Below are 108829 nucleotides of genomic sequence, written 5' to 3' on the forward strand. Positions count from 1 at the left end.
TCCAGGAGAGACAGGTAAAGACGTAGGTTGGAGCAGGTCCAGGAGAGACAGGTAAAGACGTAGGTTGGAGCAGGTCCAGGAGAGACAGGTAGAAACGTAGGTTGGAGCAGGTCCAGGTGAGACAGGTAGAGACGTAGGTTGGAGCAGGTCCAGGAGAGACAGGTAGAGACATAGGTTGGAGCAGGTCCAGGAGAGACAGGTAGAGACGTAGGTTGGAGCAGGTCCAGGAGAGACAGGTAGAGACGTAGGTTGGAGCAGGTCCAGGAGAGACAGGTAGAGACGTAGGTTGGAGCAGGTCCAGGAGAGACAGGTAGAGACGTAGGATGGAGCAGGTCCAGGAGAGACAGGTAGAGACGTAGGTTGGAGCAGGTCCAGGTGAGACAGGTAGAGACGTAGGATGGAGCAGGTCCAGGAGAGACAGGTAGAGACGTAGGTAGATAGAGGTGAGATAGCCAGGTGAATCAGGAGAGTGACTTACAGCGCAGACGAAGCAGGTGTCGTGCCAACTGAATCCCAAGGCCTCTAGGAAGCGGTCCCCAGCATCAATCTTAAAGTCACAGCCATGACACTTAGTGCCAAACATCTTCTCATAATCTACAGGGAGAGGGAGAGAGAGGGAGAGGGGGGGGGTGGAGGAGAGAGAGAGGGGGGGGTGGAGGAGAGAGAGGGAGAAGGAGAGAGAGGGGGGGGTGGAGGAGAGAGAGAGGGGGGTGGAGGAGAGAGAGAGGGGGGTGGAGGAGAGAGAGAGGGGGGGTGGAGGAGAGCAAGGGGGCGTGGAGGAGAGAGAGGGGAGGGGGGGGTGGAGGAGAGAGAGGGGGGGGTGGAGGAGAGAGAGGGGGGGGTGGAGGAGAGAGAGAGAGGGGGTGGAGGAGAGAGAGAGGGGGGGGTGGAGGAGAGAGAGAGAGGGTGGAGGAGAGAGAGGGGGGGTGGAGGAGAGAGAGATGGGGTGGAGGAGAGAGAGATGGGGTGGAGGAGAGAGAGATGGGGTGGAGGAGAGAGAGAGGGGGGGTGGAGGAGAGAGGGGGGGGTGGAGGAGAGAGAGGGAGAGGGGGGGGTGGAGGAGAGAGAGGGAGAGGGGGGGGTGGAGGAGAGAGAGGGAGAGGGGGGGTGGAGGAGAGAGAGAGGGGGGTGGAGGAGAGAGAGAGGGGGGTGGAGGAGAGAGAGAAGTTGAGAGGGGGTGGAGACAGAGAGGAGAAAGAGAGAGGTTGAGTTACCATATTCATCAGCAAAAATGTTTTCCCTGTAAGGTTTTGGCCTGAGAACATCAACGGATCAAAGAAAAAAACAGAACGAAAAAGAGGGATGACATCAGTGATGATCCTGTATGTAGGGAAGGGATGACATCAGTGATGTTCCTGTATGTAGGGAAGGGATGACATCAGTGATGTTCCTGTATGTAGGGAAGGGATGACATCAGTGATGTTCCTGTATGTAGGGAAGGGATGACATCAGTGATGTTCCTGTATGTAGGGAAGGGATGACATCAGTGATGTTCCTGTATGTAGGGAAGGGATGACATCAGTGATGTTCCTGTATGTAGGGAAGGGATGACATTAGTGATGTTCCTGTATGTAGGGAAGGGATGACATTAGTGATGTTCCTGTATGTAGGGAAGGGATGACATAACGTAAAAAAATCAGCTAAACAGATGTTCCCATATGAAGTCATCATCTATGGAAGCAGTAGCTGTGGATATCTCACTGAGAGAATCTGTCCACTCCCCCCAAGGCTGTGAATGTGTGTACATGTAGTTTAACTCATTCTTTCTCTAAGTACCTCACACAGTTTTCCTTGTTGTTGATTGAAAAGTTATAACGTCAACATGTAAGGCAACACACAGACACCTCTCTCTAAGCCTCACCTCTCTCACGGTAAGGTTCTCCCTCCTCCATATAGAAGGCCCGGTTCCCACACACAGACACCTCTCTCTAAGCCTCACCTCTCTCACAGTAAGGTTCTCCCTCCTCCATATAGAAGGCCCGGTTCCCACACACAGACACCTCTCTCTAAGCCTCACCTCTCTCACAGTAAGGTTCTCCCTCCTCCATATAGAAGGCCCGGTTCCCACACACAGACACCTCTCTCTAAGCCTCACCTCTCTCACGGTAAGGTTCTCCCTCCTCCATATAGAAGGCCCGGTTCCCACACACAGACACCTCTCTCTAAGCCTCACCTCTCTCACAGTAAGGTTCTCCCTCCTCCATATAGAAGGCCTGGTTCCGGATGGGGCTCTTACAGGCAGCGCACATGAAACACTGGACATGGTAGGTCATCTTCAGAGCATGCATGATCTCCTACACAAGAGGAAAGAAAGGAAGGAAGGAAGGTGGTCAGGCCTCAGCTTCCACGTGCATCCTGTCCTGCTAACCTAGGTTGTGGTCCACATTCCACAGTATTATCATGGATGATGGTAGACATTTACGTTTTTTTTTTGTTTTTTTTTGCATACGCTCTTATCCAGAGCGACTTACATGAGCAATTAGGGTTAAATGCATTGCTCAAGGGCACATCGACAGATTTTTCACCTAGTCGGCTCGGGGATTAGAACCAGCGACCTTTCGGTTACTGGCACAACGCTCTTAACCACCAAGTTACCTACTAAACTAGCTTGTGGTCCACATTCCACAGTATTATCATGGATGGTGGTAGACAGACACGGTAGAGATCTTACCCCTACGATGACCTTTTTGCATTTGGCACAGTTGGGAGCGTAGCGGTTATCATAACACTTGGCGCAGAAGACTGAGCCCCGCTCCTCAAAGAATCCTCCCTCATCCAACACCACCTTACACTGGGAACACCGGAACTCTTCTGGGTGCCAGGACTGACCCAGCGCCACCAGGTACCGGCCCCTATACACACAGACAGACAGACAGACACAGGCACACACAAAGTAAACACCAGTTAGATAAGCCCAGCTGGGAGTAACAGAGTTATCTACTGTAGCTCTCTGTAATGGAGCATAGTGATCCTACCATCACAGACATGACTTACTGGATGAATCCACTTAACTGTTCAGATGGTGTCAGGTCGTTCCGGTTTGAGAGACAACGGGTTATTTTCTATAGAATAATGGGTTTATATAAAAAAGACCAAGAGAGTGTTCCCTGGTCAGGTCACATGGTCAATGAAATCAGGGCCTAGCAGTTCAATGAAATAAATACAGTCTATTATGAAATTTACATTTACGTCATTTAGCAGACGCTCTTATCCAGAGCGACTTACAAATTGGTGCATTCACCTTATAGCCAGTGGGATAACCACTTTACAATATGTTTATTTATTTTTTCTATTTTTTTGGGGGGGTGGGGTAAGGGGGCTCCTATCCCAGGTATTATGATAGTCTATGGAGTTTATTCTCTTTATTCATATAGTGCAGTACTTTTTCATGTAGGACTCATGTAGGAACAGCAGTTGCTGTATTGACCCGATAGGGGGCTACTTTGACATTCAGGGTTTTGGTCAAACATTTTGCAATATATAAAGGAATTGGGTGGCATTTCCGGCTTGGCTGGCTCTAGTGTTTATAGATATAACAGACAGTGGGCAGTAGTAAATAAAGGCCTTGGCGTTATTAATCTAACAGACAGAGGGTAGTATAATCATATGGTTCCCACCTAATGATCTTGTTGCAGGCTCCACAGAGAGGGGTCCTTCCACTGTCCTCGGGTGCCTGCTGAGCTGCCTGTAGGATAGAGGAGCGGTTCTGCATGGGCGTAGGCTGGGCCGGCTGTCTGTGCTGGGTCAGAACCGTACTGGTCTTATCTGGGGCGTAGCGGTCAGCGAATCCTGGGTCGGTCACCCACGGAGGACGCACCTTAGGACCAGAGCTGACTGGAGCTGGCGTCCTAGAGGCTGGGGAACCCAGAGAAATGTATTCATTCAGCACGTCAAACAGGTAGACTCATATAGCATATTATAAGGAAGTGTGGGATTATATGGATGCTTATAGCATGTTATGATGCATCTAACTAATACATATTACCAGCATCCCTGGTCATTTGAACTCTGAACTGTAGTAACTCACCATCAGGTTTGTCCGCTGCCTGGGTCTGGGCCTTGGCAGGTGACACAGAGGCCTTGACGCTGTGGAGAAACACACTCCCTTAGGAACAGGTGCTATAGGGTTACCATGGTGACTCAGAAGAGATAGAGTGGCAGTATTGGCTGACATCATCATCATCATGACACCATTTTGGAGTGATTTCTGTGTGCATTTTTTAAAATCGAAGGAGCATAATGGAATAGTGATTGAGAGGATTGCTCCTTAACTTCACATCTCTCTGTGACTATACCACTGCTCATAGAAAGTGGACTGGGAATTGTTAACATTTACATTTTAGTCATTTAGCAGACGCTCTTATCCAGAGCGACTTACAGTTAAGTCATGTTCCTCCAAACAGCTGTGACTACTATCCTGCTGTATGTATCATACTACTTCTATGACTGAAGTCTGGAGAGCAGGAGTCAGCAACAGGACACACGTTTTTGTTTTTTGGCCCCCCCCAAAAAAAAACAGACGAGGAGAGGCGAGGCAGGAGAGATAAGAGGAGAGACGAGGAAGGGGAAAAGAGAGGAGAGACGAGGCAGGAGAGAAGAGGAGAGACGAGGAAGGGGAGATGAGAGGAGAGATGAGAGGAGAGATGAGGCAGGAGAGATAAGAGGAGAGACGAGGAAGGGGAGATGAGAGGAGAGACGAGGCAGGAGAGATAAGAGGAGAGATGAGGCAGGAGAGACGAGGAAGGAGAGATACGAGGAGAGACGAGGAAGGATAGATAAGAGGAGACGAGGAAGGAGAGATACGAGGAGAGACGAGGAAGGTTTGATTTGATTTGAGGAGGAGAGGAGAGGAAGGAGAGATAAGAGGCTGAAATGTGAACTTTTCTGTGCCTTAATAACTAACGTGTATGCCATCTGTAAATACAAATACAATTGTTAAATTACGAGCCTAGTTGGTTTAGCCACAGAAAAAGACAGGAACCTTCCCGCTAGCCATGATTGGCTGAGATAATGGATGGGCTGGACATGCCGAGAGATGAGTTGGGATTGGTCTGCCATGTAGCACGCTTCTGTCTATAACATGAGCTGCTCAGTATGTGTAGATAATCCTTGCTACCGCAGCTTTTTTTTTTAAGATATGGAGAACTGCAAAAGTGTTGCTACTTCTCTCAACAACATTGCTGCCCTGAATTTAGCAGGCGCTATCGATAAAATATTTTTTATCTGGACACTATTTTTGATATTGCTACTATGCAAGTAACCATTTCACTGTACTGTTTACACCTTCTGTATCTTGTGCATGTGACAAATAAATGTTGATTTTATTTGATATAGTGTGTTTTTACCAGAGACAGTAATGTGAAGAACAACATGACCTGTACCAATCAGATTAGGATATAGGACCAGATAGTCTTTATACTACAACATGACTTGCACCAGTCAGGTTAGGATATAGGACCAGATAAATAGTCTTTATACTACAACATGACTTGCACCAGTCAGGTTAGGATATAGGACCAGATAGTCTTTATACTACAACATGACTTGCACCAGTCAGATTAGGATATAGGACCAGATAAATAGTCTTTATATTACAACATGACTTGCACCAGTCAGGTTAGGATATAGGACCAGATAAATAGTCTTTATACTACAACATGACTTGCACCAGTCAGGTTAGGATATAGGACCAGATAAATAGTCTTTATACTACAACATGACTTGCACCAGTCAGGTTAGGATATAGGTCCAGATAGTCTTTATACTACAACATGACTTGCACCAGTCAGGTTAGGATATAGGACCAGATAAATAGTCTTTATACTACAACATGACTTGCACCAGTCAGGTTAGGATACAGGACCAGATAGTCTTTATACTACAACATGACTTGCACCAGTCAGGCTAGGATATAGGACCAGATAGTTTTTATACTACAACATGACTTGCACCAGTCAGGTTAGGATATAGGACCAGATAAATAGTATTTATACTACAACATGACTTGCACCAGTCGGGTTAGGATATAGGACCAGATAGTCTTTATACTACAACATGACTTGCACCAGTCAGGTTAGGATATAGGACCAGATAAATAGTCTTTATACTACAACATGACTTGCACCAGTCAGGTTAGGATATAGGACCAGATAAATAGTCTTTATACTACAACATGACTTGCACCAGTCAGGTTAGGATATAGGCCCCCAGATAAATAGTATTTATACTACAACATGACTTGCACCAGTCAGGTTAGGATATAGGACCAGATAAATAGTCTTTACACTACAACATGACTTGCACCAGTCAGGTTAGGATATAGGACCAGATAAATAGTCTTTATACTACAACATGACTTGCACCAGTCAGGTTAGGATATAGGACCAGATAGTCTTTATACTACAACATGACTTGCACCAGTCAGGTTAGGATATAGGACCAGATAAATAGTCTTTATACTACAACATGACTTGCACCAGTCAGGTTAGGATATAGGACCAGATAGTCTTTATACTACAACATGACTTGCACCAGTCAGGTTAGGATATATGACCAGTTAAATAGTCTTTATACTACAACATGACTTGCACCAGTCAGGTTAGGATATAGGCCCCCAGATAAATAGTATTTATACTACAACATGACCTGCACCAGTCAGGTTAGGATATAGGACCAGATAAATAGTCTTTATACTACAACATGACTTGCACCAGTCAGGTTAGGATATAGGACCAGATAGTCTTTATACTACAACATGACTTGCACCAGTCAGGTTAGGATATAGGACCAGATAAATAGTCTTTATACTACAACATGACTTGCACCAGTCAGGCTAGGATATAGGACCAGATAAATCGTCTTTATACTACAACATGACTTGCACCAGTCAGGTTAGGATATAGGACCAGATAGTCTTTATACTACAACATGACTTGCACCAGTCAGGTTAGGATATAGGACCAGATAGTCTTTATACTACAACATGACTTGCACCAGTCAGGTTAGGATATAGGACCAGATAAATAGTCTTTATACTACAACATGACTTGCACCAGTCAGGTTAGGATATAGGACCAGATAAATAGTCTTTATACTACAACATGACTTGCACCAGTCAGGTTAGGATATAGGACCAGATAAATAGTATGTATACTACAACATGACCTGCACCAGTCAGGTTAGGATATAGGACCAGATAAATAGTCTTTATACTACAACATGACTTGCACCAGTCAGGTTAGGATGTGGCAGGGCTTGAAAACTATTACAGACTACAAAGGGAAGCACAGCCGCGAGCTGCCCAGTGACACAAGCCTACCAGACGAGCTAAACCACTTCTATGCTCGCTTCGAGGCAAGCAACACTGAAGCATGCATGAGAGCACCAGCTGTTCCGGACGACTATGTGATCACGCTCTCCGTAGCCGATGTGAGTAAGACTTTTAAGCAGGTCAACATTCACAAGGCTGCAGGGCCAGACGGATTACCAGGACGTGTACTCCGAGCATGTGCTGACCAACTGGCAAGTGTCTTCACTGACATTTTCAACATGTCCCTGACTGAGTCTGTAATACCAACATGTTTCAAGCAGACCACCATAGTCCCCGTGCCCAAGAACTCTAAGATAACCTGCCTAAATGACTACCGACCCGTGGCACTGACGTCTGTAGCCATGAAGTGCTTTGAAAGACTGGTCATGGCTCACATCAACAGCATAATCCCAGAAACCCTAGACCCACTCCAATTTGCATACCGCCCCAACAGATCCACAGATGATGCAATCTCTATCGCACTCCACACTGCCCTTTCCCACCTGGACAAGAGGAACACCTACGTGAGAATGCTATTCATTGACTACAGCTCAGCATTCAACACCATAGTGCCCTCAAAGCTCATCACTAAGCTAAGGATCCTGGGACTAAACACCTCCCTCTGCAACTGGATCCTGGACTTCCTGACGGGCCGCCCCCAGGTGGTAAGGGTAGGTAACAACACATCTGCCACACTGATCCTCAACACGGGGGCCCCTCAGGGGTGCGTGCTCAGTCCCCTCCTGTACTCTCTGTTCACTCATGACTGCATGGCCAGGCACGACTCCAACACCATCATTAAGTTTGCCGACGACTCAACAGTGGTAGGCCTGATCACCGACAACGATGAGACAGCCTATAGGGAGGAGGTCAGAGATCTGGCCGTGTGGTGCCAGGACAACAACCTCTCCCTCAACGTGACCAAGACAAAGGAGATGATTGTGGACTACAGGAAAAAAAAGAGGACTGAGCACGCCCCCATTCTCATCGACGGGGCTGTAGTGGAACAGGTTGAGAGCTTCAAGTTCCTTGGTGTCCACATCACCAACGAACTATCATGGTCCAAACACACCAAGACAGTCGTGAAGAGGGCACGACAAAGCCTATTCCCCCTCAGGAGACTAAAAAGATTTGGCATGGGTCCTCAGATCCTCAAAAAATTCTACAGCTGCACCATCGAGAGCATCCTGACTGGTTGCATCACCGCCTGGTATGGCAACTGCTTGGCCTCTGACCGCAAGGCACTACAGAGGGTAGTGCGTACGGCCCAGTACATCACAGGGGCAAAGCTCCCTGTCATCCAGGACCTCTATACCAGGCGGTGTCAGAGGAAGGCCCTCAAAATTGTCAAAGACTCCAGTCACCCTAGTCATAGACTGTTCTCTCTGCTACCGCACGGCAAGCGGTACCGGAGTGCCAAGTCTAGGTCCAAAAGACTTCTCAACAGCTTCTACCCCCAAGCCATAAGACTCCTGAACAGCTAATCATGGCTACCCGGACTATTTGCACTGCCCCCCCACCCCATACTTTTTACGCTGCTGCTACTCTGTTAAGTATTTATGCATAGTCACTTTAACTCTACCCACATGTACATATTACCTCAACTACCTCAACTAGCCGGTGCCCCCGCACATTGACTATGCAACGGTACCCCCCTGTATATATAGCCTCCCTACAGTCACTTTATTCTATTGTATATATAGCCTCCCTACTGTCACTTTATTTTTACTTCTGCTCTTTTTTTTCTCAACACTTTTTTGTTGTTGTTTTATTCTTACTTTTTGTTTAAAATAAATGCACTGTTGGTTAAGGGCTGTAAGTAAGCATTTCACTGTAATGTCTGCACCTGTTGTATTCGGCGCATGTGACCAATACAATTTGATTTGATTTGATTTGATTTGATATAGGCCCCCAGATAAATAGTATTTATACTACAACATGACCTGCACCAGTCAGGTTAGGATATAGGACCAGATAGTCTTTATACTACAACATGACTTGCACCAGTCAGGTTAGGATATAGGACCAGATAAATAGTCTTTATACTACAACATGACTTGCACCAGTCAGGTTAGGATATAGGACCAGATAAATAGTCTTTATACTACAACATGACTTGCACCAGTCAGGTTAGGATATAGGACCAGATAAATAGTCTTTATACTACAACATGACTTGCACCAGTCAGGTTAGGATATAGGACCATATAGTCTTTATACTACAACATGACTTGCACCAGTCAGGTTAGGATATAGGACCAGATAGTCTTTATACTACAACATGACTTGCACCAGTCAGGTTAGGATATAGGACCAGATAAATAGTCTTTATACTACAACATGACTTGCACCAGTCAGGTTAGGATATAGGACCAGATAAATAGTCTTTATACTACAACATGACTTGCACCAGTCAGGTTAGGATATAGGACCAGATAAATAGTCTTTATACTACAACATGACTTGCACCAGTCAGGTTAGGATATAGGACCATATAGTCTTTATACTACAACATGACTTGCACCAGTCAGGTTAGGATATAGGACCAGATAGTCTTTATACTACAACATGACTTGCACCAGTCAGGTTAGGATATAGGACCAGATAAATAGTATTTATACTACAACATGACTTGCACCAGTCAGGTTAGGATATAGGACCAGATAAATAGTATTTATACTACAACATGACTTGCACCAGTCAGGTTAGGATATAGGACCAGATAAATAGTCTTTATACTACAACATGACTTGCACCAGTCAGGTTAGGATATAGGACCAGATAAATAGTCTTTATACTACAACATGACTTGCACCAGTCAGGCTAGGATATAGGACCAGATAAATAGTCTTTATACTACAACATGACTTGCACCAGTCAGGTTAGGATATAGGACCAGATAAATAGTATTTATACTACAACATGACTTGCACCAGTCAGGTTAGGATATAGGACCAGATAGTCTTTATACTACAACATGACTTGCACCAGTCAGGTTAGGATATAGGACCAGATAAATAGTCTTTATACTACAACATGACTTGCACCAGTCAGGTTAGGATATAGGACCAGATAAATAGTCTTTATACTACAACATGACTTGCACCAGTCAGGTTAGGATATAGGCCCCCAGATAAATAGTATTTATACTACAACATGACCTGCACGTGAATCCTTAAAGATATGGGTGGGGCTTAAGAGGGTGTGAACGATGCTGAATGGGTGTAGACAAAGAGATCTCCAGTAGGTACCAAAACATTCAAGGGCCATTTTCTCAAAGCAGAGTTACTTTCCCATTTTCCTCAACTGCCGTTTATGATCTACCATTTTGTAGCTCTGAGTCTCTACCTTTATCCAATGTAAAAAAAAAAAAAAAAAAACTTTCAAATGTTGCTACATAAGACCGAATTGAAGTGGTCAGTCACATGTTTAATTTAGGACATCTGATCCCAAGTATTCCTTCCCACTTGAACAAAAAAAGAGACGTGATAGTGTCTCAATGTAAATGAAGGTATGGAATGATTGTTATTTTCAAATACAATCTATTTTTGGGCTTAGTTGTGGTCAATTTGCAGTGTACAAATTATTATTATTGTTATTATTGTTATTATTATTATTATTATTATTATTATTATGATGATGACCCCCCCCCCGACAAAAAAAAAAAAATCGGCCCCTGGCTGAATCAAGTTGCCTACCCCTTCTGTAGAGTTAGTAGCATCTGTTTCAGTAACAGGTGTCTACAGCAAACTCTGGATACAAATTCTCCTTACTACAAACTTGTAACGGCAGAGAGATCAGATATATTACAGAGGAGCGAAAGATGTATTTGTGAAAGTGGTCAGATAGTAAAATAATAATAATTTGCCATTTAGCAGACGCTTTTATCCAAAGTGACTTACAGTCATGTGCGCATACATTTTTACGTATGGGTGGTCCCGGGGATTGAACCCACTACCCTGGCGTTACAAGCGCCGTGCTCTACCAGCTGAGCTACAGAGGAACACATCATCTTCACTGTCTTCTGGTAGTTCTCTATCCAAATGAGACATGATAGTGTCATCATACCGGTTACTACCTTGGTGTGAACAGCAGGTTAAGCGTTGGGTTTGACGTCATTACCAGACAGACGGACTTCGATGTACCATGATTAAGATGCAGACTTCTGTACAGCCGGTTATCTGAGTGCCGACTACCATTTATTCATGTTCTATCCGTTTGCCAAAAAGTGACACCTATATAAAATCTTCTAAAAACAAAAATGTTGAAAATGCACTTTGACATGCAATGGTAGTCTATAATCACCTAGATGAGCTACTGCAGACGTGGATGGGGCTAACTCTAGTGTCAAACACTGAAGTCTAGTGAAAAAAAGATATGGAGACTATTACATAACAGTAGGTAATATTGCATGATAGTACTATACAGTATAACGAGTATTACATGATATAGTATTATACAGTATGAGTATTGCATGATATAGTATTATACAGTATAATGAGTATTGCATGATATAGTATTATACAGTATAATGAGTATTGCATGGTAAAGTATAATGGTCGAGTATCGCTGAGTGCAGTATAGTATTGTGGAGCGCAGTATTGGGGAGTATAGTATAGTATTGTGGAGTGGAGTATAGTATTGTGGAGTACAGTATAGTATTGTGGAGTACAGTATAGTATTGTGGAGTGCAGTATAGTATTGTGGAGTGCAGTATAGTATTGCGAGTACAGTATTGTGGAGCGCAGTATAGTATTGTGAAGTGGAGTATAGTATTGTGGAGTACAGTATAGTATTGTGGAGTGCAGTATAGTATTGTGGAGTACAGTATAGTATTGTGGAGTGCAGTATAGTATTGTGAGTACAGTATAGTATTGGGGAGCGCAGTATATTATTGTGAAGTAACATTATAGTATTGTGGAGTAACAGTATAGTATTGTGGAGTAACAGTATAGTATTGTGGAGTGCAGTATAGTATTGTGAGTACAGTATTGTGGAGCGCAGTATAGTATTGCGGAGTAACAGTATAGTATTGTGGAGTAACAGTATAGTTTTGTGGAGCGCAGTATAGTATTGTGAGTACAGTATTGTGGAGCGCAGTATAGTATTGCGGAGTAACAGTATAGTATTGTGGAGTAACAGTATAGTATTGTGGAGTGCAGTATAGTATTGTGAGTACAGTATAGTATCGGGGAGCGCAGTATAGTATTGTGGAGTAACAGTATAGTATTGGGGGTACAGTATAGTATTGTGGAGTAACAGTATAGTGGAGTACAGTATTGTGGAGTACAGTATATGGGAGTATAGTATAGTATTGTGGAGTGCAGTATAGTATTGTGGAGTGCAGTATAGTATTGGGGAGTAACAGTATAGTATTGGGGAGTAACAGTATAGTATAGGGGAGTAACAGTATAGTATTGTGGAGTACAGTATAGTATTGTGGAGTAACAGTATATTATTGGGGAGTAACAGTATAGTATAGGGGAGTAACAGTATAGTATTGTGGAGTACAGTATAGTATTGTGGAGTGCAGTATAGTATAGGGGAGTACAGTATAGTATTGTGGAGTGCAGTATAGTATAGGGGAGTACAGTATAGTATTGTGGAGTGCAGTATAGTATAGGGGAGTACAGTATAGTATTGTGGAGTGCAGTATAGTATTGGGGAGTACAGTATAGTATTGGGGAGTATAGTATTGGGGAGTACAGTATAGTATTGTGGAGTGCAGTATAGTATAGGGGAGTACAGTATAGTATTGTGGAGTGCAGTATAGTATTGGGGAGTACAGTATAGTATTGTGGAGTACAGTATAGGGGAGTATAGTATATTATTGTGAGTACAGTGCAGTATTGTGGAGTAACAGTATAGTATTGTGGAGTGCAGTATAGTATTGGGGAGTAACAGTATAGTATTGGGGAGTAACAGTATAGTATAGGGGAGTAACAGTATAGTATTGTGGAGTACAGTATAGTATTGTGGAGTGCAGTATAGTATAGGGGAGTACAGTATAGTATTGTGGAGTGCAGTATAGTATAGGGGAGTACAGTATAGTATTGTGGAGTGCAGTATAGTATAGGGGAGTACAGTATAGTATTGGGGAGTATAGTATTGGGGAGTACAGTATAGTATTGTGGAGTGCAGTATAGTATAGGGGAGTACAGTATAGTATTGTGGAGTGCAGTATAGTATTGGGGAGTACAGTATAGTATTGTGGAGTACAGTATAGGGGAGTATAGTATATTATTGTGAGTACAGTGCAGTATTGTGGAGTAACAGTATAGTATTGGGGAGGGCAGTATAGTATTGGGGAGTACAGTATAGTATTGTGGAGTACAGTATAGTATTGGGGAGCGCAGTATAGTATTGTGGAGTACAGTATAGTATTGTGGAGTACAGTATAGTATTGGGGAGCGCAGTATAGTATTGGGGAGTAACAGTATAGTGGAGTACAGTATATTATTGGGGAGCGCAGTATAGTATTGTGGAGGGCAGTATAGTATTGTGGAGGACAGTATAGTATTGTGGAGGACAGTATAGTATTGTGGAGTACAGTGCAGTATTGTGGAGTACAGTGCAGTAAAGAAGAAGCAAGCAGAGAAAGATAAATGACAGATAGCAGGAGGACGGGGTGTTTTCAAATGTTTTATGACAGCAGCAGAAAAAACAAAGTACATATTTATTTCTCTTTCCATTTCTTATCAGAGGGAGGTGACTAAAGAACAAGGACATAGTTCAGAAAATGAAAACAGAAAAAGAGAGCAGAACTCAAAAACACAGAGCTAAGAAAGAGAGAGAGAGTTTAGATCAAAAGAAGGTTCTGGAACTAAACTACAGAATCAGAATAGAACAGGAAGAACAGCCTTAACGGTGCTGTTCCAACAGCTGTGACCCCCCCTCCTCCCCGTTTAGATAACTCTGAGTAACACAGTTTACTATGCGGAACAGGACTACAAACCAGACCTTGGTCAGATACATAACGTCAAATACTGTAGAAGTCTTGAGGCGCACTTGATTTGGATTGCTCCGGGACAATGGGACCAATAGAACAGTCCCAAAGTTCAAACTCCCCCCTGCACCTCAGATATTTGATCAATCAATCAATCAATCAATCAATCAATGTATTTGACGTATGTGTTGGCCCCAGGTCTGCTACAAACACAAGGTGATCCACAAGATGTTATCAACACTACTAACTCATCAACTCAAGGAGAAGAAGTGAATCTGACAGTCAGACAGGCTCAGTATGCAATGGTTCCACGTATGGCTTTAGTGATCATAGATTCCTCATCTTTATTTTTTTTAATAACTTATTTTTTTCTCCCCTCCTCTGTATATCTGGTGTGTTGTCTGGATTATCGGGCTATCGTCGTTTGTCGTTTTAGTCATTGTCGTCGTTGTGAATGGCTATCGATCGCTAGGGCTCCGGCCCTGCGTTGCATGTTGCCATGGTGACGCTCAGGACTTGATGTTGAGGGCGCGTGCGGACCTCTCGTGGTGCCAGTCCCTCAGACGGGCATAACGGGGGCTCTGAATCTCTGTAAGGAACTTTTCCCTAACCACCACGAGAGAGAGAGAAAATTGATAGAGTTATGTCTTCATTTCCTAACAGACAGACAATTCACCACGCAACGGAAATGGTAAAACTACATCACAACTCAATATGGGGACAGAGAAAAGCTACAAAAGTGGTCCTGGAACAACACCTGTATAACTCACACACCAAACCACATGCTAGAGCTGAAAGCAGCGGATGTCCATAACTCAACTGTTGAGTTCAACTAGAAGGTCTTTAAAAAAGGTGAACTCAGCAAGATGAAGAAATCATCATCATCATCATCAACTGTGGCACGCCCACATTGCGAAGTAGGAAGTTTCCTCGTGTGTGTAATGATTCATCTTGCAGAGTGTACCTTTATCGTTAGCTCTAACACACAAGCATGTCAGCATCAGCCGTAACTTTACAGTAACACACAGCCTTTAAACACACAGCCTTTAAACACACAGGCTATACCAGTCAACTGGAGCTTTATAACAGACAGGTTATACCGGTCAACAGGTTGTTTACCTGGCCCTCTTCATTGTCTCATCGTCTGGGTCCTGCACTGAGAGCCAGGAAAAAAACACAATCAGAATGTTATGTTACAAGAGACATCGCTCACTCACTCACTCACTCTCGACCACCGACACTTCTCTCTCCCTCCCTCCCTCCCTCCCTCCCTCCTACGCTTCTCTCCCTCCCTCCTACGCTTCTCGACCACCGACACCCCCCCCTCTATCTGACCTCTCCCTCTCCGACTTACTGTAGTCGGTGCCTGTGAGCTGGGCCAGCATGCGGAAGGAGCGTGACTGGGTGGTGCCTGTGCGGGGCTGCCAATCCTGAGTGTCCTCGATCAGCCTCTTCTTGCTGCGGTCGTTGGGGATGAACATGGGGATGCCATCCACCCGCAGACCGTGCCTAGTACACACCCCACGTCACCACAACGTTAAAATAACATTAACAACAACGTACCATGCCTAGTACACACCCAACGTCACCACAACGTTAAAATAACATTAACAACAACGGACCATGCCTAGTACACACCCCACGTCACAACGTTAAAATAACATTAACAACAACGGACCATGCCTAGTACACACCCCACGTCACCACAACGTTAATATAACATTAACAACAACGTACCATGCCTAGTACACACCCAACGTCACCACAACGTTAAAATAACATTAACAACAACGTACCATGCCCAGCACACACGCAAGTTTCCAACAACGTTAACGTAACAAACCGTGCCTACACACAGACATGGCATTATCACAATGATGAAACCACCATGACGTGAACCCAGCGACGGGCAAGCAAAGAACGATGGCCACTAATTAGAAAACATTACCATGCACTGATTATGCATCCAGCAGATGATCATCCTTAGGGTTTTTAGTGTTGGCTCCTCAAACACACACACACACACACACACACACACACACACACAGACAAACACACAGACAAACACAAGAGCCCTAGATCCCTGGTCAAAAGTAGTGCACTACGTAGGGAATAGGGTGCCATTTCGGATGCAACTCAATATCATATTCAACTGGCATATGTCCTCGAATATGTCCTCTCTACCATGACTGTCCAACACCATGTCAATATGTCCTCTCTACCATGCTGTCTGACACCATGTCAATATGTCCTCGCTAACATGTCTGTCTAACACCATGTCAATATGTCCTCTCTAACATGTCTGTCCAACACCATGTCAATATGTCCTCTCTTTAACCATGTCAATATGTCCTCTCTAACATGTCTGTCCAACACCATGTCAATATGTCCTCTCTTTAACCATGTCAATATGTCCTCTCTAACATGTCTGTCTAGTGACCAGCGGTCAAACAGGCTGGACCATAATGCATCAGTCTCTTACTTCTCGTGTTGGTAAATCTGGTGATCATAGAAAGGTTGATCATCTCTGTAGGGGGGAGGAGGAGGAGGAAGAAAAGGGGCGAAGCGGTAGGAGGAAGAGGAGATGAAGAGAGGAGAGGTAGGAGAGGATGAGGTAGTAATCGACAGAATGAACAACAAATCACAGGAGAAAGAGAGAAATACTGTTAAAGATGAAGAATTCTGAAAAATGAATGATTAGCCAATGATTAATGAACTGTTACTAATACTGCTAGTAGAAATACCACTAATCATTACTGACCACTAGCTCAGCTACTGACAGGAAAACACTGATTTAACATTCAAGTAAAAAGGAAGTAAAGAGAGTTTACTGACTTCTCATCCATCTGCGGAGTGAAAGAAGAGAGGAGGGAAAGAAGATGGGGGGGTAAAAAGGTCAGTTTGGAAAAACAAGATGACAACAGCTTGGAAGAACTTTTCAAATCAACAATAGTTGCAGAGAACAGTCAACAGTGAGGAGACAGAGTTGTTGTGGGATGCAGAGAATCATGCAGTGGGGGTGAAAACACACACAGGCTTTCATTGTTGACGGGTTCTGTCAAAGACACACAGCATGGGGTGTTCTGATGACGCGGACTCAGAGACTTTCACAGAAAACGTGCAGGCAGGCAGGCTGTGTGACACATCTGGGACGCGCATCCAGTGTCCACGGCTTCCTCTCACCTGATCTACAACGGATCCGGTTCAAGTTGACGTCTGTATTGACTGTTCCTAAATTCTAAAACGATTTCTTTATTTTTGCCTTTGTTTAACCAGGTAAGTCATTGAAAACACATTCTCTTTTACAATAATTATCTGGCCCATATATTTATTCCATCAAACGGTGTACAATTCCAATTCGAACTTATTTACGACCAACCGGAAAGTCCAATATGTCCATTGTGTACACACTTCCATAAGGACGCAGTAATACTTTTTTTTGCTTAGAGTCCCCGCTGCTTCTGCCAACCAGCCAGCCACACCCCAACCTGATTCATCCTAGCTAGTGCTCATTAGACTGATGCGTCATGACAGCAGGGTAAGCTCTGTGCAAATACACCAGACCTGCTAGTATACAACATGCCTAGACATTGGACACATTCCCTGCTTTGTGCTGTATCACCCAGCCATGCCAAAACGACCTAGTATACCCACATACTAGATTACTACTGTGTAGTGGGAAAGACCTCAAATTCAAATCTGTTCTTCCGAATACTTTCCAGCAGGGTTGGGATATATTCCATTTCAACCCAGTCAATTCGGGAAGTAAAATTTCAATTTCAATTATCCTCAAAGCTTCTCGATGAGAAACAATTTGAATTGTAATTTCAGTTTACTTCCTGAATTTAAATGGAATTTACCCTAACTCCATTTGGGTCTTTGCGTATCAAAAAAGATGCACGTCAAATTAACAAAATGATATTATAGAATGTTGCATGCGCAAGTCAAGCAGCACCAATCCGGTCAGCAGCACTGTCAACGCTGCACCTGAACAAAGTCACCGGCCACAACGGGTTTACAATACCACGTTGGTAATAAACCACTATCTGTTCGACCAAATGAGAAAAACGTCTGTGAGCATAACAAAATAAGATGAGGATCAAACTATCAGGATTACAAAATGTTAAGGCAGTCCAACAATCTCCACGACATGCAACCATTCCAGAGGCAGGGGAGAAAGGATGGTGATCCTGTTGCTTAGAGTCCCTGCTGCCTCTGCAAACCACCCAGCCAGCCCACCCCAACCTGATTCATCCTAGCTGGTCAAAATACCGAATAACAACCAAGCATTGTGTCAACATTGATGACAGTTTGAGAACTGGAGGAAGGCGGTCTCTCTACTACGTTGATCGGTTTGCAGTATGACAAAGTCACTCACAAATATCTTCCATGTTATTAGCAACTTCTGGGGTAGCTAGCTAGCTTTAGCTTGGTACCTTGCTAGAACCAATGCAACCAGCCTGAAAACAATGACCAGAAAATGCAATCATTTTCAATATTCTTAGCAATGATTTAGAAGTCCATGTGACAGTGTTAGTTAGGCAGCCACTTGTTGTGCTCTTATTGAAATATAACCTCAGTTCATGAAAATAACTAGCCAGCTAGATAACAAACTAGCCAGCTACTTAACCCTGTTGCCCCAAGCTAATGTTATAAGCAACTAGCTGGCTGGCTAGTGGCTCTGACCATCATCAGCCAAATACGAAAACTGTCTTATAAATTAGGGTTATTTTAGATGACGACCCCTAGCTAGATAGTTAGCTATCTAACTATAGCTACTGAAACAGATTGTTGTTTTGCTATGTTTTGGGGGTAGAACATTGTTTGCATCCCCATCAGCTAGCTAGCTTTTGTTTTTGACCAGCACTGTCCCAGTCTGCCTCGTTCGGCAGCGGCAGGTGTACAAGACATAACTTTCCCAGTATCATAGCACACGTATCGGTGAATCGCTGTTACATATGACATATGAGTGACAGTGTAATCAATGTGTAATAACTATGGTCCTGATTGGTCAACAAGGTTATTTGATGCGTCAAAGTGTTATTTGACGTCCATCTTCTTTTTGACACGTAAAGACCCAAACGGCGTTCCGTACAACCCTGCCTTGTAGTAAATCACAGATTAGTTCTGAACAGGAATAGTAGGACTCTGCATGATTTAGCCCCTGTCATAAGAAAAACAGCTGTGTGAAGGAGTGGCAGTTTATAGACTCCTGCCGAATACTGTGGCGGGCAACCTAAGACTTCTGGAGGAAAGACTACTTACTCCTTTAAACTTAAGTACTAACTGTGTCTTTAAAAAAAAAAAACTGTTCACAACACTTGTATGACTCTTCATAGAATAGATTCATATGGTCTTATAAAAGAACACTGGTTGAATTTGAAGCTTTTTCGATAGACTCAACTGTTTCTAGTGTTATAAACCCTAATTTCCCCCTCGCTCTCTCAGTATGCTGTGCTTGCGACACTGAAAGCATGAGAAGAGCTATACAGAATACAGATGTGGGCCTTAACCGTTCATAACAACTTAAAATGACCAATCATTAAAACGTTGAATTTTAGTAAACTAGTGTTTCTAACCTCTCTCTCTCTATGCTGTGCTTTAGACAGTGAGAGCTATACGGATCAGGCTTGATCAGGTCCATGTGACTTCTCCAAGTAAGGCTAGTTTGGTAACGCAGCACCGCCACAGTAAAACCATTCTGACAGCTCAGCAGATTCTACGGGAGGGGTCCTGAGCACAGCACGGCACGGCACGGCTAAATGCAGCCACAGACAACATCTAGACCTCGCCAAAACCTTGTCAGACCTTAAACCCCATCCTATCCCATCCCCCCGACACACCACTGTGACCGTAGACCGTGTACCAAGTATCAGGCATGGAACAAGGGTTGCAAAATCCTTCAAAACTTTCCCAAAAACTGACTGGTTTTCCAGAAATCCTGATCAGAGAATTCTGGATTTCCTACATATTCCCTCCTGATTCCAGGAATCTTCCAACCAAGATTTGTAAAAACCGTACAGTAACGCCTGGTCTGACCACCCTGTGGAGAATTTACTATATAGTGCACTACTTTTGACCAGAGCTATACACGGAGTGTACAAACCATTAAGTTGCCTACACCCAAAAAGGAAAGAGCAAGTGCCCTTAATGTTTTGTACAATCAGTGTATAGGGAGAATAGGGTGTCATTAAGGACACAGGCCAAGTCATGTTATAGGAGAAAAGTACTCCCCTTACAGGAAAAACCACATGATTCTCACGTGAAATTTCACATGTAAAATCATGTGAAGACGTGTTTTTGGAACGCTTCACATGTGATAACATGAAACCACACGTTGCTTTACATGGTTTTCCCATGTTATCACATGAACTTCACATTAGATCACATTAAATCCATGTGGCTTTTCCCTTAAGGGTCCTTTCGGCCCGACATAGAACATCTGAAACCCTTGTAAAGCAGTATACAGGTTTTCTATTCTCCCTGTCTGTATCGTGTGAACACTTAACTACAGTACTTGGCCGGTTTGGAAGAGGAGGAAATAAAACTGCTGAAAGCCATGACTTCTATGTCAGACGTGATGTCAGTCTTACAACATGTTACAGTTTGTTAACAGAACGGAGCAGTTCACAGCTGGTTAACGCAAGCCAGAGATGAAATCATTTATTAGTCCCAAATGGCACCCTATTCCCTATATAGTGCACTACTTTTGACCAGAGCCCCCCTGGTCAAAAGTAGTGCACTATATAGGGAATAGGGTGACATTTGGAACGCAATCATGGACAGAGGCTTTAGAAATAGGGGGCGCGTTGAGTTCCAAAAACATCCCCGGGGTGCGGGATGTTCCCCAATGATGGAAGGGGGACCTGAGTGAAATGGTTTGGGAACCTCTGGTCTGGAGAACACACCACGGTTCTTCCTCCAGAACTAAATGAGAAAGAACTCTTGGAACTTTTAGACAGACGTACATATTGGTCGCTTAGGAATGTTAAACGCAGGAATAATGACTACATGTGGAGAGAATGTTCTCCCTCTAGCCAATAAGACAAAAGAGAATGTTCTCCCTCTAGCCAATAAGACAAAAGAGAATGTTCTCCCTCTAGCCAATAAGACAAAAGAGAATGTTCTCCCTCTAGCCAATAAGACAAAAGAGAATGTTCTCCCTCTAGCCAATAAGACAAAGAGAATGTTCTCCCTCTAGCCAATAAGACAAAGAGAATGTTCTCCCTCTAGCCAATAAGACAAAATAGAATGTTCTCCCTCTAGCCAATAAGACAAAATAGAATGTTCTCCCTCTAGCCAATAAGACACAGTTGAAGCCTTTGGCTGATGGAAGTCCATTTTATTTCCTGTATTCTACTCAGTCTGCTCCCAACAGACCAGGAGAAGGACTCTTCTGATCAGATCATCAATCTTACTACAACTCAACCTTCACTCTTAAAGGTGCAGTCAGAAATGTCTCCTCCCCAGAGTTACCTGAATGACTCAGAGCTGAAATGTATACTAAATGTATACCTTCCACAGGAACCCAGAGTGACTTGTTTCAGAACTCAAATACAGTGAAAACATTTGGTCTGTTCTCTCCCAGCGGAGGCGTTGTGTTTGCGTGTTTGTTTGTTTGTTTGTTTGTTTGTTTGTTTGTTTGTTTGTTGTGTACCTACCCGTTGTGTGGCTGTAGCATGCTGGTGCGGGCCGTTGAGGCCGGGGTGTTTACTTTAGGGGCGTACGCCACCGGTTTAATGACCGTGTTACCGCCGCCCGGCGTGAATGGCCGCGCCATCTTGTTGATAGCGGTGCTGGGGGCAAAGGAGTATTTGGGCTGAACGTAGGCGGGGGCGAGCAAATCCTACAGGGTGTGAGAGAGGGGGGGAGACACAGGGGCAAAAACCACAGCAAATAACATGCAGTTAGACACACACACACACACACACACACACACACACACACACGTGTGCATAAATTGTGAGAGCCCTAGCTAAGTGTAGTGTACTGTATCAATCCCATATCTGCTGAAAACCAACTCGGTTAGCCTCAACATGACTCATAACATCAGTATGTGTTGCAAGATCAGGGCCTTGCCAAGGCCAGCTCGGTCTCTCTGTGTGGAGGGAAGACGTGTGACTCACGGCCTGCATCCCAGATGGTACCCCATTTCACTATAATACTTTTGACCCATTGACTACCCATAGCAGTGCACTATATAGGGAATAGGGTGCCATTTGGAAAGCAACTACGTTTATCTTGCAAAGCTGGAGTTTGTCCCACTAAGGTTCTTCCTCGGTCTCTGTTAGCTTGGCTATGACACTTAACACTTAAATAGATTTCCAAAATGTTCACTGAACTTTGAGTTGAACAGTGTTTTCCTCAGCTGGGATTTCTCATTGTGTCTGACACAATGTCCACTAGGGGTAAGATGTTTCATTGTACTGCCTTCAATGGAAATAATACTGCATTTCCATAATAGGGCTTGAACTATGAACGTCGCATGATAATGAATACATTGGGTTGAAATGAAAAAGTGTCATGATAACATTATTGTTGCCTTTCACATATTATTGAGTCTGGGATTGTGCTCTTTAGGGCCACTCACGTGTATAACTAATACTATAATCATTTCACCTCAACAAACAAACAAACGTATAACTGGCTGCTGCTTGTGCAATGTGTGCTATGAACCAGCTGACAGCCCGATGGGGGGATTGAATCACAATGACTGAACGACTTTAGATGCAAGGCGATGGTGTAGGTTGTTGAGAGGCCACTAGGAGCCAAAACACAAAAGTGAATTCCTCTCATCCGACACCACAATATTAACAGGCTGTAGGGAAAACTGTATGTAAGCACTGTCATAGAGCGTAATAAATGTTTGGACTATGAACTAGATAGGACTTGACCGACTGTTTATTCACTGCCTAGTGAAGACAGGGATCTGTTCATTCACATTGCAGAAGCATCACCGTCACAGGGTTTCAGAGGTGTGAGTTAACACAGACATTAAAATGTGAATCTGAAACCCTTTTCCATGTGTAGGTTACTACTTTTGACCTGAGCCCTGATAGAGTAGTGCACTATATAGGGAATATGGTGGGGTTTGGGATGCAAGGCAGACACTCTTACCTTCTGATCGCCACCCGCATGGAAAGCTCTGAAAGATTAGAAAATAGTGTTAGAACGCCACAGTGGTAGATCCTAGAAATCCTTCATTTACATACAGTTGAAGTCGGAAGTTTACATACACCTTAGCCAAATACATTTCAACTCAGTATTTCACAATTCCTGACATTTAATCCTAGTAAAAATTCCCTGTCTTAGGTCAGTTAGGATCACCACTTTATTTTAAGAATGTGAAATGTCAGAATAATAGTTGAGAGAATTATTTATTTCAGCTTTTATTTCTTTCATCACATTCCCAGTGGGTCAAAAGTTTACATACACTCAATTAGTATTTGGTAGCATTGCCTTTAAAATTGTTTAACTTGGGTCAAACGTTTCGGGTAGCCTTCCACAAGCTTCCCACAATAAGTTGGGTGAATTTTGGCCCATTCCTCCTGACAGAGCTGGTGTAACTGAGTCAGGTTTGTAGGCCTCCTTGCTCGCACACATTTTCTATAGGATTGAGGTCAGGGCTTTGTGATGGCCACCCCAATACCTTGACTTTGTTGCCCTTAAGCCATTTTGCCACAACTTTGGAAGTATTCTTGGGGTCATTGTCCATTTGGAAGACCCATTTGCGACCAAGCTTTAACTTCCTGACTGATGTCTTGAGACGTTGCTTCAATATATCCACATATGACGGCTGTGTGGTCCCATGGTGTTTATACTTGCGTACTATTGTTTGTACAGATGAATGTGGTACCTTCAGGCATTTGGAAATTGCTCCCAAGGATGAACCAGACTTGTGGAGGTCTATAATTTTTTGATTTTCCCATGATGTCAAGCAAAGAGGCACTGAGTTTGAAGGTAGGCCTTGAAATACATCCACAGGTACACCTCCAATTGAATCAAATGGATGTCAATTAGCCTATCAGAAGCTTCTAAAGCCATGACATCATTTTCTGGAATTTTCCAAGCTTTTTAAAGGCACAGTCAACTTAGTGTATGTAAACTTCTGATCCACTGGAATTGTGATACAGTGAATTATAAGTGAAATAATCTGTCTAAACAACTGTTGGAAAAATTACTTGTGTCATGCACAAAGTAGATGTCCTAACCGACTTGCCAAAACTATAGCTTGTTAACAAGAACTTGTGGAGTGGTTGAAAAACGAGTTTAAATGACTCCAACCTAAGTTTATGTAAACTTCCGACTTCAACTGTAAGTCTGAATGTATCATTTTCTGCATTTGAAATTAAACTTAAAAATCTCTCGACCTCAAAACTTCTGAAAGTTTAAGTTCTTTATTCTGCATAAAAATAGCAGTTTGTTGCATTTCCATGTGGACTTCAATATGGGCTTTTGGGAACAGTTCTGAAATAGAAGCGTCAACTTTTCAGGGTCTAATTTAGTTTAATTTGCAGGAAATTCTATGTATACTAGACTGGTGTATAGTTTGTTTTTATTATAACTTTGGTTAGTTTTGAAGAAGTCGCTTGATGCAGAGTAAATATTATGTACGCTTAGTTACCATAATCAAATCTGGCTTTTTGGTGTCCGAAAATGCACTGAACTAAATCCATCACAAACAAATTCATATTTGTCTCGATTTAAAAAAGTGTTAAACATACACTAATCCTGTCACGCTCTGGCTCCGGGACTCTGTATGTTGAGCCAGGGTGTGTTCGTTCTGTGTGGGTTGTTTCTATGTTGGGTTTTCTAGGTTGTTGTTTTCTGTGTTGGCCTAAGTGACTCCCAATCAGAGGCAACGAGTGTCAGCTGTTTTCTGGTTGTCTCTGATTGGGAACCATATTTAAACTGTCTGTTTTCACTTTGTGGTTGTGGTTTCTTGTTCCTTTTGGTTTGTGTGTATCGAAGGACTTCACGTTTCGTTCGTTATTTTGATCGTGTGATCTGTTTAATAAATAATATGTACGCATTCAACGCTGCGCCTTGGCCCGCTTCATTTCAAGACGGTCGTGACAGAAGAAACCACCACGACTGGGTCAAGCAGCGTGATGAGGAGAAAGGCTGGAATTACGAAAAGTGGAGAGAGAATTGGACGAGAACCATGGAGGCCTGGTCCACGGGGGAGAGACAAGCCCAGAAATGTTTTAGGGGGGGGCTCACGCCGTGGACGACGGGGCAGCAGGAGTACGGGATAGAGTGGTGCAGAAGGTTGGCAGAGAGGGCCGCCAGGTTAAGGGGGCCACCGGTCACAGAGGAGAGGGAAAGTGTGGAGGCACGGCGAGAGGTACTGGGGTGTGTTACCAGTCCGGTCCGGCCCGTTCCTGATCCCTGCGTAGGGCCAGTGGTGTGTGTCCCCAGTACGGTCCGGCCTGTTCCTGTTCCTCGCATCGAGCCTGTGGTGCGTGTCGTCAGCCCGGCCCGGCCTGTTCCTGCTCCCCGCACCAAGTCTGTGGTGCGCGTCGTCAGCCCTGTCCGGCCTGTTCCTGCTCCCCGCACCAAGTCTGTGGTGCGTTTCGTCAGCTCTGTCCGGCCTGTTCCTGCCACCCGCACCAAGTTTACGGTGCACGTCGCCAGCCCGACCCGGCCTGTTCCTGCCACTCGCACCAAACCTACGGTGCGCGTCGCCAGCCCGACCCGGCCTGTTCATGCCACTCGCACCAAACCTACGGTGCGCGTCGCCAGCCCGGTCCGGCCTGTTCCTGCTACTCGCACCAAGCCAGGGATGCGAGCAGTCAGTCCGGTGAGGCCCGTTCCGGCTCCACGCACCAAGCCAGGGGTGCGTATCGTCAGCACGGTCCGGTCCGTTGCTGCTCCACGCACCGAGCCAGGGGTGCGCATCGTCAGCCAGGTCCGGTCCGTTCCTGCCTCACGCGCCAAGCCAGGGGTGCGCGTCGTCAGTCCGGTGCCTGATCAGGTACAGGTCAGCTGCTCCACAACGGAGGTTAAGCAATCTGCTCCGTCGATGTCCAGTCCAGATCCAGCCAGCGGGGTCAGACCGGATCAGGGGCGCTACGGGGGGATTATGGAGGGGTGGTGGTCAAGCCCGGAGCCGGAACCGCCACCGAGGAAGTATGCCCACCCAGCCCTCCCCTGTTTTGCTATTTTTGAGGCGCGGTCGCAGTCCGCGCCTTTAGGGGGGGGTACTGTCACGCTCTGGCTCCGGGACTCTGTATGTTGAGCCAGGGTGTGTTCGTTCTGTGTGGGTTGTTTCTATGTTGGGTTTTCTAGGTTGTTGTTTTCTGTGTTGGCCTAAGTGACTCCCAATCAGAGGCAACGAGTGTCAGCTGTTTTCTGGTTGTCTCTGATTGGGAGCCATATTTAAACTGTCTGTTTTCACTTTGTGGTTGTGGTTTCTTGTTCCTTTTGGTTTGTGTGTATCGAAGGACTTCACGTTTCGTTCGTTGTTTTGATCGTGTGATCTGTTTAATAAATAATATGTACGCATTCAACGCTGCGCCTTGGCCCGCTTCATTTCAAGACGGTCGTGACAAATCCAAAATATCCAAGGTTAGAATTACACCTTGTCTCCTAAAAATAGTAAAAGTGAACCACCATTACTACCCAACACTGAGGCCCTATATGGGTAGGGTACCTCACATTCAGATCATCATTCTCTAGGCTTTATAATGGTAGTGCCCCACCACAGGCATCCCATTCATTCTAACCCTCTGACACCACTGTCCTCCGTCTCTATCCTTTAACATTCCTGCACTGACTCACTAGACAGACATACAAACTTCATATGCACACACTTTACATGCTGCTGCTACTCAGGTCTTTATTTTACTTGTATTATTATTATTTTATTTTTTATTTTTTTATCCTGATGCCTAGTCACTTTACCCTGCCTTCATGTACATATCTACCTCAAATACCTTATTATTATCTATCCTGATGACTAGTCACTTTACCCTGCCTTCATGTACATATCTACCTCAAATACCTTATTATTATCTATCCTGATGTCTAGTCACTTTACCCTGCCTTCATGTACATATCTACCTCAAATACCTTATTATTATCTATCCTGATGCCTAGTCACTTTACCCTGCCTTCATGTACATATCTACCTCAAATACCTTAGTATTATCTATCCTGATGCCTAGTCACTTTACCCTGCCTTCATGTACATATCTACCTCAAATACCTTAGTATTATCTATCCTGATGCCTAGTCACTTTACCCTGCCTTCATGTACATATCTACCTCAAATACCTTATTATTATCTATCCTGATGCCTAGTCACTTTACCCTGCCTTCATGTACATATCTACCTCAAATACCTTATTATTATCTATCCTGATGCCTAGTCAGTCATTTTTTTTTTTTCCCACCTTTATTTAACCAGGTAAGCCAGTTGGTAACACTAACCAGCCAGTTGAGAACAAGTTCTCATTTACAACTGCGACCTGGCCAAGATAAAGCAAAGCAGTGCGATAAAAACAACACAGAGTTACACTTGGGATAAAACAAAACATACAGTCAATAACACAAAATAAAATCTATATACTGTGTGTGCAAATGTAGTAAGTTATGGAGGTAAGGCAATAAATAGGCCATAGTGCAAAATAATTACAATTTAGTATTAACACTGGGGTGATAGATGTGCAGAAGAAGATGTGCAAATAGAGATACTGGAGTGCAAATGAGCAAAATAAATAACAATATGGGGGATGAGGTAGTTGGGTGGGCTAATTTCAGATGGGCTGTGTACAGGTGCAGTGATCGGTAAGCTGCTCTGACAACTGATGCTTAAAGTTAGTGAGGGAGATAAGTGTCTCCAGCTTCAGAGATTTTTGCAATTCGTTCCAGTCATTTGCAGCAGAGAACTGGAAGGAATGGCGGCCAAAGGAGGTGTTGGCTTTGGGGATGACCAATGAGATATACCTGCTGGAGCGCATACTACGGGTGGGTGTTGCAATGGTGACCAATGAGCTAAGATAAGGCGGGGATTTGCCTAGCAGTGATTTATAGATGACCTGGAGCCAGTGGGTTTGGCGACGAATATGTAGTGAGGGCCAGCCAACGACAGCGTACAGGTCACAATGGTGGGTAGTATATGGGGCTTTGGTGACAAAACGGATGGCACTGTGATAGACTACATCCAATTTGCTGAGTAGAGTGTTGGAGGCTATTTTGTAAATGACATTGCCGAAGTCAAGGATCGGCAGGATAGTCAGTTTTACGAGGGCATGTTTGGCAGCATGAGTGAAGGAGGCTTTGTTGCAAAATAGGAAGCCGATTCAAGATTTCACTTTGGATTGGAGATGCTTAATGTGAGTCTGGAAGGAGAGTTTACGGTCTAACCAGACACCTAGGTATTTGTAGTTGTCCACATATTCTAAGTCAGACCCGCCGAGAGTAGTGATTCTAGTCGGGCAGGCGGGTGCAAGCAGCGTTCGATTGAAGAGCAGGCATTTAGTTTTACTAGCGTTTAAGAGCAGTTGGAGGCTACGGAAGGAGTGCTTTATGGCATTGAAGCTCGTTTGGAGGTTTGTTAACACAGTGTCCAATGAAGGGCCAGATGTATACAAAATGGTATTGTCTGCATAGAGGTGGATCTGAGAGTCACCAGCAGCAAGAGCGACATCATTGACATACACAGAGAATAGAGTCGGCCCGAGAATTGAACCCTGTGGCACCCCCATAGAGACTGCCAGAGGTCCAGACAACAGGCCCTCCGATTTGACACATTGAACTCTATCTGAGAAGTAGTTGGTGAACCAGGCGAGGCAGTCATTTGAGAAACCCAGGCTATTTAGGTCTGCCAATAAGAATGCAGTGATTGACAGAGTCGAAAGCCTTGGCCAGGTCGATGAAGACGACTGCACAGTACTGTCTTTTATCGATCACGGTTATAATATCGTTTAGGACCTTTAGCGTGGCTGAGGTGCACCCATGACCAGCTCGGAAACCAGATTGCATAGCGGAGAAGGTACAGTTGGATTCGAAATGGATGGTGATCTGTTTGTTAATTTGGCTTTCAAATACTTTCGAAAGGCAGGGCAGGATGGATATAGGTCTGTAACAATTTGGATCTAGAGTGTCACCTCCTTTGAAGAGGTGGATGACCGCAGCAGCTTTCCAATCTCTGGGGATCTCAGACGATACGAAAGAGAGGTTGAACAGGCTGGTAATAGGGGTTGCTACAATTTCGGCTGCTAATTTTAGAAAGAAAAGGGTCCAGATTGTCTAGCCCAGCTGATTTGTAGGGGTCCAGATTTTGCAGCTCTTTCAGAACATCAGCTATCTGGATTTGGGTGAAGGAGATGCAGGGGGGGGGGGGGGGGACAGAGCTGGTGGCCAGGGTAGGGGTAGCCAGGTGGAAAGCATGGACAGCCGTAGCAAAATGCTTATTGAAATTCTCGATTATCGTAGATTTATCGGTGGTGACAGTGTTTCCTAGCCTCAGTGCAGTGGGCAGCTGGGAGGAGGTGCTCTTATTCTCCATGGACTTTACAGCGTCTCAAAACGTTTTGGAGTTAGTGCTACAGAATGCAGATTTCTGTTTGAAAAAGCTAGCCTTTGCTTTCCTGACTGATTGTGTATATTGGTTCCTGACTACCCAGAAAAAATGCATATCGTGGGGGCTGTTCAATGCTAATGCAGTACGCCACAGGATGTTTTTGTGCTGGTCAAGGGCAGTCAAGTCTGGGGTGAACCAGGGGCTATATCTGTTCTTAGTTCAGAATTTTTTGAATGGGGCATGCTTATTTAAGATGGAGAAGAAAGCACTTTTGAGAACATCCAGGCATCCTCTACTGACGGAATGAGGTCTATATCCATCCAGGATACCCGGGCCAGGTCAATTAGAAAGGCCTGTTCGCTAAAGTGTTTTAGGGAGCATTTGACAGTGATGAGGGGTGGTCGTTTGACCGCGGACCCATTACGGACGCAGGCAATGAGGCAGTGATCGCTGAGATCCTGGTTGAAGACAGCGGAGGTGTATTTAGAGGGTAAATTAGTCAGGATGATATCTATGAGGGTGCCCATGTTTACAGATTTAGGGTTGTACCTGGTAGGTTCCTTGATAATTTGTGTGAGATTGAGGGCATCTAGTTTAGATTGTAGGACGCCCGGGGTGTTAAGCATATCCCAGTTTAGGTCACCAAGCAGTACGATCTCTGAGGATAGATGGGGGGCAATCAATTCACATATGGTGTCCAGGGCACAGCTGGGGGCTGAGGGGGGTCTGTAGCAAGCGGCAACAGTGAGAGATGTATTTCTGGAAAGGTGGATTTTTAGAAGTAGAAGCTCAAACTGTTTGGGCACAGACCTGGATAGTATGATAGAGCTCTGCAGGCTATCTCTACAGTAGATTGCAACTCCGCCCCCTTTGGCAGTTCTATCTAGACGGAAAATGTTGTAGTTGGGGATGGAAATTTCAGAGCTTTTGGTGGTCTTCCTAAGCCAGGATTCAGACACTGCTAGAACATCAGGGTTGGCGGAGTGTGCTAATGCAGTGAGTAACTCAAACTTAGGGAGGAGGCTTCTGATGTTAACATGCAAAAAAAAACAAGGCTTTTACGGTTACAGAAGTCAACAAATGATAGCGCCTGGGGAGCAGGAGTGACTGGCCGATAATAGTCCAGACTAGAGCTGGCTGGTAGGTAGTGCAGGCCACGGACAATGGTGAAAAACGCTACCGGTGGCTAATAGCAAGTAGCTAGTTAGCTGGCTAGTTTCAACTGGAGGTTCTGGATAAAAAGGTAAAATAAATAATAGAATCTGTTTCACATTGGGTGAGGCGGGTTGCAGGAAAGTATATTTTGTAGAAGGATGAAAAGTGTGATTGAGAAATATATACGAAAAAGAGACAAAAGAAAAAAAAAACAGGCTATTTACACGGACACACTAGAGTACACGACCGCACTGCTACGCCATCTTTACCATGCCTTCATGTACATATCTACCTCAAATATCTTAGTATTATCTATCCTGATGCCTAGTCACTTTACCCTGCCTTCAAATACCTAGTACCTCTGCACATTGATCTGGTACTGGTACTCCCTGTATATAGCTCCACATTGATCTGGTACTGGTACTCCCTGTATATAGCTCCACATTGATCCGGTACTGGTACCACATTGATCTGGTACTGGTACTCCCTGTATATAGCTCCACATAGATCCGGTACTGGTACTCCCTGTATATAGCTCCACATTGATCTGGTACTGGTACTCCCTGTATATAGCTCCACATTGATCTGGTATTCCCTGTATATAGCTCCACATTGATCTGGTACTGGTACTCCCTGTATATAGCTCCACATTGATCTGGTACTGGTACTCCCTGTATATAGCTCCACATAGATCCGGTACTGGTACTCCCTGTATATAGCTCCACATTGATCTGGTACTGGTACTCCCTGTATATAGCTCCACATAGATCCGGTACTGGTACTCCCTGTATATAGCTCCACATTGATCTGGTACTGGTACTCCCTGTATATAGCTCCACATAGATCCGGTACTGGTACTCCCTGTATATAGCTCCACATTGATCTGGTACTGGTACTCCCTGTATATAGCTCCACATTGATCTGGTATTCCCTGTATATAGCTCCACATTGATCTGGTACTGGTACTCCCTGTATATAGCTCCACATAGATCCGGTACTGGTACTCCCTGTATATAGCTCCACATTGATCTGGTACTCCCTGTATATACAGTGCCTTCGGAAAGTACTCACCCCTTGACTTTTTCCACATGACAAAATAGATTAAAATTATTTTTTCCTCTCAATCTACACACAATACCCCATAATGACAAAGCGAAAACAGATTGTTAGACATGTTTGGGAATCGAACACACTACTCTGGCGTTACAAGCACCATGCTCTATCAACTGAGCTACAAAAGGACCACATCCTAAAACTAGGATAATACTTTATCATAGCCATGGGATATAAAACTAGGCCCCAAACCAAAGCCAACACACCAATATTCAGTCATAAAACTGTCCTCCTAACTCATCTGAAAACTAAACTGTGGAACCCTGAGAGAAAGACAACAAGGATAGAACAGCTCCTGCACTAAGAGACGTGTTCCAGCCAAAATGCAACTCAACGGGAGCTTTATTGTCTGTTGTGACGGAGGAGTAGGAAGAGAGGGGCGAGTGTCACGGAGGAGTAGGAAGAGAGGGGGGCGAGTGTCACGGGTAGGAGGAGAAATCAGTGTTATATTCAATAGTTCTTCTTTAGAAGGAGTTGGGTTACGCGGGGAGGAAACTGTGGCGAGAGAGACATGTCCGTGTGACATCAGATTCACTACCGACTAGTACAGACCTGCCTAATCAATTATAACCACCGCCTGAGACTGAGAAACCCGACACACAATCAAACAGAGCACAGCGGTGACCCATTTATTCACAACATCATCAACAGCATGTACACAGACATTACATTGACATTTTAGTCATTTAGCTTTTATCCTGAGTGACTTACAGGGATGTGAGTGCATACATTTTTCGTACTGGTCCCTCGTGGGAATTGAACCCACAACCCTGGGATTGCAAGCACCAACTGAGCCACACGATAAAGATGTTTTGCTCGACATGTAGTTGAATAACACAGTTCATGTCCATAATAAAGGGCTGCTCTGCCTTCTTAACAATAACCATCAACAAGGCAGGTCCTACAGGCCCTAGTTTTGTCACACCTGGACTACTGTTCAGTCGTGTCGTCAGATGCCACAAAGAGAGAAAATTACAATTGGCTCTGAACAGGGCAGCACAGCTGGCCCTTGGATGTACACAGAGAGCTAACAATAATATGTCTGTCAATCTCTCCTGGCTCAAAGTGGAGGAGAGATTGACTTCATCACTACTTGTGTTTATGAGAGGTGTTGACATGTTGGGTGCACCGAGCTGTCTGTTTAAACGACTAGCACACAGCTCAGACACCCATGCATACCCCACAAGACATGCCACCAGAGGTCTCTTCACAGTCCCCAAGTCCAGAACAGACTATGGGAGGCGCACAGTACTACATAGAGCCATGACTACATGGAACTCTATTCCACATCAGGTAACTGATGCAAGCAGTAGAATCAGATTTGAAAAAACATAAAAATACACCTTATGGAACAGCGCGGACTGTGAATCAACACAAACATAGGCACAGACACATGCATACACACACACACACACAATAACATATGCACTATACACACACGTACACATGGATATTGTACTGTAGATATGTGGTAGTAGAGTAGGGGCCTGAGGGCACACAGTGTGTTGTGAAATCTGTGAATGTATTGTAATGTTTAAAAATTGTATGAACTGCCTTAATTTTGCTGGACCCCTGGAAGAGTTGCTGCTGCCTTGGCAGGAACTAATGGGGATCCATAATAAATACAAATATCCGTACAGTTACAGAAAACTAGGCCTACAGTATCACCGCATATACTGTATAGTCACACAAAAAGGTTTTTAAAAATGCTTATGCATGGTACACACCTGCCACATAACCTTTAAGGTCAAGCACAATGTTTGTTTAAAAGATACAGTTCACCAAAAAAGAGGTGTTGGTACAGGGTGTCGTTCATAACATTTCAGGAACTTTTTGAAATGTTTTAGACTATGTCCTGTTTTGGCCCGTCAGTCAGTTTATAAATAGTACTGCCAAATTTTAAATCTCTCTCCCTCTCTCTCCCTCTCATTAAAAAAGTATTCCTTTTACATTTAAGTCATTTGTGCTCTCCCTTTGATGTTACGAACTATATGAGCCAGGTCGTAACACAGTGGGGGCTCGTCCAATCTGAGGTTTTGGTGGTATGTTATTTGCCTAATTAGTTTTGTTTGGTTTACGTTTTGTTCACGGTCAGCTTGGAGCACCTTGTAGGGGTAGTAATTTGTGCCAAATTTGGGTTCTACTATGTTGCTACAGTTCTTAGAATGCAACGTGGTACTATTTGTTTGGTAGTCTTTGTTAAAGCCAAACTTTAAGAGTCTCATGCATTCATTTTTTTCAGGGTTTTTCCTTGATTGTGTAAGCTTTAGTGGTTTTGTTTTGGTGGATGCTGGAAGGGAAGCAGCCTTTGTCCCCTGTGTGTTGGTCTACAAAGCCATTTGTTTGTGCCTATTTCCTAATCATTGGGGGTTTTTAAGTACTGGTACATGTGTTACATTGATTTGTTAGGGATAGCCACTTCAGTTGGTAGGAAGCACATATCCCCTTGAAGGTTTCAGTGCCTTGATCTCAAAAAAGGAGCTCAGTCATTTTGTTCTCTCTTTTGTGGTGGAGACAATTTGTGATAAATTGCCTCGAGAGCACTTAGATTCAGATCCGTCACTGGATTTCCGGTTGCCTTTCTGTTTCCAATGGAAGCAGTGCATAAATACCCCCTGCCTGTGTCTGCACGAAGACTAGGGTTGAGATAGCAAGTAGCAGCAGCATAAAAAAGGGGGGGGGGGGGGGGGGGGTCAATCCAAATAGTCTGGGTAGCCATTTGATTAGCTGTTCTGCAGTCTTAAGGCTTGGAGGTAGAAGCTGTTAAGAAGCCTTTTGGACCTAGACTTGGCGCTCCGGTACCGCTTGCTGTGCAGTAGCAGTCTATTACTAGGGTGGCTGGAGTCTGACCATTTTTAGGGCCTTCCTCTGACACCGCCTGGTATAGAGGTCCTGGATAATAATGGCAGGAAGCTTGGCCCCAGTGATGTACTGGGCCATACACACTGCCCTCTGTAGTGCCTTGCGGTCGGAGGCCGAGCAGTTGCCGTACCAAGCGGTGATGCAACCAGTCAGGATGCTCTCGATGGTGCAGCTGTATAACTTTTTGAGGATCTGAGGACCCATGCCAAATCTTTTCAGTCTCCTGAGGGGGAATAGACGTTGTTGTGCCCTCTTCACGACGGTGTTGTTGTGCTTGGACCATGTTAGTATGTTGGTGATGTGGACACCAAGGAACTTGAAGCTCTCAACCTGCTCCACTACAGCCCAGTGGATGTGAATTGGGGCGTGTTCTGCCCTCCTTTTCCTGTAGTAGATAATCTCATTGAGGGAGAAGTTGTTGTTCAGATACAATATAGATATAATAGATGGCAATACTGGGGTGCCTCTGTAGCTAGCAGGTATGTTCTCTGGCGTAGGAGGAGAACGTTACCCAACCCCAGTCCGGATCAAAATAACTCAGCTAAATAAAGCCAAGCAAATCTAATTTTACTTTCAAAGTGATTTAAATCTCATTGAATGGATTTTCCAATTGAATTAGAAAGCAAGACATCACGAGCCACTCCTCTGTACTGCGTTCAGTCTAAATAATGCATTGTGTTTCTGTGGGTGTATGATCTTGCTAGCTGGGAGAAATTATCACTGCTGTGCGTTTGTTATAATGAATCCTTCCTGTGTGTGGTGGGTTCTTTCATGATGTTTTATGGTTTAGTATGCATGGTATATTCTGGCATGGTACAGTGGGCATAATATAGTATATAATCAGTATAATATAGTATAGTATTATTGTTCGGTAGGATTTGTTCTTGCCGAGGGTAAGTGAGAGTATAGTATATAGTATTATTCTTACTTGCTGGGATGAGTATAGTATGGTAGATACAGTGCCTTCAGAAAGTATTCAGACCCCTTGACTTTTTCCACATTTTGTTACATTACAGCCTTATTTTAAAATTGGTTAAAAATGTTTTTTCCCCTCATCAATCTACACTAAGAAATAACTATTTTCATCCTTCCCTCGATCCTGACTAGTCTCCCAGTCCCTGCCGCTGAAAAACATCCCCACAGCATGATGCTACCACCACCACCACCACCATAGGGATGGTGCCAGGTTTCCTCCAGACATGACGCTTGGCATTCAGGCCAAAGAGTTCAATCTTGGTTTCATCAGACCAGAGAATCTGGTTTCTCATGGTCAGAGTCCTTTAGGTGCCTTTTGGCAAACTCCAAGCGGGCTGTCATGTGCCTTTTACTGAGGAGTGGCTTCTGTCTGACCCCTCTACCATAAAGGCCTGATTGGTTGTCCTTCTGGAAGTTTCTCCCATCTCCACAGAGAAACTCTGTCAGAGTGACCATCGAGTTCAGGGTCACCTCCCTGACCAAGGCCCTTCTCCCCCGATTGCTCAGTTTGGCCGGGCGGCCAGCTCTAGGAAGAGTCTTGGTGGTTCCAAATTTCTTCCATTTAAGAATGAAGGAGGCCACTGTGTTCTTGGGGACCTTCAATGCTGCAGAAATGTTTTGGTACCCTTCCCTAGATCTGTGCCTCGACAATCCTGTCTCAGTACTCTACGGACAATTCCTTCGACCTCACGGCTTGGATTTTGCTCTGACATGCACTGTCAACTGTGGGACCTTATATAGACAGGTGTGTGCCTTTACAAATCATATCCAAACAATTGAATTTACCATAGGTGGACTCCAATCAATTGGAGAAGCATCTCAAGGATGATCAATGGAAACAGGATGCACCCGAGCTCAATTTCAAGTCTCAAAGCAAATGGTCTGAATACTTATGTAAATAAAAAGGTGGGTTTTTATTTTTATATTTTTGTTATTTCCAAACACTTCTAAAACCTGTTTCCCTTTGTCATTATGGGGTATTATGTGTAGATTGATGAAAAAATATAAATATTTAATACATTTTAGAATAAGGCTGTAACGTAGCAAAATGTGGGGGGGGGGGGGGGAACAAGGGGTCTGAATACTTTCCAAATGCATTGTACAGTATGGTATAATTATATCATCTTATGTGCTGAGGGTGAGTAGAGTATGGTATATACAGCGCCTTGCAAAAGTATCCATCCCCCTTGGCGTTTTTCCTATTTTGTTGCATTACAACCTGTAATTTAAATTGAATTTGATTTGGATTTCATCAAATGGACATATACACAAAATAGTCCAAATTGGTGAAGTGAAAAAAAAATAAAACTGAAAAGTGGTGTGTGCATATGTATTCACCCCCTTTGCTATGAAGCCCCTAAATACGATCTGGTGCAACCAATTACCTTCAGAAGTCACATAATTAGTTAAATAAAGTCCACCTGTGTGCAATCGAAGTGTCACATGATCTGTCACATGATCTCAGTATATACACACACACACACACACACGTTCTGAAAGGCCCCAGAGTCTGCAACACCACCAAGCAAGCAGCACCACCAAGCAAGCAGCACCACCAAGCAAGCAGCACCACCAAGCAAGCAGCACCACCAAGCAAGCAGCACCACCACCAAGCAAGCAGCACCACCAAGCAAGCAGCACCACCAAGCAAGCAGCACCACCAAGCAAGCAGCACCACCAAGACCAAGGAGCTTGTTTCACAATAAAACATATTTTGCATCTTCAAAGTGGTAGGCATGTTGTGTAAATCAAATGATACAAACCCCCCCAAAATCCATTTTAATTCCAGGTTGTAAGGCAACAAAATAGGAAAAATGCCAAGGGGGGGAATACTTACGCAAGCCACTGTATACAGTATTGTATAATTATATAATCTTATCTTCTGAGGGTGAGTCTAGTATGGTTATAATATCTTACTTGTTGAGGGTGAGTATAGTATGGTTATAATATCTTACTTGTTGAGGGTGAGTATAGTATGGTTATAGTATCTTACTTGCTGAGGGTGAGTATAGTATGGTTATAGTATCTTACTTGCTGAGGGTGAGGGTGAGCGACTGCTCTGCTGCTCTGATCTTGTTCTGTGCCTCCACATGGGTCATGTCTTCTGCGTTGGTCTCCCCAATGGACACCACCCAATCTCCTACGCCCACACCGGCCTGCACGGCCTTACCCCCGGGGGTCAGCTGTAGACGGAGAGAGAGAGAGAGGGGGGGGGGGGGTTTGAGGGTCTCAACAGGGGCGCTCAATCATACAGAAATATGACCTTTGGCCTATTAATGCCGGTCACCGACACAAAAACACATCAAATCCCACGGAACATTATTCAGCCTTTCTGTTTCACCCAACAGTATGGCTGCATAAGTACATGTGAAAAATAATAATATCACCTACTATATCCTCTCGCGGTGTCTCTGAATATTTTCAGGGTTAAATGGAACAAACATCTGCCATAACCGATACTGTGCTTATTCAAATATGGTCCCATAGACAAGCATGTAAACGGTATTGTTCTGAGGCTAAGCTACTATCAGTGATACACAACAATGCAATACAGGTCAATGAGTCAATAGCAGGGCTGCTCTAAAAGGGAAGAACAGGAGGATATCTAGTCAGTAGCAGGGCTGATCTAAAGGGAAGAACAGGAGGATATCTAGTCAGTAGCAGGGCTGATCTAAAGGGAAGAACAGGAGGATATCTAGTCAGTAGCAGGGCTGATCTAAAGGGAAGAACAGGAGGATATCTAGTCAGTAGCAGGGCTGATCTAAAGGGAAGAACAGGAGGATATCTAGTCAGTAGCAGGGCTGATCTAAAGGGAAGAACAGGAGGATATCTAGTCAGTAGCAGGTCTAAAGGGAAGAACAGGAGGATATCTAGTCAGTAGCAGGTCTAAAGGGAAGAACAGGAGGATATCTAGTCAGTAGCAGGGCTGATCTAAAGGGAAGAACAGGAGGATATCTAGTCAGTAGCAGGTCTAAAGGGAAGAACAGGAGGATATCTAGTCAGTAGCAGGGCTGATCTAAAGGGAAGAACAGGAGGATATCTAGTCAGTAGCAGGTCTAAAGGGAAGAACAGGAGGATATCTAGTCAGTAGCAGGGCTGATCTAAAGGGAAGAACAGGAGGATATCTAGTCAGTAGCAGGGCTGGTCTAAAAGGGAAGAACAGGAGGATATCTAGTCAGTAGCAGGTCTAAAGGGAAGAACAGGAGGATATCTAGTCAGTAGCAGGGCTGATCTAAAGGGAAGAACAGGAGGATATCTAGTCAGTAGCAGGGCTGGTCTAAAGGGAAGAACAGGAGGATATCTAGTCAGTAGCAGGGCTGCTCTAAAGGGAAGAACAGGAGGATATCTAGTCAGTAGCAGGGCTGGTCTAAAAGGGAAGAACAGGAGGATATCTAGTCAGTAGCAGGGCTGATCTAAAGGGAAGAACAGGAGGATATCTAGTCAGTAGCAGGGCTGGTCTAAAGGGAAGAACAGGAGGATATCTAGTCAGTAGCAGGGCTGATCTAAAGGGAAGAACAGGAGGATATCTAGTCAGTAGCAGGGCTGATCTAAAGGGAAGAACAGGAGGATATCTAGTCAGTAGCAGGTCTGGTCTAAAAAGGGAAGAACAGGAGGATATCTAGTCAGTAGCAGGGCTGGTCTAAAGGGAAGAACAGGAGGATATCTAGTCAGTAGCAGGTCTAAAGGGAAGAACAGGAGGATATCTAGTCAGTAGCAGGGCTGATCTAAAGGGAAGAACAGGAGGATATCTAGTCAGTAGCAGGGCTGATCTAAAGGGAAGAACAGGAGGATATCTAGTCAGTAGCAGGGCTGATCTAAAGGAAAGAACAGGAGGATATCTAGTCAGTAGCAGGGCTGGTCTAAAAAGGGAAGAACAGGAGGATATCTAGTCAGTAGCAGGGCTGGTCTAAAGGGAAGAACAGGAGGATATCTAGTCAGTAGCAGGGCTGATCTAAAGGGAAGAACAGGAGGATATCTAGTCAGTAGCAGGGCTGATCTAAAGGGAAGAACAGGAGGATATCTAGTCAGTAGCAGGGCTGATCTAAAGGGAAGAACAGGAGGATATCTAGTCAGTAGCTGGTCTAAAGGGAAGAACAGGAGGATATCTAGTCAGTAGGGAACATATTGGTTAAGAATAGGACTTGGATCAGAGAGATGAAAGTGCACAGTGAAACGTTCTAGGGCCTAGTATGTGCACACCAAATCAACAGGTAAACAACAGAGATGTGTCCTATCTTGCTTTTACCACTAGCTAGCGAACCTTTTAACACTGTCAACTAGTGTATTGACTAAATATACATACAAAGTCAACAAGAGGATTCATGTTTGGGTCTGTTATCGCCGTCTAATGATCTGTAGAGGGGTCTGTCTTTCTGTCTGTGTCTAGCCAGACAGTTCCCCACACCACAATGAGGACATGGGGTAAGAGTTTCTGAATAGCACTATGACATCACTTTCTTGTGATCCACTACAGATGTGGACCAAAGCTTTGAAGTGAAGTTAACTCACGAAAGGACACCACAGAGAGAGAGAGAGAGCGGCTTCGCCCCAAACGTCACCCTATTCCCTACATGAAGCGCTACTTTTCACTAGAGTCCTATGGGCCCGAATAGGGCGCCATTTGGGACGCATGAGAGGCTGGGTAACCATCTATACACTAAACCCCACGAGCCGCAGAGCCACTGCAGTCCCTCATTATCAGAAAGTTACCCTACATGATATTAGCAGCAAAACTCCTGTTAGATTATCTTAGGGAGAGAGAGTCAGTTGGACAACTGAATGCATTCAACCAAAATACAGTGCATTCGGAAAGTATTCAGACCACTTCACTTTTTCCACTTCGTTACGTCACAGCCTTATTCTAAAATGGATTAAATAACTGTTTTTCATCATCAATCTACACACAATACCCCACAATGACAAAGTCAACAGGTTTAGACACTTTTTGCAAATGTATATAAAAAAAAAAAAAGAGGAAATACCTTATTTACATAAGTATTCAGACCCTTTGCTATGAGACTCGAAATTGAGCTCAGGTGCATCCTGTTTCCATTGATAATCCATGAGCTGTTTCTACACCTGTCTATATAAGGTCTCACAGTTGACAGTGCATGTCAGAGCAAAAACCAAGCCATGAGGTCGAAGGAATTGTCTGTAGAGCTCAGAGATAGGATTGCATCGAGGCACAGATCTGGGGAAGGGTACCAAAACATTTCTGCAGCATTGAAGGTCCCCCCCAAAAAAAGAGTGGCCTCCATCATTCTTAAATGGAAGAAGTTTGGAACCACCAAGACTCTTCCTAGAGCTGGCCGCCCGGCCAAACTGAGCAATCGGGGGAGAAGGGCCTTGGTCAGGGAGGTGACCAAGAACCCGATGGTCACTCTGACAGAGCTCCAGAGTTCCTCTGTGGAGATGGGAGAACCTTCCAGAAGGACAACCATCTCTGCAGCACTCCACCAATCAGGCCTTTATGGTAGTGGCCAGACGGAAGCCAATCCTCAATAAAAAGAAGGCACATGACAGCCCGGTTTGGATTTTGCCAAAAGGCACCTTAAGGACTCTCAGACCATGAGAAACAAGATTCTCTGGTCTGATGAAACCAAGATTGAACTCTGTGGCCTGAATGCCAAGCATCACGTCTGGAAGAAACCTGGCACCATCCCTACGGTAAAGCATGGTGGTGGCAGCATCATGCTGTGGGGATGTTTTTCAGCGGCAGGGACTGGGAGACTAGTCTGGATCGAGGGAAAGATTAACGGAGCAAAGTACAGAGATCCTTGATGAAAACCTGCTTCAGAGCACTAAGACCTCAGACAGGGGCGAAGGTTCACCTTCCAACAGGACAACGACCCTAAGCACACAGCCAAGACAACGCAGGAGTGGCATCGGGACACGTCTCTGAATGTCCTTGAGTGGCCCAGCCAGAGCCCGGACTTGAACCCAATCGAACATCTCTGGAGAGACCTGAAAATAGCTTGAGAGGATCTGCAGAGAAGAATGGGACACTGAAGGCTGTAATCGCTGCCGAAGGTGCTTCAACAAAGTACTGAGTAAAGGGTCTGAATACTTATATAAATGTGATTTCAGTTTTTTTATTTATTTGCAAACATTTCTAAACCTGTTTTTGCTTTGTCATTATGGAGGTATTGTGTGTAGCTTGATGAGGGGGAAAAAAACGATTTAATCAATTTTAGAATAAGGCTGTCAAGCAACAGTGGAGAAAGTCAAGGGGTCTGAATACTTTCCCAATGCACTGTATGTCTTCCGCATTTAACCCAACCCCTCTGAATCAGAGAGGTGCGGAGGGCTGTATTAAATCGGCGTCCATGTCGTCGGCACCTGGGGAGCAGTTGTTACTGTAGATTATATTAGCGAGCAGCACCACAGGTCATTGACCGTGACTGTACAGGAGCGAGCAGCACCACAGGTCATTGACCGTGACTGTACAGGAGCGAGCAGCACCACAGGTCATTGACCGTGACTGTACAGGAGCGAGCAGCACCACAGGTCATTGACCGTGACTGTACAGGAGCGAGCAGCACCACAGGTCATTAACTGTGACTGTACAGGAGCGAGCAGCACCACAGGTCATTGACCGTGACTGTACAGGAGCGAGCAGCACCACAGGTTATTAACCGTGACTGTACAGGAGCGAGCAGCACCACAGGTCATTAACCGTGACTGTACAGGAGCGAGCAGCACCACAGGTCATTAACCGTGACTGTACAGGAGCGAGCAGCACCACAGGTCATTAACCGTGACTGTACAGGAGCGAGCAGCACTACAGGTCATTGACCGTGACTGTACAGGATGATGATACGAGCAGCACCACAGGTCATTGACCATGACTGTCCAGGAGCGAGCAGCACCACAGGTCATTGACCGTGACTGTACAGGAGCGAGCAGCACCACAGGTCATTAACCGTGACTGTACAGGAGCGAGCAGCACCACAGGTCATTGACCGTGACTGTACAGGATGATGATACGAGCGTGATTGATTTTCGATGATGTCATGTAAATAAGTTGGATGACAGACATGAGTTACAGCCACATCATCACACTCCGTAGGGAACAGACTCAGTCCCTACCCTGCATCACACTCCGTAGGGAACAGGCTCAGTCCCTACCCTGCATCACACTCCGTAGGGAACAGGCTCAGTCCCTACCCTGCATCACACTCCGTAGGGAACAGACTCAGTCCCTACCCTGCATCACACTCCGTAGGGAACAGGCTGCCACATCATCACACTCCGTAGGGAACAGGCTCAGTCCCTACCCTGCATCACACTCCGTAGGGAACAGGCTCAGTCCCTACCCTGCATCACACTCCGTAGGGAACAGGCTCAGTCCCTACCCTGCATCACACTCCGTAGGGAACAGACTCAGTCCCTACCCTGCATCACACTCCGTAGGGAACAGGCTGTAAATATGAACCTCATACCACACGTGCACTCAGTCCCTACCCTGCCAGGCCTGCTACAGCAGTGTAAGTGTGTGTTTCCCAAATGGCACCCTAATCCCCTATGGGCTCTGGTCAAATAAAAGTGCACTATGTAGTGGATAGGGTGCCATTTGAGAAGTGTCCTTTAAAAAAAACTCTTGATGTACACAGAGGCTGTTGATACACACACAGTGGAGATGGTATGAAGAGAGGGGAGATACCAGAACGTGTTTAATAAAGGGCCTTACTCAGCCTTGTCCCAGAACGTGTTTAGTTTAATAAAGGGCCTTACTCAGCCTTGTCCCAGAGGCTTAACGAAACGTGTCAAAGTCTCAGATCACTCAGAGTACAAAGTGTTCAACATCAGATCACTAAAAGGAGAGCGAGCCAGAGAAAGCCAAAGCCAGGTTGAACATCACAGGGCTGAACGTCACAGGGCTGAACGTCGCAGGCAGGGCCGAACCCTGACTGGAATAATGATTTCTGTCATGTAGACATTGTGTGTATCCCAAATGGCACCCTATTCCCTATGTAGTGCACTACTTTTGGCCAGGGTCCATAGAGCTCTGGTCAAAAGTAGTGCACTACATGGGGAATACGGTCTCATTTGGGATGCAGCCCTGGTCTCTGTAGACATCGATTACCCTGTCCTCTCCGGTCATTGATCCTTTTAGATCCCTGTAGACTATTGGCTCTTAAATTAACAGAGGATTCTAGACCCTAATCATTGGTTTCTGTCGTGTTCCACTAAGCTATAAGATCCAGCCTCTTTGATTCAGCACATTAACATTAACCCATAGCTGAGGACACAGTTCTCTTGTGGAGTGGCTTAATTTCACCTTTCCTTGACTGTAGAGACCTAGAAAAAAAAAAGCCAGCCAGGTCGTTCAAGATTGATGTTGAAATTGGACGTCTATCTATGTCTTGAGGACGTCGAGAAATGCCTTAAACTGGCCACTAGGGGCAACATTGAGCGCTATTACCATCAAGTAGGCCTGGGTAATCCCATGACTCGGGATCAGAAGGTTGTGTGTGTTTGATCCCAGTCGTGGACAATTTGTTTTATTTGAACCCTTCCCAAACCTTAACCATTCGGAATGAGAGCCTTAACTTAACTATTAACTTTGAAATGTGATGTTTGGAGAAATTGAACGATACAGAGCAGCAGGAGAAACAAGAACACGGGCGTTTGGAGAACACGGACAAAAGTCTAATTCTGCAGTGAGACGTAGCTTGTTGAAAAAAAGCACCTGGTTTTCTTTGTTTTCAGTGAAAAAATCTCAACGTCAAAAACCTAAAAATATAATTACATTAAATGCATTCCTCATGAAAAACTACTTTTAACATCAAGTGAATTACCTATGATCTACCCAAGCTAGAAGCAATTAAAAAGGGAACTACAGGTGTTGTTACAGCTTCTCTAAATTTGGTCTGCATCTGTTACAGAGAAACACCACAACTACTAAGACAACACATGTAGGCCCTCGTGTGTGACTGGTATTCTGAGGCGGCAGAGAGGGCGAGAGAGAGGCAGAGAGGCAGAGGCAGAGAGACACAGAGGCAGAGAGAGAGAGAGAGAGAGAGAGACAGAGCGAGGCAGAGAGACACAGAGGCAGAGAGAGTGAGAGAGACAGTGAAAGGCAGAGACAGTAAGGCCTAGCAGAGCAGATTATAATAGAAAGCAGCAGTGACAGGTTAAAACAGAGGGAAGGTGAGATGGAGTGAGTGGTGAGAGATGCAGCGTGATTAGTAAGAATGAGTGAAGCAGATAGAGGTAGCGGCACCAGAGTAGGGGTGTGTGTGTGTGTGTGTGTGTGTGGCCAGGCCAGTGATGGACACAGGCACCTGTGTCGGTGTCTCAGGTTTAGATCACAGCTGTTCCTGTACGTATGGGTCCCAAAATGGCACCCTATTCCCTATGGGCCCTGGTCAAAAGTAGTGCACTATGTAGGGAATAGGGTGCCATTTGGGACGCTGCCGTAGTGAAGTGCTGTGCTCAGGCCTTTAGACGAGAGAGGGGAGGGAGGAAACTCTACACCCCACCGCAGTTAGTCAATACTGGGAAGGAAGGAGACTAGGAGAGGACAACATACCCTGGAACACATCACACCACGCCACACACCAATGAGATCGCATGGCCTCATATGATCTGCCATATGTAATGAAGACGGCTTTTTAAAAATGTGGCACTTTTGTTACGTGCACAAAGGGGTTAGAAAACAGCTGCATCTTATCAGCAAGAGAATGATGGTGTATCGTTAAGTTTCCTATTGAAACATTGTTAAAAAAAAAAAAAAATCTGTGAAACCATTTATAAAATACATTATTCATTCTGATCAACGAAAGTCAACCTATATCATTTCTGATTTCTCTTTAGCTGTCAGCTGTTTGAGAAATTACAGTAAAACAGTTAAATAAAAGTTATATATGAGGTGTTGGTATTAACTATAGTATTTTAAAAGGAGAGGCCTACCGGTACCTTTCAACCGACAGTGTTCTGAACACACCTCTCACCGGTCCCTACAGGGGGGGCCATTTGATCAAACTGACAATGCAATTTCAGTGCCTCTGAGCCCAGCTCTATACCGACGGTTACCTTTTCCTCATTGCACTGCTGCCCACTTCAGGGCGTCCTGGTCTCAGACTAGACGTAACATAGTCAAACGTTAAGTCGGGACACTCAAATGGAGTATGGCACGTTTCGTTTGGTTACATAAGAATGAAGGTTACTTAAGGTCCTCTGTAGCTCAGCTGGTAGAGCACGGCGCTTGTAACGCCAAGGTAGTGGGTTCGATCCCCGGGACCACCCATACACAAAAATGTATGCACGCATGACTGTAAGTCGCTTTGGATAAAAGCGTCTGCTAAATGGCATATTATATTATATTATATTATAAGGCAAAAAAACGAAAGTAGGGTAGTTGGATGCGTGGGCAATTGTAAAGCCCCCACGGATTTACCTTTACTATTTTATGTCTACCCCCCCCCCCCCCGTTCTTCAGGGCTCTGGCCTGGGAGAGACCCAGCTAGCCAGCTCCGGCCTGGGAGAGACCCAGCTAGCCAGCTCCGGCCTGGGAGAGACCCAGCTAGCCAGCTCCGGCCTGGGAGAGACCCAGCTAGCCAGCTCCGGCCTGGGAGAGACCCAGCTAGCCAGCTTTTCCTTACATCGCAGCTGATGGAAGCCCATAAATATCCCTCTGAGAAATGGGAAGTAGAACCTGCTGTAGAGCTCCAGTATCCCGCCGCAGTGACAATAAATACTTACTGTAGCACTAACTCAAGGTAAATATAGTTCTGATAGTGATTCACAACACAAGTCATTCACATTAACCACTCCTTTATATCAAAGCATGCTGCTAGACGTCTTCACCACAGTGCCGGCTCCTAGCAGTAAGTCAAGGTAAAAAAAAAAAAACTGCCATGTCAGTGTGTAAGTGATTCACAACAGCATGAGTTTAACCAGCTGACATAGCCTTTTATTTAGAACCTTTCCTTTGTAACAAAGCTGTGCGGGCCAGTATCGATCGGTTAGCATTAACTCAAAGTAAAACAGCTTTTTTTTTTTTTTTTCTGCATTGTTGCCATGTTAACGTCACTGTTAGTTTACACCTGTATAGAAATTATGTGACAAATAAAATTTGATTTGAGTTCTGAAACTAACTCTGAACACAATTGATTCACATTAACCAGCTAAAATTGCCTTTAAATTTACAAGCTTTCTTTTATAAAACGGAGCCTGCTTCCGTAGGGACCAGTATCCATCACAATAACAACACCTAGCAGTAACTCCAGGTTAAACCAGCAGTAACTCCAGGTTAAACCAGCAGTAACTCCAGGTTAAACCAGCAGTAACTCCAGGTTAAACCAGCAGTAACTCCAGGTTAAACCAACAGTAACTCCAGGTTAAACCAACAGTAACTCCAGGTTAAACCAACAGTAACTCCAGGTTAAACCAGCAGTAACTCCAGGTTAAACCAGCAGTAACTCCAGGTTAAACCAGCAGTAACTCCAGGTTAAACCAGCAGTAACTCCAGGTTAAACCAGCAGTAACTCCAGGTTAAACCAGCAGTAACTCCAGGTTAAACCAGCAGTAACTCCAGGTTAAACCAGCAGTAACTCCAGGTTAAACCAGCAGTAACTCCAGGTTAAACCAGCCCTGTTGGAGTACACAACACAGGCCATTCACGTTTAACCAGCTAAAGATAAACTACTAGATTATCCTTCCTTCATCAGGCAATGTATCAGTCAGCCTTGAATTATTAATCCACACCCATGACAAGTCCTGTGTGTGTGTGTGTGTGTGTGTGTGTGTGTGTGTGTGTGTGTGTGTGTGTAGATGAGCAGTGAACAGGACACACCCACAGCAAAACTGAACCCTAGCAGAGAACAGCCTACATGATGATAACATATCTATCTCTGACCCCCCCCCCCCCCGATGATAACACATCTAACTCTGGTACCAGTCACAAATCTCACTTCCTGCTTATTAACGTGCTGTGTTAATGATTTTAGCAAGGTGATATGTGCTCTGAGATAGAAACCAGATGTCTCCCCCCTCTGTGGCTCTGCGGGGCCCAAAGCTAAGCAATCACTACGTTTAAAGGCTCCACAAAGCCCCCAGATTTAAATACAAGATAAGAGACTTCTGATAGCAGGGCTGGGGGCACAGGGCTGGGGGCACAGGGCCGGGGGCACAGGGCCGGGGGCACAGGGCCGGGGGCACAGGGCCGGGGGCACAGGGCCGGGGGCACAGGGCTGTGGCGTGGTGCTGAGATGGTGCTTTTTCTTCCAGTGATGTCAGCGGTAAAGCGTTCCTTTGAGATGTGAGAAGGTAGTCATGCTCTGTCTGCTGGGTCAGGACACCAGGGTTGAGTTCCAAATGGAACCCTATTCCCTCCATAGTGCACCACTTTTGACCAGGCCCATAGGGTGTTGGTGCATTAGGGACGCAAACAATGTGTAGAGCCCTATATATGGACCCAGCCAATGGGTAGAGCCCTATATAGGGACCCAGCCAATGTGTAGAGCCCTATATAGGGACCCAGCCAATGGGTAGAGCCCTATATAGGGACCCAGCCAATGGGTAGAGCCCTATATAGGGACCCAGCCAATGGATAGAGCCCTATATATGGACCCAGCCAATGTGTAGAGCCCTATATAGGGACCCAGCCAATGGATAGAGCCCTATATAGGGACTCAGCCAATGGATAGAGCCCTATATAGGGACCCAGCCAATGTGTAGAGCCCTATATATAGACCCAGCCAATGGGTAGAGCCCTATATAGGGACCCAGCCAATGGGTAGAGCCCTATATAGGGACCCAGCCAATGGGTAGAGCCCTATATAGGGACCCAGCCAATGGGTAGAGCCCTATATAGGGACCCAGCCAATGGGTAGAGCCCTATATAGGGACCCAGCCAATGGGTAGAGCCCTATATAGGGACCCAGCCAATGGATAGAGCCCTATATAGGGACCCAGCCAATGTGTAGAGCCCTATATATGGACCCAGCCAATGGATAGAGCCCTATATAGGGACCCAGCCAATGGGTAGAGCCCTATATAGGGACCCAGCCAATGGATAGAGCCCTATATAGGGACCCAGCCAATGTGTAGAGCCCTATATAGGGACCCAGCCAATGTGTAGAGCCCTATATAGGGACCCAGCCAATGTGTAGAGCCCTATATAGGGACCCAGCCAATGGATAGAGCCCTATATAGGGACCCAGCCAATGGATAGAGCCCTATATATGGACCCAGCCAATGTGTAGAGCCCTATATATGGACCCAGCCAATGGATGCCGAGAGAAAACAAAGGGCTCTGCTGTTGCCAGGATCTGGGAACGGGAGAGACATGAGGAATGACGGCATTCCAGGAATTTAGAGGAAACATTGGGTTCCTGGCTCATACAGGGAGAGGTTGGAAGCAGAGCATTCATAGACATACCACCCTACACACACACACACACACACACACACACACACCGTTCTAAACCAATAGCAGAGGAACAGATCCCCATTTAACAGGTCGACAGGACCAATAGCAGAGGAACAGATCCCCATTTAACAGGTCGACAGGACCAATAGCAGAGGAACAGATCCCCATTTAACAGGTCGACAGGACCAATAGCAGAGGAACAGATCCCCATTTAACAGGTCGACAGGACCAATAGCAGAGGAACAGATCCCCATTTAACAGGTCTACGGGACAATCGTCTATAAAGTCACTTATGGACCTTAACAGCCGCCGTTACCTGGCCAAACTCAAACAGATACAGCCCTATACTCCTCCTAATAAATCAAACCTTCTCAAAGCTACCAACTACATTAGCTGAGAGAGAGAGAGAGAAACTAGTACTATTTGTACTACAACTATTTGCACATTGCTAAAAAAAATGTAGCTGTGACTAGAACACTTGAAATGTCTTGATATATTGTAAACCTTAGAGCGCAATGTTTACTGTTCATTTGTAATAGTTTCTTTCTTCTCACCTTTATCTATTTCACTTGCTTTGGCAACATGTGTTTCCCATGCTATTAAAGCCCTAAGAATTGAGCCTTATCTCACACTGCCCATCTCGTCACCCTGCAGCCTCTCTCTGAAGCTTTAGTCTTGCTGTCAGTTGGATTGTCCTTTATTGTGTAAATCAGCTCCCTCTCTGGGTTGAGATGATATCTCAGGGGCCCTGGGGCAGAGCAGACCACCCACACACATCACTTCCAGGAGGACCAGCCAGTCAGAGCCAGGGAGAGAAGTCTGTCAGCCAGTCAGAGCCAGGGAGATGGGGCTGACTAGACTAGGCCTTTTATTATGATCAGTCAACAGTCTGAGACAGGGGCCTGCTAATCTGACGTCAGCCAGTCTGAGCTGATTGGAAAAGGCCTTTTATTATGAAAGTCCGTCAGTCAACAGGGACCTGCTAGTATGACTGTACTCTGCATGTCAGTATGGAAACAGCTGGGGCAGGGGTATTCAAATACAACTTGAGAAGGTGCGGTCACAAACTTCCAAAGTGGGAAAGGTCCTGAGAGATAGATAGAGAGATATATATATATTGATTTATTGGTGCTCTAGCACAGCATAGTATCAAACTTACCATTGTCCATATTCTGATTTGGGATACATGTTTTATATCTAAAATGTTTTCAGGACCTCTATTAAAAACATTAGAAATGGGCCCAATCAGATACATTTTAATGAATTACAAACATCTTTATTTTGACTGTGAACAATGTACCTGTGCTGCAGTAGCAAGTAGGCTATTACTATTTGTCATGCTGCTTCAAAAAGACATTTAAGAAATTAGTACAACAAAAAGTATTTTTTTTAAATGAATGGTTTCTCTTTTTACAAAAAAATTATAATAAAGTGCTGAACATTGCTGAATAACAAAAGTGATTGCATAGTAATCTGTATGCAAAAAAAGTCACTGAGCCAAGGTACATGGGCCTTGCATTTCTCTTTAATGAATAAATATTAATATAATCTAAAGTGTACATTATATGGAGAACAAAGGAGAGTCCAATAGAAAATAACATCTGAGTGCACAGACTGTGTTCCATGCATGCCCAAGTCACTCTGGGCCTTGCATCAATGACTAATGACAGAAATCACATTTTTTTCCCCCTCCTGCCAATACTTAGAACTTTGGCAAAAATTGTGCGAGTGCAATTCTAAGACACTGGTGCAGGTGTTCATTGGTGAGCCTGGTGCGGTATTTGTTTTTAATAATGTTCATTGTGGAGAAGGCTTACTCACAGCAGTATGTGGAACCAAACGTGGTCAGGATGTGTAGTGGCATTTTGTTAAGAACAGGGAAACCAGCTTCAGGCACCATCTTTCCACCAGAAACGGACAGGGTCACAAATCACCAACCTGCTCTTTCAAAGCCACATTTTCTTGCAGTTCAAAATCAACTAAAATGTGTAGTGATGCAACATCTACCCATCTGAAGGTCTGTTTTGCTTCCTCTGAAAAAAAAAAAGGGACATTTCTGACCAAGAAGGGCTTCTGTATAAACAGCAGCAGTTGTCTTCCAAGAGGCAAAGTCATAAAAGCGAGCCTTGAAGTTACCCGTCAGCTTCTTTATAAAAAAAAAATCACCGTGGTGAGGAACATCTTGCTCTCCCTGGGTTTGCTCCAAAAGTTGGGGAAGTGGACAAGTTCTCCCTGGAGATCAGTCTTGAAAATCTCCAATTTCCTCCGGAAAGCCCAGACTGTTGTTATCAAATCACACACTGTGTTGTCCTGTCCCTGCAGCTTAACATTGAGCTCATTAAAGATGTGATGTAATGTCTGCCAGAAATACAGCAGTTTGCATTTTCTCCACATCTTCCAAAAACTCTGTAAACCGAGTTGCCTTTTCACTCTGATAGGAAAGAGTATCTCCTCCCGAATTCCCCAAAAGCGCTCCAAAACCCTGCCTTTGCTGAGCCATCTGACATCGTTGTGCACTAGTAAGTCATCATAGTTGGCATTAACCTCTGTCAGAAAGCCTCTTCGCAGACCATGCTGTAGGCATGATGATGATGCTCTCAAAAAGTTGATCCGTTTCATCATTGTTGTCATGACCTCAGCGTACACTTCTCCCAGACTGGCACACAGGACCGATTGGTGGATGATGCAGTGGTAAAAATGTCAGGTCGGTCGTCTTTCAAAACGTGCAACCAGTCCCCTCCCTCTTCCTATCATGGCTGGAGCTCCATCTGTGGTGATGGAGACCACCGACTTCAGATCTATCCCCATTTTCTGGAGCTCCATCTGTGGTGATGGAGACCACCGACTTCAGATCTATCCCCCTTTGTCAGCATCCCTTTGATGGCCTCATGAATGTCCTCTCCTCGTGTGTGTGCTTCAAGAGTTGTTAAACCAAACAGCTCCTCACAGAATTCCTTTTTTGTTTTGTTATAAAATCTCACAAATACCAGAAGCTGGGCATAAAAATAAAATAAAAAATCGGTGGCATCTGTTGATTCATCCACAGCTAAAGAAATGCATGATGCATTCGGAATGGCCTCATCAAGTTGTGAAATCACATCTTCAGCTAATATTTCAGTTCTCATTGCTGTGGGATCGGTTTGATCTTTTCCTTCAGCTCATCTTTTTGTTCACCATCAAGGTCTCAGCAACGTCACTCATTGCATTCTTTAAAACATCTCTGCGTCAGTAAATGGCTTTTTGCGTTTTCCCAAAACGCAAGCTATTTTTCAGTGAGCGCTCCATTGGATGTTCTTGGGCTGTCAGGGAACTTTGGTGGGCCTCTCATATTGGGCTTTCTCGTTCTCACCTCTGTTTTATGGGGACACGTTTGCGCCAAATGACTGTTGTGTCATCGCAACGCTTCACATTAGGAGCGCTACGGGACTCTGAGCCAAATCAGGCACATTGGTTTTGAACTTGTTTGCGGGGAGAATGAATGCGTACTTCTTCTGTCCACTTGTCTTTGAAAATGCGATTTTCACTATCAACTTTTCTTTGAACAAGCCATCCTTCACATTCACAATGTCTATCGACGGACGTATTTCCGTGTTTCTTCCTGCTGCTTGCTCCCAACACAGTCGTTCACTGTCAAAGATATTTGCATATATTTATGCGATCGGATGAGACACAGCTCTCTTCGTGAGACTTATTTGCATAAATGCACGCGACTTGGATAGGATGCAATCTGGGGTATCTTCACCACTACTGGAGACATAGAGAGGCCGCGCTGCACTTGGGAAACGGCGCCCGGTCGATCATGTTTGAAAGCTGTCTGAAATTAAAAAAATGTACTAAACTTCGATATCGTTTGGTGCCGTTCGGTCCGTATTGACCCCGTCGCTGGGTCCGGACACGTACCGCGGTCCGCCATTTGAGAATGACTGAGCTAGGGGATATAATCTAAAACTACAGCCTAACCAGGTGGTGTCAACCCAAGTATGACTGTACTCCTGTATGTCAGGCCTGTTAGTATGACCGTACTCCTGTATGTCAGGCCTGTTAGTATGACCGTACTCCTGTATGTCAGTCCTGTTAGTATGACTGTACTCCTGTATGTCAGGCCTGTTAGTATGACCGTGTCTCCATAAGCTTGGCACATCTAGCCACTGGGATTTTTGCCCATTCTTCAAGGCAAAACTGCTCCAGCTCCTTCAAGTTGGTTGGGTTCCGCTGGTGTACATCAATCTTTAAGTCATACCACAGATTCTCAATTGGATTGAGGTCTTGGCTTTGACTAGGCCATTCCAAGACATTTAAATGTTTCCCCTTAAACCACTCGAGTGTTGCTTTAGCAGTAGGCTTAGGGTCATTGTCTTGTTGGAATGTGAACCTCTGTCCCAGTCTCAAATCTCTGGAAGACTGAAACAGGTTTCCCTCAAGAATTTCCCTGTATTTAGCTCCATCTGCTTAAATTCTGACCAGTTTCCCAGTCTCTGCCGATGAAAAACATCCCCACAGCATGATGGTGTTCGGGGTGATGAGAGGTGTTGGGTTTGCGCCAGACATTGCGTTTTCCTTGATGGCCAAAAAGCTCAATTTTAGTCTAATCTGACCAGAGTACCTTCTTCCATATGTTTGGGGAGTCTACCACATGCCAAATGTGTTTGCTTATTTTTTTTCTTTAAGCAAATGGCTTTTTTCTGGCCACTCTTCCGTAAAGCCCAGCTCTGTGGAGTGTACGGCTGAAAGTGGTCCTATGGACAGATACTCCAATCTCCGCTGTGGAGCTTTGCAGCTCCTTCAGGGTTATCTTTGGTCTCTTTGTTGCCTCTGATTAATGCCCTCCTTGCCTGGTCCGTGAGTTTTGGTGTTGCAGACTCTGGGGCAAAAACTGGTATATACAGTGCCCTCCACTATTATTGGCACCCCTGTTTAAGATGTGGTCGAGGACTTCCAAAAATTCTCCTTTTTTTTTTTAAACAACATAGAACCCAAATGCAAAAAAATAGAAAAATCCAACCTTTTATTTAAGTACATTACTTTGGTGGTAAAAATAAATAAATAAATAAATCACACATTTTGAAAAAAATAAACTTGAAATCATGTGTCCCACAATTATTGGCACCCCTAACAATTCCGCTGAAAATTTTAATTTTTAAAAAAATATATTTTTCTGTAGTTGCTAAAGTTGGTCAGGGTATCTAGGAACTTTTAATTAGTAATTCATGACTTCCTGTTTCCCTGGGGTATAAATATGACGTGACACAGAGGCCTAATTCTCTTACCCATTTGTCAACATGGCAAAGACAAGAGAACACACCATTCAAGTAAGGCAGATTTGTGTCGACCTTCATAAGTCAGGCAATGGCTACAAGAAAATAGCCACTCGCCTTAACTTGCCCGTATCTACAGTCAGAGGAATCATTAAGAATTTTAAAACAACTGGAACAGTGACAAACAAGGCTGGAAGAGGTCCCAAGTTTATCTTGCCGCAACGCACAGTGAGGAGGATGGTAAGAGAAGTAAAAAAAAGTCCTAAGCTCACTGTCACAGAATTGCATCAAAGAGTGGCATCTTGGGGTCACAAAGTCTCCAAAACAACCATCAGACGCTCTCTACATGCCAACAAGTTGTTTGGGAGGCATGCAAGGAAAAAGCCTTTTCTCACTAACACTCACAAACGTAAACGTCTGGAGTTTGCTAAGCGGCACTTCAACTGGGATCGTGTGCTTTGGTCAGATGAGACTAAGATTGAGCTTTTTGGCAACAAACACTAAGTGGGTCTGGCGTAAAACAAAAGATGAGTATGCCGAAAAGCACCTCATGCCCACCGTGAAGTATGGTGGAGGATCTGTGATGCTGTGGGCCTGTTTCTCTTCCAAAGGCCCTGGGAACCTTGTTAGGGTGCATGGCATTATGAACGCTTTGAACTACCAGGACATTTTAAATAAAAACCTGATGGCCTCTGCCAGAAAGCTGAAGATGGGTCATCATTGGGTCTTTCAGCAGGATAATGATCCAAAACATGTGGTAAAATCTACACAAAAATGGTTCAGCAGTCACAAACTCAAGGTCCTCCCATGGCCATCTCAGTCCCCAGACCTCAACCCAATCAAAAACCTGTGGGGCGAGCTAAAGAGGAGAGTGCATAAGAGAGGACCCAGGACACTGGATGATCTAGAAAGATTGTGCAAAGAAGAATGGTCAAAGATCCCTCTCTCTGTGTTCTCCAATCTTGTGAAATGTTATAGGAGGAGATTAAGTGCTGTCTTGCTGGCAAAAGGGGGTTGTACAAAGTATTAACATCAGGGGTGCCAATAATTGTGGGACACATGATTTCAAGTTTATTTTTTTTCTAAATGTGTGATTTTTTTTTTTTTTTTTACACCAAAGTAATGTACTTAAATAAAAGGTTGGATTTTTCTCCTTTTTTTGCATTTGGGTTCTATGTTGTTTAAAAAAAAAATGAGAATTTTTGGAAGTCCTCGACCACATCTTAAACAGGGGTGCCAATAATTGTGGAGGGCACTGATATATATATATATATATCCACACATTGAGATCAGGTGACACTCAGATTGCCCTCAGGTGGGCAATATTTAACTAATTATGTGACTTCTGAAGGTAATTGGTTGCACCAGATCTTATTTAGGGGCTTCATAGCAAAGGGATGAATGACATATGCCATGCACCACTTTTCCGTTATTTATTTTTTAGAATTCTTTGAAAACAACTTATTTATTTTTTTCATTTCACTTCACCAATTTTGGACTATTTTGTATATGTCCATTACATGAAATCCAAATAAAAAATCAATTTAAATTACAGGTTGTAATGCAACAAAATAGGACAAACGCCAGAGGGGGATGAATACTTTTGCATGGCACTGTAACTGCTCCCTCCATCACAGGCATATACACACACAGACGACCGACCAACGCACTTATAAGGGCTGGAAACCCTGTGCTGGGTGTCACTCTGTTCAATAGCCGGTCGTTTATGGACAATCAGAGAAACCATTTCACTACGTATGATTAATTTAGCTCAGACACAGTGACCTAACACAGTAACAAGTTGTTCCTGGGCAAGGCTAAACAAGCACAACATGTCCTTGTGAGGAGAGAGAGAGAGACAGAGACAGAGAGAGAGAGAGAGAGAGAGAGAGAGAGAGAGAGAGAGAGGAGAGAGAGAGAGAGAGAGAGAGAGAGAGAGAGAGAGAGAGAGAGAGAGAGAGAGGAGAGAGAGAGAGAGAGAGAGAGAGAGGAGAGAGAGGAGAGAGAGAGGAGAGAGATGAGAGAGAGAGAGAGAGAGAGAGAGAGAGAGAGAAGAGAGAGAGAGAGAGAGAGAGAGAGAGAGAGAGAGAGAGAGAGACGAGAGAGAGAGAGAAACTCAGAGACTTCTGATACTGTATCATACATACTGAGTACATCCCAAATGGCACCCTATTCCCTAGAGCCTTATGGTCCGTGGTCAAATGTAGTGCTATAGTCCAAAGGGTAATAGAGTGCAATTTTGGATACAGCCCACTGACACACCTCAGAGGAATGCATGAACTGAGACGCGCAACCGATCGTTTCAGAGCTGAAAACATGGATTTAAAAAATGACACCCAATCATAGCTAGCTATTCTCCCCAATAGTTTGCTGTTCAAATAAAAAAAAACACACAACAGGTGGCATGATCAGGCCCAGGGTACAGGTCACACCGGGGGGAAAGAGCTTCTGTTGCGTTCAGATATAGCCTCTTTCAAAATAGCTGCTTAGGAATTGTAGCATATGGATGAAACATATCCGGTTGTTTGATTGGGCAGAGTAGCGTGTAACCTGTATAATTGATATGTCCACAGGGGATACAAAACATGGACACACACAGAGAGAGATTCAAAGCCACACATACAGACACAGACCCCCCCCCCCAGGTCATACAAACACACAGCAAATGGCACGTATGTATATAGATGTAGGCCTGGTTCATACTTGAATCTTCTCTTTGTGGCAGACTGGGTTCAATTGCCTTTAGTTTCATTTTTCTGGATTTATTTGTATTCTTTTTATTGCTCTAGGGTTATAATTACTGCTGGATAACCGTTGGCTACGTTTGCCTAGCTGTTTGCAGACAGTAAGATACTAACTAATAGTGTATTATAGAACGCTTGTGGATTTATATTAACAAGCAAAGTGGAAACAGCATCGTTGTCATCAATCAACATATTGTTGCATCTGCTGCATTGACCATTCACACTGAAGAGTGAACGGTCGGCAAATGATCTCTCGTGTACGAGCAACAACAACTGGGCTTCTTGAGTGACAGGAGGCAGGGCTCGGTGAGAGAAAGCAGCGTAAAGTAGTGGAGTAAACTATAAAAAACAACAACTAAATACCGTTATAGAAGGTAAAGTAAAAACCCAAACCGGTCCAGCATCAATACGGGTATATAGTAGAATACGGTAGAAACACAAAGCTTACCCTGGACACAGTGAGGGGCATGCTGAAGTCCTTCCCCCCCTGAAGTCTGAAGCCCCATGGTGCTGGGCCGTTGAGGGTTATACTGTATATACTCATGGCCTATAGAGGAGAGAAGAGAAGAGAAGAGAGAGGGTTATTCATGGTCTATAGAGGAGAGAAGAGGAGAGAGAGGGTTATTCATGGCCTATAGAGGAGAGGAGAGGAGAGGAGAGGAGAGAAGAGAGGGTTATTCATGGTCTATAGAGGAGAGGAGAGAGGGTTATTCATGGCCTATAGAGGAGAGGAGAGGAGAGAAGAGAGGGTTATTCATGGCCTATAGAGGAGAGGAGAGAGGGTTATTCATGGCCTATAGAGGAGAGGAGAGGAGAGGAGAGAAGAGAGGGTTATTCATGGTCTATAGAGGAGAGGAGAGAAGAGAGGGTTATTCATGGTCTATAGAGGACAGGAGAGAAGAGAGAGGGTTATTCATGGTCTATAGAGGAGAGGAGAGAAGAGAGGGTTATTCATGGCCTATAGAGGACAGGAGAGAAGAGAGAGGGTTATTCATGGTCTATAGAGGAGAGGGGAGAAGAGAGAGGGTTATTCATGGTCTATAGAGGAGAGGGGAGAAGAGAGAGGGTTATTCATGGCCTATAGAGGAGAGGGGAGAAGAGAGAGGGTTATTCATGGCCTATAGAGGAGAGGAGAGAGGGTTATTCATGGCCTATAGAGGAGAGGGGAGAAGAGAGAGGGTTATTCATGGTCTATAGAGGACAGGAGAGAAGAGAGAGGGTTATTCATGGTCTATAGAGGAGAGGAGAGAAGAGAGAGGGTTATTCATGGTCTATAGAGGAGAGGGGAGAAGAGAGAGGGTTATTCATGGTCTATAGAGGAGAGGAGAGAAGAGAGAGGGTTATTCATGGCCTATAGAGGACAGGAGAGAAGAGAGAGGGTTATTCATGGTCTATAGAGGAGAGGAGAGAAGAGAGAGGGTTATTCATGGCCTATAGAGGACAGGAGAGAAGAGAGAGGGTTATTCATGGTCTATAGAGGAGAGAAGAGGAGAGGAGAGGAGAGAGAGGGTTATTCATGGCCTATAGAGGAGAGGAGAGGAGAGGAGAGAAGAGAGAGGGTTATTCATGGCCTATAGAGGAGAGGAGAGGAGAGGAGAGAAGAGAGAGGGTTATTCATGGTCTATAGAGGAGAGGAGAGAAGAGAGAGGGTTATTCATGGTCTATAGAGGAGAGGAGAGGAGAGAGGGTTATTCATGGCCTATAGAGGACAGGAGAGAAGAGAGAGGGTTATTCATGGTCTATAGAGGACAGGAGAGAAGAGAGAGGGTTATTCATGGTCTATAGAGGACAGGAGAGAAGAGAGAGGGTTATTCATGGTCTATAGAGGAGAGGAGAGGAGAGGAGAGAAGAGAGAGGGTTATTCATGGTCTATAGAGGAGAGGAGAGGAGAGAAGAGAGAGGGTTATTCATGGTCTATAGAGGAGAGGAGAGAAGAGAGAGGGTTATTCATGGTCTATAGAGGAGAGGAGAGGAGAGGAGAGAAGAGAGAGGGTTATTCATGGCCTATAGAGGAGAGGAGAGGAGAGGAGAGAAGAGAGAGGGTTATTCATGGTCTATAGAGGAGAGGAGAGAAGAGAGGGTTATTCATGGTCTATAGAGGAGAGGAGAGAAGAGAGAGGGTTATTCATGGCCTATAGAGGAGCGGAGAGAAGAGAGAGGGTTATTCATGGTCTATAGAGGAGAGGAGAGAGGGTTATTCATGGCCTATAGAGGAGAGGAGAGAGGGTTATTCATGGTCTATAGAGGACAGGAGAGAAGAGAGAGGGTTATTCATGGTCTATAGAGGAGAGGAGAGAAGAGAGAGGGTTATTCATGGCCTATAGAGGACAGGAGAGAAGAGAGAGGGTTATTCATGGTCTATAGAGGAGAGGAGAGGAGAGGAGAGAAGAGAGAGGGTTATTCATGGTCTATAGAGGAGAGGAGAGGAGAGGAGAGAAGAGAGAGGGTTATTCATGGTCTATAGAGGAGAGGAGAGAAGAGAGAGGGTTATTCATGGTCTATAGAGGAGAGGAGAGGAGAGAAGAGAGAGGGTTATTCATGGCCTATAGAGGAGAGGAGAGGAGAGGAGAGAAGAGAGAGGGTTATTCATGGCCTATAGAGGAGAGGAGAGGAGAGGAGAGAAGAGAGAGGGTTATTCATGGTCTATAGAGGAGAGGAGAGAAGAGAGGGTTATTCATGGTCTATAGAGGAGAGGAGAGAAGAGAGAGGGTTATTCATGGCCTATAGAGGAGAGGAGAGAGGGTTATTCATGGCCTATAGAGGAGAGGAGAGAGGGTTATTCATGGTCTATAGAGGAGCGGAGAGAAGAGAGAGGGTTATTCATGGCCTATAGAGGAGAGGAGAGAATAGAGAGGGTTATTCATGGTCTATAGAGGAGAGGAGAGAAGAGAGAGGGTTATTCATGGCCTATAGAGGAGAGGAGAGAAGAGAGAGGGTTATTCATGGTCTATAGAGGAGAGGAGAGGAGAGGAGAGAAGAGAGAGGGTTATTCATGGTCTATAGAGGAGCGGAGAGAAGAGAGAGGGTTATTCATGGTCTATAGAGGAGAGGAGAGGAGAGAAGAGGGTTATTCATGGCCTATAGAGGAGAGGGGAGAAGAGAGGGTTATTCATGGCCTATAGAGGACAGGAGAGAAGAGAGAGGGTTATTCATGGCCTATAGAGGAGAGGAGAAGAGAGAGGGTTATTCATGGCCTATAGAGGAGAGGAGAGAAGAGAGAGGGTTATTCATGGCCTATAGAGGAGAGGAGAGGAGAGGAGAGAAGAGAGAGGGTTATTCATGGTCTATAGAGGAGAGGAGAGGAGAGAGAGGGTTATTCATGGCCTATAGAGGAGAGGAGAGGAGAGAGAGGGTTATTCATGGCCTATAGAGGAGAGGAGAGGAGAGGAGAGAAGAGAGAGGGTTATTCATGGCCTATAGAGGAGAGGAGAGGAGAGAAGAGAGAGGGTTATTCATGGTCTATAGAGGAGAGGAGAGGAGAGAGAGGGTTATTCATGGTCTATAGAGGAGAGGAGAGAAGAGAGAGGGTTATTCATGGTCTATAGAGGACAGGAGAGAAGAGAGAGGGTTATTCATGGTCTATAGAGGACAGGAGAGAAGAGAGAGGGTTATTCATGGTCTATAGAGGAGAGGAGAGGAGAGAAGAGAGAGGGTTATTCATGGTCTATAGAGGAGAGGGGAGAAGAGAGAGGGTTATTCATGGTCTATAGAGGAGAGGAGAGAAGAGAGAGGGTTATTCATGGTCTATAGAGGAGAGGAGAGGAGAGAGAGGGTTATTCATGGTCTATAGAGGAGAGGAGAGGAGAGAAGAGAGAGGGTTATTCATGGTCTATAGAGGAGAGGAGAGAGAGGGTTATTCATGGTCTATAGAGGACAGGAGAGGAGAGAGAGGGTTATTCATGGTCTATAGAGGACAGGAGAGGAGAGAGAGGGTTATTCATGGTCTATAGAGGAGAGGAGAGGAGAGAGAGGGTTATTCATGGTCTATAGAGGAGCGGAGAGAAGGTTATTCATGGTCTAGAGAGGAGAGATGAGAGAGGGTTATTCATGGTCTATAGAGGAGAGAGATGCACACAAGTTTGGGGTCACTTAGAAATGTCCTTGTTTTTGAAAGAAAAGCAATTTTATGGTCCATTAAAATAACATCAAATTGATCAGAAATACAGTGTAGACTTTGTTAATGTTGTAAATGGCTTTTGTAGCTGGAAACGGCAGATTTTTAATGGAATATCTACATAGGCGTACAGAGGCCCATTATCAGCAACCATCAGTCCTGTGTTCCAATGGCAGCTTGACCGTAAGAAGTGCCCATCAAGCCAATCCAACTTGTGGGAGGTGCTTCAGGAATCATGGGGTGAAATCTCTTCAGATTACCTCAACAAATTGACAACTAGAATGCCAAAGGTCTGCAAGGCTGTAATTGCTGCAAATGGAGGATTATTTGACGAAAGCAAAGTTTGAAGGACACAATTATTATTTCAATTAAAAATCATTATTTCTAACCTTGTCAATGACTACATTTCCTATTCATTTAGCTATATTTCCTATTCAAACTCATGGAAAACAAGGACATTTCTAAGTGACCCCAAACTTTTGAACGGTATATATATATATATTTATTATATATGGCCTATAGAGGAGAGAAATAGATACACACTGAACAAAAATATAAACCGCAACATGTAAAGTGTTGGTCCCATGTTTCATGAGCGGAAATAAAAGATCCCAGAAATGTTCCATACGCACAAGCTTATTCCTCAAATTCTGTGCACGAATGTGTTTACATCCCTGTTAGTGAGCATTTCTCCTTTGTCAAGATAATCCATCCACCTGACAGGTGTGGCATATCAAGAAGCTGATTAAACAGCATGATCATTACACAGGTGCACCTTGTGCTGGGGACAATAAAAGGCCACTCTAAAATGTGCAGTTTTGTCACACAACACAATGCCACAGATGTCTCAAGTTGAGGGAATGCGCAATTGGCATGCTGACTGCAGGAATGTCCACCAGAGCTGTTGCCAGAGAATTCAAAGTTAAATTTCTCTACCATAAGCCGCCTTCAAAGTCATTTTAGAGAATTTGGCAGTACGTCCACCGGCCTCACAACTGCAGACCACGTGTAACTACGCCACCCGGACAGCTGATGAAACTGAGGAGTATTTCTGTCTGTAATAAAGCCCTTTTGTGAGGAAAAACTCATTCTGATTGGCTGGGCCTGGCTCCCCAGTGGGTGGGCCTATGCCCAGTCATGTGGGCCCTGCCCAGTCATGTGAAATCCATAGATTAGGGCCAATTTAATGTAATTTATTTCAATGGACCTACAATGAGCCAAGGTTTAAAACCCTTGCATAGAACTACATGCAAGGCCAGTTTCTTTGAGGATAGTTGGTATGGATGGGCTTGCCTTGGCAGCAGAACACCACCACAATAGGGACTCAGAGTTACCTCATCCCCCAGGTCATCCCCAGGGCCTCCAACGCACGTTGCATCCCATATAGCACCCTAATTACTTTATAGAGCACTACTTTTGACCAGCGCCCTATGTGAAAAGCAGCGCACTATGTAGAGAACAGGATACCATTTAGGACACAGCGTTTCCCAACCCAGCCCTCCTCCGGGACACCCTGCTGATTAGTTGAATCAGAGGTGATAGACTAGTGTTGGAATGATTCAAAGATGTAGGTCCCTAGATGTTTTACATTGTGACCCATTTAACACATTCTCAGTTGACAGTTGTCATGTCACCCAGAAGGTAATAACCCAGGAGCCAGTTAGGGCCTCTTTACACTACACTACTTTGATGACACAATACAAATAAAATAACCTTTATTTAACTAATAATAATAAGCCATTTAGCAGACGCTTTTATCCAAAGCGACTTACAGTCATGTGTGCATACATTTTTACGTATGGGGTGGTCCCGGGGATCGAACCCACTACCCTGGCGTTACAAGCGCCATGCTCTACCAATTGAGCTACAGAGGACCAGTCAGTTAAGAATACAAATGGGACGGCCTACGCCGGCCAAACCCGGACGACGCTGGGCCAACCAGGGTGTCTGTAGTGACACCTGAAGCACTGAGACGCAGTGCCTTAGAACGCTGCATCACAAACTAGGTCCAGGAAAGATACTTGAGTAGTGTAACGAGACGGATCTAGATTTTAAAAAATGTCTCTTTAAAAGAGATATGTCTCCCACACCACCTACATCTACACCACATACCCCCTCGGAGCGGTCCAGCGCAAAGACAGCCTCTCTCCCGCGCCATATGTCCCCGTAAGAATTACCTTAATGCTCTGTTAGCCAAATTGAACATGAAAAAGGCTTTTAGAATATCCACACAATTGTGAATCATTGCATTAAATCAAGTGTGCAACACTATGTGCAACATGGTTTAGATGATAAGCTCCTGTATAGTTTGAATTTCTATCCTTATTTTGATGGTCTATAAACTGTGGCATGGCGGTCTATGTACTGTGGCATGGCGGTCTATGTACTGTGGTATGGCGGTCTATATACAGTGGTATGGCGGTCTATATACTGTGGCATGGCGGTCTATATACTGTGGTATGGCGGTCTATATACTGTGGCATGGCGGTCTATGTACTGTGGTATGGCAGTCTATATACTGTGGTATGGCGGTCTATGTACTGTGGTATGGCGGTCTATGTACTGTGGTATGGCGGTCTATGTACTGTGGCATGGCGGTCTATATACTGTGGCATGGCGGTCTATGTACTGTGGTATGGCGGTCTATGTACTGTGGCATGGCGGTCTATGTACTGTGGCATGGCGGTCTATGTACTGTGGTATGGCAGTCTATGTACTGTGGTATGGCGGTCTATATACTGTGGCATGGCGGTCTATATACTGTGGCATGGCGGTCTATATACTGTGGCATGGCGGTCTATATACTGTGGCATGGCGGTCTATATACTGTGGTATGGCGGTCTATGTACTGTGGCATGGCGGTCTATGTACTGTGGTATGGCGGTCTATGTACTGTGGTATGGCGGTCTATGTACTGTGGTATGGCGGTCTATATACTGTGGTATGGCGGTCTATATACTGTGGTATGGCGGTCTATATACTGTGGTATGGCGGTCTATATACTGTGGTATGGCGGTCTATATACTGTGGTATGGCGGTCTATGTACTGTGGTATGATAATAGATGCATTCAGGTAAGGGAGGAATGTGACTTTGGCCACAACACATCCAAGGATAGTGTAAACAGAACAGTCTGAGGTTGAAGACAGACAGACAGACCTCACTAGACATAAATGATTTTACTCATGTAAATCCACCCTTAGTCAGGACCCTTTAACCAGGGACACATCTGCCATGACCCACCAGTGGGCTCCAACACACTGTTTGAGAGACAGTCTAATGCAAGGCCAAACTAACTCGAATGTTTCAAGACGCTTCTGGGCAGAGTGATGCAACGTCTAGCCCATGGAATCCTACAGGAAGGCCTGACTGGAGTTACTTATTCCAGAAAGCTCAATAGTATTTTCTGCAAATATCTCATTCAAAAATCAGAACATGAGCTACGCATCTGAGACCAGTTATGCATATGGAGGGGTTCAAGTCTGGATTTCAGACTGCGTGCCCTGGGTCATAGTCAAGGAAACGGACTGAAACAGGGAGAGACTACGTCAATTCTTGACCAATAAGAAACGCTGGTTTTCATTTTCCGTTGCAAAACTGTTTTACTACTTTATGTGCACTAATAAATTAAACCCCAGAGTCACAAATCTCTGAAGCTGGAGACTCTTATTCTCCCTCACTAACTTTAAGCATCAGTTGTCAGAGCAGCTTACCGATCACTGCACCTGTACACAGCCCATCTGTAATTAGCCCACCCAACTACCTCATCCCTATATTGTTATTTATTTTGCTCATTTGCACCCCAGTATCTCTATTTGCACATCTTCTTCTGCACATCTATCATTCCAGTGTTGATACTAATTGTAATTATTTTGCACTATGGCCTATTTATTGCCTTACCTCCATAACTTGCTACATTTGCACACACTGTATATATATTTTCTGTTGTATTTTTGACTTTATGTTTTGTTTTACCCCATATGTAACTCTGTGTTGTTGTTTTTATTGCACTGCTTTGCTTTATCTTGGCCAGGTCGCAGTTGTAAATGAGAACTTGTTCTCAACTGGCTTACCTGGTTAAATAAAGGTGAAATAAATCAATAAAAAAATAAACATCCACCTCTGGTCTGATTGACACATACTGACAGTCAGACGTACAGTATCCAGAGAACAGCAGAGAGCCGTTGCCTTTACATTCAAGTGATTTAGCAGACACTCTTATACAGAGTGGCTTACAGTCAGTGCATTTTAACTAACGTAGGAGATTAGTAGGTCAAGTCACAGCAATAAAGCGACATGAATGACATGTATAGCCTGCAAACTAGGCTAAATATATCCATTGGTATGCCCTTATTACAAACTAAAGAAAAAGCTAATTAATGTAGGCCTAGTACAATTCTGTCACACGTTACCCTGGAAACAAACAGAGGGACACTCATAGAGAACGTATTTAAAGCTGTTCACGCTTATTCCACATACTGTTCACGCTTATTCCACATACTGTTCACGCTTATTCCACATACTTGCCAAAAGTCAGTCTGTCCGCAAACAAATATCCTTCAACTCCATTGAAATATATAACTGCCTTTGCTGTACGCACTAAAACGCATCTGTCAAAGTAATATAGGCTTAAATTACATTGGTACAGCATATTCCCTTCGCTCACAGACAGCACCACACACACGTCATTTTAAGAACCAAGGACAACCTGAGACCATGACGCTTGCTGCACCTCTCCCTCCTCAAAGGTATTCAAAAACCTCACCATGACACAGAGCTACCTGCAATGCAACCATACCTTGTCCTGAGGCCCTCCTGGTAACCCAAAGCTGTCAGAAAACTACAGGAGTGCTGGGTGCTACAGTACTGACGCAGGCTGGGCTGACTCTTCTCCCTCCCTGTTGGCAGAGCAAGCCCTCTCCCCCCCTCCCCTAGTGACACAGCTAGGCAGCCAGGCTCCTCTCCTCGGAGAGCTATATAAGGAATGCAAAACTACAAACTATTTCAGCCCTACACCCACATGAGTCACAGAGAGAGGGGGGGCAGCAATGGAGAGAAGGAGCAGGAGAGAGAGGGGGAACATCAACTACACATTATCTGGCACCCGCGCTTCGCACGTAAAAGCCAAAAAGATATTTAGAACGGGAGGAATCCCAGGAGGAAGAGTAGAGCAGAACCTAAGTGACGAAGAAGAAGGTGAAGTGAAAACCACATTCCTTCCAGAGGGCATGAAGTACAGCTCAGTCCATTATAACCTCAACCAAACCAGCAATTAGGATATAGGACATCAAAAGACCTTAAAAAAAGAGACAGATCTGGTTGGACTTTTTCTATATGCAGTGAAAAAGTTACTTTGATTTATGTTTAAAAGTAAATCCAAATAATTGAGATTATGTGTAGGCTACATGTACTTATCGCTACTCTAAAAAACAAGTCAACCCCAATGAGCTGCTGCTATTAGAAAATGCTATATGCCCTGTCGGAATTATCTCCTGGTAGTGTGTTCATATAGACCTCAGCAAGCTAGGCTTAGTATCCTACATATCTAAAATAGGTGTTCAATCTGGCCTGAGGTAATGTGTGAAAAGTCACACAAACAAAACTAAAAAGGGACGGTAACAATTAGAGAATCCTGTCACTAGGCCTCTCCAGTAGTTGCCTCCATGACCATAGACACACTTTAATGAAAGAAGAGAAGAGAAGCCAGACGTCAACGCCCAGAATAGCAGGTTCAGGAGGTCCTGTAAATAAATACTGCAATCCTAAATAAAGACTTGTTCATATACTGCAATACCCTCTTTAGCTAAATAAGACTTATTTATGTAGCCTACACTCTTTAGCTAAATAAGACTTATTTATGTAACACTCCTGAATCAAAATGAAAAGTTAGAGTTAATGAGAGTTAAATAGAATTAAAAACAAAGCTTAAATTGCAAATTCCACTGAGTGGACAAAACATTAAGAACAACTTCTCTTTCCATGACAGACACTGACCAGGTGAAAGCTATGATCCCTTATTGATGTCACTTGTTAAATCCACTTCAAATCAGTGTAGATGAAGGGGAGGAGACCGGTTAAATAAGGATTTTTAAGCCTTGCGACAATTGAGACATGGATTGTGTACCATTCAGAGGGTGAATGGGCAGGACAACACATTTAAGTGCCTTTGAACGGGGTGTGGTAGTCGGTGCCGGATGCAACGCTGCTGGGTTTTTCACGCTCAACAGTTTTCCGTGTGCATCAAGAATGGTCCACCACCCAAAGGACATCCAGCCAACTTGACAACTCTGGGAAGCATTGAAGGGGGGTACAACTCAATATTAGGAAGGTGTTCCTAATGTTTTGTATACTCAGTGTATATCCAAATGAATGCTGGTCTTTTTTTCCCCCCCATGTATCAAAATAAAAGATACTCAGAGGTTAACCTAGTAGTTTCCCATAACAGCCACTGGCAAGAAAGACATTAACGTATTGCCTTGCATACAGGCAGAACACTAGAGTGGTAACAATGCTATTGAAACCAGTGTCGCTTGTTTTCAGGAACAGTATTATCTTTGCTTTTTAAAATACACTGAACAACAACACAACATGTAAAGTGTTGGTCCCATGTTTCATGAGCTGAAATAAAAGATCCCAGAAAATGTTCCATACACACAAAAAGCTTATTCCTCAAATTCTGTGCACTAATGTGTTTCCATTCCTGTTAGTGAGCATTTCTCCTTTGCCAAGAAAATACATCCACCTGACAGGTGACATATCAAGAAGCTGATTAAACAGCATGATCATTACACGGGTGCACCTTGTGCTGGGGACAATAAAAATACCACTGCAGTTTTGTCACACAACACAATGTCTCAAGCTTTGAGGGAGTGTGCAATTGGCATGCTGACTGCAGGAATGTCCACCAGAGCTTTGACTGTTCATTTCTCTACTGTAAACTGCCTCCAACATCAGGCTTCTTCACCTGCGTGATCATTGGGGGCTAATGAATGTATTTCAATTGACTGATTTCCTTATATGAACTGTAACAGCAAAATCTTTGAAATTGTTTCATGTTTTTTGTTCAGTATAAACGAAAGTGTTGTAACCCACCCCCACCCACCCAAAAAATTGCCAACACTGAATTATGGAAGGAGGGCATATCAACAAACTGTCGTCATTCAAATATAGAAAGTGACATGCATAATGTTACATTATTGCCCTTACACACTACTAACATGGACAGGATACAATGTAACACCATACAATACATACAGTCTCTTGTAAAAACGAAGGAAACTGTTAAAAAACTAAAACTTTTGAACAAGACCAGGTGTTGAAATATATAATCTATTGGTTTTTAATATTGTGGAATGCGATAAGAAAGAAAGGGCTGCAGTATTAAGACGGGCCCGGCCAAGACTAGACCCACTTCGAGGTCTAGACCGCTGTGTCGCCGCCGGGAAAGTTTTATTCCACCAAGAAAAACAGCAAAATATCTTACTTTCAAGTAAAAGGAAAAACATCATACTTTTTTTTCCATTGTAACTTTATACAATCTAACGTCAGACAAGGGTATGTATGTTTTACAGACTTGGCTACAACAAACTTCCATGGAATCCATGTAGAAATCGCTAGTTGCATTCATAACTTAGAGTACAGTTTTCCCTATCAGCCTACCTCCTTGTCATTGTGATGATCGCCGGACATCGTGAGTCGGCCAACGGTAGTCGTGATCTAAAAGAAATATGTGAATCAAACAAGTAAACCAGCTGAAAACTAAACTTCGGACTTCCTCGACTTGGACGTCAGCGGCACTGTGGATCCCTCCTTAAGCAGCAATCAGCATTCATTCAGTGCATTCCTCTTTAGTAGAGCTCTACTGTAACGTCAGCAAGTCACATGGGGGTAGGATATCCCTGGCCTACCTCTGTGCTCTCCTATGAGAGGTGGTGCGACGGCGACTCTGGCTGTCGCTTTCCCCAACATTCTTCTATTTCCCATCTATTCTGAAATATGTAAAGGCGACTAAGAATAAGCAATCAATTGCCCCCACATGACCCCCAAAAATGATGACTTTATCCAGAAATGTTTTATTTTCCACGGACACTTTGAAAATAGAAAAGGAAAATCCTTTATTGTATTCTAATTATATTATATTATGATACTCTTCTATATTCTATACTAACAAATAGAAAAAGGTTTATACATAATAGCCTAATAGGCAAGAAGAAAACGTTTAGTTCAGATACCGGTTAGGAAATAGGAGAGTGCATTTCTAGGTTTGACCAGCAGATGGAGACACATCCTAATAAAGCAGAAGTTGGATGTACTTGTGGCAGGCCAGGCGAGTTCAACATGAGCAATCATGAATCATCACAGCCACAAGCTTGCTAACGTTAGTCCTTGTTATATTAGCTGACAAACGTTCATGAAAAGTTGGGTTAGTTGCATGTTCTGCCTGATTCAGATATATCCATCATCATAACTCTTCTCTCTCAGCTGAATTAATTGATAGCCAGCAAGATAACAAGCAATAATATAACGTTAGAGGTATCAAAAGGCTAGCTACACTTTTCACTTTTTTGTGAAAGATGTCTGACAACGGAGTCCTGCCTGTCGAGGTGGACCCAGCAGCAGCTTTCTTAGCCCAGCAAGAAAGCGAAATAGCGGTGATAGAGAATAACGACGAAGGATTCGGTGCTTTGGACGGATCCGTTGAGCTTCTCCAGCAACCGCCGGTAACCGATTCACCTGCTGCTGTAGAAAACCGTAAGTTGCTAACTATGCTAAGTTAGCATGTTAGCTAAACTAACTCCAAGCTAAAAGTACATAAACGGAGACAACATAAGTCACTTTTATTAGTGCTATAGTTAGGTAGTTAATTCTTACCAGACAGCTAGTTAGTTAGCTAAGTTAGCCTGGCTTTTAGTTATCTAATTGACAGCTGTCAATGTAAACAGGAACGTTAGTTGGAGCAGCACACCACACCCTTTAGTTGGATGATGATGACTAAAGTTAGTCACTTTGTCTGGATGTGATTGTGTCATGTCTTGAAGCTATCCTCGGGTCAAATTACAGAAGCTAGTTTACGTTACTGCCCAAACAGGTGTTCATGTGTCACTAGCTATCTATCCACCCCTCGAAAGCAAATGATGACTTTAGCTAGGTTAGAATAATGCTAAAGATGTCATGTTGTTTCCTCTGCCAGATGCCGGGTTTGCAGAGGCGTCAGCAGCCACGGTAAACGGAGACATGTTTGAGCTGGTAAGATAATTCACTTCTTTCTGTTCTTGGACATGTTTTAATTGCAGGTTAGTTTTGTAAGTGAGGCTGTACTTGTAGCAGATGAGGACACCTGAACTAGTTACCCATTCTCTATGGTAAGTGAATTGTTAACAAGTAAATGTTGTTCAAGGAAGCATGACAAGAGAAAGTTGCTTGGGTAATGTAAAGACCAACTGCTCGCAAAAAACAACGTATATTTTAGAAAAGAGTCCGAATCATGTATTCTACTGTCAAAATTGACAACAGTGTAAATAGGATAATTTTAGTCAAAGTCAGTCTCATCCAAAACAGCATTTTGTACCTGAGTATGTCCCAATTTAAATTAAGGTTGGGTTTGTTTCAATCCTGCCCACAGCTGGCAGCACACAAGTAATCGTCACTGACCCTATCATAATGCCCGTGGTAAATGTGGTTTGACTTTGGATATCCCCATGGGGCAAATTGGGGACCATCTGTAAATTACACAATGTAGGCTACATGGGACAATATGTAAAAATTCCAATACCTCAAAATGTCTATGATTTTAAATACATCAAACAACTATAAATTGTAGAAATGCATATACAGATATTGAAAGCATTTAATGAGAACTAAAAGGTGTGCAACATGAAACTATTGTCTCATTTACATTGTGTAATTTATTGACAGTCCCTAACTAGCCTGGAGATAGGCTATCCAACGTGAAACCAACTTTACCACGGTTGCACACCAGGGCTGAAGCTTATTGGCAAAATAATTTGGCTAACTCATCCCACCTGCGAACACACACGAGATACCCACATCAAACCACACCCCAAAACCAACTCACGTTTGAATTGTCATGGCTGTTGATATTTCTTAATGAGACAAATCTAAAACGAGGCCAAATCAGGAAGTTCAGCCGCCCTTTAAGGATTTCTGCATTTGCTCCTCAGTGTTCAGCTGTTACTATTGAATGACCCATGGACTGGTGGTCCTCATGCCTTATTAGTGCTGAGCAATTAGTGCTTTTTGAGGTCGGTTAGATTATTTAAAGAATAATCACGGATTTCAGTTTCAATTATTTTTTGAGATATTAAATGCATTATGTGAGTTGAATTCTGTAACAACACAGAATAAAATAATTAAAGTCCCATGATGGTAGTGACTGCCCATTACTGCATATCACATTAACCATCATTTATTCACATTACTTTACTAAAATATTTGTTTTATTTGATGACTTTCTTATCGCTTTCTATCTGCGTTCTCTCTTTGTCTCCGCGGATAACTTTAAGCGGGCGCGCAATGGATTATGGTCACTGTAGTTAATTACCATGTTTTCCGCGCTAAACTGTAGAATATTGGCCTGTTGGAAACTACAAATCCCTACTACATCGCACAGTTCAGGCTTGATCTGATTTATCTCTACAGAAACTGCACATCGAGCTCAAAGATAAACAACAAACAAAAAAACGGAACAAAATGGAATTCAAATAATTGAACCGACGTTGGTCAATGAGTTGTTTTTAATAACCAACGTTTTGGTTAATCGCTCGGCACTGTGCCTTATGTATGGTGTATGTCTAACCCACAGCACCAAAAGCTAGTATACATCAGTTCATAATGGACTAGTCTGTCTGGTGTATGTCTAACCCACAGCACCAAAAGCTAGTATACATCAGTTCATAATGGACGAGTCTGTCTGGTGTATGTCTAACCCACAGCACCAAAAGCTAGTATACATCAGTTCATAATGGACGAGTCTGTCTGGTGTATGTCTAACCCACAGCACCAAAAGCTAGTATACATCAGTTCATAATGGACTAGTCTGTATGGTGTATGTCTAACCCACAGCACCAAAAGCTAGTATACATCAGTTCATAATGGACGAGTCTGTCTGGTGTATGTCTAACCCACAGCACCAAAAGCTAGTATACATCAGTTCATAATGGACGAGTCTGTCTGGTGTATGTCTAACCCACAGCACCAAAAGCTAGTATACATCAGTTCATAATGGACGAGTCTGTCTGGTGTATGTCTAACCCACAGCACCAAAAGCTAGTATACATCAGTTCATAATGGACGAGTCTGTCTGGTGTATGTCTAACCCACAGCACCAAAAGCTAGTATACATCAGTTCATAATGGACGAGTCTGTCTGGTGTATGTCTAACCCACAGCACCAAAAGCTAGTATACATCAGTTCATAATGGACGAGTCTGTCTGGTGTATGTCTAACCCACAGCACCAAAAGCTAGTATACATCAGTTCATAATGGACGAGTCTGTCTGGTGTATGTCTAACCCACAGCACCAAAAGCTAGTATACATCAGTTCATAATGGACTAGTCTGTCTGGTGTATGTCTAACCCACAGCACCAAAAGCTAGTATACATCAGTTCATAATGGACTAGTCTGTCTGGTGTATGTCTAACCCACAGCACCAAAAGCTAGTATACATCAGTTCATAATGGACGAGTCTGTCTGGTGTATGTCTAACCCACAGCACCAAAAGCTAGTATACATCAGTTCATAATGGACGAGTCTGTCTGGTGTATGTCTAACCCACAGCACCAAAAGCTAGTATACATCAGTTCATAATGGACGAGTCTGTCTGGTGTATGTCTAACCCACAGCACCAAAAGCTAGTATACATCAGTTCATAATGGACTAGTCTGTCTGGTGTATGTCTAACCCACAGCACCAAAAGCTAGTATACATCAGTTCATAATGGACGAGTCTGTCTGGTGTATGTCTAACCCACAGCACCAAAAGCTAGTATACATCAGTTCATAATGGACTAGTCTGTCTGGTGTATGTCTAACCCACAGCACCAAAAGCTAGTATACATCAGTTCATAATGGACTAGTCTGTCTGGTGTATGTCTAACCCACAGCACCAAAAGCTAGTATACATCAGTTCATAATGGACGAGTCTGTCTGGTGTATGTCTAACCCACAGCACCAAAAGCTAGTATACATCAGTTCATAATGGACTAGTCTGTCTGGTGTATGTCTAACCCACAGCACCAAAAGCTAGTATACATCAGTTCATAATGGACTAGTCTGTCTGGTGTATGTCTAACCCACAGCACCAAAAGCTAGTATACATCAGTTCATAATGGACGAGTCTGTCTGGTGTATGTCTAACCCACAGCACCAAAAGCTAGTATACATCAGTTCATAATGGACGAGTCTGTCTGGTGTATGTCTAACCCACAGCACCAAAAGCTAGTATACATCAGTTCATAATGGACTAGTCTGTCTGGTGTATGTCTAACCCACAGCACCAAAAGCTAGTATACATCAGTTCATAATGGACGAGTCTGTCTGGTGTATGTCTAACCCACAGCACCAAAAGCTAGTATACATCAGTTCATAATGGACGAGTCTGTCTTGTCTTATGGCTGCGTTTACACGGGCAGCCCAATTCTGATTTTATTTTTCCACTAATTTGGTCTTTTGACCAATCAGATCAGGTCTTTCCCACTTATTGGGCAAAAGATCAGAATTGGGCTGCTTGTGTAAACGCAGCCTATGACTGGTGGTCCTTATGTCTCATGCCTGGTCCTGGTTCTTCTCCCCCCCCCCCAGGAGTCCAACGGTCCATCGGACAGCTATGCGGCCATCGCCCAGGTGGACTCTCTGAGAGCAGAGCCTGAGAGCCTGCGTAAGTGGAGGGAGGAGCAGAAGGCACGGCTGGAGCAACTAGGTAAGGAAACAACAGAGACTGCTGATGTGTGGCCCAAATGGCACTCTGTTCCCTATATAGTGCACTACCTTTAACTAGGGCCCATAGGGCTCTGGTCAAAAGTAGTGCACTATGTAGGGAATAGGGTGCCAGTTTGGACACACGCAGCTACTTCAGACTTACCTTCTACTACTACGATACATACAGTATCTACTACTACTACTACTACTACTACTACGATACATACAGTATCTACTACTACTACTACGATACATACAGTATCTACTACTACTACTACTACGATACATACAGTATCTACTACTACTACTACTACTACTACTACGATACATACAGTATCTACTACTACTACTACTACTACTACTACGATACATACAGTATCTACTACTACTACTACGATACATACAGTATCTACTACTACTACTACTACGATACATACAGTATCTACTACTACTACTACTACTACTACTACGATACATACAGTATCTACTACTACTACTACTACTACTACTACGATACATACAGTATCTACTACTACTACTACGATACATACAGTATCTACTACTACTACTACTACGATACATACAGTATCTACTACTACTACTACTACTACGATACATACAGTATCTACTACTACTACTACGATACATACAGTATCTACTACTACTACTACGATACATACAGTATCTACTACTACTACGATACATACAGTATCTACTACTACTACGATACATACAGTATCTACTACTACTACTACTACGATACATACAGTATCTACTACTACTACTACGATACATACAGTATCTACTACGATACATACAGTATCTACTACTACTACGATACATACAGTATCTACTACTACTACGATACATACAGTATCTACTACTACTACGATACATACAGTATCTACTACTACTACGATACATACAGTATCTACTACTACGATACATACAGTATCTACTACTACGATACATACAGTATCTACTACTACGATACATACAGTATCTACTACTACTACGATACATACAGTATCTACTACTACTACTACGATACATACAGTATCTACTACTACGATACATACAGTATCTACTACTACTACTACGATACATACAGTATCTACTACTACTACGATACATACAGTATCTACTACTACTACTACTACTACGATACATACAGTATCTACTACTACTACTACGATACATACAGTATCTACTACTACTACTACGATGCATACAGTATCTACTACTACTACGATACATACAGTATCTACTACTACTACTACGATACATACAGTATCTACTACTACTACTACGATGCATACAGTATCTACTACTACTACGATACATACAGTATCTACTACTACTACTACGATACATACAGTATCTACTACTACTACGATACATACAGTATCTACTACTACTACTACGATACATACAGTATCTACTACTACTACTACGATACATACAGTATCTACTACTACTACGATACATACAGTATCTACTACTACTACGATACATACAGTATCTACTACTACTACTACTACTACGATACATACAGTATCTACTACTACTACGATACATACAGTATCTACTACTACTACTACGATACATACAGTATCTACTACTACTACGATACATACAGTATCTACTACTACTACTACGATACATACAGTATCTACTACTACTACTACGATACATACAGTATCTACTACTACTACGATACATACAGTATCTACTACTACTACGATACATACAGTATCTACTACTACTACGATACATACAGTATCTACTACTACGATACATACAGTATCTACTACTACGATACATACAGTATCTACTACTACGATACATACAGTATCTACTACTACTACGATACATACAGTATCTACTACTACGATACATACAGTATCTACTACTACTACTACGATACATACAGTATCTACTACTACTACGATACATACAGTATCTACTACTACTACTACTACGATACATAAAGTATCTACTACTACGATACATACAGTATCTACTACTACTACTACGATACATACAGTATCTACTACTACTACGATACATACAGTATCTACTACTACTACTACGATACATACAGTATCTACTACTACTACTACGATACATACAGTATCTACTACTACTACTACGATACATACAGTATCTACTACTACTACTACGATACATACAGTATCTACTACTACTACTACGATACATACAGTATCTACTACTACTACGATACATACAGTATCTACTACTACTACGATACATACAGTATCTACTACTACTACGATACATACAGTATCTACTACTACTACGATACATACAGTATCTACTACTACTACGATACATACAGTATCTACGACGATACATACAGTATCTACTACTACTACTACAATACATACAGTATCTACTACTACTACTACTACGATACATACAGTATCTACTACTACTACTACGATACATACAGTATCTACTACTACTACTACGATACATACAGTATCTACTACGATACATACAGTATCTACTACTACTACTACGATACATACAGTATCTACTACGATACATACAGTATCTACTACGATACATACAGTATCTACTACTGACTTCTCAGTCAGTATTTTGTCCACTCAATGTACACACTGACGAAGGTTGACACCTAAATGTCACATTTTCCCACTGCCTGCTAAAAAGCGAAATAAAATACCTACAAAAAAACAAATCTGAAGTTGAATAGTCTGTCTAATGTTGAATAGTCTGTCTAATGTTGAATAGTCTGTCTAATGTTGAATAGTCTGTCTAATGTTGAATAGTCTGTCTAATGTTGAATAGTCTGTCTAATGTTGAGTAGTCTGTCTAATGTTGAGTAGTCTGTCTAATGTTGAATAGTCTGTCTAATGTTGAATAGTCTGTCTAATGTTGAATAGTCTGTCTAATGTTGAATAGTCTGTCTAATGTTGAATAGTCTGTCTAATGTTGAATAGTCTGTCTGATGTTGTGTGCGAACCACCCTTCATTTTGTCATGGCCTGTATGGAATGGTTGGTCTTGTTCTCGCTGTATTGACTCTAGTTGATCTCCTGAGAAAAGAGCACTGCCTTCTGTAGATCAATGCATTGCAGACTGAAACATTTCATCCTGGGTAGTATTCATTAGAGCACACCGTAGCAAAACGTTTTGCAACGGAAAAAAACGAAAACAAGCTATTCTTATTGGACAAATTCAGGTAGTCCTGCCCATTTCCACCTGTTTGCTTTCCACTTCATTCCTACTGAATAGGACTGTATTGATCATACCATCACCATCTCCCTGTGTGCATGTGAACCCTGAAGACTCTGCGTCCAAGGCTGCGGAGGCTGAGTGGAAACAGAAGGCCAAGAAAGAGCTGGAGGACTGGCATGTGCACCAGAATGAACAGATGGAGAAGAACAAGGCCAACAACAGGTTAGTTCCTACCTAGCTCTGTTTTAGTTCCTACATGGTTCCCTCAAAACTAACGTAACAGGAAATACAAGTATAACATTATACAAAATAGAGATAAGGCTAAATATTCATCTAATGGATCTGATTTGTATCTGTGATGGTTCACTATCAGAATCTTAAGAGCAACGATTCGATCAGAATGTGTGTTTCTGTGGTTATTTCCTTGTTATTCCGTGAGATCAGATCAGGAAATAGGATGTTTAAACTTAGGATTAAAGACTTTCTATAGACTGTCACAGAAAGTTGACTTTATTCATGTATATAATAATAATAATAATGTGAACAGGATTTCTTGGTAAATGGCCTAAACTGAGTGGAAACGTGGAACTGTGATAGCTGAGCTGACCTCGATGCCTCCAGGGCTCCAATGTTTTGTTGACCTGCTTTTTTATAACAGATAGATATTGTTCATTATGTAGGATTGGTCAGAAACGCAGAGATCAGTTTGTACGCGTGAAGAATCAGACGTTTGTGTCCTATATCTACGTCACCAAGCTGAAATGTTGTAATAGATCTGAACTGTCGTAAACTAAGGAGAGTGGATGGATTTCTCCATTTCTTTTAGCTAATGAAATAACAAAATGACACGTAACTTCTCATTGCGTTTGTATTGATTTTCATCAAAGTTGATTTAACTAATGAACCAATGTTTAACTATTTATGAACTATTTTTATGCCCTCTGTAATCCCACGCTTAAAGTGCATTCGGAAAGTATTCAGACCACTTGACTTTTTCCACATTTTGTTATGTTACAGCCTTATTCTAAAATTGTCATTTTTCCTCATTAATCTACACACAATACCTAATAATGACAAAGCAAAAACAGGTTTTTAGACATTTTTGCAAATATAATATAAAAAAATATGATATTAACATAAGTATTCAGACCCTTTACTCAGTACTTTGTTGAAGCACCTTTGGCAGTGATTACAGCCTCGAGTCTTCTTGGGTATGACGCTACAAGCAAGTTTCTCCCATTCTTCTCTGCAGATCCTCTCAAGCTCTGTCAGGTTGGATGGGGAGCGTCGCTGCACAGCTATTTTCAGGTCTCTCCAGAGATGTTTGATCGGATTCAAGTCCGGGCTCTGGCTGGGCCAATCAAGGACATTCAGAGACTTGTCCCGAAGCCACTCCTGCGTTGTCTTGGCTGTGTGCTTAGGGTCGTTGTCCTGTTGGAAGGTGAACATTCGCCCCAGTCTGAGGTCCTGAGCGCTCTGGAGCAGGTTTTCATCAAGGATCTCTATGTACTTTGCTCTGTTAATCTTTCCCAAACAGTAGAATGGCCTTACTGAAGAGCTCAGTGACTTTCAATGTGGCACCGTCATAGGATGCCACCTTTCCAAGTCAGGTCGTGAAATTTCAGCCCTGCTAGAGCTGCCCCGGTCAACTGTAAGTGCTGTTATTGTGAAGTGGAAACGTCTAGGAGCAACAACGGCTCAGCCGCGAAGTGGTAGGCCACACAAGTTCACAGAACGGGACCACCGAGCGCTAAAGAGCATAGCACGTAAAAATCGTCTGTCCTCGGTTGCAACAACTACCAAGTTCCAAACTGCCTCTGGAAGCACAAGAACTGTTCGTCGGGAGCTTCATGAAATGGGTTTCCATGGCCGAGCAGCCGCACACAAGCCTATGATCACCATGCGCAATGCCAAGCATCAGCTGGAGTGGTGTAAAGTTCGCCGCCGTTGGACTCTGTAGCAGTGGAAACGCGTTCTCTGGAGTGACGAATCACACTTCACCATCTGGCAGTCCGATGGACGAATCTGGGTTTGGCGGACGCCAGGAGAACGCTACCTGCCCCAATGTATAGTGCCAACTGTAAAGTTTGGTGGAGGAGGAATAATGGTCTGGGGCTGTTTTTCATGGTTCGGGCTAGGCCCCTTAGTTCCAGTTAAGGGAAGTCTTAACGATACAGAATACAATGACATTCTAGACGATTCTGTGCTTCCAACTTTGTGTCAACAGTCTGGGGAAGGCCCTTTTCCTGTTTCAGCATTACGATTCCCCCGTGCCGAAAGCGAGGTCCATACAGAAATGGTTTGTCGAGATCGGTGTGGAAGAACTTGACTGGCCTGCACAGAGCCCTGACCTCAACCCCATCGAACAGCTTTTGGGATGAATTGGAACGCCGACTGCGAGACAGGCCTAATCGCCCAACATCAGTGCCCGATCTCACTAATGCTCTTGTGGCTGAATGGAAGCAAGTCCCCAGCAGCAATGTTCCAACATCTAGTGGAAAGCCTTCCCAGAAGAGTGGAGGCTGTTATAGCAGCTAAGGGGGGGAACCAACTCCATATTAATGGCCATGATTTTGGAATGAGATGTTCGATGAGCAGGTGTCCACATACTTTTGGTCATGTAGTGAATGTGCATTGAAATTGCCATCGATTAAAATGCAATTGTGTTCGTTGTCCGTAGCTTGTGCCTGCCCATACCATAACCCCACCGCCACCATGGGGCACTCTGTTCACAACGTTGACATACGCAAACTGCTCGCCCACACGACGAAATACACGCTGTCTGCCATCTGCCCGGTACAGTTGAAACCGGGATTCATCCGCGAAGAGCACACTTCTCCACCATGCCAGTGGCCATCGAAGGTGAGCATTTGCCCACTGAAGTCGGTTACGACGCCAAACTGCAGTCAGTTCAAGACCCTGGTGAGATGAGCTTCCCTGAGACGGTTTCTGACAGTTTGTGCAGAAATTCTTTGGTTGTTCAAATCCACAGTTTCATCAGCTGTCCGGGTGGCTGGTCTCAGACGATCCCGCAGGTGAAGAAGCCGGATGTGGAGGTCATTGGCTGGCGTGGTTACACGTGGTCTGCGGTTGTGAGGCCGGTTGGACGTACTGCCAAATCCTCTAAAATGATGTAGGAGTCGGCTTAAGGTAGAGAAATGAACATTATATTCTCTGGCAACAGCTCTGGTGGACATTCCTGCAGTCAGCATGCCAATTGCACACTCCCTCAAAACTTGAGACATCTGTGGCATTGTGTTGTGACAACTTCAGTGTTATTTTATTGTCCCCAGCACAAGGTGCACCTGTGTAATGATCATGCTGTTTAATCAGCTTCTTGATATGCCACACCTGTCCGGTGGATGGATTATCTTGGCAAAGGACAAATGCTCACTAACAGGGATGTAAACAAATTTGTGAACAACATTTGAGAGAAATAAGCTTTTTGTGCATAATGGAACATTTCTGGGGTCTTTTTATTTAAGCTCATGAAACATGGGACCAACACTTTTTTATATGTTGTGTTTTTATATTTTTGTTCAGTGTAAAACCAAACCTTCTCTCTGTCCAAGTCTGGCACGATAGCAGTTTGCAACAACAACAACTCTCTTTCCTGCTGTAACGGGACTGTGAGCACTAAGATGGAGACAGGCTAGCGCTGTGTCCGGGCAACACGGCCGGGGATATAGACAACAACACAGGCTGCGTCCCAAATGGCACCTTCACTATACAGTGTACTACTCCCAACGCTTTACTAAAGTAGTGCACTTTATAGGGAATAGGGTGCTATTTGGGATATATCGATAGGCTAGGAAAGGCTAGTAATGACTTGGAAGTGTCACAGTGCATTATATCTGGCCATTCTCTAAACTGACTGCTGTATGCACTATGATGATTGAGACAATATCGTGTTTGATCCTATACATCTTACAGATGACATATGAATTGTATTGTCCTATACACTGAGTGTACAAAATATTAGGAACACCTTCCTAATATTGAGTTGCACCCCCTTTTTGCCCACAGAACAGCCTCGATTCTTCGGGGCATGGACTCTTCAAGGTGTCGAATTCCACGTTCCACAGGGATGCTGGCCCATGTTGACTCCAATGCTTCCCACAGTTGTGTCAAGTTGGCTGGTAGTGGATCTCTACTCCGAATAGCTCGTTCCATCTCATCCCCACAGATGCTCAATTGGATTGAGATCTGGTGACTGGGCAGGCCACTGCAGTAAGCTGAATTCACTGTCATATTCGTGGAACCATTCCTGGACAAGCCTTGTGTCATGGGGCATTATCCTGCTGGAAAAAATCTATTTGCAGATGGATACACTGCTGCCATGAAGGGATGCAAGTGATTGGCAATGATATCCTGTGGCATTCAAACGTTGCTCCACTTTTATCAAGGGGCCCAATGTGTGCCATGAAAACACACCCCACACCATCACCACCAGCCTGCAATGTTGACACGCGCCTCATGATGGATGCATGTCCTCCCATCAGCGTGAAACGGCAGCAACCGGGATTCATCAGACCAGGCAATGCTTTTCCAATTCCAATTTTAGTTCCTTAGCCCACTGCAACCTCAGTTTCTTGTTTTTTGCTAAAAGAAGAAGTGGAACTATGTAAGGTCATTGGCTGCCATACCCCATTCGTTTCAAGGTATGACAAGCTCTTCATTAGTTTTATGGGTCTTTGGGCACCAGTGTTGTACTGGAATGTCAGTCGACTAACTGCAGCCTGTCTGTTGCTCAGCCTCGTTTGTCCTCTTTCATCAATGACCGGTTTTCGACGACTGGCCTGCTGTTGGCTGGATGTCCTTTGGGTGGTGAACCATTCTTGATACACACGGGAAACTATTGAGCTTGAAATCCAGCAGTGTTGCAGTTCTTGACTCAAACCGCTGCGCCTGGCACCTAAACTCAGCAAAAAAAGAAACGTCCCTTTTTCAGGACCCTGTCTTACATTTACATTTTAGTCATTTATCAGACGCTCTTATCCAGAGCGACTTACAGTTAGTGAGTGCATACATTTTAAAAAATCATACTGGCCCCCCCCCCCCCGAGGGAATCGAACCCACAACCCTGGCGTTGCAAACGCCATGCTACACGGGACAGATCTTCACAGATCTTCATTGTAAAGGGTTTAAACACTGTTTCCCATGCTTGTTCAATGAACCATAAACAATTAATGAACATGCACCTGTGGAACGGTCGTTAAGACACTAACAGCTTACAGGCAATTAAGGTCACAGTTATAAAAACTTAGGACACTAAAGAGGCCTTTCTACTGACTCTGAAAAACACCAAAAGAAAGATGCCCAGGGACCCTGCTCATCTGCGTGAACGTGCCTTAGGCATTATTCCATTTCTGTTAGTCACATGTCTGTGGAACTTGTTCAGTTTATGTCTCAGTTGTTGAATCTTGTTATGTTCATACAAATATTTACACGTGTTAAGTTTGCTGAAAATAAACGCAGTTGACAGTGAGAGGACGTGACTACCATAATCCGTTCAAAGGCTCTTAAATATTTTGTCTTGCCTATTCACCGCCCGAATGGCAGACGTACACTAACGACGTCTCAAGGCCTACATCATTTTATTTCTCTGCCTGTTGTGTGACACTGTCTCGTTCCGTTCTACTGCACACTAGGATTTAAGACTTTCTACAAACAGGCCAACTCTGAAGTGCTAGGCTTTGTGTAGGATTACAACTCTTCTCTATTGTCTTGGCATTCTACCTCTTGGTTTCAGTCACCTGTAGTTACTTTGTTTGCATGTTTGCCAACTGTGAAACAAACCAGTGAATAACACATTAGTTAGGCTCCATTTTGGGGAGGGCTTATTTGGACTATATTTGTGTATTTGACCATGTCCATAAATCACAACAACAGTGTTCATCGAAATTCATTAATTATTTCAGCTGTGATCTTTTGCCAGAAATGCATGTAGCCTATTTTCAATACTGTGTGTGTGTGTGTGTCAGTTTTAGTCAAATGTACACACACTATGAGTCTGACGTGGAAGTGATTGTGTTTTTGAAAGGTTCGTGTTTAGGCAGTAGGTGCTGTTTGCAGAAGCATGGCATGTCAGTGGTGCTAAAATCTATGGGACGGTTTTCCTGACACAGATTTAAGTCCTGGAATAAAATGTTATTTCGAAGGAGATTCTCCATTGAGGACCAGGCTTAATGTGCGTCCGGGGAAACCGTCCCTCAAACACCTTTATCCATCCCCTTCCTAACCCCTTCTCCAGGGCATCTGAAGAGGCCTTCCTGTCTGAGGCTGACGGTGACAGCCCAGGGACGGAGTGGGAGAGAGTGGCCCGTCTCTGTGACTTCAACCCCAAGACCAACAAGACAGCCAAGGACGTGTCCCGGATGCGCTCTGTCCTCATAGCCCTCAAACAGACACCTCTGGTCCGCTAGTCGGGCCAATGGAACGGAGGGGTGGTGATGATGGTTCCTGTTTCCCTTCCTTTAAAACGCCTGCTCTTGAGTTAGGAACCCTGTTTGCATTAAGGCAGAACGTCTACTAGTCTCTTATCATATAGGTCTTCTCTTGGTGTAGGGTCCCTTCTTTTTGTGTGCAGACCCTCCTGTTTTCTGCTATGTTTTGGTGTAGGGTGCCTCCTGTTTTCTGCTCATGTTTCTAACTTTGGAGGAAAGGTACTTCGCCTCTTCCGCCGTCTTTCCTTATTCTGAATGAATGTATGAATGAATGTACCTTAACATGAACGACTGACCTGCTCTCTGTCCTTTGAACTTCCCTCAGCAATGCTTCTATTTGACCACTACATTACTGACGTTAAGGAAATATTGTTACTGTAAATGCTTTTATGAAACTCCTTCCCTCTCCTAACCTATGAGGGCATTAGGTAAAACCCCTATCTCTTAAGCATGATGCCTCTCCCAATATTTTGGATGTCAAGTGTTTTTTGTATTTTTATAAAATAACAGATTAGATGAATCGTTAATCTCGACTGTAATTTTAATCTGATTTAATGTGTGAGGTCTAACCTAGCCAGTCCTGTTCAGGCACATTTTTACATTTACATTTTAGTCATTTAGCAGACGCTCTTATCCAGAGCGACTAGTCTCCCGAGTGGCGCAGTGGTCTAAGGCACTGCATCGCAGTGTTAGCTGTGCCACTAGAGATCCTGGTTCGAATCCAGGCTCTGTCGTAGCCGGCCGCGACCGGGAGACCCATGGGGCGGCGCATAATTGGCCCAGCGTCGTCCAGGGTAAGGGAGGGAATGGCCGGCAGGGATGTAGCTCAGTTGGTAGAACATGGCGTTTGCAACGCCAGGGTTGTGGGTTCGATTCCCACGGGGGCCAGTATGATAAATATAAAATAATGTATGCACTCACTAACTGTAAGTCGCTCTGGATAAGAGCGTCTGCTAAATGAGTAAAAAATAAAAATAAAAAATGAGCAATTAGGGTTAAGTGCCTTGCTCAAGGGCAGATTTTTCACCTAGTCGGCTCGGGGATTAGAACCAGCGACCTTTCGGTTACTGGCACAACGCTCTTAACCACTAAGCTACCTGCCGCCCACTACATTAGGAGATTGTAAACCACCGATGCCTGTTTTTTTTTTTTTATTAAGAATTGATTCACTGTTTGTATGATATTCCTCATTTGGATAAGAGTGTCTGCTAAATGACGTAAATGTAAATTTGATTATTTTAAGGTAGCTAGTAGAAATGTGTCCTGAAATTTGAGATGCTATGAGCTTGTGGCCTTGTTGAACTTTGAACTCCTGTCACTGTTTGTGCTTTTGGCAAGATGAATTGTTGGAATTTGGGGGGGCAGGTAGCTTAGTGGTTAAGACCGTTGTGCCAGTAACCGAAAGGTCGCTGGTTCTAATCCCCGAGCCGACTAGGTGAAAAATCTGTTCGATGTGCCCTTGAGCAAGGCACTTAACCCTAATTGCTCCTGTAAGTCGCTCTGGATAAGAGCGTCTGCTAAATGACTAAAATGTAATGAATTTCCTTCCCAAGCTAGACCAATAGCCTGGTCCCAGATCTGTTTGTGCCGTCTTGCCAAACTTGACAATGACCCTATTTATACAGTCTATGCAATGACCGTAGGAGTCGGCAAGACGGCACAAACAGATCTGGGGCCAGGTTAGACAATGTCGTCTGCTCCAACAAAAATAAGTGTCTTCACATCCGAAGAATCATGGAATCGTTCTGAGGTAGATCCTCAGTAAGCGCCAGAAGAATCCACATAATAAGGAGCTTGTTGTTTTCAGGCCGAGGACCCTTGGGTAACCGCCCCGTTCCCCCTGGATAGTGCCATAATCATGTTCTGCGCATGTCTCTTGACCTCTACGTTGGGCTACGTCACCCTCCCTTCACTTTTCTCACTGTCAATCGTAAATGGTGATTTCTTCCCGAGTTTTTTACCAGTGAAACATCCATGCAGCATCTGCATGCCAACCATTTTGATCTCAATCAGTTTCATGGGAATGTGCATTTAGATCTGAGTTATGTAGTGTTTTGAATTATGCAACAGCGAGTGACTTCTAGAGCAGATGGTGTTAAACTGTAACATATTAGTGTTTTTTTGTTTCAATCAAAGCACATTCTGTCCAGTGGCACGCTGTTGCGTTATGGCCGCATGAGAGAAATGCAACCTAAAATCTCATAAGAAATTGTGTGTTTTTGTCTTACAGTAACGTGGTCCTCTGTAGCTCAGCTGGTAGAGCACGGCGCTTGTAACGCCAAGGTAGTGGGTTCGATGCCCGGGACCACCCATACACCAAAAAAAATGTATGCACACATGACTGTAGGTCACTTTGGATAAAAAGCGTCTGCTAAATGGCATTATTATTATTATACTATTTTATTAGTTTCTGTTCTGTACAATATCATGTGATCTTTCAAGCATTGATTCAGCTTTGACCTGACTTTTATTAAACGAGAACCATTCACCAGAGGAGCCAGCCCAGACTGTGGAAGTAGAGAATCCCCCACATGTGCAGAATCTTCGGGACCTTTATCCCCAGGAAGAAAGGTCCAGTAGAACTCAGATCCACAGCCACTCTCGTTTTTAACAGTCCTCGTATCACGGCCATATTAAACACAATAAATCTAGAATTACATGAACATGTGGTAAACCGTTGAATGAACACTAGTCTAATGTTGAGTCATATTTTCAAACACTTCCCCTTCATTTTCAACTGCATTGCCTCTGAATCTGTGATCAGCTGTTGCCTAGTGGGACGTTGTCATCCATCCTCACACAGATGAGAATGTTACATGGAAATTGGAAAACTCTTCGTCCATCAATAAAAATGATCTCTGAAATCGGCCTCTTTTGGTGTTGTCATTGTTTTAATCAAGCAAAGGGTTTGTGTGAGCATTAAATAAGACCGTGTACGATACACAGCAGGTACTTGGGAAGACTCGAGACCACAGGCTTACTGTCAAAATGCTCATGAAGGGGTACTTCAGGGGTACTCTGGGCAGAAAAATTTACTTGGTGGTTCAGTGACCAAAACCAGCTGAGAACCACTGGACTAGCACTAGAAAAATCCCTGAGTTGTACCTCTGCCTCCCTTACCAGAGCCCCACAGTGGCAGGTCATCTTTCCCCAGTGCCTATAACACCCCTTATTCGCTTTATAGGTGTTAAGAGCCAGATGCTCCACCGATGCACCATCTTTCTCAAGTATTACAGCACACAAACTATTCACTTTTTCACATGTTTATAAAGGGATAGACATGTACCCTGTGTGTGTGTGCTTCACTTGACATGGCTCGCACAGCCAAAGTGGGACTGACAATACACAGTGCTAAAAAGGTGTTTCAGAGTCTTGGAATAATGATCGGTATTATACAGAGGTGGATCTCACTAACAGAGAGGCAAGAGGTAGTGGGGTCAGCTGGCCCATTTCCTCCAACCCAGAGATGTTTTTGTGGATGGCTGCATTGCACTTCAATTATAAAGTTACACAATTATGTTTTAAACTCAAGGCAGTCAGTGCCCTGCTTGCTTTGCTATCTGCAGGACAGGGTGTACATTTCATTTGACTGGACCAGCCCAAAGCGCAGTTAAGGGAGTCGAGGAAAAAAAACAGTTGGTTGGCCTTTTAAATATCTGTTCCGTTAAGCCTTTCTACACATTCTAACAACACATTTCATTCACCACCACGGTTCTCTCCAAAGGTGAAATGATGGGATAAACTGCCAGGAGTTTTATGGGTGTTTCCAAAAAAATAAAAAGGCCTGGGTCGTATTCACTAGCCACCTAACGCTAGAAAACGGTCTGGAACAAGGAGGGACTACCAGAACTTGTCTGATAAGAAACCCCTTGTTTTCGTTTTTTTCCCCCGTTGCAAAACGTTTTTTTGCAGTAATGATTAATACAACCCCGACGCTGCTCAGTCTTTCTTCAGAGCCGTGGCGAACACGCCGAAGATGATGGCGACTACGGTGAAGCCTTGTGCGAAGATACGCCCCCTCATCAGGAGCTGGGACTGCCGGGTCTTGCCTTGTTTGAAGGCTCGGAGACCGTACATCAACGCTCCAGCTGTGCCGAGACAACCTGGGGAGAGACGCAGAATATCGATTTTATTAAAACCTAAAACAATTACGTTTTCCGTAACCAGTCTGAAAAGAATAGGTGTGAAAGGAGGTGCATTCAGTAGCTTCCATTTGGTTTCACAGTGGGGCCCAATGCTTCTCTGTTCTGTTTTGGAGGACGGAGGATCTACGAAGGTGTACAATCACAGTACTGTAAAAGAACAGGCACCCTGACCACTGTAAATCTTAAAGACATTTTAGGCATAAGTGTGCGCGTTTGTTTTCATTCAGATGCAATTCATCCTGTAACCACAGGGGGAAGAACAGCTACAGAGAGAAAGCATGCCCAACGTGAAGTAGTGCTCTATTTTATATTTTAGTCATTTAGCAGACGCTCTTATCCAGAGCGACTTACAGGAGCAATTAGGGTTAAGTGCCTTGCTCAAGGACACATCGACATATTGGTTCTAATCCCCTAGCCGACTAGGTGAACAGCGACCTTTCGGTTACTGGCACAATAATAATATAATATGCCATTTAGCAGACGCTTTTATCCAAAGCGACTTACAGTCATGTGCGCATACATTTTTACGTATGGGTGGTCCCGGGGATCGAACCCACTACCCTGGCGTTACAAGCGCCATGCTCTACCAATTGAGCTACAGAGGACCACAACGCTCTTAACCACTAAACTACCTGCCGCACATTCACATAAATGTTCAATACCTATTCACATAAATGTTCAATACCTAACTATGTTATACAGACAGTTTGGACACTGGTCTACCAGTGTAGCCTAGCACCCAGGGTATGACCCATTGATTGCACCAGTTTACCATTATACAAGGGCATTATGGCCCCTGTAACGTTTCATAATGGGTCTTGGCACACTAGGCTATGTTCCAATCAAATAATCAACGCTGAGGCCTTTTAGTGTATGACACTGTGCATGACATCTTATAAAAACTGTAGCTGGCCATACCAAATTAAGTTGATCGCATGCTTTTCCCTACTGTAGCTAGCTAGCAAATTAGTTCGCATAGTTAGCTAACTAGCTACAAAACGGTTGTCTCTTGGTCGTAAGACGCACATGAAATGACTAAATGACTGTCTATTCAACGCATGAATCATCTAACTTAGTCCTAGTATGCATTGAAGCCGACTAGGTACAGCTGTGGACGATTTTCACTAGAGTTACTCATTACGCAACTCACCTATAGGGACGAAGGGATTCTCCTTCGACTTCCTCATAAACTTCTCCTGGAACGTCTCTTCTCTGGGTCGCGACAGCGGCGTAAATCCTTCTATAACGGGGGGCTTGGATATGTCGAACATTGGTTGTTGGGTCGTTGTCGCCGACTGTTCAAGGACAACCGGGGGAGCGGCAGCATCCATGCTTGCAGTGTTCACGAAGCTATGGTTGCCAGCTGCAGCGGAAGGGGGGTGAACGGTTTGGAACAAAGACGTTGAAAATATGAGATTACCTAACTAGAGAGCTTCTTCTTCTTCGATGGGGTTAACGGCGGATAGCATCCAATGTTAATGGTGCATTAGCGCCACCAGCTGGACGGGGTATTGAATAAGAAACTAAAACATTTCTGGAAAGAGGGAAAACGACATCATACAAAATAACACGTAAACTAAGAAAACCCATCACACTTCTTCAATCACAGTCCGCTCCTAAATACATCCCTACGCAGGCTCAGGGGCCTGTGCTTGGGGGTACATTCACAGACAGGATTTATTGCGCGGCCTCGGCTGTGAAATCACGAAGACCCAAAAAACGTTCAGCGGCATTCAATGATTCCCAACTTTCTTAGACTTCTTCTCCAGTTGTGCTGTACAGTTTATGACCATTGCATTTCACTATCCCTGGGTTGATGAGAAACCTCCAGTGGTCCTGGTGGCTCTACTATCATTGCTTCTTCCCTGCCACTCGTTCCTTCCAATCTTCTCACCGCCTCCAGATAGGAGACAGGCTGGACACGCCTTACCCTTACCACCTCATTCTCCTTCTCCCTAACAGGGCACTCCTTACCCTTGCCACCTCATTCTCCTTCTCCCTAACAGGACACTCCTTACCCTTGCCACCTCATTCTCCTTCTCCCTAACAGGACACTCCTTACCCTTGCCACCTCATTCTCCTTCTCCCTAACAGGGCAACCCAATAATTAATTTACATTTTAGTCATTTAGCAGACGCTCTTATCCAGAGCGACTTACAGTTAGTGAGTGCATACGCTTCTCATACTGGTCCCCCCCCCCCCGTGGGAATCGAACCCACAACCCTGGCGTTGCAAGCGCCATGCTCTACCAACTGAGCTACACGGGACCCAATCCAGGCGCATGTTCACCTCCAAAGTTGCAACATTTTCCTTCATCTGGCATTCGATATTCTTTCCTTCTGCACACACTTGACACATGACCAAATCTTTTAAATGTATGACACTGAAGGGGCTTGTGCACAAAAGCTCTTACAGGGTATCTCATGAATCCTAACTTTATCTGAGAAGGGAGAGACTCTTCATCAAAGAACAGTAGCATGGATGGGTTAGGGTAGCAGTAGCATGGATGGGTTAGGGTAGCAGTAGTATGGATGGGTTAGGGTAGCAGTAGTATGGATGGGTTAGGGTAGCAGTAGCATGGATGGGTTAGGGTAGCATGGATGGGTTAGGGTAGCAGTAGCATGGATGGGTTAGGGTAGCAGTAGCATGGATGGGTTAGGGTAGCAGTAGTATGGATGGGTTAGGGTAGCAGTAGTATGGATGGGTTAGGGTAGCAGTAGTATGGATGGGTTAGGGTAGCATGGATGGGTTAGGGTAGCAGTAGTATGGATGGGTTAGGGTAGCAGTAGCATGGATGGGTTAGGGTAGCAGTAGCATGGATGGGTTAGGGTAGCAGTAGCATGGATGGGTTAGGGTAGCAGTAGTATGGATGGGTTAGGGTAGCAGTAGTATGGATGGGTTAGGGTAGCAGTAGCATGGATGGGTTAGGGTAGCAGTAGCATGGATGGGTTAGGGTAGCAGTAGTATGGATGGGTTAGGGTAGCATGGATGGGTTAGGGTAGCAGTAGTATGGATGGGTTAGGGTAGCATGGATGGGTTAGGGTAGCAGTAGCATGGATGGGTTAGGGTAGCATGGATGGGTTAGGGTAGCAGTAGCATGGATGGGTTAGGGTAGCAGTAGCATGGATGGGTTAGGGTAGCAGTAGTATGGATGGGTTAGGGTAGCAGTAGTATGGATGGGTTAGGGTAGCAGTAGCATGGATGGGTTAGGGTAGCATGGATGGGTTAGGGTAGCAGTAGCATGGATGGGTTAGGGTAGCAGTAGCATGGATGGGTTAGGGTAGCATGGATGGGTTAGGGTAGCAGTAGCATGGATGGGTTAGGGTAGCATGGATGGGTTAGGGTAGCAGTAGCATGGATGGGTTAGGGTAGCATGGATGGGTTAGGGTAGCATGGATGGGTTAGGGTAGCAGTAGTATGGATGGGTTAGGGTAGTATGGATGGGTTAGGGTAGCAGTAGCATGGATGGGTTAGGGTAGCATGGATGGGTTAGGGTAGCAGTAGTATGGATGGGTTAGGGTAGCAGTAGTATGGATGGGTTAGGGTAGCATGGATGGGTTAGGGTAGCATGGATGGGTTAGGGTAGCAGTAGTATGGATGGGTTAGGGTAGCAGTAGTATGGATGGGTTAGGGTAGCATGGATGGGTTAGGGTAGCAGTAGTATGGATGGGTTAGGGTAGCATGGATGGGTTAGGGTAGCATGGATGGGTTAGGGTAGCAGTAGTATGGATGGGTTAGGGTAGCAGTAGTATGGATGGGTTAGGGTAGCAGTAGTATGGATGGGTTAGGGTAGCAGTAGCATGGATGGTTTAGGGTAGTATGGATGGGTTAGGGTAGCAGTAGCATGGATGGGTTAGGGTAGCAGTAGCATGGATGGGTTAGGGTAGCATGGATGGGTTAGGGTAGCAGTAGTATGGATGGGTTAGGGTAGCAGTAGTATGGATGGGTTAGGGTAGCAGTAGCATGGATGGGTTAGGGTAGCATGGATGGGTTAGGGTAGCAGTAGTATGGATGGGTTAGGGTAGTATGGATGGGTTAGGGTAGCAGTAGTATGGATGGGTTAGGGTAGCAGTAGTATGGATGGGTTAGGGTAGTATGGATGGGTTAGGGTAGCAGTAGTATGGATGGGTTAGGGTAGCATGGATGGGTTAGGGTAGCAGTAGTATGGATGGGTTAGGGTAGCATGGATGGGTTAGGGTAGCATGGATGGGTTAGGGTAGCAGTAGTATGGATGGGTTAGGGTAGCAGTAGTATGGATGGGTTAGGGTAGCAGTAGCATGGATGGGTTAGGGTAGCAGTAGTATGGATGGGTTAGGGTAGCAGTAGCATGGATGGGTTAGGGTAGCAGTAGTATGGATGGGTTAGGGTAGCAGTAGCATGGATGGGTTAGGGTAGCAGTAGTATGGATGGGTTAGGGTAGCAGTAGTATGGATGGGTTAGGGTAGCAGTAGTATGGATGGGTTAGGGTAGTATGGATGGGTTAGGGTAGCAGTAGCATGGATGGGTTAGGGTAGCATGGATGGGTTAGGGTAGCAGTAGTATGGATGGGTTAGGGTAGCATGGATGGGTTAGGGTAGCAGTAGTATGGATGGGTTAGGGTAGCAGTAGTATGGATGGGTTAGGGTAGTATGGATGGGTTAGGGTAGCATGGATGGGTTAGGGTAGCAGTAGCATGGATGGGTTAGGGTAGCAGTAGTATGGATGGGTTAGGGTAGTATGGATGGGTTAGGGTAGCAGTAGCATGGATGGGTTAGGGTAGCATGGATGGGTTAGGGTAGCAGTAGTATGGATGGGTTAGGGTAGCATGGATGGGTTAGGGTAGCAGTAGCATGGATGGGTTAGGGTAGCAGTAGCATGGATGGGTTAGGGTAGCAGTAGCATGGATGGGTTAGGGTAGCAGTAGCATGGATGGGTTAGGGTAGCATGGATGGGTTAGGGTAGCATGGATGGGTTAGGGTAGCAGTAGTATGGATGGGTTAGGGTAGCAGTAGCATGGATGGGTTAGGGTAGCAGTAGTATGGATGGGTTAGGGTAGCAGTAGTATGGATGGGTTAGGGTAGCAGTAGTATGGATGGGTTAGGGTAGCAGTAGCATGGATGGGTTAGGGTAGCAGTAGTATGGATGGGTTAGGGTAGCAGTAGCATGGATGGGTTAGGGTAGCAGTAGCATGGATGGGTTAGGGTAGCAGTAGCATGGATGGGTTAGGGTAGCAGTAGCATGGATGGGTTAGGGTAGCATGGATGGGTTAGGGTAGCATGGATGGGTTAGGGTAGCATGGATGGGTTAGGGTAGCAGTAGTATGGATGGGTTAGGGTAGCAGTAGCATGGATGGGTTAGGGTAGCAGTAGTATGGATGGGTTAGGGTAGCAGTAGCATGGATGGGTTAGGGTAGCAGTAGTATGGATGGGTTAGGGTAGCATGGATGGGTTAGGGTAGCAGTAGCATGGATGGGTTAGGGTAGCAGTAGTATGGATGGGTTAGGGTAGCAGTAGCATGGATGGGTTAGGGTAGCAGTAGTATGGATGGGTTAGGGTAGCAGTAGTATGGATGGGTTAGGGTAGCAGTAGCATGGATGGGTTAGGGTAGCAGTAGCATGGATGGGTTAGGGTAGCAGTAGTATGGATGGGTTAGGGTAGCAGTAGCATGGATGGGTTAGGGTAGCAGTAGTATGGATGGGTTAGGGTAGCAGTAGTATGGATGGGTTAGGGTAGCAGTAGCATGGATGGGTTAGGGTAGCAGTAGCATGGATGGGTTAGGGTAGCAGTAGTATGGATGGGTTAGGGTAGCAGTAGTATGGATGGGTTAGGGTAGCAGTAGTATGGATGGGTTAGGGTAGCAGTAGTATGGATGGGTTAGGGTAGCAGTAGTATGGATGGGTTAGGGTAGCATGGATGGGTTAGGGTAGCAGTAGTATGGATGGGTTAGGGTAGCAGTAGCATGGATGGGTTAGGGTAGCAGTAGCATGGATGGGTTAGGGTAGCAGTAGCATGGATGGGTTAGGGTAGCAGTAGTATGGATGGGTTAGGGTAGCAGTAGTATGGATGGGTTAGGGTAGCAGTAGCATGGATGGGTTAGGGTAGCAGTAGCATGGATGGGTTAGGGTAGCAGTAGTATGGATGGGTTAGGGTAGCAGTAGTATGGATGGGTTAGGGTAGCAGTAGCATGGATGGGTTAGGGTAGCAGTAGTATGGATGGGTTAGGGTAGCAGTAGCATGGATGGGTTAGGGTAGCAGTAGTATGGATGGGTTAGGGTAGCAGTAGTATGGATGGGTTAGGGTAGCAGTAGCATGGATGGGTTAGGGTAGCAGTAGCATGGATGGGTTAGGGTAGCAGTAGTATGGATGGGTTAGGGTAGCAGTAGTATGGATGGGTTAGGGTAGCATGGATGGGTTAGGGTAGCAGTAGTATGGATGGGTTAGGGTAGCAGTAGCATGGATGGGTTAGGGTAGCAGTAGCATGGATGGGTTAGGGTAGCAGTAGCATGGATGGGTTAGGGTAGCAGTAGTATGGATGGGTTAGGGTAGCAGTAGTATGGATGGGTTAGGGTAGCAGTAGCATGGATGGGTTAGGGTAGCAGTAGCATGGATGGGTTAGGGTAGCAGTAGTATGGATGGGTTAGGGTAGCAGTAGTATGGATGGGTTAGGGTAGCAGTAGCATGGATGGGTTAGGGTAGCAGTAGTATGGATGGGTTAGGGTAGCAGTAGCATGGATGGGTTAGGGTAGCAGTAGCATGGATGGGTTAGGGTAGCAGTAGTATGGATGGGTTAGGGTAGTATGGATGGGTTAGGGTAGCAGTAGTATGGATGGGTTAGGGTAGTATGGATGGGTTAGGGTAGCAGTAGTATGGATGGGTTAGGGTAGCAGTAGTATGGATGGGTTAGGGTAGCAGTAGTATGGATGGGTTAGGGTAGCAGTAGCATGGATGGGTTAGGGTAGCAGTAGCATGGATGGGTTAGGGTAGCATGGATGGGTTAGGGTAGCAGTAGCATGGATGGGTTAGGGTAGCAGTAGCATGGATGGGTTAGGGTAGCATGGATGGGTTAGGGTAGCAGTAGTATGGATGGGTTAGGGTAGCAGTAGCATGGATGGGTTAGGGTAGCAGTAGCATGGATGGGTTAGGGTAGCAGTAGCATGGATGGGTTAGGGTAGCAGTAGTATGGATGGGTTAGGGTAGCAGTAGCATGGATGGGTTAGGGTAGCAGTAGCATGGATGGGTTAGGGTAGCATGGATGGGTTAGGGTAGCAGTAGTATGGATGGGTTAGGGTAGCAGTAGCATGGATGGGTTAGGGTAGCAGTAGCATGGATGGGTTAGGGTAGCAGTAGTATGGATGGGTTAGGGTAGCAGTAGTATGGATGGGTTAGGGTAGCATGGATGGGTTAGGGTAGCAGTAGTATGGATGGGTTAGGGTAGCATGGATGGGTTAGGGTAGCAGTAGCATGGATGGGTTAGGGTAGCAGTAGCATGGATGGGTTAGGGTAGCAGTAGTATGGATGGGTTAGGGTAGCATGGATGGGTTAGGGTAGCAGTAGTATGGATGGGTTAGGGTAGCAGTAGTATGGATGGGTTAGGGTAGCAGTAGTATGGATGGGTTAGGGTAGCAGTAGTATGGATGGGTTAGGGTAGCATGGATGGGTTAGGGTAGCAGTAGTATGGATGGGTTAGGGTAGCAGTAGTATGGATGGGTTAGGGTAGCAGTAGTATGGATGGGTTAGGGTAGCAGTAGTATGGATGGGTTAGGGTAGCAGTAGTATGGATGGGTTAGGGTAGTATGGATGGGTTAGGGTAGCAGTAGTATGGATGGGTTAGGGTAGCAGTAGTATGGATGGGTTAGGGTAGCAGTAGTATGGATGGGTTAGGGTAGCAGTAGCATGGATGGGTTAGGGTAGCAGTAGCATGGATGGGTTAGGGTAGCATGGATGGGTTAGGGTAGCAGTAGCATGGATGGGTTAGGGTAGCAGTAGCATGGATGGGTTAGGGTAGCAGTAGTATGGATGGGTTAGGGTAGCAGTAGTATGGATGGGTTAGGGTAGCATGGATGGGTTAGGGTAGCAGTAGTATGGATGGGTTAGGGTAGCATGGATGGGTTAGGGTAGCAGTAGCATGGATGGGTTAGGGTAGCAGTAGCATGGATGGGTTAGGGTAGCAGTAGTATGGATGGGTTAGGGTAGCATGGATGGGTTAGGGTAGCAGTAGTATGGATGGGTTAGGGTAGCAGTAGTATGGATGGGTTAGGGTAGCAGTAGTATGGATGGGTTAGGGTAGCAGTAGTATGGATGGGTTAGGGTAGCATGGATGGGTTAGGGTAGCATGGATGGGTTAGGGTAGCATGGATGGGTTAGGGTAGCAGTAGCATGGATGGGTTAGGGTAGCATGGATGGGTTAGGGTAGCAGTAGCATGGATGGGTTAGGGTAGCAGTAGCATGGATGGGTTAGGGTAGCATGGATGGGTTAGGGTAGCAGTAGCATGGATGGGTTAGGGTAGCAGTAGTATGGATGGGTTAGGGTAGCAGTAGTATGGATGGGTTAGGGTAGCAGTAGTATGGATGGGTTAGGGTAGCATGGATGGGTTAGGGTAGCAGTAGTATGGATGGGTTAGGGTAGCAGTAGTATGGATGGGTTAGGGTAGCAGTAGTATGGATGGGTTAGGGTAGCATGGATGGGTTAGGGTAGCAGTAGTATGGGTGGGTTAGGGTAGCAGTAGTATGGATGGGTTAGGGTAGCATGGATGGGTTAGGGTAGCAGTAGCATGGATGGGTTAGGGTAGCAGTAGTATGGATGGGTTAGGGTAGCATGGATGGGTTAGGGTAGCAGTAGCATGGATGGGTTAGGGTAGCAGTAGTATGGATGGGTTAGGGTAGCATGGATGGGTTAGGGTAGCAGTAGCATGGATGGGTTAGGGTAGCATGGATGGGTTAGGGTAGCAGTAGTATGGATGGGTTAGGGTAGCAGTAGTATGGATGGGTTAGGGTAGCAGTAGTATGGATGGGTTAGGGTAGCATGGATGGGTTAGGGTAGCATGGATGGGTTAGGGTAGCAGTAGCATGGATGGGTTAGGGTAGCAGTAGCATGGATGGGTTAGGGTAGCAGTAGCATGGATGGGTTAGGGTAGCAGTAGTATGGATGGGTTAGGGTAGCAGTAGCATGGATGGGTTAGGGTAGCAGTAGTATGGATGGGTTAGGGTAGCATGGATGGGTTAGGGTAGCAGTAGTATGGATGGGTTAGGGTAGCAGTAGCATGGATGGGTTAGGGTAGCATGGATGGGTTAGGGTAGCAGTAGCATGGATGGGTTAGGGTAGCAGTAGCATGGATGGGTTAGGGTAGCAGTAGTATGGATGGGTTAGGGTAGCAGTAGCATGGATGGGTTAGGGTAGCAGTAGTATGGATGGGTTAGGGTAGCAGTAGCATGGATGGGTTAGGGTAGCAGTAGTATGGATGGGTTAGGGTAGCAGTAGCATGGATGGGTTAGGGTAGTATGGATGGGTTAGGGTAGCAGTAGCATGGATGGGTTAGGGTAGCAGTAGCATGGATGGGTTAGGGTAGCAGTAGTATGGATGGGTTAGGGTAGCAGTAGTATGGATGGGTTAGGGTAGCATGGATGGGTTAGGGTAGCAGTAGTATGGATGGGTTAGGGTAGCAGTAGCATGGATGGGTTAGGGTAGCAGTAGTATGGATGGGTTAGGGTAGCAGTAGTATGGATGGGTTAGGGTAGCATGGATGGGTTAGGGTAGCAGTAGCATGGATGGGTTAGGGTAGTATGGATGGGTTAGGGTAGCAGTAGTATGGATGGGTTAGGGTAGCAGTAGTATGGATGGGTTAGGGTAGCAGTAGTATGGATGGGTTAGGGTAGCAGTAGTATGGATGGGTTAGGGTAGCAGTAGCATGGATGGGTTAGGGTAGCAGTAGTATGGATGGGTTAGGGTAGCATGGATGGGTTAGGGTAGCAGTAGTATGGATGGGTTAGGGTAGCAGTAGCATGGATGGGTTAGGGTAGCAGTAGCATGGATGGGTTAGGGTAGCAGTAGTATGGATGGGTTAGGGTAGCAGTAGCATGGATGGGTTAGGGTAGCAGTAGTATGGATGGGTTAGGGTAGCAGTAGCATGGATGGGTTAGGGTAGCATGGATGGGTTAGGGTAGCATGGATGGGTTAGGGTAGCAGTAGTATGGATGGGTTAGGGTAGCAGTAGCATGGATGGGTTAGGGTAGCAGTAGCATGGATGGGTTAGGGTAGCAGTAGTATGGATGGGTTAGGGTAGCAGTAGCATGGATGGGTTAGGGTAGCAGTAGTATGGATGGGTTAGGGTAGCAGTAGTATGGATGGGTTAGGGTAGCAGTAGTATGGATGGGTTAGGGTAGCATGGATGGGTTAGGGTAGCAGTAGCATGGATGGGTTAGGGTAGCATGGATGGGTTAGGGTAGCAGTAGCATGGATGGGTTAGGGTAGCATGGATGGGTTAGGGTAGCAGTAGTATGGATGGGTTAGGGTAGTATGGATGGGTTAGGGTAGCAGTAGTATGGATGGGTTAGGGTAGCAGTAGTATGGATGGGTTAGGGTAGCAGTAGCATGGATGGGTTAGGGTAGCAGTAGTATGGATGGGTTAGGGTAGCATGGATGGGTTAGGGTAGCAGTAGCATGGATGGGTTAGGGTAGCATGGATGGGTTAGGGTAGCAGTAGCATGGATGGGTTAGGGTAGCAGTAGCATGGATGGGTTAGGGTAGCAGTAGCATGGATGGGTTAGGGTAGCAGTAGTATGGATGGGTTAGGGTAGCAGTAGCATGGATGGGTTAGGGTAGCAGTAGTATGGATGGGTTAGGGTAGCAGTAGCATGGATGGGTTAGGGTAGCAGTAGTATGGATGGGTTAGGGTAGCAGTAGCATGGATGGGTTAGGGTAGCAGTAGTATGGATGGGTTAGGGTAGTATGGATGGGTTAGGGTAGCAGTAGCATGGATGGGTTAGGGTAGCATGGATGGGTTAGGGTAGCAGTAGTATGGATGGGTTAGGGTAGCAGTAGCATGGATGGGTTAGGGTAGCATGGATGGGTTAGGGTAGCATGGATGGGTTAGGGTAGCAGTAGCATGGATGGGTTAGGGTAGCAGTAGCATGGATGGGTTAGGGTAGCATGGATGGGTTAGGGTAGCATGGATGGGTTAGGGTAGCAGTAGTATGGATGGGTTAGGGTAGCAGTAGCATGGATGGGTTAGGGTAGCAGTAGTATGGATGGGTTAGGGTAGCAGTAGTATGGATGGGTTAGGGTAGCAGTAGTATGGATGGGTTAGGGTAGCAGTAGCATGGATGGGTTAGGGTAGCATGGATGGGTTAGGGTAGCAGTAGTATGGATGGGTTAGGGTAGCAGTAGCATGGATGGGTTAGGGTAGCAGTAGTATGGATGGGTTAGGGTAGCAGTAGTATGGATGGGTTAGGGTAGCAGTAGTATGGATGGGTTAGGGTAGCATGGATGGGTTAGGGTAGCATGGATGGGTTAGGGTAGCATGGATGGGTTAGGGTAGCAGTAGCATGGATGGGTTAGGGTAGCATGGATGGGTTAGGGTAGCAGTAGCATGGATGGGTTAGGGTAGCATGGATGGGTTAGGGTAGCAGTAGTATGGATGGGTTAGGGTAGCAGTAGTATGGATGGGTTAGGGTAGCAGTAGCATGGATGGGTTAGGGTAGCAGTAGTATGGATGGGTTAGGGTAGCAGTAGTATGGATGGGTTAGGGTAGCAGTAGCATGGATGGGTTAGGGTAGCAGTAGCATGGATGGGTTAGGGTAGCAGTAGTATGGATGGGTTAGGGTAGCAGTAGTATGGATGGGTTAGGGTAGCAGTAGCATGGATGGGTTAGGGTAGCAGTAGCATGGATGGGTTAGGGTAGCAGTAGCATGGATGGGTTAGGGTAGCAGTAGCATGGATGGGTTAGGGTAGCATGGATGGGTTAGGGTAGCAGTAGTATGGATGGGTTAGGGTAGCAGTAGCATGGATGGGTTAGGGTAGCAGTAGCATGGATGGGTTAGGGTAGCATGGATGGGTTAGGGTAGCAGTAGTATGGATGGGTTAGGGTAGCAGTAGCATGGATGGGTTAGGGTAGCATGGATGGGTTAGGGTAGCATGGATGGGTTAGGGTAGCAGTAGTATGGATGGGTTAGGGTAGCAGTAGTATGGATGGGTTAGGGTAGCAGTAGTATGGATGGGTTAGGGTAGCAGTAGTATGGATGGGTTAGGGTAGCAGTAGTATGGATGGGTTAGGGTAGCAGTAGCATGGATGGGTTAGGGTAGCAGTAGTATGGATGGGTTAGGGTAGCAGTAGCATGGATGGGTTAGGGTAGCAGTAGCATGGATGGGTTAGGGTAGCAGTAGTATGGATGGGTTAGGGTAGCAGTAGTATGGATGGGTTAGGGTAGCAGTAGTATGGATGGGTTAGGGTAGCAGTAGCATGGATGGGTTAGGGTAGCAGTAGTATGGATGGGTTAGGGTAGCAGTAGCATGGATGGGTTAGGGTAGCAGTAGCATGGATGGGTTAGGGTAGCATGGATGGGTTAGGGTAGCAGTAGCATGGATGGGTTAGGGTAGCATGGATGGGTTAGGGTAGCAGTAGTATGGATGGGTTAGGGTAGCAGTAGCATGGATGGGTTAGGGTAGCAGTAGTATGGATGGGTTAGGGTAGCAGTAGCATGGATGGGTTAGGGTAGCATGGATGGGTTAGGGTAGCAGTAGTATGGATGGGTTAGGGTAGCAGTAGCATGGATGGGTTAGGGTAGCAGTAGTATGGATGGGTTAGGGTAGCAGTAGTATGGATGGGTTAGGGTAGCAGTAGCATGGATGGGTTAGGGTAGCATGGATGGGTTAGGGTAGCAGTAGCATGGATGGGTTAGGGTAGCAGTAGTATGGATGGGTTAGGGTAGCATGGATGGGTTAGGGTAGCAGTAGCATGGATGGGTTAGGGTAGCATGGATGGGTTAGGGTAGCAGTAGCATGGATGGGTTAGGGTAGCATGGATGGGTTAGGGTAGCAGTAGCATGGATGGGTTAGGGTAGCATGGATGGGTTAGGGTAGCAGTAGTATGGATGGGTTAGGGTAGCAGTAGTATGGATGGGTTAGGGTAGCAGTAGTATGGATGGGTTAGGGTAGCAGTAGCATGGATGGGTTAGGGTAGCAGTAGTATGGATGGGTTAGGGTAGCATGGATGGGTTAGGGTAGCAGTAGCATGGATGGGTTAGGGTAGCATGGATGGGTTAGGGTAGCAGTAGTATGGATGGGTTAGGGTAGCAGTAGCATGGATGGGTTAGGGTAGCAGTAGCATGGATGGGTTAGGGTAGCAGTAGCATGGATGGGTTAGGGTAGCAGTAGCATGGATGGGTTAGGGTAGCAGTAGTATGGATGGGTTAGGGTAGCAGTAGTATGGATGGGTTAGGGTAGCATGGATGGGTTAGGGTAGCAGTAGTATGGATGGGTTAGGGTAGCAGTAGCATGGATGGGTTAGGGTAGCAGTAGTATGGATGGGTTAGGGTAGCATGGATGGGTTAGGGTAGCAGTAGTATGGATGGGTTAGGGTAGCAGTAGTATGGATGGGTTAGGGTAGCAGTAGTATGGATGGGTTAGGGTAGCATGGATGGGTTAGGGTAGCAGTAGCATGGATGGGTTAGGGTAGCAGTAGCATGGATGGGTTAGGGTAGCAGTAGTATGGATGGGTTAGGGTAGCAGTAGCATGGATGGGTTAGGGTAGCAGTAGTATGGATGGGTTAGGGTAGCAGTAGCATGGATGGGTTAGGGTAGCAGTAGCATGGATGGGTTAGGGTAGCATGGATGGGTTAGGGTAGCAGTAGTATGGATGGGTTAGGGTAGCAGTAGTATGGATGGGTTAGGGTAGCATGGATGGGTTAGGGTAGCAGTAGTATGGATGGGTTAGGGTAGCAGTAGTATGGATGGGTTAGGGTAGCATGGATGGGTTAGGGTAGCATGGATGGGTTAGGGTAGCAGTAGCATGGATGGGTTAGGGTAGCAGTAGCATGGATGGGTTAGGGTAGCAGTAGCATGGATGGGTTAGGGTAGCAGTAGCATGGATGGGTTAGGGTAGTATGGATGGGTTAGGGTAGCAGTAGTATGGATGGGTTAGGGTAGCATGGATGGGTTAGGGTAGTATGGATGGGTTAGGGTAGCAGTAGTATGGATGGGTTAGGGTAGCATGGATGGGTTAGGGTAGCAGTAGTATGGATGGGTTAGGGTAGCAGTAGTATGGATGGGTTAGGGTAGCAGTAGTATGGATGGGTTAGGGTAGCAGTAGTATGGATGGGTTAGGGTAGCAGTAGCATGGATGGGTTAGGGTAGCATGGATGGGTTAGGGTAGCAGTAGTATGGATGGGTTAGGGTAGCAGTAGTATGGATGGGTTAGGGTAGCAGTAGCATGGATGGGTTAGGGTAGCATGGATGGGTTAGGGTAGCAGTAGTATGGATGGGTTAGGGTAGCAGTAGTATGGATGGGTTAGGGTAGCAGTAGCATGGATGGGTTAGGGTAGCAGTAGTATGGATGGGTTAGGGTAGCAGTAGTATGGATGGGTTAGGGTAGCATGGATGGGTTAGGGTAGCAGTAGTATGGATGGGTTAGGGTAGCAGTAGCATGGATGGGTTAGGGTAGCAGTAGCATGGATGGGTTAGGGTAGCAGTAGTATGGATGGGTTAGGGTAGCAGTAGTATGGATGGGTTAGGGTAGCATGGATGGGTTAGGGTAGCAGTAGTATGGATGGGTTAGGGTAGCAGTAGTATGGATGGGTTAGGGTAGCATGGATGGGTTAGGGTAGCAGTAGTATGGATGGGTTAGGGTAGCATGGATGGGTTAGGGTAGCAGTAGTATGGATGGGTTAGGGTAGCATGGATGGGTTAGGGTAGCAGTAGTATGGATGGGTTAGGGTAGCATGGATGGGTTAGGGTAGTATGGATGGGTTAGGGTAGCAGTAGTATGGATGGGTTAGGGTAGCAGTAGTATGGATGGGTTAGGGTAGCAGTAGCATGGATGGGTTAGGGTAGCAGTAGCATGGATGGGTTAGGGTAGCATGGATGGGTTAGGGTAGCAGTAGCATGGATGGGTTAGGGTAGCAGTAGCATGGATGGGTTAGGGTAGCAGTAGCATGGATGGGTTAGGGTAGCAGTAGCATGGATGGGTTAGGGTAGCAGTAGCATGGATGGGTTAGGGTAGCAGTAGCATGGATGGGTTAGGGTAGCAGTAGTATGGATGGGTTAGGGTAGCAGTAGTATGGATGGGTTAGGGTAGCAGTAGCATGGATGGGTTAGGGTAGCAGTAGTATGGATGGGTTAGGGTAGCAGTAGTATGGATGGGTTAGGGTAGCATGGATGGGTTAGGGTAGCAGTAGCATGGATGGGTTAGGGTAGCAGTAGTATGGATGGGTTAGGGTAGCAGTAGCATGGATGGGTTAGGGTAGCATGGATGGGTTAGGGTAGCAGTAGTATGGATGAAGTGAATTTATTTTCTCCATCCACCATACGGGTCAGTCGACGTGCACCAACCACTCCATCGATGTTTTCAGTTATATCCCCCTTGATAGGCGCCCTGCTTTGAAAATCCATACAGGAAACATTCCACTCCGATGTCTTTTTCAGTGTTAAAACACGCTTCTTCTGCTCCGCAGACACACACAAAATCAAAATAAGACCACTTATTGTGACTCTCACCAACTCCACACTTTCCTCCAACACATTCCAGATTTTCCTGAAGACGTTAAACTGATTTCCCAAGTATTTTTGATCCAAAACCCTGACTCCGACCAAAAACGAGTCTAGTGGTTTCCTAATTTCCACCACAGCTTTACTTCTCTTGTTTCCCTTCTTCTTCACCATGGTAACCCTCTCATTCTCCCTTTCTGTACTATTAGCTTCACTCGACTCACTAGCAGTTTCAAACAAAAACTCAGTTTCCACCTACTTCCGTCCTCCTTCTTCTTCTTCTTCTTCTTCTTCTTCTCCAGTGGGGTTTATCGGCGGTTGGCATCCAACGTTATGGTGGATTACCGCCACCTACCGTACTGGAATGTGGGCCAGAGACAGGGAGAAACTAAATCCTACCTGCCAACCCAGTTTCTCTTAAACAATATAAAATATTTGAGACTATATCTAATGACGTTCTGCTCAATATACTCTTTAAACTAATTTCCTGTATCCCCTTCTCCCTCATACTAAATCTCATCCTCTCTCTTTCCCTCTGATACTGCCCACACTGTAGCAATACATGCTCCACGGTCTCTGTTTCCTGACAATAATCACACTTTCCTGTTGGATGCTTTCCTATCACGTTTAATGTCTTATTCAACTGGCTGTGTCCCACCCTTAATCTAGTAAAAATAGCCTCCTCTCTTCTGTCCCTTCCTGCCGTCCTCCCCTCCCCGACTTTCCTCTGTACTTGAAATAAATGCCTTCCCTTATTATCTCTATTCCACTGCTCCTGCCATCTCTGCACCGTCACTGTATATATCAGTCTTTTTGCCTCTGCCTTGCTCATTGACACTTCAACATCAACATCCCCACTACTAAGTGCTTGTTTAGCCAGTACATCAACTGCCTCGTTCCCCTCCACCCCCACATGGGCTGGAACCCAAGTAAATCTTATCTGAATACCCATCTGTTTAATCATGCCATGGGTTTGTAGCACCTCATAAAGCAGGTCTTGTCTGCTACGTGAGCTAAAGGACTGGAGACTCATTAACACTGCACATGAATCAGAACAAATAACTACTCTGTCTGGCTTAACTTCCTCCACCTACTGCAAGGCCAACAGTATGGCCATCAGCTCCACCCACTGCAAGGCCAACAGTATGGCCATCAGCTCCGCCCACTGCAAGGCCAACAGTACGGCCACCAGCTCCGCCCACTGCAAGGCCAACAGTACGGCCACCAGCTCCGCCCACTGCAAGGCCAACAGTATGGCCATCAGCTCCACCGTATATATACAGCCAGATGACCTGTAATACGTTTCCTGACTTCCACCCCACATTCATGCACTACAAACGCTGACCCAGTACGTCCTGTCCTTGGATCTTTTGAACCATCTGTGTAAATGGCCACAAAATCCTGATACACAGTATCCAGACGTTTCTTAAAGAAATCAGCTGGATCAACACCCTCCCTATCTTTCTGTAGTCTCTCCAACACTTCTAGATCAACTACTGGAGGCTGGAGTAGCCATGGTGGATTTACAGGAATAACTACCGTTGGACTAAACTCCCTTCCATACTGTCCCATCTCCTTCGCCTGGGTATTACCCACCCACCCAAAGCTCGTGTTCTGTCTTCGCTCATGTTCCCAGCATGCCTGTAAAATCCCTTTAACAGGATGAGACACCCTATGTCCTTGTAGGTTGACCCAGTAATTCATTGCCAGCTGCTGTCTCCTCATCTGCAACGGCATATCCCCCATCTCCACCTGTAATGCAGCCACTGGGGACGTCCGAAACGCCCCACTACATATTCTGAGTCCTTGCCCCTGTATGACATCTAGCCTTTCCAGTGAGGTCCGGGCTGCCGAACCATATGCTATACTTCCATAGTCTATTACAGATCGGATCAATGCAACATACATGGCCCTCAATGAGGAACGCCCAGCCCCCCCCACTCCTTCCCCGTCAGACAGTGCATCACATTTAGCACCTTCTTACACTTTCCCACCACTCTCTCAATGTGTTCTGCCCAGGTCAGTCTAGTGTCAAAGTATACCCCAAGGAACCTGAAGGCCCCCACCCTCTCTAAGTTTCTCCCATATAACCTCAAGCATACCTCATCTCCCACCTTCCTCCTGGTAAAGAACACTGTTTGAGTTTTCTCTACAGAGAACCTGAATCCCCACATTAATGCCCACCGCTCTGCCTCATCAATTGCTTCCTGTACCTTCCTGGCTATGTATGGCACATTTCTTCCCCTCTTCCATAAGGCCCCATCGTCTGCAAATAACCACCTCCCTATATCCGGCTGTACCTGAGAGTACACATCATTGCAGTGTACCATTATCCACCAAGTAGCTGCCTGATAAAGACTTCCCCACCCTCACAGGAAATCCTTTATCCAGTTGTACATTCTTCCTCCTACCCCCATAATATCAAGCTTGATTAACAACCCCTCCTTCCACATCATATCATACGCCTTCTCCACATAAAAAAAGACAGCTACAACAGTCTCCTTGTTCCCCTGAGCCTTCCTGACCTCTGCTTCTAAGCAGAGCACTGGATCCATAGTTCCCCTACCCTTCCTGAACCCACTCTGATGTGGCGTTACTAGCCCTCTGCTCTCCAGGAAGTAAGTTAGCCTCTCCGTGATCATACGTTCCATAATCTTACATACATGTGATGTTAAAGCTATTGGCCGATAGCTTGTTGGCTTCGTAGGATCCTTCCCGGGCTTCCGGATTGGTACCACTACTGCCTCCTTCCAACTGCCTGGTAGTTTCCCCTCCTCCCACACTCTGTTGTACAACACCAATACCTTATCCAGTGCCTCATCACTAAGATGGGCCAACATAACATAGCACACCTCATCTTTCCCAGGTGAAGTTAACCCAGCCTTACCTATTGCTCTTTTCACCTCTGCCCTGGTAAATGGTGCATTCAACGCATCATTTACATCCTCCCTCCTTTCCAGCACTCCAGGATGCTCCTCTCTCGTGTTCTCTCTCCCCCTCTGCCCCTCCTCAGACAGATTTGCAGAGCTATGCACTTGGACAAATGATTTGGACATCATCTCTGCCTTCTCCTCATCTGTTACTGCCACATCCTCCCCACTCGTCAACACTGGATAATCCCACTCCCTTCTGATCCCACTCATCCTCTTAATCACCCCCCACACTTCTCCCACAGGTGTCGCCCTTCCAATGGTGTCACAGAACCGATGCCAACGTGACCTCTTTGCCTGACGGATAGTTCTCCTCACCATGGCCTGGGCCTGCTTATACTGAATCAGATGTTGGAAGTTATGTGTCCTTTTCAGTACTCTAAATGCCCTGTTCCTACTCCTCCCCATCGCCCCATATTCCTCCGTCCACCATGGGACTGCTTTCCTCCTCCTCCTCCTCCCTGAACTCTTAGGTATAGCCTCAGTAGCTGCCCCCCACTAACGCTGTTCTCACCCAGTTATTCATACTATCCACATCCCCTCTCATATCCCCCCGAGCCATCACCTGCTCACTCAGCTCCTGAAACTGATCCCACTTTGCCCTTCCAAACACCCACCTGCTCCCTCCACTAACACCTCCCCCTCCCTCCGGCCTACTGTGCATACTATGGGGTAATGATCACTCCCTACTGTACATACTATGGGGTAATGATCACTCCCTACTGTACATACTATGGGGTAATGATCACTCCCTACTGTACATACTATGGGGTAATGATCACTCCCTACTGTGCATACTATGGGGTAATGATCACTCCCTACTGTACATACTATGGGGTAATGATCACTCCCTACTGTACATACTATGGGGTAATGATCACTCCCTACTGTACATACTATGGGGTAATGATCACTCCCTACTGTGCATACTATGGGGTAATGATCACTCCCTACTGTACATACTATGGGGTAATGATCACTCCCTACTGTACATACTATGGGGTAATGATCACTCCCTACTGTACATACTATGGGGTAATGATCACTCCCTACTGTACATACTATGGGGTAATGATCACTCCCTACTGTACATACTATGGGGTAATGATCACTCCCTACTGTACATACTATGGGGTAATGATCACTCCCTACTGTGCATACTATGGGGTAATGATCACTCCCTACTGTACATACTATGGGGTAATGATCACTCCCTACTGTACATACTATGGGGTAATGATCCCTCCCTACTGTCGACTCCTCCCATACCTCCCACTCACAGCTTCCTGCCATCGCACTAGATACCAGAGCGAGGACCGAGGCAGACTCTTTCCCTGTGGCTACATCAATCCTGGTCCCTCAGCCATCATTCAGGCACACCAGATCTTTATTTTCTATCAAATTTTCCATCACTTGTCCATTTCCGTCCATCTTATCGGACTCATCGACCCAACTCCCCCTTCCTCCCTAAACTTCATAATCACTTTATGCTCCTCCTCACCTCCATGTTCCTCTCGTGTCTTATCTTGCCCTTCCTCTGCACTTTCTACCTCCGAACTTCTGCTAGCGTTGGAAGCTAGGTTGCTCTCCTCAAACGTCCTTTTCTGCCTCCTCTCTACCTCCGTAGACCTCTCGCTCCCCTTCATACCCCTACTCCCTTTCTCTCTCGCTTTCTTTTTCTCTTTCTTACATTTACATTTTAGTCATTTAGCAGACGCTCTTATCCAGAGCGACTTACAGTTAGTGAGTGCATACATTTTTTCATACTCCCTCCTTTATTTGTACTACTATGTTCCATACTTGCTTCACTTTCCTCTCCATCACTATATCCTACCATCTCTGACCCATTCACAGCGCGGCTGTGCCGAACCGAGTAAAGTTTGTTTGTTTTTCAACGATTTCAAATATCCCTCTCGATTCACAACCCACCGTCAAATCCTGCGGCCTACCAACTCAAAAACCACAAGTCTACCCTAGGACGCGGTCTGTACTGTCACAGAGTTTCTAAACCCAGAGGCGCAACATCACAAGACTTCCAGGAACGCTTACGAAGCAGACCAAGCAGACTAGGTCGGGGTTTGAGAAGTCCTTCAGT

At 44.9% G+C, this 108829-nt stretch overlaps 3 protein-coding genes across 4 annotated transcripts; 1 reads left to right on the plus strand and 2 right to left on the minus strand.

Annotated features, from left to right (window-relative positions):
* Positions 1-478: 478 nt before the first annotated feature.
* LOC311114366 (PDZ and LIM domain protein 7-like) lies at positions 479-69201 on the minus strand (the record flags this gene model as incomplete). The annotated part of the gene is made up of 12 exons (XM_084189624.1): positions 69038-69201; positions 57714-57812; positions 37920-38071; positions 23372-23399; positions 21916-22100; positions 15609-15763; positions 15374-15410; positions 4028-4086; positions 3618-3855; positions 2672-2852; positions 2174-2294; positions 479-594 (listed from the first exon to the last, which is right to left on the minus strand). Coding segments are annotated over exons 1-12 (1401 nt in total), but the record flags the coding sequence as incomplete, so codon positions are not given.
* A 516-nt stretch (positions 69202-69717) lies between these two features.
* LOC311114370 (clathrin light chain B-like) lies at positions 69718-86853 on the plus strand. 2 transcript variants are annotated; one of them, XR_014611098.1, is made up of 6 exons: positions 69728-70129; positions 70569-70624; positions 74198-74315; positions 77649-77760; positions 83792-84257; positions 85639-86853. XR_014611098.1 is itself a non-coding variant. In XM_084189628.1 (5 exons), the coding sequence occupies exons 1-5, from the start codon at positions 69952-69954 to the stop codon at positions 83961-83963; spliced, it is 636 nt and encodes a 211-aa protein (XP_084045754.1). In that variant the 5' UTR covers positions 69718-69951; the 3' UTR covers positions 83964-84504. The 2 variants fall into 2 exon arrangements, 1 of the variants encoding a protein (XP_084045754.1); XM_084189628.1 differs by lacking the exon at positions 85639-86853 and having other exon boundaries at positions 69718-70129; positions 83792-84504.
* Positions 86854-87619: 766 nt separating this feature from the next.
* Positions 87620-89518, minus strand: LOC311114371 (HIG1 domain family member 2A-like). Its single transcript, XM_084189629.1, has 2 exons — positions 89280-89518; positions 87620-88087 (listed from the first exon to the last, which is right to left on the minus strand). Exons 1-2 carry the CDS (start codon positions 89458-89460, stop codon positions 87924-87926), a joined length of 345 nt encoding a protein of 114 aa, XP_084045755.1. The 5' UTR covers positions 89461-89518; the 3' UTR covers positions 87620-87923.
* Between the last annotated feature and the right edge of the window lie 19311 nt (positions 89519-108829).

This window comes from Coregonus lavaretus (genome assembly GCF_964263955.1).
Source record: "Coregonus lavaretus genome assembly, contig: HAP1_SCAFFOLD_759, whole genome shotgun sequence".
Lineage (NCBI taxonomy): Eukaryota > Metazoa > Chordata > Actinopteri > Salmoniformes > Salmonidae > Coregonus > Coregonus lavaretus.

What these genes read in the sequence shown, in the direction of transcription:
- LOC311114371 (XM_084189629.1), bottom strand. Translation starts at nt 89,460, where the DNA reads ATGGATGCTGCCGCTCCCCCGGTTGTCCTTGAACAGTCGGCGACAACG. An exon ending in GAATCCCTTCGTCCCTATAG is followed by an intron (nt 88,088 to 89,279) that starts GTGAGTTGCGTA and finishes GTCTCTCCCCAG; the next exon opens with GTTGTCTCGGCACAGCTGGA.
- LOC311114370 (XM_084189628.1), top strand. Translation starts at nt 69,952, where the DNA reads ATGTCTGACAACGGAGTCCTGCCTGTCGAGGTGGACCCAGCAGCAGCT. An exon ending in ACGGAGACATGTTTGAGCTG is followed by an intron (nt 70,625 to 74,197) that starts GTAAGATAATTC and finishes CCCCCCCCCCAG; the next exon opens with GAGTCCAACGGTCCATCGGA. An exon ending in GGCACGGCTGGAGCAACTAG is followed by an intron (nt 74,316 to 77,648) that starts GTAAGGAAACAA and finishes TGAACCCTGAAG; the next exon opens with ACTCTGCGTCCAAGGCTGCG.